The following is a 144179-nucleotide window of genomic DNA, read 5'->3' on the forward strand; positions in this document are numbered from 1 at the left end:
CCGAGTACATTAACCAGTGTTGCTCGTACGCCTCCCCATTTACAGCCTTTCGCACGAAAAGATGAGGTGACATATAGCGTTTCTGAGCTTTGTATTCCCTTTCGGAAGACGGAAAATTTTCTGCCCGATTTTAAAAATACAATGGCTCTTTCTCAAGGCATACACTCCGAAAGCTGTCGGTAATAACGTCCGGCCACTTAGCAGGGTCACTTCGGAGAATCTCGCAACGTACCTATTGCTGCGGGGGTGGCTGTACTTCTCTGTTGCCGCAACGAGTAGCCGTCTCATTCGTCCTCTGGAGGCGCACTTTGTGGGTAGGAACATGATTATTTGAAGCCAAAGTAACAGGAAATAAGTGAGTTGGTTCTTGGAGTGTTGTTTCCTGGCGTTCGTCAGTAGAATGAGGCTCATCGGGGAGGCTTGGCACCTGTTGATCAGCAGTAGTAGAAATCGGGCGTGACGGACCGGACACCTGGAGCTCTGTGGCAGGGGCCCGGCCGAGTAGCATGGACGTTGCTAAGTCGGGAACAGGACAGGGCTCGGTTAGCGTCGGTTGCTCAGAAATATGGACGTCCGAGTTTGGCACCGTTTTCACGGGATCTAGACAACCAAGATGAGTCAAACCTTGCTTCTTGCCAGGAAACCGTGGTGATGGAGTTGGCAAGTCCTCCACAGAAGCACAGTCGGTACGATTGGGAGTTTGACACGGACTCTGGGTAGAGCGATCCTACTGCTCCGCGGAAGCTGCATTCAGTAGGTACTTTGTCATCTTTGGTAGCTTCTTTTCATGCTCTTCTCTTTCTAACTTCGCCTTTCGTTTAGACGCACCACTTTGATGCTTCCGACCGAGCATTTTCACATGAATGGAAGCTAATGTTCACCAGGCACTTCGTCAGGCCGACGCGACCGCAGGTGTCCAACGGTGGCCATCCCGATGACTGGCGCACGCTGCCTGGATGGTCCGTGGCTGGCCGAGAGTGGTGCGTCCCCCGGGAGCTCCTCAGCGGGCGGGCTTATGCAAGCTTAACGAACCGCTCGGGGCTGAACCGCAGCACGCGATCAACTTCCTTTTATAGACGCGCGCCACGTCTCTCTGTTACTAGCGCCAAAGCAGGCGTTCATAAACGCGTAGAGTTCCTACTACAAATTCCCTCCTTCTCCGTACAAACTCACTCCTTCTCCCTTTCCGGTCTCGTCTCCCTATTGGCTAGGAGCAATCGTCTGTTCTGGGAGGTTCTCGAGTTTTCTTTCACCCCGTCGACGCCGAGCGCAAGAACGAAGGGGAGAGGGCGACTCCTAGCACTGGCGAATTTACGCGCCCTCCGTCGCCTCTGAGTCATCTTTTTCTACTTCTTTCTGGAAAGTTCGGCGGCCAGTCTGACCTAATTTTTGCGGGGAGCACGCACGAGGGTGCACAGCCACTAGGCAGGAATGGGCCCTGGAGACAGGCCTTTGTGTCCAGCTCTCCAACTTCCCCCTTCCCTCTTCCGCAACCCTAGCCTGAACAGTGAACATTCCATGCCCCATGGCACGCGGACAAAAGCACGTGTCACGTCTTCTTTCCTTCCCTGCCAAGACTCTGCCATTAGACTCATCATAATCTGCTAGCGGACTCATCCTCCCCCGCCCAAATTACCATCACGGTAAAGAAAAGTCGAATGGGAGGCACTGTTGGGTACTGCAGCGCATCCCTTCTATGAGAAGGACTGCGGCGGAACTATTTGAGAGGTGGAGGGTGGCGTGGTGGTGACGAGGGGCAAGGGAGATTTAGGCCCTCATCCCACATTACATGTTTTAGGTGTTTCCCCCTTGCCCCTCCTCTCCAGACAGCACTGGACACACGGACTTGCAGGAAACCACGAAAACTCTTCCAAGAAAACGCACCTCGCTTCGTAAGAAAGAAGGCCCCGCCGGGGTGGCGGGGGATTCCTATTTTTGCAGCTCGACAAGCTTTCCCCAAATGATCAGGCTAAACGCATGCTGTTACATTAGTCGGGGGGCCCCGCCTGCTCGTTCTGGTATTCTCGCTTCATACATGTCGCTCGAAGTTCCGCTGCCCATGGTTCCATATACTAAGCAAGTTTGAATAAATGTGCCTCCTTCTCCTGCTGTCCGAGGTGAGGCCCTGGGCTACAGCCCCTTTAGCCCTCCCCCCCCCCCCCCCCCCATAATCCAGCGCTGAATGCGGCTCGTTATCAGTGCAGCATTCAGTTTAAGCATAGACATAGGATTGTTCTCCCACGTACACCTGCCATTCGACGAAGTGCATTGACTCTTTGCACCGATGCAGCCACAACACTTTCAACTGCGCTTCGCCAGAGTAGCTTGCTGTCGATGGTGATACCCAGGAATCGAGCACTAGTTGCACAACGAATTGGATGGCCTCTAATACTCAGCGACAGTCTCACTCACAAGAAAAGCACGAAGGCAGATTTTTCCACTGATAAAAATAGGCCAAGCGCTGATAAGTGACAATCGATGACGGAGATTGCACCCTGGGCTATCCGGACCAAACGTTTGTGCTGCTACACTGAGATTTAAATGCAGATGTCATCTGCCTAGATGGACATTTTAACAACCATCCAGCCTACTTCAGTGCGTCTGTAAGGGTGGCCATGGCAACGTTAAAAAGGAAGGGAGATAGGACACTTACTTGTGGGATGCCGAGGGAAATGCGTCGCTTTTCGCTCATTATATTTCCGAGCTTAACCTGACCATGTCGCTCTCTAAGAAATTTATGGACAAAGCGAAGAGTATTTTCAGAGACACCCAGGGCTTGGAGTTCGTTGATGATGCCAGTATGAAGCACACAGTCGTACGCTTCGTCAACGTCCATAAAGATGGCGAGTGTCGAAAGGCCGTCGACGTGATGGTGCTCGATGTGGCTTAGTAAGTCTAAGACACTGTACTGGGAACTCAACCGTGGGCGAAAGCCAGTCATACACGATGGCAACCTATTTCCTTGCTCAAGTTACCAAGTTAGCCTCGTACATATTAGTCGTTCCATCAACTTTGATACGCATGTTGTTAGCGATACTGGCTGATATGAGGCAAGGTTCTCGGGATTCTTTCCAGACTTGAGCACATGCACCACCCATGTAACCAGCCACAGATCGGCTCCGTGATTGCTAACCAATTACGCAGTGCTAATTACCTCGAACCAAAGCTTTCCTTGCACCAATGTGTCCGTGAAGGCGGGCGGTATCGACCGATACGAGCTGACCCCAGAGGTGCGTTTTTCTTTGCCAAATTTCGTGACTACTTCTACTGCCGCCGTGCGAAGGATTCCTAGTCCTAGGCGTGTTCCGCGAACGCTAGGCCCAACACCGTCGCACCGACAGCCGCCTTTCATACTCCTCGGCGGCGGCCGCTCTTCAGCTCCGAAATAGAGGCACCCGCTCAGACAACAATGATCGTGGACAATCACATGTGCGTTCAAGTTCAAGGAAAACAGATATCACCCGAGGAATATCACAACGACTCCGGATGGACACTCGCTGGGGAACGCATGTCGAGGCTGCGCCAGCGGACACCCGCCAGCGGCAAGCCCGACGGACCCGGCGGGAGTCAAACAAGCACGAAGTCGAAATTCAACAAGAGCGTCAGAGCCTCGGTCATCAAGGCAGCACGCACGCCACTGGAAGAAAGCAAGGTAGTCGTCAGACCCAGAGGGGGACTGGACATCGTCAAGACCGGAATCACCACCGTCACTGCGGCCATACTCGCCGTGGCCAAGATCACGAGCGAGGAAAGCGCCGCGGACACCATCTGCCCAAAGACGCAACAGAACATCATGGTCGTCAGTACACTGAACGAAGACAACGCGGCTAGGTACGCTAAAATCCAGGAAATCTCTATTCGAGGCGAACCCTACGAGGTCAGTGCATATGGCACGGCACCTCACGACACCATAAAAGGTGTCGTCAGAGGCATCCCCATCGACGCGAGCGCCGACGAGCTAGGTAGGAACATCGTCAACGAGAGGAACCCGCTAGCAGTGGGCGTAAAGAGGATTGGCAGCACGACCGCTGCGATCGTGGTGTTCCAGGGACCCAAGGTACCGAACTTCGTCCGATACGCAGTTACCCTGATACCGTGCCGCTTCTACAGGAAACAGATCGACGTTTGCCAGCAGTGCGGCCGAGTGGGACACCGCAAGGACGTGTGCCCGACCCCCATAATCAAGACGTGCCTAGCCTACGGACTTGCGAACCCTACAGAAGACCATCGCTGTACCCCAAAATGTAAGTTGTGCGGGGACGAACACCCGACCGGAAACCGAATGTGCAAATCGAAATACAATATCCCCTACGTAGTGTGCAAGCGACAATGGGAGCGCAGGCAGGCCGAACGCCAGTTGCTGTTGGAGAGCGATTTCCCGCCACTCGACGAGCCGCCAGCTGCGCGAAAGTCAATGAGCCCATTGGAGAACCGCGCGCCTAAATCCAGAGACAGCAGCTGCTGCAAGAGAAACCTCAGCAGGAAAAGGTCACCATCACGGGAGCGAGTGAGCTGGGTCGACGTAGCGAAAGGGAGCAATATAAGGAACGCGCAGAAAATTACCGAAGCCACGAAGAAAGAAGATCTGAGCAAGGTGCGAGAAGCAAATGAGACCCAAAGACAAGAAAACGCGGCGTTCCGAACGACCATCGACAACCTCACGAGAAAGATCGCCGAGATCCGTCAGTTGCTGCTATGCAACAGCGAGCCTCTACAGAGACCCACGCCAAGCACAAGCAAGACCGAGGAAACAACCACGAATACCCAGTAGACTGCCGCAGAGGAACCTGCACCGAAGAAGCGAGCCGTCGAGGCCACGCGCAAGTAAACAGAAAATGATCGCATTGGCGACCTCGAAGCGAAATTCGAAGCGACCTTCACCAAACCCGAACAGCTAATCACGGCGAACATCGCAGCACTGACAGCAATAAAACAAACAATGGAGACCTACCAAGCCGAGAACACGAACAGATTCGCCTACATCGAAAGGACCCTACAGCCGATGGTAAACCACCCGACGTTTGCGCCCCTCTTCGCGCAACATGCACCCAATTAGGGAGCCCCGTACACGCCAACGCAATCATCGCGACCAACGCAACACCAGCAGCAGCAGGTGTAACAGCGTGGCAGTGGAACTGTCGCGGCCTCGGAAGGAAGAAGGCAGTCTTCCAACAGCATATCGCACATGCCGCGCGCAAGCCGCACGTTTATTACAAGAAACACTAACCGACGCACCGTCGCTCCCCGGCTGCAGAGTGCACAAGAGAGCGCCCGACGGGAGCCTGTGCTCTCTGGTCAGGAAAGGACTCACGTTGGTCGAACACGAACTGCAAAGCAATGTCAAGATCGAGCACACAGTCACCGAAATCATCCGGGGCAAGAGGAGAAAAGGAAGCATATTTCTGCTCAACGTCTACAGCAACCCATCGCAGAGAAAACAGAGATTCAAGACATTACTGCATAGAGCCAGCACCGCAGTGAGCCGCAACACGCTGATCGCGTGCGGCGACTTCAACGCGATGAACCCTGCCTGGGGCTACAACAAGTACACAGCAAAGGGCCGCGACATGTACCAAGACGCCACGGAACTCGACTCCACCCTCATCAGGGACCCGACGCATCCGACGAGAATCGGTAACTCCGTGTCCCGGGACACTACTCTGGACCTCACGTTCGTCAAGAACGACATCCGGAGCGCGATCACCTGAAGAAACACGGGGACCGACCTCGTCAGCGACCACACCATCGTGGAAATCGGCATACAAGAACACAATGACACCAGCATCAAAACACAGATGGATAGACTGGGATGCCTTCCGAGACGCTAGAAGCCAGAAGAGAGACGGTGACGACGAGATCGAAGACATCAACTCGTGGACGGCCGAAATCACCAAGAGAGTACGCGACGCGACCAAAGAAATCGAAACAGGCGCGGAGATCGACAAAGTAGACAGCCGGCTTGCGCATCTCATCGAAGCCAAACAGTCGATACTCAATCGCTGGAAGAAACAACGGCTTAACCGCAGACTCTGAAAGAAGGGGGTGGAGCTCAACCGAGCGGTCGAGGAGCATTGCCGCGCGCTCCTCGACTCCTCGACTCCTCGAAGCGAGATCTGCAAAGCGGCAGACGGGCAGATGCACAGCGGGAAGACGTGGAACCTGCTGCGGCACCTGCTCGACGAAACCAAGGCCAAGTCGCACCAAAGGGACAGATTCGCCAGGCTCATACGTGGGGCTGCTTTGGCAGCACATCTCGATCCCGAAATTAACGCTCTATGCACTAATAGGCCAGATAGATGTTTCACGCTTGACCCATTGTTCTGTCCGAGTCTGTGCGCCTATCCGCACAGCGCGCGTAGTGCGGATACTTCGTATTCATGGCTCGTTGTTCACAGGAACACGTTGTGTGGCACGTAACTTGTGCCAAAATTTAAATATATGCGTGTGCCAGGTAGCTGCAGAGAACCACGGTAGTGTATGCCGTCGCTTGGGGCAAGTCAGGCTATATTTTTTACCTTGCCTAGTTACACAATTACATAATTAGTTTTTACTTAATTAACTCGTCATATATTATAATCGTGGCGACACTGTCCGCCAGAAAATTGTATGCTACCATGAAGAATTCCTTATCCACCTTTCTGTTGCCCTTTATGTGCTACAGAAGAGCTCTTTCCCGGCCTGAAAGAAGCCCGCAAGAGCAGGCAGAAAGTACCGCGCGACTAGTCGCGTGGCACGATTTCATGATTATATACTTGAAAATGTAATTAAGTAATAATACCTAATTATGTAATAATGCGAAAGAGAAAAAATAATCCGGCTTCGAAGGTAAACAACAATATCCTGGTTGCGTCCGGCTACGTGGCACTCGCATATTTAAAAATTTTGGCACAAGTTACGTAGCAGAGCCTTCATAACTTTAATAACGCGCTATTCTTCACACTACAAGAGCTGTACTGCATTTCATTTGATAGCGGAGTGAACGCCCCTTTTCTTACAGGCCACTGTAAAAGTCTATTTAGTGTTAATGATAAAATGATATAGAGTTGAATTTTTTCCTCACGACATGTATACAATTTTGATTAGGAAATTTATTTTTGTTGAGTGAAATCACGTTGTGTCTTGTTTTTAATGAAAACGTTTTTTCTTGAAGAGTGTTTATTCCCTCCTCACCTAGTCGCGCTTCAATCGCTGCTCCCATAACCGCCCTTGCTGATGTCAGTGGCAATTGGTTCCCAACCGCATTTCGCCCGAAGCTTCGCAACCCATTTGAATCGACCTTGCAAGTTACATGGGCTGACATCCTGTATATACTGCATCGCCACCTGCACCTTCCTATGCCTTTTTTCCCTTTGCCCTAGCCAAGCGGAGCTCACTAGAGGACGCTCTCCCGGTCAACGTCTTCCTATCCCTTACTCCCTCTCATTCTTCACGCGAGAATATGTATTCAGGATTGACTGTACCTTCCCTACCAGTTGTTCCAAATCGCACCGACCAAATCAACACCACTTCTGAAAGGTCTCGTCAGCGGTACGCGAAGTCGCACAAAAATCGGAGGACGCTTAAGCTTCGCCTTTAAGAGTGGAACGCTATAGCATTCAAAGATCCCTGACTATTTCGCACGCTTGCCGGCAACTGCAGCTTATGTAACAGTAATGTTTATCTGGAAACGCTGGCGGCGAACGCTATGCACGAAGGCGAGCTTTCTGGTAGAAACGCGGCTTCTCGCGTGGGCCGATCCTCGAGGTAGTGCACAGACGCGCCAAAAAGTATTACATAATTTTCAGGCTTTTGTTATCGTTTAGCACATTTATTATTTCAGTCCGAAAAGATTTAACTTTAAAGTAGGCTGTCATTTTCAAAATTCCGAGGAATAACTTTGTAAAGAATGTAAGACAAGGTATGGGCAACTTTGGTGACAGAATGGTGAGGCAATATAGCCCACATATATAGCGTGTCATATAACAAGGCGCGGCATATACATATACCTAAACATATGTACGAAAATTCTCGCTCACGGGGACGCAGGCGCCGGACGCCAACACCTGGTTTTCTGCGATACGGGGCCCTTAACGCAGTCGCGTTAGAAACTGCCGAGTTGACTACAAGCAAGACTCCATGCAACTTGCCTCTCCTTCCTTTTCTCCCTAGATCACGGGACTCATGAAAAGGTCGCTCAACTGAGAAGCAGCGGACATGTTTACACCAACGCGACCTAGCCCACATGCGCCAATGGCTAATAACCTCAATTGTGTGTCAGATACGTTATCTACGCGTCGCTATCGTGGGAGTCAGTGTCTCCTTTTTCTTCACATGAGTTCCTCTCGGCGCCGCGGGCATTCCTGTCGTTGCTGTTCTCGAGGTGCGCAGGCAGAAGCGGAGCTGCTTCCCACTCTATGCTGGAAGTGCGCGGCCCTGCGTGTGAAATCGTGACGTTTGCGGTGAGCAGAACTAACACCAGGACAATTCGGGACGTTCACGCGCACTTTTCGGCTTGTATCACCCTAGCATTTGCGGAAGTTATTTTAACGACATCCGCGTTACGCGAAAGAGGCGCGCACGATTCTATTATCGCGGATGTGGTTGTTTGGGCGTGTTGGACTAAACGCTGTAAGCGCACAACCAGGCGAGGACGGTGATACAAGCCGGGGGACACACGAGCGCGCGTGCGTCTCCCGTCTTCTTTAGCCGTCTGGTTGCGCGCTTCAAAGCCTGTTATCGCGGCTTGCACGGAATTCGACGCCGCGTGAGGCAGCGCAGTTACCCCGCGGAAAACACCGCAAACCCTTTGTTGTCGTAACGTCTTTCCTTTGTGGCATCAAAAGCGCAAAAATATCCAGCAATAGCAAATATCTTGCAAAACCCATCCCACGATGAATGTTGACGTTAATGCGATGAGCACTGAAGCAATGTATCGACACAACGTATCGCAACCTCCAAAAAACGCGCCACGTATGTCGTGTATGCGGCCGGGTTGCTCTCTCGCGTTGTGCGCTGAACAGGCTGCGCCATCCGAATTTTTACGACGGCTGTTATAGGCCCACCACCTGAGAAATTTATATGATTTTTTTTTTCGTTGAAGAACGGCGCATACACAGTTGCACATACCCATTGAGACAAATTGACATTATAAAGGTTCATTGAAGTGCGGTGCGTAAACAGTAGCACATACCCAGTAACACAAGTTAGCATGAAGCGGATTAAATGATGAGCGGTGCATACGCCGTGTCACACAGCCGTGACCCACGTTGGCCCGGCGACTGCCTGCGAACCCGATTCCCTCATTACGTAACCACTGGGCCATCGACTATCCAGTGAGCCAAGTTGCCGGAAAAATGGTTAGAGAGATAGGCAGATAGACAGGCCTAGAAAAATGCGTGAAGTGTCGCATTAAAACCGAGCTGTAACTTTTTTTTTTTTTTACGTGAAAAGCCTTTCAGTTCGTTGAGCACGTTTCTTGCTAAGACTGCATCTACTGGAAACATGTTATAATATTATAGCTGATATATTCGCTGTACTGTATTACCCACACGCCTCGCTTTAGTATATTTGTTGGAGAAAAGAAGCCATTATTCGATAATGCGTGGGTCGCACACAGATGGTGTCGTTGTCGCCCCACAAATGGCGCAAATCGGAACTAATTACTCACTTGGCATTCAGGTAGGCATAGCAAGGTCGATCCAAACAGGCCGCGAAGCTTCGGGCGAAAAGCGGTTCAACATCAGCAAGAGTGGTTATTGGAGTAGCGATTACAGCTCGACTATGTGTGGAGGGAACGAGCACTGAGAAAGAAAAAAAAAAGCGTTTTTTAATTAAAACGAGACACAGTTCGATTCATTCATAGAAAATAAAATTTATAATCAATTTTATATACGTAAGAAAACTCCATTTTACTTTATCGTTATCAATGAATACCTCTTTTTCAGCGCTCACTATTGAAGCTGACGCCGCTATCAGTTTCACTGCAATGCAGCTCTGGAAATGCGCGTTAAGGCGCGCTCCTATACATAAAGTTCACCTTTTTCAGTACCTCACCCGGTGCGTTGTTTTGCTTGTCAACGTTTGAGTAAATTATATAGCACGCACAATTTCATCTTCTATAGCCTGTTCGGTCAACATTAGTCAGCCACCAGATTAGCTGCACTCGGGCGGCTACGCTGCCCCGCGGCGTCGTAGGATGGGGCCAGCACTCATCACCCAAAGATTTCGTCGTCGGCCTCCGGAGAAAGTATGTTTGGTGCAGGGGTCCAGTTTCGATACCCATACGGCTGACCTTTTGCTGCATCGCCTTCCGCGTTGAAAGATCGAAACGTCCATCGAGTCGAATTGCGGGACAGTTGAATATAGTTTTAATGACAGGCCAGCAAAACAAGTTTCGTGCCCTTGAGAGCAATATGGCTCCACTTGTGTTATTAACGGATATGGCGTCACATTGTTTTTTACCGACCGGGAGTATCCACTCGTCACACAGATGGCACAGATGACACAGATGGCAAGAAGCACCCAGCAACCACCATGTTTCAACCGTATGGTCTTCTATAGAAGCTTCACTACCAGGTATACTTACCTCACGCATAGCTCGGCACTACGTTTGTCGATTCGATCGGGAGTAATCACGTTTGAGGTCGCTTACTCTTTCATAATAGGTATAATCCATCAAATTCAAACTGGCGATCACAGGAGTTATGAGGCATACAAGTGTACAATTTGTTGCACAAGTTAGACGATTGCTCGGCTATTGCGCATTCGAGTTCGACACGTACAGACCCGGGCAGCAAGACAGAGGGATGCCAATTCGTGCCCACCACCTCTGACCACGGCCGGCACCCTACTAATAGGAAGCGAGCACGAATGCAATATTAGAGCGTAGTACACCCTATAGCTGTATCATAAGTTAAGCATGTAACCTTTGTAATGCGTGAATAAATGTAACTTACGTATTTTATTATGTCGTTTGTCTCCTAGTGCCTGTACACCCTCAGAAGCACGCGCGAGACATTTTCTTACCTCACTTCGGCTGCGTCCCCGATACTGCCTGCGTAATATTTTTTCTGATGTTAATGTCCTGTGGGGCTGCGCCTCTGCCGGTCCCCCTTTCACTCAAGAGGAAATGATGAAGCTAATTAAGGCCCAGGATCAGACCTCTCAAATCCTGGCAGTCCAGAGGGCTCGCGAGAGGGCCCTCAGGTTTCACCTGATGGTCCCCGAGTGGGCCTAGCCAGGTGACGTGGAGCTTGCTTACGTCTATAGTGGACCGAATAAAGTTGTTTCTCTCTCTCTCTCTCTCTCTCTCTCTCTCTGATGTTATTGTACGGATTCAAGTTTCGGTGGCGCATCTCTCGGAAACAGCAGGCATTATTGAACGGATTCATATCAGCATAATCTAATAAATCACTTCGCTGGCGCCTTCGGAGGGACACCACAGCGAAAAAATACGTACATGCTGAGAAATTAACCTGGTTTAGTGATTATAATAACAAGTGCGGCGTGAAAAGGTTTCATTTTCATCTGACGAAGGCGTACTGCCTAGGTCACCACGTAATACTTAACGGCTCCAATTTGTTACAGCCTGCACGGCTTATACTAACGCTCACCATGCACAGATAACTTATAGGGAGTACCTTTTCCTGGAACCGACTATATTTAGCAGTATGTGCGAGTCGCCTCTCCAGAGGTAATAGGTCTTTTACTAAGCACTCAAACTCACATACTAAATAATCTCTGTTATGTTAAAAATTGAATCAAATCGAATTCTGGGTTCTTACGTGGCAGAATCACTATCTAATTGCGAGGCACGCCGTAGCCGGTGTATCCGGATTAATTATGACTACACGGGATTCTTTCACGTGCATTTAGGTTAAGCACACGAGCGTTCTTGTATTCAGACCCATGGAAACGCGACCGCCGCGGCCAGGATTGAACGCGTGACCTCGAGCCCAGCACAGAAACAGCATAGCCGCTAAGCTATCGCGGCGGGTCCTCCGTTATCGTTATTTTCGTTGCTACTTTTGTTCTCTACGCAACAACCTTGTGGTAACAAAACCCCGCAACTGCATTGTGCCTACGACGCCATACTATTGCATTACTATTTTGCTCTCAGGAAACCACATCACTTGACCTGAAACAATATAAGTACTTCGCTAGAATAGCAGCTTGGGCTTGTTGGCTTTCCATCCTGGTGTTAACAGTGCAAAACGTAGACGACACAAGAGACGAGAAGACGACACCACAAGCGCTTGTGGTGTCGTCTTCTCGTCTCGTGTGTCGTCTACGTTTTGCGCTGTTAACACCAGAATATAAGTACTGCTGCCTGCGCACAGTACCTATCATAAGTGTTCAGTGACCGTTGACACGTTGCCACAATAGGCGAGTTTAAAGAATGCGTTCTTCCGCTGCTACCCAGCAAAGCGGCTGTGAGAGGAGAGGGCTCGCAAGGAAAGGAACAAAATTGAACTCACATTGACCTTTTTCGCGGCTTACACAAACGTGTAGGCAGTTTGTGAACCGCACAAGAGTGCAGCCATCTTTATTTTCTTTTGGGCTTTTTGTACACAAAGCTTCTATTTAAACCATTTCTTTATCTCTCTTCCCGGAGAAGGTACGCCGTAAGGCACAAAGTTGTCAGTTACCTTGACTCACATGAGTGCATTTCCAACTCCCCTGAACTAGTTGACACTCAAAAATGTCGTAAGCCCTCATAACAAATTCGCCACCATGCTCCGAAACCACTCCTTTTTAGTTCCCTCACCTTGCACGACGTTCAGTCGAAGCACCACAGAGCGCAGAGGGTTGACGCACCGCTGCAGTTACGACGCGTAGCTGTTCGTTCATGGCCCGCATTTTCGTGTGAACGCGACATTGACGTGCCGCGTTTCGGACCACGCTGCTGTCGCGAGCTCTCGAGCGCGGGGCTGCAGAGCAAATGAAGAGTAATGACGCAGCAGCTTGTAGGTTCAACGTAACAGGGCTTAATACTGAGTTGCCCTGGCGTCCTTCTGGATTCCGCTGGCCGCAAGCACTGTTGTCTCTCAAACCAACCAACAACGCACAGATAGCGACTTCCTTGCATCGCAGCGCGCCGATTCAACCGCATGGACAGAAATGTGGAGAACTGTACCAACTTACATTACCAGTTTATACCTGGCATCGGCTTATCTTGTCTGCTTACATTTGGCGCGCGTCTCGCAAGGCAGTAGCGGCGCCCCATGTCTTGTATCCGAAACGAAAGTTTTAGTTGTCACTGACACCTGCATCGTTGGCGGCTGGATCAGCGCCAATTTCTGAAAAGCAAATGCCCACTGTTTCGATTCGCCCCTCTCCCGTGACTCAAAGCGCCAGTCACGTATGTGTACGCCTTGAATCCATCTTATTCTTCCCGCAACAAACCATTTAGTATATTAGTGTGATGCGCATGTCTAGCGCATAATCCTTGGTAACGTCCCTGGAATTTTTTTTTTTTTCAATTCTGGATTTTTACGAGACAGAACCCCCATCTGATTATGAGACGTGCAGTAGTGAAACACTCCGGTTAAATTTCGACCACCTGAGGTAATCTGACGAGCGCACACGACACCAGTACTCCAACCTTGTTGCCCTCATTATAATGCTGCTGTCGCAGCCGGTAATGTAAAGTGGGATCGTGTGCTCAGCAGCAGCAGAAGGTCACAGCCACTGAGCGATCATCACGGTGGGCGCCAAGTACGTGGAGGGAGAAGAGAGATGAGAATGTACTGAGGAAACGTAGAGGGGAGGTTGGCCTGAGGTCGAGCCTGCTACTCTGCTAAGAGGGGAGGGGAAGAGGAGAGGGGTATGAGGAGTGGTGATGAGGATAGACAGCAAGGTGCGATTATACGAGTATACACATTCAAAGTGCAGCACTGTCCAGTGCCAAGTGGTTTCGAAACAGTTACAATCCATTCCCCCACCCTACGTCCGCCTTCGCAATAAAGGAATGCAAATATTGAATCGTCTGAGTGAGTGAGTGAGTGAGTGAGTGAGTGAGTGAGTGAGTGAGTGAGTGAGTGAGTGAGTGAGTGAGTGAGTGAGTGAGTGAGTGAGTGAGTGAGTGAGTGAGTGAGTGAGTGAGTGAGTGAGTGAGTGAGTGAGTGAGTGAGTGAGTGAGTGAGTGAGTGAGTGAGTGAGTGAGTGAGTGAGTGAGTGAGTGAGTGAGTGAGTGAGTGAGTGAGTGAGTGACAGACGGACGGACGGACGGACAGACGGACGGACAGACAGACAGACAGACAGACAGACAGACAGACAGACAGACAGACAGACAGACAGACAGACAGACAGACAGACGGACGGACGGACGGACGGACGGACGGACGGACGGACGGACGGACAGACAGACAGACAGACGGACGGACGGACGGACGGACGGACGGACGGACGGACAGACAGACAGACAGACAGACAGACAGACAGTCAGACAGACAGACAGACAGATAGATAGATAGATAGATAGATAGATAGATAGATAGATAGATAGATAGATAGATAGATAGATAGATAGATAGATAGATAGATAGATAGATAGATAGATAGATAGATAGATAGATAGATAGATAGATAGATAGATAGATAGATAGATAGCGGTCAAGTCTTGCTTATAGTTTTTTTTATAAGGTCACTTAAACTAAACAAAGTGAATCAGTTATCACCTAGAAGAAAAGCAAATATATGATGTAGTGTGAGCTTCGGCGTAAAAGCTAGCTCGCGCCTTGAGCCGTAAAGATACAAAATAAAGCAATCTTGCCTAATCGGTTCCTAAAAAAAGGCCTTATTAGTGTTTTTTGGTCGAACAAAGAGAGCCATATCTGAGCTGGCACACTGCGCGCTCATATATCACTGTAGCAGTCCTACTTGACCTGCCAAATTGTGCCGCACGCTCGTATTTTCTCGTCTGCTTGTTCTTTTGAACTTAAGTTTTGTTACAGCTTTAGAGCAACTTCTAAATTAATAGTTCGACTTCTTCTGGAGCTGATTCATAGACGTGAATTTTCTGAGGTACACCCGCTTAGTGAACCGATTCAATTGCCAAGCACTGGTTCTCAATGTGCTATTTACCCAACCAGATGTGCACCGCACTGCTAGTGGTCACTTGAGTGTGCAAGATAATGAACCGTCAAATAAGAGATATAGAGGCGTTGCAACGGCGTAAATCTCCTTTAAGCGCCAATATTGCAATATTCTAGGCATTACGTCGTAACCCTAAATACTAATAATTGGGTTTACGATATCGTATTTCTAGCTATCCTCCTCCATGCTTGACCACTCTAGTTACGGCACGGTGCATTGAATGTGTTGACGTGGAGTGTCCTCCATATGCCAAACAGACAAGATCGGGAACACTGCAAAGTTGCACGTAGCATCCTTAAATAATTTTTATTTTGCTCGGACATTCGATCCGACGTTCTCACACGCTCAATCATCCCTTTGCGGTATAATGTTTGCTTAATTCGTCTATAGCGCAATCAGGATGGCCTTGCAAGGGGCGTTGATCACTATGGTTGTGGGTGCAGCACAATCCATGGGTTATACTTCGGCGCAAACCTACAGCAAACGCCAAATCTGGTGACAAGTGCTCAATCTGTTTATTGGAATCGGAACCTGTCTTCTCCTCATGACCCGCAGCCGCGACTCAATGGATAAGGCTGCTCAGCGCGAGGTCACGAGTTCGATTCCTGCACAGGGCGGCCGCTTTGCACACGGCGGGGCGGAATGCAACAAACGTCCATGCACCGCAGGCATCACCTACAGCGCCTCCCACAGCTCAAGCGTCGCCTTGGATTGTCAAACCTCATCATTCAATCACTTTGGTGTCGAGAAAGTGTAATGTCTGCTTTATTGTCCATAGTGTTATTCATTTTGCTGCTGCGATTATTTCGTCCTCATCTTATGTAGTATCGGTGCACTTGATCGCAACAATGTCATGGTCAAAATTTTTTTCTATAAAATATTCTTATTCGCGGCCGATATCCTTAGATCCTTACAGCGGCACGCCTTATGAGTGACGGGCGCTTGTTGCATCAAACAGGCTGCATTTTCTGTTACCTTTCCGTCGTTAGCCGTTAGGTGCGCGGGAAAAGGGAGATCAATGACACCGGTTACATGTTAGAATGTTTATTAGCGTTAATCCTGTGATAAATGAAACAGTCCTTTTGTTTTGCGCCACATGCGTTGGGCCTTTCATGTAAGTGAGTATTTTAGTGATGTATGGTGCCGTTTAGAAAACTAATTGGCAACCTTAACACATTAGCGCAGAGTTGTAACTAGGGGTCGGGTGAGGGATATAACAATAGTTGGATTTTATTGCACGTTGCTGCGAGTTATGCTGGGCCGCACCCGAGCCAACGAGAACGACTTACACGTAAGCATTGATCATCAGATTCGCCGCAGATACATTCAGAGTAGACAGAAAGCGGAATGCTTCACTGCCTTCAATTTTGTGTTACACTGATCGTGTGCGAATGACATATAGAAGACCATGATGGCAGCCCTACTAAATGACGAAACGCCTGCTAACACTTCTAACTCTCCGAAGTTATCACGTCAAGTGAGCTCTTTCTCCTGTTATCTTCCTTCTTCGCAATCAAAGTACTTGGTATATTTCTTGCTACACTAAGCCGCGCAGTCGCTGATCAACGCTGAATAGTGCACACATGAAAAAGGTACCTAAATACGCCTCCTTGACTCAAAGCGCACATGAACTACAGGAGATGTCCTGATGGCACATTCTTTCTTTTCAGCGTCGACTACTGTGGCTGAGTCCACATACACGACATTCAGCTATCACAGCGCCTATAGGACACAGCCATGCAGGGAGTCCTCTGGAAGTGTCTCACCACAGGCTTGGTGGCTTGTCTCGGCGCACTTCTTCTGCAGCACCTGTGGGTCGTGATCAAGAGGTGCCTGCGGAAAGACCTGCCGCCGGGGCCGTACGGTTTGCCACTGCTCGGTTACCTGCCCTTCATGCCCAAGGACCACCACGGCGTAGAGGTTTTCAAGAAGAAATACGGCAACGTATTCGGGTGGGTATCGCGCTCATCGCTTAAGGGACTCTAGGCGGTGTTTAGAGGTGGGCTCACAACGAAAGCATAAATCAAACGCTCGCTATGCAAGCCATTCATTCAGCGTGCGCGTTTTTTTTTCGTTTTTTTACTGTGGTAACACCTATGAGCTACGATCTGCGCCCCCCCCCCCCCCCCTCTGTTTTGTGGTTTCGTAGGTCTCACAGGTGGTGCTACCACTCTAAAGCCACGCGATTACAGAGGTGCGCCTATTAAACCTTTTAGTTTTTTAAAGTGCAAGTACAAGTCAAACGGAATTTCCAGGACGCGCTTCGCTTGTAGTCATTCTTAAGTTATGTGTGATTGTCACAAAATTTTCAGGAACGAATAAGCAAAAGGCCGACATATATGTCAATCTGAGATGTTCTTCTAATATAACAAGCAAACTGGTGTAAAGAAGGTATGCATAAGCAAGATCATCTAAATATTGAAGAAAACTGTAAAATGTTTAGGCGCGGTTTAACAGGATTTACACAATCTCGATAGCATTGGGGTGACTTTATCTGCTGCTGCTCTAAGTCAGTAGCAATGCTGACCACGAAGTCGCCAGCAGACTGCCGCGGCAGCCGCATTCCAATGGCGACAGAATGTGATGACGCTTGTGCACACATATTTTGCTGCACGTGAGGTAGAAAGCCACATCACAGAAAAATAACTTGGACCTTTCAGATACGGCTCCTCTCATAGCCCACGGGTTTCTTTAGGACGTTAAACCTATTCAATTAATCAATCAATCAATCAATCAATCAATCAATCAATCAATCAATCAATCAATCGCAGACTTTCTTTGCCTTCGCCCAACTTTTGCCACCTGACATCGCTAACGTTGTTGATCTGTCGTTACTGGCTTCCTCTTACTTCTTTAAAATATTCCTGGAACACAAACTAATAGCACTGCTAGCGATGGAGAAAATCGATTCGTGAACGCGGAGCAAAGTTTACTTACAACTGCACGCTGAAACGAGTAATTTTCTGTCTTTTTTTCCCCCGTCCACTGTCGCATGCGTGTCCACGCCTGCGTCGTCGCAAATGACGACTTCTGTGTGCAGGCTACACTTGGGCAGCCGATACGTGGTTTTTCTGTGCGACTTCGGATCCGTGAAAGAAGCATTTTCGCAGGACGCTCTTCTCAACAGACCAGAAGAACTTCCCTTTAAGATCCACGAGCAGTCACAAGGTACGCTTAGGCGCATCGCACATGGCAAACAGACGCTTCAAGACCATACATTTTTTTTCCCAAAAGTGACAATTTTGCCACGGGTAGAAATTTTGAACTCGCCACTCATAGAAATTTAGTAACACTGTAGTGGACGACTAGAACGGTAGTTATTGAGTATATGGCTTCACACACTCACAAGAGCCTCTCTGATGTTACTGTAGTCAGTGCCACGTGATTGGAGAGCGCCTGTTCGCTCTTTCTGTCTCTCTGCACAGGCCTTCTTTTAATCAATGGGCCACTGTGGAAATTGCAGCGTCGATTTTCGCTGAAGGTCTTCAAAAATCTGGGCGTCGCCACCCCCGCCATGGAGAGACACATACGCGTGAGTCCTCGTGGTTCGTCACATCAGTTATGTCGTTCTGCTTCTAATCAATTGATAGTTCACGTGTTCGACTTCCAGCCACAGCTGCAGCATTTTGATGCAGGGAGATCGCAAAAACTCGCTCGTTTACTTATATTTAGGCCCAAGCTAAAGGGCACCAGGAGGTCAAAATTAATCTGGAATTCCTCATTGTGGCATCTATCAGAGTCTGCGTTTTCCTTTGGGACATTAAACCCCCATATTGATGATTTTAGCGGTGCCCATATTGACCCCACAGTATGTGAAACTTATACCAAGCCACGAATTTGTTACGGCGGGCAGCGCTGTCCGCACGTGCGAATAGCGCACATGACATGCTGAACCTTGTGAGCATGCGCTGCGGCACTCGCCACTATACCCAGCACCGCGCCGGGACCGAACCCTAGTGTCCCAAATGCAGTCGAGATACCACCGCCCCAGCACAATATGGCCGGTTCGGGAGCCGCAGAGGTACGGCCTACGAACGTTCAGAGGCGTTTACGATTTTAGAGCCACGCGAGAATACAACACTGAACAATTTACTGCAATTTCAGAAGGAGCTGTCGTACTTAATCCGCGAGCTGGAATCCCTCAAGTGTAAGCCCGTGGTTCCCACGTCCCTGTTGACGCCCAGCACGTCCAACATCATCTCGGCGCTGGTGTTCGGCCGGCGGTTCGAATACGACGACCCCGAGCGCATTTACCTGGACGAACTGATCGAAGTCATCCCAGCACTGGCTTCACAGGCGGCGGCCATCAACTTCTTTCCCTGGCTTCGTAAGCTGCTTGTCTTCTTCCGTGTGGGCACATGCAAGCGGCTAAGGGACGCCCTGGCCCGCAGAGAAGAATTTGCCGAGTGAGTGGCACACCATAAGATACAGATCACACGCCTTCAGCAGTGAATTCTGCGTTGCTCAAGGACGCATAAGCGGTTCTTCGCTTAAACTACTAGATTAGTTAATTTCGAAGGTTAGCTCTTCATCATGAAACGAGCGAAGCACATTATATGTACATGTACAGTTTGTTATGTTCAATGAAGCACAACAACCATTTAGTTCAAAAGTACGTTCAATACTCACAAGAACCAGATTTTGCGGCGTGATCTGTTAAATACCATTTCTTGCCTGTTTCGTTGAGGATGAAACCTGCATACGCTGTGTGCACAATTGTGCCCACCAAGATAGTGCATCAAAAGCAAAAGCACTGACGAAAATAATCCCATTTAAAATATGCATGTTGCAAATACCGTCATACACTTTTAGTTGGACCTGTGCTGCAATTTTGAATGTGTGTAAGGTGTTTTAGTAAAACGAATTGGCAGGATAGGCATCTGGCTATTTGCTCTCGGTATCAGAATGCCATTAAGCAGAGGGCTGACTTCTTTCATTGTTTCTGACAATGTTTTACATCGTAATATATTTAAAGTGACTGAATGGGTGATTCCCGAGTATGGTGGACATTAAATAGTTGAGATGTTATTGTAGCTGGCGTGCCTGCAGGGAGTTATCGCATGGATGGAGTCCATATCCTGTAAACTTGACAAAACTCATTGAAGAATTGAACTTTCTTAATTCATTCACCAGCAGTGCGGTTCTCATTTTCTGAGCATGCGAAAGTGTGGTGAAACTACATTTTCAATGGCAATAATTAATTGGTGTGTGAAGTGGATAAATTAGTAAAGTGGAGTACAGCATTCAACAACGTCAGTCCAAAAAGTGGATTTTCTCAATAAAACGAAAGGTGAAACCGTCTGCTGGAAAGAGTAACTCTCGCAAATACTCCACACTTCTATTATTATTTATTACTTATTATTTTATTACTTCCTCGGTCGCAGCGTGTTCCTGTCGAAGAAAGATGGCACCATCTTTCTTTCTAGTTGGGAAATCCACACTTCCTGTCTGGAACTACCTCATATATTACGTTCTTTCGATTCACACAAGACGAAATGAACCATACAAGCAGGGTGTTAAAAAGCTACCAGGCGCTGCATGCGAAATGTGAGCGCGAACTAGCTAGTGTTTTAGCCAACAGAATCTTTTATGCCTGTCATCCTGTCCTGCCATAAGAAGCAATATAGTGCAAGCGCATAGGCTTACACTATCGCACCACTGAGTGCGTATCACACTAAATACATTGTGTAGCTTCACTGCAGCTAGACAATATGGAATATTTACAGTAATATTATATACAACGTTAAGCAACAGTGACAAAAGCAGCGAAATGATGTCTGAACTGCGACATTGATATTGTGACACCATCAACCACAGCTAGCGACCTCTCGTGCGCAACAGCAACACCACTACTTGCATGGCACGCCCCTAAAACACTTCAAATTGTTCGTTAAAGTCGCCTCATGGGTATACACACTGAAAACACCCGCTACCATTTCTGCTTGTTTCTCGGCGACTAATAGTGGCAGATGTAAATAACAGTATTTGTAATCCAAGACAAGGAAATACAGAACCAAGCTTCAGCCATTCTTCATTTTTGCGCCGTCAAACTCAAAATCGGAATGATGTCGTTGCCAGCACTGTTCAAAACGTGCAGATCAAAACGCAACGCTAGCGCCTCGCAGAGCTCGCTCCAGGCGTTGGATGCGCAATTCAAGATATATGCACACGTCAAGGACTCGCATGCTCCCGTGGGGTGTGTCAGATCGTTTATCGCTGCATGCAAAATTTTCGCCCGCATGAGGCTCACGCGCATAGAGCTCTTGTCACATTGAATTAACACTGTGTATAAGGATCATGCAATAGTCGGTGAATGAATAAATTCAAGAAGTTGGTGGTCAGTGGTGGAGCGCAAATCATGCTTATGAAATTAAACACTCAGTGGGTGGGGAGTATAGGACAGTAAAACAAAATTACGGCAGAACTCATCTCGTGATGACTGTTGGCGGTAATGCGATTAGCATTCGAGCAATGTAGCGACACACTGTATTTCTGGAGTCACGTCTATTTAACATCTGTAGCGATCATTCTGAGACTTTCGCTGCATCGGCTACATCCGACGTGCTTCGGCATCGTCCCCCTTTGTTATGGCACACTTGCCAAGGTGGCCCAAGCGCATGGCTGGAATGACGACGAGTGCACGATGTCGATGCAGCGACGGCTATGGAATGACGAAGAGGAAATGACGAGACACGACAAAGGTAGTATGACGACGGCGGCATGACAACATCAGGAAGACGACGACGAGTATATGACGACCACGGTATGACACCGAATTCATGACAGCGATTGTCTGACGAGGATGCAATGAGAATAATGGCATGACAACGGCGTATAATCACCATTGTATGACGACAGCATGATTACGATAGAATGGCGAAGAAGGAAACTGAAACCCTCATGCATGCCTTTCAAGCGGCGAATTCTGTCACCTTATTGCAGGACGGTGCATACAGTGAATGCGCGCCGTTGTCCATGAGTCAGAAAACTCAGTGCCCAATTATTTTAAAACTTATTCCATTTTCTTTTGCGCCTCTCTGCTTTTGTCTTTCTCTCCCCAATTCCCTTCCCCACGCAGAGTACCATGTCAGCAATCTCTATACGCCGGCTAAAATCTCTTCCTTTCATTAAAGGGTTTTCTCTCTCAAAGAAGGAATGTAGTCGATGGATCAACAAAGGCGGTATGACGTTATTGAAGCGATTAATATAATAAAGCACAACGTGACGACGACGGCTGTCGACGACGGCATGTCGAGATTCGGATGACTCTCGTTAGAATGCCGATAATGGAACGACCGCGACGCCATTACGGCGACCTTATGACAACCAACGCATGGCGACGAAGAAATGGCAACTGTGTAAGGATAACGAGATGATGACTGCGATGGCTTGACGACGACTGTATCACGAAGCTTGTACTATATGACGATGGCGTGACGATGATGGCGTATACATATGCGAGTATATGTATAATGACCAAGTCATGGCCCGATGGTTACGGTAGAATGACGAAGAATTGACTTAGATAAAACGCGAAGGTCGTATGACGTCGACGGCATGACAATGGGATGACGTTACTGAAATGATGACAACAGAATGACAGCGGACGACCACAGCATGACGGCAATGGCATGTCAACAACTGTGTGACGAATATATCGTGACGACGACTTGACGAAAGTCGAATGATGAAGTTAGAATGGCAACGATGGAGCAACCTCAATGGCATCAAGACATTGCTATGAAAACGAAAGCATGACGACCACTGTATAACGACGACGCAACGATGATGATGGCATGAAAAGGGTGTGTACGAGGACAACGAGAGGACGACGAGTGTATGTCGACAATGGCGTGACGCCGAATCTATTACGAAGCCTGCATGACGATGCGCGTGATGACGATGGCAGGACGAGAGTCGAATGGCGAAGCTGGAGTGACGACGACAGAACAACCACAAACACATCACGACGGCGATGTGATGTCGTATGCTTGACGCTGTATGACGACGATGACGTGAGGACGGCGGCATGGCAATACTCAGATGACAAGGCTGGAAGGACTACGATGGAACGACCACAACGGCGTCACGACCACGAGCACACACCTATGCTGGCCAAAGCTACCAAACAACTTGGGCCACTAGGTCGGAGCAGAAGTCACGACAACGAAGGCATTATACGAGAGCCAGATTACGAAATGCATAAGAGATCGACATTGCGCTATTTGGTGCTCCATTTGGAAACAGCGCGTAAGACGAGGACTTAGAATACATGCGCCGACTAACAACGTTGTCTTTATTACAACAGGGCAATATACAGAACTTGCACAACCTCCCGCATGCGTCGAGCATATCGTCAAAGATATAAAATTACAGGTAAAAGGTTCTTGTGTATAAGAACGGCGAATCATCGATTTTAAAGATATGGTTTTTCCTCGGGAATGGTCTAAGGTGAACTTTCTAAGAATGAGATTTCTTTTTTGCTTAGAGTTATCGAAGCCATGATAACACATGCCGACCGGATGGTGCCTCAATGTTCGCCTCAGAGGACACGAAAACAACCTTAGCCATAAGCAAGGGAGCAAGTAACTTGGCGCTACATTGTGGCAATTGTGGATACACACCAGACTTTCGCACATGCAGGGTTATTGGCAGATACCGTCAAATTTGCGCGCCTTTGATAGCTGAAGCGCAAAGGAGGCAATGCGCGTGTAAAAAAAAAATTCGTAATAACGAATTGGTAAAAAATATTCGTGAAAACGAATTTAGCAATAATGATGAACGCTTACATTGACCGTTCGGAATTAGTCTATGCCCCTGGCTGTTAGGAACACCATTACAATAGACTCCAAACAAATGCACGCCCTCTGAGCTTTCACTGTTTTCTTCTATTTCCCACCATGATATCAGTTTAAATAGGCGCTTTTTGCGGTGCTTTCATCGAAATGGTGGGCCAGTTGAATTTCACGAAACAAAACTCAAATAAAGAGCACGAACTTTAAGTGTTTTCCCATTTCTACTGCGGAATTTTCAAACGTTACTCTTATTTCGTCGGCATGGTTGTGAACATGTAGGCGTGCTGCAGTGATAATGCGAAATGGTTAGGCTTTCTCATGTGTTGGTATCTTATTAAACCAATAAGATGAAAATGACTAAATGTATGATATTAATTGTCTCGTCCTCCTTTCAACGTACTGACATGAAAACTGTTTTACTCCAGTTCCAAGATCAACGAGCATCTGGACACGTACAAGGATGGCTTGGTCCGAGACTACATCGACGGCTTTCTCAGCGAGATGAAGCAGCAGCGAAACGGAGGTTTCACTCGTGAGTGCGCGTACGCTTTTGACGACGGTGAAATAAGCGGTGTATCTGTCGTCCACAGTTTCTTTTGTCTTATTTATTTATTTGTTTGTTTGTCGCAAATCCTAATACAAATTATCGCAAGCGAAATGTTCACTCTGCTGAACAGAGTACCGAAAACGCTCTGGTATGCTAAAAACATCAGGCATTACTCTAAATAAAGTTAAATTCCGGGCTTTACGTGCCAAAACAACGATCTCGTCTTGAGGCAGGCCGTGGTGGGGGACTCCGTATTAATTTTAACCACATGGGGTTCTCTAACGTGCACCGAAATCTAAGTACAAGAGCGTTGTTGCATCTCGCCCCATGCATCTAAATGCGGCAGCAGCGGCCGCAATCCAACCAGTAACCTCGAGCTCAGCAGCGCAACGCCATATATCCGCCGAGCTACAAGCGGCAGGTTCAAACAGGACTCTGAAGCTATAGCGCCGAGACGCTGCAGCGTGAACAATCATCCGTACGACTGTAGCACGAAGCTGCAGAGAAAGCCTATACGAGTTGCTCAGAAAGAACATTCCCAATTGAAGAATTTCTTTTGGTCCGGGGATAGAACCCGGGAACGACGCTTTTCCAGGGCGGTCGCTCTATCATTGAAGCAGTGGGCGTCCTTAATTAACAGTGTACGTTCTCTTCTCTTAATTATTTCATTTTTGCACACAATGCTGCTGTGTCATGTACCAGCATCTGGCTCTTTTTTTTATTAACATTCGTGTTGATATTTGCTGGTGTGTCATTCTTTGTGAATTCTCGATTACACCCACCCCTGCTATAGCCCTTGTAAGACTACAGTATCTAAAATAACTAACTATAGTCGTATACAACTCAAGTCTGCAGTGAAGCTCCGCGCACGCCCTCATAACCGCCAGCCACTGATCCTCCGCGAAGTTGCAAATGCTTCGTACTTCAAACTTTCCCTGTTACCTAAATAAGGCGGTAACGACAAAAATAATATTATAAGCGCGTAATTTTGTACTTTTTAACTCGTCTATTATAGCGAAACGGTGAAAGCCTAATTCTTTATTGATCTGAAATAAAACGCTTGTTTCGCTGCAACTATTTATCGCCAAGTTTCACTTCAGTTGGCTTTGAGTTTCATGAGTCAGCACGGGGTCAGCGGTGAAATGAACTGTACCGGGGACTTTTGAAGAGTGAAATGCTCACACTCGATACACTTTGTCCATGTCTGTTGCACACCTTATCGCTTCCGCCAGTGAAAAGACTCTTCAATAACAGCAGACGCTCCGGAGGTATCAAGTACGACGCCATTTTGAAAAGGTCGCATGATGACGATGTTGTTTGGTTCTGTGATTGGCAGGCGGAGTAGCACAACCACGCGCGGTCCGTGTGCCTTGGTTGCCAACTGCTGTATTTTTTTTTAAGTTTTATCCTGCTATAAATGAACAAATTAACAAAAAAAGTAGCGTCACGTGGCGTGCACAACGCGTCCTACGCATGCAGGCAACCTTCTCAAGGGCAACGTAGCGACCTTCTTCGGTGCCGGCAGCGAGACGGTTCGCTCCGCCATCGAGTGGTTGCTGCTCACGTGTGCCGCCAAGCCGGAGCTGCAACGCCGCATCCACGCAGAGATCGATGCCGTGCTTGAAGGTGACCAGAGCTCGAACGTCTCGTGGAGTGACCGCAGCCGGATGCCATACACGCAAGCGTTCATATGGGAGACGATGCGCTACAAGCCGGTCGTCCCGCTTAACTTAATGCGATAGTAAGTTCAACAAGACGTGTTTTTGGCCGATCTGGTTCACTATACTGAATAAAATTTAAGGTGCGCAAGGTAGACTGGGAAGGAAATAGCGCAAGCGCTCCAGCAGAGCAGAGTGAAGCAGAGCCAAATGTTCTCTTCGTGTCTTCCTTTCGTTCAATTTATCGCGCAATAGTAGGTGCCTCACGACCCGTTAACATCCGTTTTTCTTGTAAATGAACGTCAAGCGAAAGCTAATAATTGATTCACTTGCATTGTGTTGCAGGTGAACCTGTGCGATAACCTTTGTGTGATCTTTTGCTCCGTGCACGCAGCACACGGTGGGTGGTCGTGCGTACACACCTGCTGTGCATAGCAGCGTTGTCGCGAACGTGCAGTGTAATTTCTGCTCATTTCTTTGCCCTTGTGCATAGTAGCAAGGCGGACGTTCAGCTGGCAGCTGATAACGTCCCCAATTTTATGTACTTTTCACTCCCTCATAGTGAAAGAACCATCTTTCTTCCTGCTTCCCTTGCTACAATATTACAGAAAAAGTAGCCTACATCAACCATATCTCTCTGTCACTTCTAAAATAAACTTCCACGAATCTTGACACGTAAAAACACGCATTTCCCGTGCGCTTTCCCCTACTAGCGTGCATGCATCAAACCAGATGCGTTGTTTCTTGAAACCTGTACTTACTGCATTCAATGCACCCGAAGTTCTAAAGCCTGCCGCTGACACTCCCTGCCACGCACATCTTTCTCTTCTTGATAAATCTGTTATCTAATCCACAACAAAGAACGGTGGGAAGGAACAACGCATAAGTGACATAGGTTGAGGCCTAAGTGTCCACAGAGCTGTTATTGAAAATATTCGCGAAACATTTACGCCGAAGTCGATAAGAGAACCGGGCGTGCTTTTCTCCCTCTCTTAAAGGCGCCCAACACCTGTCCTATCCTACAGTACAGGCCACGTCCTATCCTACAGGCCACGTCATCAGCAAGTCTGGAGTTCGCCCCGACCCGCAGAAGACAGCTGCCATCGCAAAGTTCCCGCAACCCATCGACAAGAAGGCAGTGCGTAGATTTCTTGGCATGTGTGCCTACTACAGGCGATTTGTCAAAGACTTTTCACGTATTGCTGAGCCGCTGACACAGCTAACAAAATGTGACGTCGAGTTCAAGTGGGAAACGCCGCAGGCCGACGCATTTCAAGAACTCAAACGACGCATGCAGTCGCCGCCCGTACTTGCGCACTTCGACGAGCACGCCGATACCGAAATCCACACTGACGCCAGTAGCCTAGGCCTCGGTGCCGTGCTAGTCCAGAGAAAAGATGGTCATGAACACGTGATAGCTTACGCTAGCCGGCCGTTGTCAAAAGCGGAAGGCAATTATTCTACAACCGAAAAGGAATGCCTCGCCATCGTTTGGGCTACAGCGAAATTTCGCCCGTACCTATATGGCAGGCCACTCAAAGTCGTCAGCGACCATCATGATTTGTGTTGGCTAGCGAATTTAAAGGATCCTTCAGGACGGCTGGCGCGGTGGAGCCTAAGACTGCAAGAATATGATATCACTGTAACCTATAAGTCCGGACGAAAACACTGATGCCGATTGCCTATCACGCGCCCCCATTGACTCGCCGCCGCAAGATGACGAAGATGACGACGCCTTCCTTGGCATTTTAAGCGCAGAAGACTTCGCTGAACAGCAGCGAGCAGACCCGGAGTTGAAAAACCTCAGCAAGTATTTGGAAGGGCACACCGACGTTGTCCCTAGGGCATTTAAGCGAGGATTATCTTCGTTCTCGCTTCACAACAACCTACTCGTAAAGAAAAACTTCTCACCAGTGCGCGCCAACTACCTTCTTGTTGTCCCGTCAGGACTGCGTCCAGAAGTATTGCACGCCCTACATGACGATCCGACCGCTGGACACCTCGGATTTTCCCGGACACTATCGAGGATACAGGAAAGGTATTATTGGCCGCGCCTGACCGCCGACGTCGCCCGTTATGTCAGAACATGCCGAGACTGTCAGCGACGCAAGACACCACCGACAAGACCAGCCGGATTACTACAGCCAATCGAGCCTCCTTGCCGACCATTCCAGCAGATCGGGATGGACTTGTTGGGACCCTTTCCGACGTCAACAACCGGAAATAAGCGGATCGTCGTGGCGACGGACTACCTCACCCGCTTCGCTGAAACTAAAGCACTGCCGAAAGGTAGCGCCGCCGAAGTGGCAAAATTCTTTCTCGAAAACATCCTGCTGCGACATGGCGCCCCAGAAGTCCTCATCACCGACAGAGGAACGGCCTTTACAGCGGAGCTCACCCAGGCCATTCTGCAATACAGTCAGACAAGGCACAGGAGGACAACTGCCTACCACCCACAGACGAATGGTCTTACGGAGCGGCTGAATAAGACCCTCGCCGACATGTTAGCAATGTACGTCGACGTCGAACACAAGACCTGGGATGCCGTCCTGCCGTACTTAACATTCGCTTACAACACGGCGGTGCAAGAAACAACACAGATCACGCCGTTCAAGTTGGTTTACGGCAGGAACCCGACGACGACGTTCGACGCCATGCTGCCGCACGTAACTGACGAAGAGAATCTTGACGTCGCTACCTATCTCCAGCGCGCCGAAGAAGCCCGACAGCTCGCCCGCCTACGGATCAAAAACCAGCAGCGTACCGACAGCCGACATTACAACCTCCGACGACGCTTCGTCGAGTACCAGCCCGGCGACCGTGTTTGGGTATGGACCCCGATACGCCGACGAGGACTGAATAAGAAACTATTGCGACGCTATTTCGGACCCTACAAGGTCATCCGACGTATTGGCGCACTGGACTACGAGGTCGTGCCAGACGGCATTTCGCATTCACAGCGGCGTCGCGCACGACCTGAAGTGGTCCACGTGGTGCGTCTTAAACCGTTTTACGGACGCTAACGAACTTTCCTTATTTTGTGTTTTTCTTTACTACGAGTGCTTATTTTTTACTTTCGTTTGTTTGCAGCATCGGGTCGATGCTATTTAAGAGGGGGGTATTGACACGTGTACTTGTCTTTATCGGGCGACACGTTTTGCCGCCTAACAAATGTTATCACACAGCGCGGGACGCGCCTGCGTGTATCCGAAGTTTCTGGAACGTTATCGATGCTTTTATCCGCTGTCTGTTGTCGCCGAACCTTGTGTTATCTGATTTCATCGCTTGACACGAATGGTGTAGAACTTTGTAGAAGGCATGCGGGTCCCAACGATTAGTCTGGAACATTCGATGACTGCTGTATAAAAGCCGACGCGCTTGACCCGCTGATGATATTTTCGACGATCGCCGACTGTGTTCGCCGCTGTTGCCGTTCTTTCAGTGTAGCCTGTTTTTGAGGGCACAAGTTCGCCCAATAAAAGCTAGTTTTGTGTTTCACAGTATTGCTACTGTGTTCTTTAACGTCAGTACCACGTGACAGTATGTTCGTTGCATCGCATTTCAAAAATAAGAAGACAAAACGTTCCACACCAGTCGTGCATGTGCAAAAAATAATACGCGTGCGAACTCGACAGCACCATTACAGAAGCAATTTACAGTCCACCAAGCTGTCCTGGGACAAGCCTAATGTGTGCTACAATTATTTGTTAATAGGAATAACGGGAAATAATCGGGCAGTTAAACACGCGAATAAATGGTTGTGGTCAAGTTTTGAGCATCACAAGCTATATCAAAACCACAATCCGAGCACAGCAAAATGAGGTGTTGACATGCCATCGCGGGTCGCATTTTCTCCAGCCTACTGATTCAAGAGAGCTGCACATGGCGGCCGAGTTCAGACTTCGACGGCGTGCTGGTGCTGCAATCAGCGCATGGCCGCACGAGGAGGAAAAACAACATTCCTGCCCCCGCAACGATTGTTCTAATTTTCCATTCTTTTCGCCCTTCATCTTCGCACGAAGCCGTGGCCTCGTTATCGCCGAGACCGGCCACTCAGCAGGACGGAGAAGCAATTATAGGAATTGGACGAAAAGAATTCTTACACAATGTATAGTTCCTCCATGATTGCTAAACACGATGAAGAGACGCCAAAAACTTTATCCGAGACAATCAGAATGAATACGACGATAAGAATGCTTTTATTCGTGGTTGGCTCGAGGGTATATTATGTGTATTAGCACGGGGCGGTAGTGGGAGAGCAGAGTGTATTCACAGCCGTCCTAGGAGTGGCATGTCCTTGGCGAAAGCCAAGAGCGAGTCTAGAATGTCCCTGTCGGAATCCTTCGATCCGGTCATCGGCCTAATTCCTTCCGCTTAGGACGACACTTGTACCACTCTCAGGTGACAAGCTTAATAAAACGAGAAAACATCTGGGAGTTCTTTGGGAGCATATCGGGTAAGAGCGTACAACCAGGGAACGTAATTTTCAAGCTACCGACTCTATAGGTCAGATCAACTCTATAGGTGATCAGATTTTCGACGATCGCCGAGCGTGTTCGCCGCTATCGTTGTGCTATAAGTGTAGCCTGTTTTGTGGGCACAGGTTCGCCCAATAAAAGTTAGTTTTGTCGTTCACAGTATTGCTACTGTGTTATTCAACGTCACCACCACGTGACAATATCTAGCATCCGACTGAGCAATCCTACAGTACACCAACGCTTAGCAGTTAATTATCTCGAAAAGCTTTTCGCACCCTCTTCACCAGAACCAATGCAGCCACAAATTTTTTCTATACTCTTTGACCGCTGATACAAGAAAAAATTACCCTTAAATTTCACTTTTCTGCGCAAAATCTTAAGCGTATTTGTTAACACCTTGCGCTTCGCTCACTCTTTCATGACGCAGTGCTGACGCAGACGTCAAGGCGGGAGGCTACGTTATCCCCCGCGGCAGCATTGTGATCGCCTCCATATGGTCCATCTTCCACGACAAGTCCTTCTGGGGAGATCCGGAAGACTTCCGGCCGGAGCGCTTCCTTGTCGACGGGGAGACGCGACCGCTGAAACCAGAGCAATTGATCCCTTTCTCTTACGGTGATAAATATTTGATATTCCTTTACGGTAACAGATATTTACCTAATGGCGACGAATAGCTCAAGAAGCTGCGTCTAAGTGAGTGCAGTACACACGGAACCATGTGCTCTCAACGCACACATTAATAGCTTCAATGAGGAAAAAAAAATCACACAAAATATTTTGACGTGGGGACTCATTTTTACTGCACGAGAACAGATAAAGCAGATTTTATGTTGGAAAACGACGTACTTCAAGTTTCGAAAAGTAACAGCGCTACACAGACAAAGAAGAACACGACACGACACAGCGCCAGTGTCGTGTTCTTTGCCTGTGTCCTTGTTTGTGCAGCGCTGTTACTTCTCGAAACATGAATTACCACCAACTCGCCAAAGTTTCCCTTCTACGACGTACTTCAAGTCTACGGCTAGCTCATTTCGCAATAACGACAAAATGCGTTGAAAAAGCGCTAAATAGGGTCATATACAAAAATAGGTACCAGGCGACAACCACTCCGCCAGTGCATAAAATGCGCTTTAAGAGAATGCGCGGCCTTCAGCACATTTTATTATGCTTTGATGCTTTATGCTACGATGATGATTCCGTAGTAAGTAGTTCTGTCGTTCGGAGAATGGTCAAAACACGCGAGTAGCAAACATGCCCGCATTACGCAAGTTACCCCGGAGAATGAAGAGTAGCATATCGTCTTGCAGGAAAAATTGTGTATAAAACGTGACGTTGAAGCTTTTCATAGATTATACTGAACACCACAATTTCTCCATCTTTCACTGCTTCGCTTCAAGCGTGGATTTTTCACTGCTCGTAGGCAAGCGCTCGTGCACCGGTGAGGTGATCGCCAACATGGAAGAGTTCATCTACTTCACCACCATCCTGCAGCACTTCACGGTCGAGGCGCCACCTGGCGGCCCGAGTCTCGTCTTCGACGAAATCACTGGCCTCTCCAACCGACCCAAGCCGCAAGCACTCGCTTTCCGGCCGCGACGGGTACGCGGTTGAGCACACCACAAGTTGAACCTTTGAACCTGCTGCTCGACAGAGTGTCGGAGCTAAGGTATAAAGCGGCATACTCGTGATGCTGGTGATGGTGTAAGCACTCGTTACATGACCAAATCTGCGATGCAACCAAAGTCGTTTTATTGTTAATATAATTTTTGCCGTTAGCTTTTGACGAGTATATATGTACACGGATATCAATTTTCTTTTACGAGTGCCGCTTCGTGATTTTTTCCCCCGACATTTCCTTGATAGCTAGGGATTACGTAACAGTAATTATATGTAATAGATACAACCGCTGTACAGTAAACCCTTGACTCACGGTGCACACATATGGGCACGCGACTTGTTTGTATCAGTTCTGTCCAGTGATGGTAACAAAAAGTAAGGCACCACAATGTTTGACGGTATGTTCGACGCGCCGCGTTCCATTGGCGAAAGTAGCTTTAATGCGACATTTTTAGGATATTTCACGCACTTCCCGTTATCTATCTATCTATCTATCTATCTATCTATCTATCTATCTATCTATCTATCTATCTATCTATCTATCTATCTATCTATCTATCTATCTATCTATCTAGCTAGCTAGCTAGCTAGCTAGCTAGCTAGCTATCTATGTTACTAGCTAGCTACAGGTGTCCCCGTTTTCTTTTCCCGGCGTGTTAAAGGAGCGCGGCTGCAGTAAGTCTCTTACATGACGGGTTTCGCCAGTGGCTATGCAGTGTCGATACATTGCTTCAATGCCAATCACATTGATATCGACAGTCATTCTGGGATGCTCTTGTTGTTTTTTTTTTTTGCTGGAATTTTCTACCTTTCTCGTTATACCTGCAATTAATAACTTGTGCATACGCTTTGGCCCGGAGATCAGACCTTTAAAAATTTGAGCGCGACTGTATGCGTGTTTTCATTTCGCGATATATTGAGGCATCACACAGATCACCACCTTAACCAACCAACCTTATTATATAACCAACCTTTAATATAGCTTTCATTGATTACGAGAAAGCGTTTGATTCAGTCGAAACCTCAGCAGTCATGGAGGCATTGCGGAATCAGGGTGTAGACGAGCCGTATGTAAAAATACTGAAAGATATCTATAGCGGCTCCACAGCCACCGTAGTCCTCCATAAAGAAAGCAACAAAATCCCTATAAAGAAAGGCGTCAGGCAGGGAGATACGATCTCTCCAATGCTATTCACAGCGTGTTTACAGGAGGTATTCAGAGACCTGGATTGGGATGAATGGGGGATAAGAGTTAATGGAGAATACCTTAGTAACTTGCGATTCGCTGATGATATTGCCTTGCTTAGTAACTCAGGGGACCAACTGCAATACATGCTCACTGACCTGGAGAGGCAAAGCCGAAGGGTGGGTCTAAAAATTAATCTGCAGAAAACTAAAGTAATGTTTAACAGTCTCGGAAGGGAACAGCAGTTTACAATAGGTAGTGAGGCACTGGAAGTGGTAAGGGAATAAATCTACTTAGGACAGGTAGTGACTGCGGATCCGGATCATGAGACTGAAATAATCAGAACAATAAGAATGGGCTGGGGTGCGTTTGGCAGGCATTCTCAGATCATGAACAGCAGGTTGCCATTATCCCTCAAGAGAAAAGTTTATAACAGCTGTGTCTTACCAGTACTCACGTACGGGGCAGAAACCTGAAGGCTTACGAAAAGGGTTCTACATAAATTGAGGACGACGCAACGAGCTATGGAAAGAAGAATGATAGGTGTAACGTTAAGGGATAAGAAAAGAGCAGATTGGGTGAGGAAACAAACGCGTGTTAATGATATCTTAGTTGAAATCAAGAAAAAGAAATGGGCATGGGCAGGACACGTAATGAGGAGGGAAGATAACCGATGGTCATTAAGAGTTACGGAATGGATTCCAAGGGAAGGAAAGCGTAGCAGAGGGCGGCAGAAAGTTAGGTGGGCGGATGAGATTAAGAAGTTTGCAGGGACAACATGGCCACAATTAGTACATGACCGGGGTAGTTTGAGAAGTGTGGGAGAGGCCTTTGCCCTGCAGTGGGCATAACCAGGCTGATGATGATTATGATGATGATGATGATGACAGATCACCACACCGACTGGCAGAGCCACGGTCGACGCGCGGAACGGCCGCACAGTTGCCGCTTTCGCGCAACAGCAGCTTATGCAACCGAATCTTTACCAGGAAACGCTTGCGGCCGACTCTGTGCACCAAGGCGAGCTTCCTGGTTTTTTTTTTTTTACTCTTTCGCCTGCACGGCCCGTGCCGCGACTGCAGCGGATGCATAATTTCCTCGATGCACAGACGTGAGTGCTAACTGGTGGCGCTTCAAAGTGGCTTCCTCTAAAGCACCTTCATAATTTGAAAGTAGCGACACTCTCCTCCCCGTGGCGCCTTCCTCCTCAATTCTCCTCGCGCGCCAGCGGGGCGCGCTGCGCACGGCATGCTTTTTCTCCTTAGCTCCCGCGGACGGGCTGCAGTGTTCGATGGAGGCGCATGATTTTGGACCAGTTGCGCGCCCCAGTGATGCTGAAATTTTTGAAAAATAGTGATAACAGCATCGAGAATGCTGAAGGTAACGTTTATGAGGAGGTTGGTTTCTTCTTAAAGCTGTATGAATGGGGCATACTGATGTAAAAGAAGCTTTAAGGCGAGTGCTATACTCCAAACATTTGTTACTGCCACATGATAACAACATGCTTTACTTTCTGCATCTGATCTAGTATTGCTTGTAGCACATCCCTCTGTGTGTGAGTTTAGTTTTTCTTGTCTGTGCGCGCATGCGCACCGCAGGTATTATATTCAGCGTGCTTTGTTCTATTAAATTAGTCGCGAGTGCATCGTCCGTCTCTGTGTTTGTTTTATCAATGTGAAAGTAGCTTTGTGAAGGAGCTATATAGCTCAATGTGAGACTGAATATGACGGTTTTGCAATTTCAGTGCGAGCGAGAGTGCGCGATCATGCGAGCACCCGCTGCACATTGCCTGTATCCGTGAGAAAACGAAATAATAATCGTCCCCCACTTATGCATTCGTAGCTGCCAATTTCAAAGCAAATTCTAGACCTGAAAAATAATGCAGAAACTCCACTGGAGTTGTCTAGGTATGCCTAAGCATACCCCCAAATTTCAGTTGGCCCATCCCCAAATTTCAAGTTGTCCTACACCCAAATTTAATTTGGACCACATCCAAATTTCAAGTTGGGCCATCCCCAGATTTCAACTTCGCCGACCCCCAAATTTAAGTTGGCCCAGGTTTCAACTTGGCTTATCCCCAAGTTCAAGCTGGCCCACCCCCAAATTTCACATGGCCGACCTCCAAATTTCAGGTTGACTGAACCCCAAAGTTCCAGTTCGCCCAACCTTTTCTTATTTATTTTTTGAGGGTTAAAATTGTTCCTTACAGCTTATGAAGCTACGAATCATATACATTTACACTATTGTAATGATTATGCCTAAAGTTTGCAAATTATGCATTTTTGTGCAGATACAAGGCATTACACTTTTCGCGTGATGAGGCTGGAATAGTCGCCAAGGAATGCTTACGCATTAAAAATGCAATTAATTATTAAATTATGGGTTTTCACGTGCCAAAACCACTATCTGATTATGAGGCACGCCATAGTGGGGGCATCAGGAAATCTTAACCATCTCGGGGTTCATTAAGGTGCACCTAAATGTAAGTACAAGGGTGTTCTTGCATTTCGCCTCCATCGAAATGCGGCCGCCGTGGCCGTGATTCGATCCCGCGACTTCGTGCTTTGCAGTTCAACAACATAGCCACTAAACAACCACGGCGGTTTAAAAACGCAATGTAGACGAGCTGGCGCTCATCACCCGCAGTGCCACAGGTATACTTGTCATTAATTTTTTCAGGACCTGCCTTCATTGTATCTAAGTGACTGACGCACGCGTCGAAGTAAGCTTGAAAGAAAGCTCCTCTAGAAGCTGCGATTTCGATTTTCAGTAAAGCAGCCAACGGATCTTAACAATCACGAAAAGTGCAATCGAGAGGCTGTATCTTCGCACATAATTGTTCACAGCGGGAAGCAGAACCTATAGTGTTGCATCTACGAGTTAATAACAGTTGATGACGTGCTAGACGATGAGTCCCAGCAAAATATTCAGTTTACTGAGGACACCCCCGCTTTTATGCAATGTACAAATTGCCGCAGCAAAAACGCTAATGAGCAGGCCGGATGAACTAAAGAAAAATGAAGCATTAGTATGATAGCATTATTATGATAGCCTTAGCATGAAGCATGAAGCATGATACAAGCAATAAGAAAGGCGCCTTGCGTCGCAAACAATGTTCTTTGTCGGAACAAAGTTCTTTCGGCTAATGTTGTGTAGCCACTGCTCCTTGTGCAAACCGTCACGCTTTCGTTGTGGTATCATAAAAATTGCATAACCATATTCAACGGCTTCTTGCTGCAGTTATATGCGCTACAGCACGGCATAGTGCTAGCACAACACCGCAGGAAACACAGTGGGCAACGCTCGCTGCGCCGAGCTAGCCGCGAACTAAGGAGAAAAATGGCGCCAACAAAAAAGAAAAACACAATCAAAACACAAGATCCGCGCGTTTCCAAGGGCAACGGCAAGGAGACCAATCGCCATGCAGAAAAACGGGAGCAAAACTGGTTCCCGGGGGGGGGGACGCGCAAGGGGGGAGGCGAGGAGCAGGCGTGGCGGCCACACAATTCAAAGAGTGACGGTACTTTCAAATTATCAAGGGATTTTAGCTTCCTCCTTTTTCCTCCTTATGCTCCCGCTGCACCCCCTCCTCCGCTTTCCCCTCACCCTCTATTCGCTCCCGTAGTATCCTATCCACCACTGCGCTGCGCGTTCGCTCTTTCTTCTTTCGCTGTGCTCGTTCACTTGGTTACGCCGCCGTGGCACGCCGGCATTCAACACAGGAACGGAAGAGCTCCGCTCTAAAGAGGCCTTGCCCGAAAGGCGAAGCATCGATTGAGATAGGAAATTAGTAGACAGCTATACCAAGTAAGGATAGTAGTTTAATCTGCCGTACAAACTTGTAAACATATTCGCTTACCAATTAAATTAACAAGCTTGGTATCACGCGCCTCCAAGCGAACATGAACACCTCTCACTCGATGACCGCGGAAACTCGCTGTCAAAATGCTGGAGTGAGGAAGCGCGGTAGCAGCAGTGAGCGAATTGACCTTCATGCTGCCTCTCGCTTCAACGTAAACTAGGCGGCGAGAGAGAGAGAATAAACATTTTTTATTGGGTGAATGCAGCTTTGGAGAGGCGTCCTCATTCCAGAATGCCTTGAGCTCGGGCCGCGTCCTGGGCCCTCGCAATCAGCCGTTGCTGATCCTCGAGGTCGGAGCTGGCCAAGGATCTCTCCCAAAGCTCGTTAGTGGAATAAGGGTTCGGAGGATTTAATGGTGCCGCTCTGCAACCCCCTATTATGTGTCTGAGGGACCCGGGCTCTGCGCAGAAGCGGCATTGCGAAAACGGCGAAAACACAGCGCACACGTAGCTATCAGCACTCGGTGCACTCTGTCCACATCGCAGATCGCTTTGAAGATAGGGCCCGTGCGGCCACACCATACGCAGCTGCCGTCAGAGTAAAACGCCCCCTCCCCCCCCCCCCCCGCTGCCTTACGCGCGACGGAAAACGGCGCGCTTCCTCCCCGCTTTCCTCCCTGCGTGTGCGAGACTGAGCCGCGATCGTCGACTAACGCAAGCTTTCATTAGTGCATACGGAATACGGCGCGCAGCGACGATGTTACCGTCCTTGGAACGTCGCGGCGATGGCGACGGCAGAAATGCGCCTGGAGCACGGAGTAAGACATATAGGAGGTGAAACTCCCGTCAGCGCGAGCGGGCGCGGGCGATCAGATAAAGTCACAATTGTTGCATGCGCCGACGCTACCGTATACAGTGGCGGCACCATGCGGCGCGTCGTAGAAGCCGCAGCGGAAAAAAAAAAAAAAGCAGCGCCCGGCAGGCGGCTCGGCGGCTCCGGCAGCTCCGGCCACTCCGTGGTAGAAGTCAGGCGCGCGCGGCCGAACGGGAGCAACACGCTCAACCGGTTGCCCTGGCAACCGAAACGGCGGTAATTTCTTCCCATGCCGCCAGGTGCCGCCAGCATGAAAACATATCCGCGGGCTTGTGACCTTTACTGGTCGCCGCAAACAGCGGAGTTTCCACTCCTAAATATTTCTTGCTCCGTGGCCTGGAGTGTCTATATAGTTGAATAAAAAAAACTAAACCTATCTTACTGTACAATATACAAATATTTAGTAATTCTGTAATTATCATAACTTTAAAATGTATAAATCATCCTGCCCCCTTAACTTCTGCAGCGCATTGGAATAAAGTTATCCTTAACACATTTTCGATAGTCCATCTTAATCCATGACAAGTGGATAACACGGTTAATTCAGGAGTACTGGTGCAGAAATCATGGAATGTTATTGTCAACGTAAGCGAATAGATTCTGCGACCATGAAAATCAAATAAGCAAAATAATTAAATGTCGGATTTTACGTGCCGAAACCACGATGACAGTTAGTTTAGTGTGTTCAGCGTCGTAGCGGCTTTGGCGGAATAGCGAGAATCAAATGCGGGTGCTCAGAAAGCTACCAGGGCGTTTAGCGTACGCACGCTATTTCTCAGATTTAATGTTACCCTCCTTGTGTGGTTTACATAGATCACGTAATACATAGCGGCGGTCCCGGCCGCCCACATTCGAACTGAATAATATCAGCAACTTGATAAAGGAAAAAATCGAGCGGCAGGCATAGACAACGCGACAGGAATGTGGTATTCCCTTAGTATGGAAAGTACAACGTGCTCCCACCTTCCACTGCGCTGCCTCTCGCACTTTCCGGACACACACACAAAGCTTGGCGAATAGACAGAATCATAGCGCGAAGCCGGAACTGGATGTACATCAGTCAAGTACTACCGATGTTCATACGGAACAAACGACGAAATTTTGATAAGTGCGAGGACTTACGGAGTCGCCATCTGTTGAAAGCGCCTCCCTTGCGTAGTACGAGGGATAACTCGGCGTGCTCCTCATAGGTTTCGCTTACGGCTCTCAATAAGTAATTAATAAAAACGCCACGCGGCAGCCCTCCTGGAAATTTCTGTAAGTACTCTCAAAACGAGGGAAGTTTTTTTACTGTCGAAATAATAATCTTGGGCAAACTGTAAGCGCTGAATCGTTTACAGACGCTATCTCTTTACCGAATATGTACAGTGAACGCCACTGCGCGCGGTCGCAGCTATGGAGTCTCCCGAACCGGCTTCTTGCGTAAAAGGGAGGCAAACATTGAGAGCAAACTATGTGAAATATGTGAAATATGTTCTTATAGTGGGCTGTCTGCATAACCGAATGGAGCATAACAGAATGAAGCCTCAAATCAGTGATCGCACGGGTTCGCAGCGACCGACTGTGCGTCTGCATGCATGCATGTCCGCGCACAATGTTTTCCTTCCGCTGGGAGCGCGTTTTCGCACCGTGCCGAGAGCTTTAGGGCGCAGAATATGAACACTGGACAATACACAAGCAACCATTGTTGCGTGGACGCTATCAGAACTGTTCAAAAATAATTTCGTTATAATACCTTCGACGCCTACGGCGACTGTGATGTGCCGTCGCCACAATTGAATCTTTTTTTTTTTTCTAAATTCTTGGACATTTCAGTATTATTTCTCAAGTTGCGTCGTATTGTATGTTTATCGGTCTTCTCAGCGTGCGATTTCCCGCTGCTTCTTTTTCGCAATCCAGTACATTAATTCATAACACAAACATGACCATGTGACGTGCCTTTAATGTGGTTCTTAACGCTCCCTTCCCATTCCAGGGAACTTGCCAGAATCTAGCATCAACAAGTTCATAGACCAAATAAAGCGTCATGACATTAGCCGGGCAGAGGACGCGGGCGAGCGTCTCACTGCGCGTTTTCTGCTACTCGCCGAACATCGTAGTCCCGACGCCGTAGCAGAAATCTTCCTCGCGTCTGTGCTTTCTGCATACCCGAGTTGTAGCCGATGGCTGTTTGCCGGTTCTAAGTTTCGCGAGCCAAGCTTCACGCAGCTTCTTGTCCTGCGGCTATAAGACTGCCGCCAGGCTCCGTTGCGTACGCCCGGCACTGCGGCACCGAGCCTACCGTGGTGCACGCCTCCAAAAGCAGCCACTACCTATTAAAGTGCTTTCAAAGGCTGTCACGCAGATACCCAAGGCGGGAAAACCTCGCCACTTAATCAGAACCGCAGCGCAAGTGGGACTTTAAACTCGTTTTCAGTTCGCTTCGGCGCTTCCGAAGCAGCCGACGCGGCCGCTGTGTCCACGTGATCCCTCCTGCCACGTCCCGCCGACGGTGGCGCCAGCTTTTCCAGTGGTGGCGCTCGCCCCCAATACTACAAGACTTGCAGAACTTTTTATGCTGCTCTTTACAGTAAAACACATCAACTTAAATTAATAAAACATGCGTCACACCAGTTTCGGTGCGCATTTGCTACCTTCATACTGGCAACACCGGGAAGACGTTGCTTGTCGCAGTCGCGTGCGAGATCGCTTGCATGGGGTTTATATATTATTAACTCCCATCTTACAGCTGGCATGCATGGTGTAGTATGCTAATACTGATCCACTAGTATCACAAAACAATGGTCCTTTTCGACCCTGAAAATGAACTATGGTGCTCGAACGTTGAGAATAGCTGAACAAACTGAGTGAACTGCAATGCATTATGTGCACTCAGTGTATGCTTAGGCTGAACTGCTAAGCTTGTTTAAGCTGCACCTTAAATTCTGAAAAATATAGGGGCATAATCTAAAGTGTCTTGTTCTGCTGCACATGCGTAGTGGCAGGTGTCGTACTTTGTATGAAAACCTCCAATAATCTTTCATTGCCAGCTTTCGTAGACATTAAAGTTGTTTTGCTGACACCATTTGAACACTAGAAATGCATATACTTGTCCAAGCTTAGGCGAAAGCCGTTGTCTTGCAATTTACGTGGAACAGTTTACAAGGAGTGGGAGCACAATACATAGCACAAATACATTTCTTTGTGAACGTTGGGATAGTTCAGTATTGGTGCTATGTATTGACAAAAAGTATTCTGTTGCACTGTATTTATTACGTCTTTAAATGAATTTGATATTTCCGGACAGGCCGCCATTGGAACCTGAACCTGGCAACGTCTAACGCTAGAACATAATCTAGTGAAGCGAGTCTAGCAGTGCTATTGGAGGAATTAGAAGGCAGTAAATGGGATATAATAGGGCTCAGTGAAGTTAGGAGGACTAATGAAACATATACAGTGCTAAAAAGCAGGCACGTCCTGTGCTACAGGGGCTTAGCGGAGAGACCAGCACTAGGAGTCGGATTTTTTATTAATAAGGATATAGCTGGTAACATACAGGAATTCTATAGCATTAACGAGAGGGTGGCATGTCTTGTCGTGAAACTTAATAAGAGGTACAAAATGAAGGTTGTACAGGCCTACGCCCCTACATCCAGTCATGATGAGCAGGAAGTCGAAAGCTTCTATGAAGACGTGGAATCGGCGATGGGTAGAGTGAAAACAAAATACACTATACTGATGGGCGACTTCAATGCCAAGGTAGGCAAGAAGCAGGCTGGAGACAAATCAGTGGGGGAATACAACATAGGTACTAGAAATAACAGGGGAGAATTATTAGTAGACTTTGCGGAACAGAATAATATGCGGATAATGAATACGTTCTTCCGCAAGCGGGATAGCCGAAAGTAGACGTGGAGGAGGCCGAATGACGAGACAAGAAATGAAATAGACTTTATACTCTATGCTAACCCTGGCATCATGCAAGATGTGGACGTGCCGGCAAGGTGCGCTGCAGTGACCATAGGATGGTAAGAACTCGAATTAGCCTAGACTTGAGGAAGGAACAGAAGAAACTGGTACATAAGAAGCCGATCAATGAGTTAGCGGTAAGAGGGAAAATAGAGGAATTCCGGATCAAGCTACAGAACAGGTATTCGGCTTTAACTCAGGAAGAGGACCTTAGCGTTGAAACAATGAACGACAATCTTATGGGCATCATTAAAAAGTGTGCAATAGAAGTCGGGGGTAACTCCGGTAGACAGGATACCAGTTAGCTATCGCAGGAAACGAAAAATCTGATCAAGAAACGCCAATGTATGAAAGCCTCTAACCCTACAGCTAGAATAGAACTGGCAGAACTTTCGAAGTTAATCAACAAGCGTATATATAAGACAGCTGACATAAGGAAGTATATGGATAGAATTGAACATGCTCTCAGGAACGGAGGAAGACTAAAAGCAGTGAAGAAACTAGGAATTGGCAAGAATCAGATGCATACGTTAAGATACAAAGCCGGCAATATCATTACTAATATTGACGCGTGTACTTATATTTATCGGGCGACCACGTTTCGCCGCCTAACAAATCTTATCGCACAGCGCGGAACGCGCCTGCATGTATCCGAAGTTTCTGGAAAGTTATCGATGCTTCTATCCGCTGTATGTTGTCGCCGAACCTTGTGTTATCTGATTTCATCGCTTAACGCGAATGGTGTAGAACTTTGTGGAAGGCACGCCGGTCCCAACGATTAGTCTGGAACATTCGATGACTGCTGTATAAAAGCTGACGCGCTGGACCCGCTGATCAGATTTTCGACGATCGCCGACTGTGTTCGCCGCTCTCGTTGTGCTTTAAGTGTAGCCTGTTTTGTGGGCACAGGTTCGCCCAATAAAAGCTAGTTTTGCCTTTCACAGTATTGCTACTGTGTTCTTTGCCGTCACGACCACGTGACAATATGGATGAGATAGTTCAAGTGGCTGAGGAGTTCTATAGAGATTTATACAGTACAGCTGGCACCCACGACGATAATGGAAGAGGGAATAGTCTAGAGGAACTTGAAATCGTACAAGTAACGCCGGAAGAAATAAAGAAAGCCTTGAGAGCTATGTAAAGGGGGAAGGCAGCTGGGGAGGATCAGGTAACAGCAGATTTGTTGAAGGATGGTGGGCAGATTGTTCTAGAAAAACTGGCCACCCTCTATGCGCAATGCCTCATGACCTCGCACTTACCGGAATCTTGGAAGAAGGCTAACATAATCATAATCCATAATAAAGGGGACGCCAAAGACTTGAAAAATTATAGACCTATCAGCTTACTGTCCGTTGACTACAAGGTATTCACTAAGGTAATCGCAAATAGAATCAGGAACACCTTAGACTTTTGTCAACCAAAGGACCAGGCAGGATTCCGTAAAGGCTACTCAACAATAGACCATATTCACACTATCAATCAGGTGATAGAGAAATGTGCGGAATATAACTAACCCTTATATATAGCTTTCATTGATTACGAGAAAGCGTTTGATTCAGTCGAAACCACAGCAGTCATGGAGGCATTACGGAATCAGGGTGTAGACGAGCCGTATGTAAAAATACTGAAATATATCTATAGCGGCTCCACAGCCACCGTAGTCCTCTATAAAGAAAGCAACAAAATTCCAACAAAGAAAGGTGTCAGGCAGGGAGATACGATCTCTCCAATGCTATTCACCGCGTATTTACAGGAGGTATTCAGAGACCTGGATTGGGAAGAATTGGGGATACGAGTTAATGGAGAATACCTTAGTAACTTGCGATTCGCTGATGATATTGCCTTGCTTAGTAACTCAGGGGACCAATTGCAATGCATGCTCACTGACCTGGAGAGGCAAAGCAGAAGGGTGGGTCTAAAAATTTATCTGCAGAAAACTAAAGTAATCTTTAACAGTCTCGGAAGAGAACAGCAGTTTACGATAGGTAGCAAGGCACTGGAAGTGGTAAGGGAATACATCTACTTAGGACAGGTAGTGACCGCGGATCCGGATCATGAGACTGAAATAATCAGAATAAGGGTGCGTTTGGCAGGCATTCTCAGATCATGAACAGCAGGTTGCCATTATCCCTCAAGAGAAACGTGTATTGCAGCTGTGTCTTACCAGTACTCACGTACGGAGTAGAAACCTGGAGGCTTACGAAAAGGGTTCTACTTAAATTGAGGACGACGCAGCGAGCTATGGAAAGAAGAATGATGGGTGTAACGTAAAGGGATAAGAAAAGAGCACATTGGGTGAGGGAACAAACGCAAGTTAATGACATATTTGTTGAAATCAAGAAAAAGAAATGGGCATGGGCAGGACATGTAATGAGGAGGGAAGATAACCGATGGTCATTAAGGGTTACGGACTGGATTCCAAGGGAAGGAAAGCGTAACAGGGGGCGGCAGAAAGTTAGGTGGGCGGATGAGATTAAGAAGTTTGCAGGGACGACATGGCCACAATTAGTACATGACCGGGGTAGTTGGAGAAGTATGGGAGAGGCCTTTGCCCTGCAGTGGGCGTAACCAGGCTAATGATGAATTTTAATATTTGTCGCATGAAATTAACGGCTTCACAACAACTCATCTGGTTGGGAATTAACTTGGCACAAGACAGTGACCACAGTCGAAGTGAAAATTTTGATGTGGTTGTTGCCCTTCTTGCCCTTTTTTAGTGAGATGTAAAATAAAAATTTAACCTTCCAGGATTGTAAGCCTGGTAAGCAGAGCTAACTATATAGCACCTGCAAAACTATAACACTGAACTTTGAATGTCTACACCGTAGCTAAAGCAGTGCTTCCCAAGGTGGCTACTAGCCGCAAGTGGAGAGAGCATTAGCTGAGCTACCAGCCGGCTTGTAGAGGTCTAGGTCTAGAGCACAGCTTAAAGAAGACGACTACTAGCTGCGGCGTTAGCTAGATCAAGCTGAAATGTAGACGTCTACTAGCTAGCTGCGTGTTTCCTGGGACATAATGAACGTCACGTTGCTGTCACTGCGTGCTCCGGAGTGCACCAATATATTGTGCTGGGCTAAGGCCTTTGTTTATAAGTGCACATGCAGTAACACATAGCCAAATTAACCACAATCGATGACATCGCAATATTTTAGTCTCGATACGTCAAGTCAACGTGACTGTAGGACGCATAACTAAAACAGCATGGACTAGCAAAAAAAAATCCTGTTCCCACCACTCTGCACACCTTTAAAGTGAAGCTTTTTTTGCCTGCCCTCACGAATATGGCGTGGCTGCTGGCTGGGTCACTCAGTATCTTGGCGGATATATTTGTGGGTATACAGCAAAACCTCACTATAACAAAGTTTAGGGGGAGCTAGAACTATTTCGTTATATTTATTACTTCGTTATATGAACTATTGCATGTACTGCAACATGAACCTCTAAAGGAGAGTTTCACTTACTTTGTTACATCCATTACTTATGGGCGTCTTGCGCTGGAGTTTGAGGTATAGTAGCGGCGCCTGGTGGCGGCGCGCGAAACGTTATCTGGGTAGTACCGGCTTGGGTAGTATTCAGCCCTGGCTGTGGCAAAGCACGTTTCTAGCCTGAGTTTTGCGTCGATTCGCACTTTTTTCTGCCCTTTTGCGAGTGTAAAAAGGCTCGTCACTTCTCACAGACCACGCCGACCACGCTGCGAGCTAGCCGCAGCCTATAGTTTAACGAAAACGGACTCTCCGTGAGACGTAATGCTGGAAGGAGAAGGAATCGGCGACGCCGATCCGGAGAGACCTAGCTCAGCCGCGAAAAAGCGTCACCGTCGTTACTTCTGCGTCGTGGGCTGCCATGAACAAGAAGGCCTGAATCCCAACATCCCATTTTCCATACCATTTTCCTTAAAGGCCTCACGAAGCGGAGCGTCGGGCGCGCTGGATAGCTACAGTTCGTCGCGCTGGGTAAGCAAAACTTCGCGCCATGCTGACTGCTTCGCCTGTCTTGAAGCTTGCTTGATTATCTGCGTTCTAAAATTCGGTCTTTCGGACTACCCCACTACGAGCAGCACAGGTTAGAGAGTTAAATGTGATCATCCTTGACCTCAAGCCAGCACGGTGAGGCAGCGCAGCAAGGTAGTATTGATTGCAGCACATCGATGTTCGAGCGCTGTCATTAAGAGCTACATCAAGCGAGCAGCGCACAAACTCGCGCTGCAGCGCGATTCGCACGTACGTTACTGCGAGCTCATATGCATTGCATCAGTTATTTATCAGTTGCTAAAGGGACAGATGGCCGCTACTACATTGCAGGAGGCCCGCCGTTTCGCAGCATGCTGAAAGACCGCTGCCGTCGCGGCGCGTACCGTCGTGCGCTCGAGCAGTTCCGTACACATGATGTTTGCTTATCGCTGCTGTGAATTCATTTATAGCAAGCATTTCCTCCTGTTTGTGCGCCTGAATCTAGCAGCGTGCAAACCTTACTTGAAGTTCAACTTCGGACGCGACTCGCTTCACTTGCGATTCACACCGCGCTAAAACTTCGCCGCTTATTTATTCAACGGCGTACACGTATTCGGCGTTGCATAATTTATTGCCTCTACGCAGCGTGCCACCCCCGAAAAAATCTTCGGCGCATGATATTCGCTGCACACCGTGGTAAAACTAAACCGAAAGTGGCGGGTCTATGAAACGGCGGCACTCGCCCCTGACCTGCGTGTCGGGGGGTGGGTAGATCACCTTATCCGTTGGACAATAAAGTTTATTCTATCTATCTATATTGTAAACGTGCTTTCCGAAGCAGACGACCGAGCTTGGTACTACCTAAATCAGGACAGAGGGCGCTTTTTAACTCCATTTTCTAGAACGCGGAGCTATAAAAAGAAATTTAACGAAGAAGAAGACACATGTACTGTGTGTGGTAAATATGTAGAAACAATGGAACACCTCATACTAAAATGTGATGGTATCAAGCCCGATGTCGATGCGGCCACAGTCACCCTTCCTGAGGCCCTAGGGTTCAGAGATAATAATAGTCATGTAAATAAATATGCGGTGGAAATCAGCAAAAGGCGATTGGAGGATTGGTAGCTCAAAAGCTCAAAAGCAGAGACATAAGGTTAAAAGGGTAGGAAGACATATTTAAGGAAAATCGTGATATTCAATAACACACAACACAGATAAAAATAAAAATAAAAGGCAAAATAAAAATGGTGGCAACTGCCATCGCCCCGTTTCAAAGGGGACGCTCCTACCTTCCATCCATCCATCCATTCGCAGCATCCCCTGGGCAATGCAAGAGCCCCATATCCCATTTCGTTATAACGAGGTTTGACTTTTGTTATGACTGCAGTAGACAACATGCTGTTTGTAACGTGCTAGAATGCGAGAGCCATGCTGGGAAGAGGACAGTCCCTACGCGATGCTGGGCGCAGCTAATTTTCCCATAACGAGCTCCCCTCGTCAGAGAAGAAGCACCACAAAGGGAAGAAAGAGTTGCCACCCCCGGGGAGGCCGAGACGACGCCAAGGGCTTATGGACGTTCCCCGGAAGAAAGCCGCCCCGAACTGATATACTGAGAAGCAGCGGAGACCAGTTGAGAGTAACAAATCTCCTCTCCCACTCCCACGGCCAGACCCTCTCTCGGCCTTTGCGCCCGCTGGAACTTGGTGGGTCTCCGGTCTGAATGCGGTCTGATATTCCGTCTGCAACAGTGTTGTTTGTGCTTCCTCATTGGCTGTCATCCTAGTGGGTTGTGACGTGTGTGATGGGCTAGTGCCAGGAGGGAGGGTTGAAACAGAGCTAGGCGTTACAATGATGATGCAGAGAGAAAACAAGCGGCTATGGGCCATGGAAATGGGGCTCATCCAGACGCTCGTTGTTAAACTTTTGACCTCATTTTTTTTTCTGTTTTGCCTATTGAACGGTGTAAATAAGTTTTGTTCAAGTGCCAGTAAACCTGTTGGTTTTCGATTTCCCAACTTCCGAGCTTAATTTATTCAACTCGAAGCCTCTGCCACGCTACCATATGAAGAGCGAGAGGTAGAGAGAAAACTTTATTTGCCACTGCAGGGTAGGAAGTTAGGGCAGGTAGACCTAGTGTTGACATTACCAACTTCTACAAGGAGACGAGACGCGTGTACCCGCCTACCCACCCCAACCTCGACCGAGCGCAAGCCACCGTGCTTCGCAGACTGCAGACCGATTGCATTCTCAGTCATTCTAGGCTTTATTTAATCACTGGCGGGGATTACGACCCCGTCTGTACTAAGTGCGACCATGGAGTGTTCGTACTGTTCGCCACTCGGGCACACATTCTCTGGGGATGCGAGGGTAACCCTCCCCCACAATCATTACTGCCAGCTCCCTCCGAGGAGAGTTGGAACCAGCTATTCTATGACCAGCTGCTGACAAGAGCAGACAAGAAAACGGAACTCGCACTCGTCTCATGGGCCGAAGACGTCGCCCCCACCTGGGAACCATATGAAGCCAGGTTCAAGACATAACCTAGCGCCGCAACACTGTGTATATGAAGGTTATATGCCCACCGATTTAAAGTATCAGCAAACAGGCTTACATAAAGTGCAAGTACGCACAGCTCCTGTTTCACATACCAAAAAAAAAATCCTACATAAAAACTCAGCATATGATGTCGGCTAACAGGTATCTCTCAAGCACACCGACCTGTTAATAGAATGGTGAATTATATTGTCATGGTGCACTGAAAACGGGACAGGAGGGCACGTAGTACAAAGAACAGCCTCTTAGTTTTCATATCTTTCACCACGTTGAATTCCGCTCGGGGCGCACTGATGTTTCGTGTGCACAGCACGCTTCACGGGATCATCCTATGAGAAGCCTCAGTGGGGCATCAGGATGGAAAAACAGGATCGTTCAAATATGCCGTTTGTGTGACTGTACATGTTACCGATAAGGCGGTGTCCGGCATGGAGTGAATATATTCGCTCGATATCCTGTTGTGGTGAGTCGAAATTTTTCGATTTGTCAACGCGCACTGGCACATTCCATTTGTAAAAATTTGTGTGGCTATATTGGTGTATAGAAGGCCCAATAAATGCCCTTTTGAATGTTTGCACTACTGTGTTGTTGTTCCTTTGTGCCAAAAGCACATTTGAGACCCAATGAACTCCCATTGTTGTCTTTGTCATTACATAGAGCAGATGGGCAATCTTTAGTCAATTCCTAGATTTGCTTGATTTTATTCGATTTAGCCGTTTAGTTTGTGCCACTGGGGGTATGCCACTGGGTATGCCTGGGAGTATGTGACACAAGAGGTACAGAAGCCTTAAATGTTGCTTGATAAGTGTCATACTTTTTGTGAATACACTTGTCATCTCCATTTTCCCCTTAAGAAGCATTCTACACTGCCTTCGTTCTTGTGACATCACTACGCAGTTTCACACTGTGTCACTGCCTGATATGGACTTTGCATTCCAGCACAGCTTGTGATCAACTTAGTGAATAAATATAAAAATTAGATGAAAATAAAGTTGCGACCTTTGTGATGAATAAACAAACATTGCATGACATTACACATTGCATAGTACGAAAGTAAACAAAATTGTATGCATCGTCATTACTTGTGAAGCATTTTAATTAATAACTTTGTTAAAGCTCTGTTCCACACAGATTCCAACATGTGCATTGGATCTGTATATTTTTACTTGATTCATTTCATTAAATACCCCTATCCTAGTTAAACGAGAAGAAAGGGAGTTAACCGAGGGGCCTTATTTTTATTAATCATATCATAAGAAGCCAACAAACACTGACACCAAGGACAACGTAGGGGAAATTACTTGTACTTAATAAAATAAAGAAATGATAGATTAGTGGAAATGAAGGTGGACAAAAAAACAACTTGCCGCAGGTGGGGAATGATCCCACGTCTTTGCATTACGCGTGCGATGCTCTACCAATTGAGCTACTGCGGCGCCGTCTCCCCATCCGTTGTGGATCCACATGTCCTTCGTGTCAGTGTTTGTTGGCTCCTTATGATGTTAACCCTATCCTAGTTGTATTTTTCAGCTGCCTTAAAAATTCATCTGTTTTGATACAAATTAACGATTGATTTTGCAGTTCTTCAATTCTGCAGTTCTACGTGCTAAAACCAAGACCAGATTATGAAACATGCTGTAGCAGGTGACTGCGGACTAATTTTGACCAACTGTGGTTCCTTAATGCGCACCGAATGCATGGTACACAGGCGTTGTTGCATTTAACTTCCATCAAAATGCAGCTGCTGCGGCTGGGATTCAATCCCGTGACCTCATGCTTAGCAACTCAGCACCATAGCCGCTAAGCCCCCACGAAGGGTGTGTCTTAGCTTATGCTTCAGAATAAAGGCATGCCACCCGAGCCTTTCTAGAGCTTGTTTTAGGACATTTAAGTGAACGGTGCATGCTCATGTCCACTATGAGTTTGTTTCTTCTTGTTATGGTGTGTTAAGACATGAAAAAAAGTGAAACCAGTCAAACACAGGAAAAAAGCATCACTTGTTTTACAACTTTTCTTTTCGCATGTAACACCACTTTAATAATAGTCTCGGACGACTTTCTGTAGAAATAAACAGAGAGCTACGGGGTCTGCGCTTCTGCTGATGTGTAACCATGCCAAGTAGTGCTGCAGCATGAGGCAGTGCTTCTGGGTGTTCAGAAAAGACACTGAATAGACACAGGTTCTACATGCGACAGTTTTGTGTTTGCCCAGAAGTGGAAAGTGAAAGCCATAATATAAGTCAACCTGAGCACTCAGTTGCGTGTTTTGTCTTATTTAGCTGTTGTAAATAAGGTGTTTATGTTTCCCCTTCTCCAGGTTAAACTAAAGCAGAGAAAAATGTGAGACTTCTTTCAGAAGTGCTTTTGCTTGTGCACAATTTGCCTCGATAGCATTCCTTTCATTGTCACAGAAAGTTGTCTACGAGTACAGACGAGCAGCAAATGATAGCCCGTCTTTTTCTGTTGAGACCTTATTCCTGTAAAGCAATACAAACACGTACAGTTAACCACACCTGCCAACCTGTGAACATTAAAATTTGTAAAAAATCCCATGGGCACTCCGTGAATGAGCGGTGTTAGTGCTAATAGCAGGTTCTTTCTTTTTTTTCGCCCACAGGACACACTTCATGTAGGATGCATACACATTTAATTAGTCAATATTTACCTTTAGACACAGCACACAAGCAGCACCAAACTTGCAACAGCAGATACTAAACCCTCACAAAACATTGTTTTTAGATCACAGTGACATTGCTGTTACCGATCGCCCCTGCTAGATGAACTTGTCTGAATAAACTTGCTCGAAGAAAGTACACCTCAAGCATGTGGTACAGGCACCACTACAATTTCTATTTCGTGAACATCTTTTGCAATATTGCGCAGCCCTATTTTTCAACGCTATAAACTTTTTTGTGAACAGTTCACAGAACTTGGTGCTGCATTCATAGAACCGTAGGATTCCAAATATATAAACTTTATGAAAAAGTAGTGAGCTGGCAGGCATGGTTAACTGTGTGTGCACCTAAAATGCCCAGTTTCCTGAACTGACCTGTTCATGACGGTACGGAAGGTTAACAGCTGGGCCGACATGTCACCTCCGTAATAGCAATCATCAAAGAACAACGATAAGCACTGTTCATGAACAAACATTTTCAGGAAAGACCAAAAGGCATCCCGTTTATCTGGTCTTCCTCGAAGTGTCATTAACCACCAACAAGCCCAACTTTCCACCTTATTTGGATTTAGTATAGCAGCTAATGTCAAAGAAAATTCTAGTCTTGCAAATGTGTGTGAAAGAATGAGCAAAATTCCATGTAACTAGGTCAAGTGCCAAAGGCTTTTTGCAACATCAGAAGCATAGATGGAGCAAATGCATTCTTCCACTCTGATTAGCTTAACCCCTTCACCGTTTTTTTATATCAACGAATTTCTCCACAAAACTGCTTATTTTTTTTATTCCTGATTTCGATTATTATTGCAATAAAAAGCATGTATTCGATCTTAAAAAAATATTTAAAGCAAACACGAAGTCAAAGTAGCATATTCAAGTTTATTGTTTCTCAGAAAAAAGAAAAGGAACTTTCTGCTGGTAATGAACAATAAAAATTAAAGAATGACCACAGCCACCGATTTCTGAACTCTTTCACTGAGTTGTGGTGACAAAAAGTTGATTGCTTCACCGAGGAAGCATTGGGACGGTGTGGTAAATCTCAAAACAAGGGATCACGCATAGCGGTTTGTTGCAGCTCTTGCACCAAAATCGTGTTTCCTTCCTAATTTTCCGGCCTTTGTCTCCTTGCTTGTTCCTGGACCAATACCAATCCTGTCGTGGCTTCTGCACAATTCCTTGCAACAGCAAGAGACCAAGAAACACCCACATCTCCTCCTCAGTCACCGGCACCCATTTTTTGACGCGGCTATGCTCACACGGACCGCAGCCCTTCACCTTCTCAGCAGCATTGCGGTTAGTTTCTTCGACCACCATTGAAATGAGTTCATCATCGAGGAAACGCTGAATATATTCAAGCAAGTCACCAGGCGAGCTTATAGTGAACGTCTTACCGGGAACTGCCAGAAAAGGAAACCGAGGAGGTCGTGTAGGAATGTTCGTGACGTCGATCTTCATCCACTGACGCGCGCTCGCATAGTTCGCTTCCGAGCAATCATCTTCTTCATCAGAAGAGCTGCTGAGTACAACATCATCACTGTCATCCTCGCTCCCTGAAACAATGTACACATCAGTGTCTGAATCACCATCGTCTGACGAAGATGACGACGAAGAAAAGCGCCGTTTCCGAGAAGACGGGCCAGCAATACACGTGTCGCCTCCACTGGATGCCATTTTAAACCAAGGTTGCCCTACGAAAAAAAAAGTTTACGCGGTTGAAGAAAAAGAAATTAAGCGGTCAGTGCTGCCATCTGTCGAGTAAAAATGCAAGCTACGCCACAAACGTGCGCCGCTCGTCCGAAACGCTGGAGGGAAGAACGTATTCAGCGCGGACGAGCTACACTCGTCCAAAACGGTTTGGGGACGGCCTGGCAAGGACGAGCACAGCTCGTCCAAAACGGTTAAGGGGTTAAATGTTCGAAATGAATACATCCTGGGACGCCATTCACATTCACAATCATTTTTTTGTAAATATATTTTTGACCATGAAAAAGGAACTAAAAAATGGCCCTCAACTTGGTTATGTTGCACCAGCGCATGGTAACAGCCAGAAATTTGGCACATCTCGAGCTCGGTCATGTTGCTGTCTTAGAAAAGGAGGTTGGCTCTGACAAATCTGTCAAATTCTGCTTTCTACTGGTGGTCATCACAGGTGTATATGTCAAACTGGTCATACGAGAAGAAGGCGGGAAGAAATTGTAGAAGAGCTGTTTGGCTTGCTCGTAGGCACCAAGGAAGATGAAGCCCCCCACTGAAAGGGAGACTACTCTGGGAGTGACACCGCTAAAAAGCCTGGAAAGGAAAAATAAAAAAAGGTTGTGTCTTGATCTGGTGCAAAAGGGCTATCCACATAATACGAAAACATTGTTCAAATCATTGAGAACGAGTGCTAAGATGGAGTACACAAAAAAATGCGATCCAGATTACGACAGGTGCCAGATTATGTGAAAATATTATGAGCAGCGTGTCCATGAGATATTTGAAGCGTTTCTGATACACAAAAAAAAGAGAAGTGTTCATCAGCACCATGTCACTTCTTCTGTGCAAAAAGGAAATGTATCTTTCATTATAGATCTGATCTATTCTCCCAACCCCTTCTTTTCCTTTTTTTGTTGCTTTTTCCAAGTGTGTAAAGTTCAAAGCAAGAAGCAATAAACTCACACGGTTGATAGTCCATACAATGTGTGCGTCGCTCCTTTCTATGTACATTGTCTGACTGCTGGTCCTCAAGAATTTGAACTATGCTACACCAAAGCCCAAGTTTATACCCTACTAGACTGAAAACAATTAATATCGACACGTGTACTTATTTATCTTTCATGGGGTGACCGCGTTTCAGCATCTAACAGATGTTATCACTCAGTGCAGGATGCGCCTGCATGTATCGGAAGTTTCTCGAATGTTATCGATGGTTTTGTCCATCATCTGTTGTCACTGAATCTTGTGTAATCTGATTTGTGGGGCAAGTGTGTCGGCTTTTATACTACATGAGTCATCGAAGGTTTGAGAATAATCGCTGATGCCAGCGTGTCTTCCAGAAAGTACTACACTATTTGCGTTGTAAATACTACCAGATTACACAAGATTCAGTGATAACAGACAATGGACAACTACTTTTCGATATCAATGAGGATTCAACAAACAACAGTTACAAAGCATCGCATAATAACCAAAGAGTGCGCTCAACCACCTCACCAGAACCCTTACCAAGTTTTGACAACAGAATGTAAGGGTATAAGGCAACAGGTCGACGAAATGCTGCACGACATCACCCAGCCGTCGAAAAGCCTGTGGGCATCTCCTGTAGTCTTGGCAAAGAAAAAAGTCAGAACCCTACGTTTCTGCGTCAATTATCGTCGACTGAACAAGATCGCGAAGTAGAATGTAACCCCCTCCCACGGATAGACAATGCACTGTATCAGCTCTGCAACGATAAATACTTCTCGTCAATGGATCTTACGACTGGCTACCGGCAAATAGAAGTCAACGAGAGGGATCGTGAAAAGACTTCCTACATAACGCCAGACGGCCTCTTGAGTTCAAGGTCACGCCATTCGGACTGTTCTCGGCACTTGCAATGTTCCAGCGCGTGATGGACATAGTGTTAACAGGATTGAAGTGGCAGACGTTCTTGTTTACTCGGAAGACGTCGTCATCTTCGCCACAAATTTTGACAACCATTTTAGGCGGCTTGCGACAGTACTAAATGCCATCAAGTCATCATGGCTCACTCAAAAGCCGGTAAAGCGCTGCTTCACTTACGACTGCTTTGCTTACGACGAGCTTGTGTTCCTGGGCTACATCATCAGCAAATCTGGAGTCTGCCTCAACACGCAGAAGACAGCTGCCATCGCAAAATTCCAGCAGCCCATCGACAAGAAGGCACTGCATCGATTCCTTTGTACGTGTGCCTACTACAGCCGCTTTGTCAAAAACATTTCACGCATCATTGAGCCACTGACACATCTAACTAAATCTGATGTCGAGTTCAAGTGGGAAATGCCGCATGCCAACCCATTTCAAGAACTCAAACGACGCATGCAGTCACCACCGGTACTTGTGCACGTCGACAAAAACGCCGATACAGAAATCCACACTGATGCCAGTAGCCAAGGCCTCGGTGCCGTCCCATTCCAGAGGAAAGACTGATGGGTTATAGCTTATGCTAGCTGGTTGCTGTCAAAAGCGGAAGGCAATTAATCTATGACAGAAAAGGAATGCCTCGCCATCCTAAAACGTGTACAGCGCAATGTAGAAAGGAAGAAACAAGCCGAGCTGACCAGATGAAAGAACAGAGCGCTCTGTTCTTTCATGTGACCGGCTCTGCTTGTTTTTCCTTTCTATGAACAGAGTGCTCTGTTCTTTCATCTGGCCGGCTCGGCTTGCTTCTTCCTTTCTATGTTGTGCTGTACCAGTTTTAGGATGCAATACCAACTTGCCCAATCCTCAGCCCTAATGAGCCTCGCTATCATTTCAGCTACAGCTAAATTCTGCCCTTACCTATATGGCAGGCCATTCAAAGCTGTCAGCGACCATACCATCACGCATTGTGTTGGCTAGCGAATTTAAAGGACCCTTCAGGATGCCTGGTACGGTGGGGCCTCAGACTGCAAGAATATGACATCACTGTAATCTACAAGTCCGGATGAAAACACTCTGATGCTGACTGACTGTCTTGCGCTCCCATGGACCCGCCGTCCCAAGATGACCAAGATGAGGATGCCTTTTTAGGTAAACTAAGTGTAAACGGCCTTGTCAAGCAGTAGTGAGCAGACCCGGAACTCAGAAGCCTTGCGGAGTACTTGCAAGGCAAGACCGACTTTGTCCCAAGTGTATTTAGGCACGGATTGTCTTTCATTTTTCTTACAAAACGACGTCCTGGTGAAGAACTTTCCCCAGCCCGCGCAAACTACCTTCTCGTTGTGCCTGCAGCACTCCGGTCAGAAGTCCTGCACATCATGCACAATGATAAGACAGCCAGGCACCTCAGGTTTTCCCGTACTCTTGCAAGAATACAAGAAAAGTACTATTGGCCATGCCTGACCGCCGATGTCGCCCATTACGTCAAGACATTTCGAGACTGCCAGCGATGCAGGACACTGCCAACAAGGCCAGCGGGATTACTACAGCCAACCGTGCCTTTTTGCCTCCATTTCAGCATATCGGGATGAATTTGCTGGGACTCTTTCCGACGTCGACATCTGGAAACCAGTGGATCGTCGTGGCTACCAACTACCTTACCCACTATGCCAAAACGAAAGCCCTGTCCAAAGTAGTGCAGCAGAAGTAGCCAAATTTTTAGTCGAGAACATCCTGCTACGACGTGGTGTGTCAGAAGTTCTCATTAATGACAGAGGCACGGCTTTTAGAGCTGAGCTTACTCAAGCCATCCTGCAGTATAGTCAGACAAGCCACCGGAGGACCACTGCCTACCACCCATAGACAAATGGCCTAACGGAACGACTTAATTAACAAGACGCTTTCTACCCGATATATACGAGAGCGACATGTGCAAGCTATGCAAGTCTGTCTATGCAAGTCTGTTAGAGCCACCCGTCAACACATGTTGTGGGGATGTGAAATACACCAAGATAAAATGGCAGTCTCCCCAGAAAATCTACGGGCATGGTGGTCGGCCGTGCTGCTCAGCTCAGAACTCTAAGACCAACTTTGGGCCGTCCATCGAGCCAAGGAAGCCGCACGGGAGCAGCAGTTCCCAGTGGCCATCTAGGCGGCCCCAGGCCTGGGCCTCCCAATCGCCAGATTCCAAATAAAGTTATCACATCACATCGCCGACGTGTTAGTGATACACGTCAATGTCGAACACAAGACATGGGATGTCGTGCTTTCGTTTGTCACATCTGCTTACAACACGGCAGTGCAAGAAAGTACACAAATCCCACCGTTCAAGCTGGTTTACGAAAGGAATCCAACAACAACTCTCGCCGCCATGCTGCCACAGGTCACCGACGAAGGAAAGGTCGACTCAACGCCTATCTCCAGCGCGCCGAAGATGCCTGACAGCTCACCCACATGCACATCTAGAACCAGCAGAGGACCGACTGCTGGCACTACAATCTTCGACGACGCTACATGGAATACCAGCACGGTGACTGTGTTTGAATCTGTGCTCCGATATGCTGACGAGGATTCAGCGAGAAACTATTGCGATGCTATTTCAGACCCTACAAGATCATCTGACGTATTGGCACGCTGGACTATGTGGTCATGCCAGACAGTATTTCGCAATCACAGCGGCGCTGCACACAATCTAAAGTAGTTCACATGGTGCATCTTAAGCCCTTTTATGCCTGCTGACGAACTTTGTTATTTTGTTGCATCTTTACTACGGGTGTTTTTATTGTTTGCTTTGTTGTGTGCAGCATTGGGATGATGCTATCCAAGCAGGGGGTATTGACACATGTACTGTTCATCTTTCATCGGGTGACCGCATTTTACCGTCTAACAGATGTTATCGCTCAGTACAGGATGCACCTGCATGTATCACAAGTTTCTTGAATGTTATTGATGGTTCTATCTGTTGTCTGTTGTCAGCAAATCTTGTGTTATCTGATTGCATGTGTGACACAAATTGTGTAGTAGTTTCTGGAAGACCCGCAGGCACCAGCAATTATTCTGGAACTTTTGATGACTCATGTATAAAAGCTGACGCTGCAAGAAAAAAAAAGCAAAAGAAAGAAAGAAGGTGAAGTTGAAGTTGGCACAGCTATAAATGAATATATTGCTCTGGAATCTTCTGGCTTTTTTCTCTGGTTGCCTTATGCAGCCCATGGCTTTTGCAGCAGTGCACAAAGTTGGTGAGTGGAACACGGAGAAGTACAAAAAGGAGAGCGACCGTGTGAAGTGTAGCGAAGGCAAGGAGAGAACCCACTGCAGCTGCATAGTTATACATCATACACTTGCAACTTTGCTATATTGTGGCATCATTTAAAAAAACTCTGGCGACTGCATGTTCATTGTAGACCGGTACACAGCTGCCACTATACAGGACGTTTCACTTAACTTTAACCAAACTTTATTAATGATGAAGTGGTACCCCTCATATGAATGAGACCAATGATTTATTCTTCAAAGTCGTCATAAGACTATCTTTTAAGTGTGAGTAGTTAGCTAATTGGTTAAGTTTAATTACTCAAAGTATTAAATACCCATTATAGGGCTTACAGCATATTCAAAAACTTCTGAAGTGTGCTCCGAAACACTGAATAAAGTTACTTCCAAGACAGTCTTTACATGGTTATCTTTTACGGAGTATAAAGAAAGCCTGCCAAGAATGAAGTGATGTAGTTGCACTATTGCGCATCTGGATGACAGTGCTCTCAATTGTGTTTTCATAAGAACAAAAGCTACATGCACATCTTAAAAATGAAGCCAACGAGTGTTTGAATCCACGTTCAGTGCGTGCTTATCTCTTGTCCTTTAGGACCACAGTGGATAACAATCTTTGCAATAAATGTTCTCATATACGCTGGACAACATGGCCAATACCGTCTTTCATTTACAACGTGCATGCACGTTTAATTCTGTTAAAACATGATTGAGAGCACTGCTATCCAGACACACAAGAGCACAGTTACACCATTTTTTTATAATACTTGATGGGCATTCCTCAGAGCCCAGAAAAAAGAACCACATCAAAGCTAACATGGCGGAAACAACTTCCGTGAGTGCCTCTGAATCCACTCGACAACTTTTAAAGATGCGGCTTATGCCCCAAAAAAAATATTTGTTATTTTTGCATAATTATACATAGCTAATTAGCTAACTACTATTTCTAAATGTAGTTCGAGTAACTCAGGTGCACCAGCTTATTTTTGAAGTATGGTTCAAATTACATGAAACTCATGTTATAAAAAAACTTCGACCTCAGAGTGGCTTAGGGGCCCTTTAAGGTAGGCTCTTTGCACCAACAATGCAAAATCAATTCTATCAAAAATAAGAAATTATTCATGAGACAAGTATCAGCAGGCAATGTTAGTTACCCTGGTAACCCTTTCTCATGCCATACAGTCTTCAGTGCAGCATACATGCTCCCATCGGCTAGGTGGCTCGTTCGCTGCAGAGAGTTTATGGGGTATGAGCAATGACAAAAATTTATGAAATAGAAGCTGTTTTGATAATGCCGTAAACATGGCTAGCACATGCACCAGCAGCAAAGTTTACATGAAAAACTAGATGAAGACTCGTTTAAACAAAACGTGGCCTGTTCATGTTCAACACTGGCAACATAGATTTGCCTATTGTCAGTTTCTACATACCACTTCTCACAAAGAAAAATCTCGAGGTTTTTCTCAACAAGCTAACCTACTTTAATCCACAGTGAACATTGATTAATAGAGCTTTATCGGCATTTTCACTGCAACATTCATTTGAAACTTGGTCTCAACTATTATAAATCATGTGCTAATCTAAGTTCATTACATAATTCCCTAAAGTTATGTTTGCTAAAGTTTGTTTTTAAGCTACACACATTATGCCTTACGTTATACTATGCCTTTTCTTCCATTTGAATACCTTGATACTATTTTGTGGCCTTGGCGATGTGCTTGAAGTCTACAGCCTCTGTTAAGTATTGACTTTGTATCTTCCAAGTCTTCTATTTTTTGCTACATACAATCTTGTACACTTGTTTTAGAGGAGGTACCCCCCTTAGCAGTTTTACTTTGCAACTTCCATTCACAACTTTTTCAAGCAGCTTTTCGTTACATAAAATAGATCAATAAACTTGAAACTGAACTTGCACTACATTGACATGAAGCGAAAAAATCTTGCTGACCGAAATCCTACTCAAGTGCCCTTTCATAAGTGATTGTGGCCTAAAGTGGTAAGCTTTACGAGTTTTAAACATTACTTTAGGAAAAGAGCAAAAATGTAATAGTGCTGCAACCAGCTAAGCAGCACCTGTATTTCAACTTCCTACGAGGCTACTTCTGAAGTTATCCTTGATATGTTGTCTAGCTGCCCCATGCTTGAGCAAAAAATCATAGGGACTAGCAACAATTAAAGATATATGCACAGTTAGTGACTAGTAAGCTTTGTCTACCAGGCTCACTTAGGAAACAAATATCATTGCCGAGACCAGTACCTCACTAATGTTACAAACACCTTAACTGTAGAGAGAGAGAGAAAAGAAACCTTTATTAAAATAAAGAGGAACCGCAGGGTCCTTTGACAGGCCCTGGGCATGGGTAGAGTCCTCAGTCCAGGACCCCATGAGCCCCAGCTGCCCAGCACGCTCTTACTACTAGATCGAGCTGGTCCCAGGAGCTGACACTAAACAACGAGGCTTCCCACTGCCGTGTGGATGGGTGCAGGATTATAGGGTTGGCGCTCATGAACTGGCACGCCTGAGTGGCATGGTGGAGCGTGGCCGAGCCATTGCAATCCGGGCATTGTGCAGGTATAGCGCGAGGTACATGGCGTGATATAGTGTGTGGTGCGGAAAGGTGTTTGTATGTAGCTGCCTCCACAAAACTGCTTCAGCGTGCAAGGGAGCCGTACAGTGGGGGTACTTCCTGCACTGTAGTCTGTAGTGTTGAAGTATGGCATGAAATTGTTTTGCAAACTGGTTCTGAATTCTCCTTGTCCCGATTGTCACACTGTGATGCTCGGTGAGTGTGTGCTTGAGCCGAGGCGTAGGCCCTCGAATTCCCGGCGAGAGAATCGTGTCCGGGTGTCCATACTGTTGTGGCCATTTCAGGGAGGGTAGATGTCCTTAAGATGGAGATTGCCGTTCGGGGAAATCCTACCAGCTGCATAGTTATGACATGCTTCATGTGAGTCCATGATTATTGTGATGTGTGTTTTTTGAGGGTCCGTGGCATGGCATGGTCCGTGGCATTTGAGGGTCCGTGGCAGAGCTGGAGAGACAGCTCTGGCTGCCTCTCCAGCTGCTGTGGTGTTGATGTGCTGTATCGTTGCCGCAGCAATCTCACAGAGGGCGCAGTCCATGACAGCTGACGGCGTGGGCATCTCAGTCCTTATACCTGGCCATGTGTGTGTACCGCACATCATGAGAATTGGCGTACTTCTTTTCTAATGCTCCAGCGAGAGTGCATCAACTGTTGCATTCAGGATGCATATTCCTGGGTACCGATGCAATGTAGACACACTCACAAATGTTCAAGGGTATGCATTGTAGATATAAGCACTTCAAAAGTTGAAAAGTGTGCTTCAATTGACAGCACTAGTAGTGTATAAACTATTCGATGATGCTAAAATTTTCTAGCTTTTTCTACCAGCCACAATATCGCAAAGTAGTATCTGATAATCAAAGCAGATAACAGCACTCCATGGAGGCCTGGAGGAAAATCAATCTGGTAGTGTTTCTATCAATGTTCCAAGAAAGTAATAGCGTGAGTACTTTCATGTTACAATGCAGTAGAAGGAAAGTTTAACCAAGCTGATTAAATTGCAATTGACGGGGTTCAACATTGCTTCAAGGCAACACGGGAGATAGGAGACATGCTCTGTTGGAGAACCCCATAATATCTTGACCACCAGCTGTTCTTAACTTTGAACCCAAGGCACAGCACTTGGACATTTCTGTTCTTCACCTCCATTGCTATTTAGACGTCATACACTCTTAAACAAAATTACACCCTCTGGGTCATATCTTGCCACACAACAACAATTGTCATCCGTCTTGGCCGCATTTCTTTCCTTTAACGCTGCGAGCCCGGTACTTCCAAGTCACGAACCGCACGCGTGTTATCAGCATGACAGAGGGTTCTCGGCAGGAAAGTAGCGAGCATGCCGTTTTCAAGGAAATGCAAGCAAGGCAGATGATGATTATTGTTGTGTGGCAAATATACACCCCAAAGGGTGTACATTTGTCTGGTGTACATTTGTCTAAGAGTTTAGTTGGAAATTGAGCCTGAGTTAGTGCTCAGCTACTGAACCACCATGTCAGCCAGTCGAGGCAAGCTAATACAAGAAAATTCAGTCGTGCCTGTGCAAAAGAAGCTCAAGCTTACATGACAGGCCAGCAAAGGGTCTCCTGTTGATTACGATGGCCTGTCAGCAGCTTGCAGCGCTAATACATAGCATGTGGACAATGCTAAATTACAAACACATTGTGCACCATCACTAATATCCAACCATGCCATACGATCAGTATAATGATATGAGATTACACGCATTCGCTTGCCCGCTGTGGGACAGCCAAGACATGTCACTGGCCAAACATGTATGCACATCCAGACTGTCTTTTTAAGTATGTAGTTCTTGCAAAGCGTTTGACATTTTTGCTACCGAAATATTTTGAGCTACCGAGAAAACAAAATTAACTTCACTGTCTTGGATAACATCTCAGATATTGCATTTTAAGTTTTATTACATAGTAATTGACTGTTCATGAAAATAAAGGATGGAGAACCCCATTTCAGATTTACTTAGTTCTTTCTGATAATTGCATCCATGTTTGTCATGTCAGACAAGAACTGCACTCATTGTTATTCTGAAATTCCTCTGAAGGTAATAACCTAATAGACCCTCCAGGCCATTTATCTACAACTGTACAATCCCAAGCAAAAACTTTGCAGAACAAAGGTGTAACAAGAAAAGCTTTACCACGTTATTTATATGCATAGTCCCTCAAAATCAGTGGTGCAATGCGCTTGTGAGTGTTTGGGCAATGTGGTGCATGTTTCAATTCAATGTTGCACAGCCATGCACAAGCAAAATTAAAATTTTTTGCTCTCCTACTGTAGTCTCAAAATTTTTTCTTGGACTAGTAATGCCAAAATAATGTCTCACATCAACAGGCACTAACAAGAACTATGTTAGAGGTACATTGCATACAGATTATCACTACACTGTTTAATTAGACTTTTGCTGCAAAACTGTTTTATGCACAGAATAGGGAGCATTAGAAATATTGCATTTAAGCCTTTTTGTGTATCCTCTTCCATTTTTTTGTAAGTCAAGCAGTTTGCATTCCCTAAATTTGGGTCCCCCATTTCTGAAGCTAACCTAATTTTTGTCAGAAAAATGTGCCAGTCTATGGACATCTGGATGGCTGCTGGTAATGGCAATATGTTGCATAATGTAAGTTCTCATGTGTTGCTGTTTATTAGAATAATGAGTTCTATGACACAAAATTCTGAAACTGCTGTGTGTTTTCCAAGTATACTGCATACAAGAAAGAAAGAAAAGACTTTATTCCAGGCCAGACTAAGACCTGTGGATATTCCTCCACTAGGAGGACCATGGCCAGCTGGTTGGTGAAGGCCGCCGACGCCAAGCACACCCACCAGTGGGGAGGTGGGGGTTAGGGTAGGGAGGGGGTTGTAGGGCTGTGGGGCAAGAGAGAAGGATGTGTTCTACGTTTGCATAGGTAGAGGGGCAGTTGGGACACGAAGGGTGGGAGCAGTAACAATAAAGGTATAGGTGTGCTGGCATGATCAAAGTGTTGAGTTGGATGGCCCTGAGGGTGTGTATTTCGGCAGTGGAGAGGAAAGGGTGTGGTTGGCGGAAGAGTCTGTAATGAATGGCAGAGGTGTTTGTAGTGCTGCTTTAGAGTTTTTGTATAAAAGTGTGCCTCATCCGCTATGGGCAGGCAAGGCCAGGTGATCAAAATTATTTTGCTCATCTACAACTGAATATTCTTTTAGAGTTCACACATGAATTTCATATCTGTTGATGAAATAAAACTACCTTGTAAAATTTACATAATTGTTTTAGGACATAGTTGGATTGCAAAACTTGTAGAGCATGCTGAGAAACACCTAATGAAGTTGTGTATCTGATGAATTTTTTAAGTGGTTCTTCTTGTGCGCTCAAGAAAGCTTAATAAAGAGTAATAGCGTGTGTGCGCATTTGGTTTGTCATGCCCTTAAAGAGACTGAAGGCTGCATGTCCACTGCAAATAGACGCATTTGGCCACAACTATTGAAGGCAGCACATCAACACATTCATTGTGAAAATGAAAATGTGCCATGGTCCAAAATGATAAGCAATAGGCCAGGGCTAAAAGCAGATTGAAATGCACTTATTGGCTTCTTTAACAATAGGCATGTAGGCTTCATTCTTTAAAGGGATACTAAAGGCAAATATTAAGTCAAGCTAAAGTGATAGATTAATGCTCGAGAATCTCTAAGGCGTCAACATAATCGGAAACAGTGCCTTAACAATCAAGAAATTGAGGTAAATGCAGGATATGGTTAGAGACTCCCCCTGGACATTCAAGCACTTGCCCAATTATGAAAGCACTCCTCAATTAAATTCTGTCTCTAGTACTCAGCCAGCCATTCATTGCAAAAAACATCTTTGTATTGTATTATAAGACAAAATAATATGCTACTTGTCCAGTTCTATTTCATTTTATGGAAAAAGATACTCATTGAAATTACCATTGACAACAATGCGGGCGGTCGAAAGGTTTCATTTTCGCTTGGCTCCGCGTCGCCGCCCCTTTCGAGTTTCACTATTTTCATTATCACATAGTGCTGCGCTGGTTTTGTTGGCTCAAGAAACGCATAAACTGCAAGTAGCAGAGAATTCAACTTCCATGTGATGCTACAGAATGCCCAAACGGTATACAGCACTTGACCAAAAAGCAGCTGCAGCGGCGAATCGACCACTCTGTCTTGGCTCGGTAGCACCGTCTGTCAGACAGGGTTTTACCCACCGGCGGCAGCAAAGGAAGGTGATAGCATGTGAAATGTCACCACTCCCCCGGTTGGGTAGCGGGAGATGTGAATTTTGAGAAAGGCATTCGACCCTTCAGATGCAATTTTCTCGTAAACTAAGTCTTTCCTTGGCTCGAAACAAATGTTGCGAGGTTTCTGGAATGGTATTCAAACAGTCCAGGTTGACACAGTATTTGCCTTTAGTGTCCTTTTAAAAGCACAGTTGAGCCCACTGCAAGCCACACATGCAAGCTTACATGAAGTCTTCTTTTTTTGTCATTTTCATGTTATTACCTTAAAGACCCCTTGCGGGGTATTACATAAGGGGTGGGTGGTGCAAAATACAGGAGGTTGCCCACTATGTTATTTTACAGAGGGAACACTTGTTACTTCTTACATGAAGGCAGATGAGATGGCGATGGCAGCGAGCTTTCTCAAAAGCTCAGAGAATTGAACCACGTAAAAAGTAACATCTTGGAAACAGCTTTATAGTGCGTTTCTGAGCGCACTCTACAACCTTTCTGGTCAAACTTATGCCCTAAATATTCAAAATGCTGCCAAATGAAGTTTAAATAGCTCAATATTCACACTTTGAAAAATTGTTTGTGTAACACAAGAAAACCACAAACAATATACTGTTATTTTCAATTGCTTTAAGGCATACCATTTTTTAAACCTTGCCTCAAGTTTCGTAATCACCCAGTACATCTATTAATGCCACAGATGGAATAAATGCATTAAAATAAATTTTCAACAGAGACAACTGACTGTTGCCTGAACGAGATATTTCCAGGTATACTTCAATATGCACTAGTCAGCGAGGAAGAATTGTACTTGAGTGAGTGACCGTGAGGAGGAGATAGATGGCGATTGCATGTGACTGCTTCTTGCACACTATGGTTCAGCATGTCAGGAAAGCACAGTGGGGCAAGTCTAACAGAATATACACAAGCTTCAGGGACTGAGAAAAGGTCTCACTGAAATAAAAGGTAGCCACATTAAGAGACAATACTCTACAAAAAAAGGCAGCAAAAGTGATGTGATAATAAATACAGATGACCTACCTCAGCCAATATGATTCTTGTCTTAGCAACATCAAGAGGAGTGGTCAGTCCTCCTGCAATACCACCTGTAATAGTGATAAGTTTTCCTATACTACCTGACAATGATGTTGCCTCCTGTCATAAAAGTTTTCGAATGATGAGGTTTGATGTCTCAAGGAAACACATGAGGCTATGAAAGGCATTGTAACGAATGTTCCCAGATTAATTTTTACCCTCTAGGGTTCTTTATTCTTCCTGCAAAGCTCAGTGCAGCAGATAATTTGCCTTTTCGATTAATTCGATCCTGACCGAAGGTACTGGGTGGCACCCATGCATTTTTGTGGGCCCAAACTTTCGTTATTTCAATCCTAAAATTGGCCTTCGCTGGATATATTGAACTTGACTACCCATTTTACTAGCTGCATCTGTCTTGGAAGCGCTTAGGGGGCAGTGAATGCATTGAAAACGTCACTGACCATAGAAAATGCCTTTTTCTATAGTGAATGACGTTTTCAATGCATTCACTGTCCCCTCAGTATTTTCTGCCTGTCCTAGCAAGATTTTCAAGTAATAGTGGTAGCTGTAACTCGCACTTGTCTTTCTTTTTTCCCAAGCAAACTGAAAAAAAAAAAAAAAAAAACGCGCTCGCGGCGCTTGTATGCCTTGCCGCACAACACGACTGTATTGCGGCGAAGCTGACTATAGAAAACCGACCACAACTGTGCAATACGTACTAAACCGTTGCACAATTCTTTTTGCTAAAAAATCAGGCGCGCCTTAGATGTTTACTTTGTCTAGGAGCTTTAATGCTATCTATACATTATTTTTCCACTTTGGATACAAAGAAAGTGGGTGCGCCTTTGATTTGGGAGCATGCTAGTATCGAGCAAAAACTGCCTTGTGAATGAGCAGTGTGTGTGTGTGTTTTCTGCATCTTGATTCATTCGACCCGCAAGGTAATTCAATTGACTTATTCGATCCCGCCAGTGTCGAATTAATGGAAGTCGACTGTATAATAGTGTTTTTGCATTCCACCACCACTGGAATGCAGCAGATGTGGCTGGGAATTGAACCCTGGCCCTCATGCTCAGCAAGAGAGTGCCACAGCCACTGTGGCATGTAACAAGTGGTGAAATTAGTTCACTTCTCTTGAACACCTGGCTTTTCAAGCACATGATGGCAAATTTCATTTCAAAGCAAACAGCTTTCTTTGGCTACTGTGAATGCTGGGTGCTGGCTGGGTATTTGCCCCAGTGAAAAGGCAGCAGACGAGTTATCCGAGTCACGAACCACGTTCGGTGCCTAAGGCAAACTAGCTCCTTCAGACAGACATGCTGTTGCTTGAAACCTTTGTGGCATTTGAATGTTTAGGTGCTATGCTCGGTAGTGGTGCTCTGTCGCGTCTCTTCACTGCATGGGCTCGTGACTGCGGGGCGCATTCACCGCCATACATTGCTGTGCATCTCTTGTCGAGATCCAGCATCTAGGTTTCATCTTATCATCATCATAGTTTCACTAAGACTGACTGACACTATGCACAATTTTAAAGTGAATGGTCAGAAACGTGCCCAAATTTTGTGTAGTAAACCAGAGAAGAGGGGCAGCCACTGTCATGCCATCATCGTCACACTGTCACAATTATATTGTTCCGAGGCCAGTCATCACATGGTCAAGATTTTGTTGTCATACTGCCTTCGTCGTCATGCCTAAACCATTTTCATCGTATTTACACTGTCATGCCATCTACTAAAAGATGTTAATGATAATTTGTGCCATTATAATCAAACACCATTATTGATGTCAGCAGCGTACTCGGGAAGTACTGCTAACATTTCCACTTCATTTCTGTGGTCTGCATAAGGCATTTGCTTGCTTTGACAATTATGTTCAATGGTTTCTGCATAATTTCTTACAGATCAATCAAGAAAGTGTTAAGCCCAAACATTATCTTATGATGCAGACTAAAAACACTATCATAATGTGAAATAAAAGTATGAAAGCTGCAGAACGTCCAAACTAAATTTCCAGCAGAATGTCCAAACTTTCCATGTTTACTTTTTCAAGGTGGGTCAGTGAAATTCAGGAAGTCAGTATAGTTTCACAGAAACTGACATAACACACCTGATATAGCCCCACAAACAGCAGCCTGCCAGGTCACTGAGGAATCCGGGTTTGCGAACATGTTCTAAAAAAAGAAAAAAGAAGGCGCGAGTCCCAGAACACCTGTGAAAAGATGAGCTAACACAATGCAACAAAGTAGGGGCACTTACTGAAAAGTGAAATCACGCACAAGTGCACACTGGCCAACAGATATACAAGCTATTAAGCAAATCTCATTCAATGACACCCAACATCTTTGTTATTATATGGCAGGGTCATTCCATCTCAAGTGCACTAGGTGCTTTTCTGACCATCTCCGATTCTGCTGAAAAAATCATACCATTTTACCTCAGTGTGGGAAGTAATTCCAGCAATTTCTTTCTGAAAAAATTCACCGATGATTACGATACTGCCTAATGCAAAATTTGAGCGAAGCTCTACACGTGCTTTCAGTTTACAATATATTGGCTGGCAAAGACAATCTGTCTCGTGCGGCTTGTTGCAAACAGAGCAAACTGTGGCACGAATGCCTCGCTAATCTGGAGATCGCAAGAGCCAGAGCATGGGTGACGCATGGGTGCGTTTCACACTAGCCGCTGCCATCTCATAGCCATCATCGCTACACCTCGCTTTTCTTCTCACCCCTTTGCCATACCCTCCTCCTACACTTTCCGCCTCAAGAGTTCCACTGCACTTCCCCCTCATGTCTTTCATTCCCTGCTGCGCTGCACATTCACTTTTTCATCTTCCGCTGCGTTCGTTCGCTCGGTTACGCTGCCAACACTCGCCGCTGAGATGGCTGCCTAAGAGCTGTGCTCTAAAAAGTTTTCTAATGCCATGAGGGTGCTTTAAAGGTTGCACAGACAAGGGAAACCATATCGGCCAGAAAGATTTCTACAAGATTACTGGTTTGACCTATTACCGAGATTTTTTTTATATATTTGGCAGCGGCACTTTTTCACGACTATTGTACTTCATTGCTTTTTGTTTTAATTTACATTATCTTCTGTCAAGAGAAAAAGTTGACAACTTCCACATTTTTAAATATCTTTTAGAGAAAGAACTATTTGTTCAATGAGGAATATATTCACAATATGAGCTTGGTATGTGTGTATACAAGATCACAAACATACTACAGATGAGATGAGAAGAGTGCCTTAAATATCAAAAGCTTTTGAGGAATTGGCAATACACGCTGACATTTTCTGAGTACACCCAAGACCTTGCAAAAGTTTGTTTTGTAAAAATTCCTTATGATGATCCCATTTCATATATTCATAAAAAATAACACCTAAAGATTTGGCTTAGAAGGAAATTCAATTTTATTATTTAACATGAGGTTATAAGAATGGGTGCGCTCATAAAGCAGGGATGTAGAGAGAAAAAGCTTTAGTTTTGGAACAGTTAATTTGTAAAGAATTTCTAAGTGTCCAGATGCATATTTTTTCTAATGCTATGCTATCTAAACTCATGACGTGATGTATATTTGTTCCGGAAAAGAAAAGACTTGTATCACCAGCATAGATTATGTATTGGGCTGAAGGGTCACCATTTACAATGTCATTAATAAATATAGTAAACAAAACCGGTCCCAATATGCTGCCTTGGGGAACTCTGAATTTATCAGGTTGTATAGAACATAGAGCTCCACTTATCGATACACATTGACATCTGTTTGCCAAGTAGTTTTGAAAGAGATTGAGGGCAACACCACAAACTCCATGACACTGCAGCTTTCCGATTAGTGTTTCATGGATAATCTTATCAAAGGCATTGGACATATGATATCTAAAAATATGCTCAGTGTGAATTTTTTTGCTTTGATATTTTTAAGGATCAATTCTTTTTGAAACAGTAGAGCACTTTCTTTTGAAAAACCTGATCTAAATCTATATTGCAATTATCTTATGACAGAATGTCAAAAAATTCTGGCAGTACAAAATGAATAATTTTTTCAAGTCCTTTGGAAAATAGGGGAACGATTGAAATGGACCAATAATTAGAGAGAATATTTTTATCACCGCTTTTGTATATTATTGTCACCTTAGCATTCTTCATATAATGTTGGAAAGTGCCAGTTTTTAAGGCAAAGATTGTAAACATGTGTCACACAGGGGCTAAGAAGATAGATAAAATATTTAATTGGCTCCATTTTTAGGCCATTTATATCCTTGCTCTTACTCATCTTAAAGCTTTTAAATCCTCTTAATACTTCATTTTCATCAGTTGTGCAAATAAATATTGATTCCTTGAGTGGCACGGGTAAGTAATCAAAGGTGCTATCTTGATGTGAGCTCTCAGTTACAGATGTAAAGTATTCATTGAATTGTCAACAAGTTCTTCTAAGCTATTTATTACTCTACCTGGAGATATGATGAGTGTAACTTATCCCATATTTGTTTGATATCTGTGACCCCCTTGAACATGGTATAACAGAGTGGGCAATGCGGACCATCAACAAGCATGTGGATTTATAAGCCATTCTTCTGCTTCATGCAGGTGTACAATATTGATCTGGCCGCATCAATTCTGCAACTACACACAGCCAGCGCGGGACTGCACAAGCTGTAGCTGTCAGGTGTGCCCCTGGATCACAACTGCTTCACCGGTGCCCCTGGTGCTGCATTACAGCCTTCGTGACGCCACCCCTTCTCTGTCTCAAGATACTCTATCAGAAGAGCCACCTGGTCGTCACGTGACGTCAGCTCAGTGCCTTAAAAAGCATCGACCCCAGCTGCGCAATTTCAGTGAGCACGGCAAACCATCAACAAGCATGTGGATTCATAAGCCATTCTTCTGCTTCATGCAGGTTAGTGATTACTATAGCACAATTAAAAGCGATTATCGTGGTCTTGTGGTCTTGCCGTGTCCCCAACAGTGCATCTCTATTGGCAAAAATGTGTGTTGTGTGTGCTTGCTCATACTGTGAGGAGATATTGATTTAAATCTCTGCCCCTCTGGCAACAGTAACTCTTCCATTGAATCCAATCTCAAGGAACTATTGGCAGGTCAAAATGAACTGGTAACAGATGTAACAGCACTTAGGAAACAACAGACTAGCATGGAAAAACTCGTGGCTGATCTTGGAACCAGGTTTGCCGAGTTGGAAAAAGAAAGCTTTGCGTGTCGACGACCTTGAACGTACAGCAACATCTTTGGAAGCAAAATTAACTGACCTAGAAGATAGGAGTAGACGCTCAAACATGGCGGTCTTCGGTATTCCTGAAGGTCTGGATGAGACAGAATCAGCCCTAAAAAATAAAGTTCTCGACGAAATTTTTGCTGCAAAGCTTGACATTCAATGTAAATCCGTTGGTAGAATTCATCGCCTTGGAAGGCCGGGCAAACAAAGACTGGTCATAATTAATTTCCAGGATTTTAATGAAAAACAGCTTGTGTTGAAAAACGTTTACAATTAAAAGGCACCAGAATATTGGTCCAGAATGACTATTCACAAAGTACTCTGAGTAAGCGAAGACTTTTATGGAAGAGTGCAAAAGCCGAGAAGGAGCAGGGAAAGAAAGTCAGCTTAATTAATGACAGACTGCAAGTGGATAATAAGTTCGTTTGGGATGAACAAAAAAACTCGAGAACGCAAATTCGTGGTATCAAGGTACTCCAAAGAATGACTGACGCACTACGGTTGCAGTCAAAGAATTACGGCTTCTAAACATTAATGCTCGCAGCATTGTTAACAAAACTGAGAAACTTGAATCGGTTATCTTGAGTTACAATCCCCATGTAGTTGTGTTAACCGAAACGTGCCTGCATGACGCTATTGATGACACAGTTCTTTTTCCTCTGTCTGCTCAGGCCTATCATCGCGATAGGTCATCGAGGGGCGGTGGAGTAGCAATTTTGGTAAAGAAAAATATAACTGCTGTTCTTTTACGTAAAACCAGTAACCTGGAAGCTGTTACATTAAAACTTTCTTGCTGGGGTAAAATATTTTTATAGTTTGCCATTTATTGAGCCTCTGACTCTCCTGCACAATTTCTTGTTGATGTTTGTAAACATATTGCATCGTTTACAAGTGATAATGTGCTGCTTATAGGCGATTTTATTCTCCCACACATTGATTTGGAGAATGTACCTTCCTTCACCAAGTCTAACTTGCACGTGAACTACCTACGCAATATTATGCTTTGTCATAACTTGCAACAGGTTGTCAAACATCCGACACGCGTTCATGGCACGTCGGCACTGGTCCTTGATCTTGTTTTTGTAAGTCGATCTATTAAAAATTTTTCTGTCTCCGTTGAACCTGGCATTCCTGACCATGAACTCGTGTATTTCACATGCTCGTTGAACTGGTGTCAAGTCAGTAAAAACAAGACAATTACTATTAAAGACTTCTCTCGAGCCAATTGATGATAGGGTTCTAGATTACCTTGAAATATGCCTTGACAATTTCCGAGGACATGATATTACTGTACTTTGGGACACATTTAAAAAAAATTTTTAATCACTGCCTCTACAATTTTATTCCGAGCAGAACTAAACTAACATCTAAAGTTACTCCCTGGATAACAAGAGAAATCTTACACCTTAAAAGAAGAGTTAAGTGCTTAAGACGGCAATGTGGTTCACACGACGCCAATCCAAGAAATCACAATAACTTAAACCAAAAGTTGGGGCATGCTAAGCGTCAGTACTTCTAGCATACACTGCCAAATTTTATTCGCATTGCACTGAAAAAATTTTGAGCCTTTATAAGAAAATAGAACAAGGCATGAGGGGATTATCATAAGTTAAAGCACAATATTGTGCAATATTGCACAATATTTTAATCAATACTTCCACAGTGTTTTTTCCAACTCATACTACTACACTTCATAACTGTACGCCATGCAACTCTGCGCCTGATACTGTGTCATTACCAGGTGTCGTTTCAATGCTACTCAACCTTAAAACTAAATCCTCCCCAGGTGCAGATGACATACCCAATGTTTTTTTGAGGAGGTATGCCGAAGCATTAGCACCTTATATAGCTAATATATTTCAAGCGTCCTTGTCTTCAGCTACCCTGCCTAGAGATTGGCTCTTGGCACGTGTTCGACCTGTACTGAAAAAAGGTGACGCCACACTAGTGACAAGTTATCGTCCTATATCACTAACTTCATCGTGTTGCAAACTACTTGAACATCTCATAGCTAAGGAAATTAATAAGTTTGTAGGGGATAACAACATACTTTCTTCTTGCCAACACGGTTTTCGCAAGGGTTTTTCTACTGTAACACAATTAACAACAGTCATCCACAATGTTGCTAGTGTTCTTGATAGGATCGGTCAAATTGATGTAATATTTTTAGATTTTAGAAAGGCATTCAATCTCAAACTTATTTATAAACTAGAATCAATTAACCTTCCAACCTACTTAGTGAATTGGGTGGCTGCTTATCTGACTAACCGCATGCAGTTCTCATCCAACGAACTTCCAGTATAATCTGGAGTGCTCCAGGGCAGCATACTGGACCCTTTACTATTCTTGATATACATTAATGACATTACAAATGAAATTAAATCCCCAATTCAAATTAGATTATTTGCGGACGATTGTGTACTGTATAATGAAAGTAACTGCCGTGAAGATCAGTTAGTACTAAATTCTAATCTCCAAAGCATTCTTTCGTGGTGTCATCAATGGAGCATGAAATTAAATACCAGTAAAACAGTGTACATGTCAATAACCAAAAAGAAAATTAATAAACTTTTGTTTGTCTACAAACTAGGTTCTGAACTGCTTGTGGAAATCAGCAAGTACAAGTACTTAGGAATCACAATAGCCAACAACTTCAGCTGGAGTACTCACATCTCTAACATATGTACCTAACTCTTTGTTCAGGAAACTTTGCTTTCTCAGACATAAGCTAAAACATACACCTCCTAGAACTAGCTTAACGGCGTATACATATCTAATTCGACCTAAACTCGGATACGGCAGCATTGTCTGGAATCCCTATACAAAAACTAATGTTGATGCTCTTGAATTGATACAGCGTAAAGCTGTCAGGTTCATTTATTCTAAATATCGTACAAGTGACTCTCCCTCTAGTCTAATGACGCAGCATAACATTCAGACTCTACAATTACGAAGAAAAATACAAAGACTAAAATTTCTGTTTTCACTAAAGAATAACCTCTTGTCTATAAACCCAGATCCTTACTTAGAACCACTAACAGCCCGTCGAACATGGCATCATCATGCTGACTTTTTAACGCCTTATAACAACCGAACTAACCTTTTCAAATATTCTTTCTTTCTACGCACCATAACAGATTGGAACAACCTACCTTTTTCACAGTTATCTAATGCTGATCTTTTAGAACATATAGGTCTTCAATTTCACTGGCATTAATGTACTGCGAATTTACACCTACACTTATCTCTTTTCTTGTGTTTGGTTATCCTGTGTCTCGTTGGCTGCAGTAACGGCCTCGTAAATTGTTGGGTTTTCTTTTTCTTTTTTTTTTGGTCTGTGTATCTGTGTGTGTGACATGCTTTTGACAATTTGGTTGTGTTTCAAGTGCGTAAACAACTTTATATATCATTGAGTTGCTACGCTTCATTGCCCTGCACTTGATGTTGCTATTTGCTAATATTTATACGGTTTGTGCCTCTTTCTTTTCATTTTTCTGCTTTTACTATTATTACTCCTCTTTGTTGCTAGGTATATGATCTTGTTATATGCTAATATTTGTATGCATTGCTTGGATATATTTTTATGTAGTTTTGCCCCTCCTGCTTGGGCCCTCTTTTGGGCTTGCAGTATTCTGTAAATAAAAATAAATAAAAATAAATAAAAAAATGATTTTGTTCTGCTTGCCGTTGTAACTTAATGACCAAATTTCTACATTTTTTAAACATCCTCAAGGCATCTGGATTTCGGTTAACTAGGAATGCATGAAATAGCCTATCCTTTTCCTTCAGCATCTCTAGGATTTCTGTAGTCATCCAAGGTATGAGGCACATTTTGGTTTTTTAAAAACTTGAAGTGGGAAATGTTTATTATAAACTGAACTAATTGTTTGGATAAAATAGTCATTAGCTAAATCAATACAGGAGAAAGAAAATAAGTCATCCAACTGCGTTTGCTCAATTTCATCATGAAAGTGCAAAAGAGTTTGAATTTACAACTCAATAATATATACCAGAAGCAGCCTGCCTAGGTGTGTAGTGGGATTGGAGTACAATAAAATATATAGGTAGGTGATGACTGATAGTGGTACAAACAGTGCTCGAAAGTGAAATTGTGAAACTGTGAAATTAATCCTCATGGAACAATTAGTTCTCTCTGTATAATATATAAAATATCCGGCAATTGTTGACTTTTTCTCATGACTAAAGATAATGTAAATTAGAACATAATGTAATAAACTGCAATAGTCATGAAAGAGTGCCATCTGTACAATATAGAAAAGAAAATTTTGCAGTAATAGGTCAAAGGAAAAATTTTGTAGAAGTCTTTCTGCCCAACATAGTTTTCCTTCTGTGTGTAACTAGCAAAGTGCCCACACGGCATCAGCAATTTTATTTTCAGTAGGAAATAACTTCAATAGTATGATTCAAAATAGGATGATTTTTTTCAGTAGAATCGGAGATGGCCAAAAAAACACCTAGTGCACTTGAAATGGAATGACCCAGTAGTTAGTTCACAAGGTCGAGACAAGAGGAACCAATGTCCCATTTTATAAATTAAAATATCTTAGTACCTTAATTTGCATTATAATCTTACATTCCTTTAGAGAACAAAGATTTTGTCCAGTGGCCTTTCCAAGATATAATAAGCTTTTCAGATGCCCCACAGCTATACTAGGAGCACCATGAACACCATTAGACACAACAGCTTGCACAATATTATGTGCAGCAAGTATCTTGCACTGTTTCCTGTGGTATCAGTTAAAGCAAACTTTTCTAGATGCATACGTGCAATCGCCTTTCAAAAAGAAGAAAACTTTAGTCAGTGATGACTCTAGTCCAAGTCATCTTTGTTTCTGTGGGTGGCACCAACCCAGTGGTGGAAAAGCAGAGACATGACTCTTTCTTCAAGTAGTGCTCTTAAACGAGCTAGTTGGTTGCAAGATTCTTGATTCTTTTTACTTATGTGAAAGAAACAGGGCACAAAGAGGGGACGCAAATACCACAGACGCTGAGCTACAACTCAAACTTACCTTCACAAAAGGATACTCAAGCAAGAACCATAAAACATGCGCCAATTTCACCGTGCATGCATGCTACTCATCCTCTACTATATTAAATTTTCTTCCGTGTGATACCAACAGGCGATACAAATGCAGCTATCGCCCTTTTTTCCAATGCACAATGCCTCAAACACCAGTCTACAGGGCTCCCAACTTCAAGTTTCATGAAAGACGACAGTGCGACTCCTTCCCATGGCGGAGAGCAGTGTCACCATGTATTAGGTTGACAGTACTGCAAGCCACTCGTAATGCCCGTGAGCTATCAAAATTGCTCTTCGCATCGTCGTTGTTTCATGATGGTTTGGCGGTCGAGTATCCAAGGTGCCCGATACTGTTGCATGGTGAAATGCCACAACAATGACAAAAACACTCTGATCTTGCAGCCGCCTGTCAAATTCTACAATGTCCCAGGTAAATGGTATGAAAAGGAATGCAGTCAGACATGAATAACCACTGTCCACAGAATAAAGTAAGTCAGAATGGGAAAGCTTGCCATTTTACTTAAAGGGGCCCTGAACCAGCCCTTGGGCTTGGTGAAATAACATAGTCCATAGGTAGCATACGCTGCTGTGAACATGTCAGCCAAGTTTTGCTGTTGTACACAGTGCGTGGAGCTCACAAGCAGATCGCAAAGTAACCTTCCTCTCAAATGATCTCTTTCCAAAAGAAGGCCTTGTCCTCAATCTCTTCTGGATGCTTTATTTCATCATTCCCTCAGATGGCTGCTATTGGCCGATAGCTGACATCAAGCTGCGGTTGGCTACATGGCATAGATACCACGGCCACTGTGAGCTGCTGCCACGAGTCCATTGGCTAAGCGCACTGCGGGTTGCTCAGGACAACTGTGTTTGACTTATGTTTAGCACGTCGTAGGGACCAAAGGCGGAAGTCGTGGCGTCTACATTAACATCCAAAATGAAATTTGAGCTGCACACCATGGTGACGTTTAGAAGGCAGAGCATTATGGGCACACCCCACTATGCTGTAGCCTTCGCAGTGTAAGGCATTGAAGAAGGAAGAGGAGCAGAGCACGGTGGAGGCCATGTTTGATTGCCAATAACTCCGCTTCTGCTGAATGCACTGAAGTACTTCTTACGTCAAAGTATTTCTGAAATAGCCTGTTTTCACTTCAAACACCTCTCTCCACTTTGATAAAAAGTGGTTTAAGGCCCCTTTAATGTTTGCTATTATTTTGTGCAGTGTTGCTGCTTCGCCTTGCAGCTCAGTCATGGCAGTTAGCTCGTGACAATGACAATATTACTGAAGCGCTACTTTGACGTGCTACGAGTGATGGATTGAGCACCAGTTAATTTGCATATGCAATGCACAGTGTGCTTTCTCATGTTTGATTAAAAGACACGCTTGATCAGTAATATTTCTGTGGTAGCAAGTTGCAAGCAGTTGAGTGCTTCAGCACAGACGTATGATTAGGCAGCCCATTTCTAAAACGAATGCGGACTGTACTGTGTGGCATCTTGACTCTGTAAGTTGTGTTGCGAGAGGAGGGAAGCGTTGGTTTGAATTGCGTTTGCTCTCAGTAATTCTTTAATGCCGGTGCCACAATTGCGATCAAGCTTGGTACAGATCAAAGTTCTCAGTAGTGATCAAAAATTGTAGCTGCTGCATGGTCCAACAGGCTGGATCGTGTAGGTTGATCTCACTCAGCATTATGGTGTAAATAACAGCCTACGATCTTGATCTACTGGATTCGGTCATGCAAAATTGTGGTCAAAAGTGCCAGTGTAGAAGTACTCAATCCAGATTTAACTCAACATTGCTCTTAAGTGCCAGAGTGACAGGGATATAAATTCATCATGGGTTTAGACATCTTGGGGATGTCACAGACTTGTCGCGCCACAGGATGATAAAATCGTCTCTCCTGCTACTTGTGAGGCGGCTTTCCATGTGAGTTTCTTTGCACTTTTTTTTCAGTCTTTGACAAATCCTTTGCCTCTTTCTGTATCGAACATGCAGTGATATCACATCACATCACGCCCCTCAATACAGCTGCACGAAGCTGCCACTCCTGCAGATGTACTATCCTTACTTTGTATGGCTGTCTGCTAATTTTCTATCACAATTGATGCTTCGTCTTTCGGGTGCAACTGTGTCTTTTTTGATAGCACACGTGTCTTGCATAGGTTTAAATCAGAATCTAGCCGACTTCCCAAACTGTGCTGCACGGTGCTACAGATGCTGCTGAGCAGCGCCGCTCATGGAAGCAAATGAAAACGCCACCAGGCAGTGCATTTGTGTAGGCATGGCACCTAGCGAAGGCTATGAGCTCCAGTGTCCCCTTTAATAATGGACCCCAGTTGCATGCAAGAGCCCTCTCGACTGACTGCGCAACACTGATAAAGATTTCACATGCGAAAACGTTAAATAAGCTGGCATGCAAAGGCGAACAAGTGCTAGTTATGACACTGCCAACAGCAGTGGTGCACGCTTGTTTCCTTTCTTTTTTGCGCTAGCTGCCCAGAAATATGTAGAGGTTCATGGGCAGGTGTCGGCCCTCTGCGTTTTTTGAGGCTGTTGTGGCACTGATTGGCAGGCTTGTGTGGACAAATGTATGGGAGACACAATTGTGCAGCCCGTACTCCCGTATGCAGCATGCCTATGCAAATGCACTGCCTGGTGGCGTTTTCATTTGCTTCCACGAGCGGCGCTGCTCAGCAGCGTCTGTAGCACCGTGCAGCACAGTTTGGGAAGTCGGTTAGATTCTGATTTAAACCTATGCAAGACACGTGTGCTATCAAAAAAGACACAGTTGCACCCGAAAGACGAAGCATCAATTGTGATAGAAAATTAGCAGACAGCCATGCAAAGTAAGGATAGTACTTTTATCGGCCGTATGAACTTGTAAACATTCGCTCACTAACTAAATTATTCAGCGTGGTGCCAGCATGCACAGCAAACATGAACACATTACACTCTATGACTGCGGACACTCACTGTCAAAATGCTGGCATGAGGAAATGCAGCAGCAGCAGCGAGCCAAGTGACATTCGTGCTGTCTATCACTTCAATGCAAAGCAAGTGCCGAGGACACATAGCACGCACAAAGCTATGAGCTGCCGACGTACCTGGACTCTGCCCCTAATGCAAATCACTCTCAAGATAAGGCCTCGCGACCGCGCGCAGCCGCCACATGCGCAGTTGCAGCAGGAGAGAACACCGCACACCTCCCTTCCCCTCCCACCGGCGTGCCTTGCAATGTTGGGTGCCTTGCGCACGACAGAATACAATGCGCTTCCTCTTCGCATTCATCCCTTTCGCACGGGCAAGACTGAGTCACGACCGTCGGCTCTCCTCACACACTTTCACTCATAAATACAACGTAGGGCGTGCGGCAACGGTGTTATTGCCCCTAGACTTTATACGGAACCTCATGGCGATGCCGATGGCGGAAATGCACTTGGAGTGTCCATATAATTGCTATTGCAATAAAGGTCCAGGACATCTTGCGGATTACTGTCAAAGCTGTCAGTGTAGCCGACTTTTTGGTATAGTATGCGTCTTACGAAGGTTTAAATCAGTATCTAATAGATTGGTATTTAAGACTTTTGCATCAGAAAACAAGGTGATAAGTGCATTAGCACCACTTCTGTTGGTATCACACACGCAAAAAAATTGAATATCTTAAGAGGATGAATGGCACGCAAGCATGTTAGAAATGCTGTACATTTTACCGTTCTTGCTCAGGCAACCTTTCGTGAAGTAAATTTTAGTTCTAGTCCAGCTATTCAAAAGGCGCAGTGCGACTGAGATGGACACAAAGAGACACAAAACCACATTACAAGCACTGACTAAAAACTGGTTTTACTTGCACTGAAACCGGCCTATTTATGTGCAAAGGCCTGCCACATGACACCACAGTTACCAACTCAGAAATGGTCACATATGATCAAACATAATGAGACTCTGCAAACGAATAAGAACATATTGTGCTAAATCCACAGCAACAGAAACAATAAACATGTGTTTATTAAACTATGATTTACTATCACCACGAGTCTCAAAGCTTAAGGCTAAGTCACTATGCAGAAAAATATATAAATAATGAAAACAGGGAACATGTGCACCGAACATAGGAACCCACACGCTTAGCTTGAGCAGGTGTCTGTGATGGAAATGCAAAACTATAGAAGGGTTAAAACATTTATGACCTAAACAAAACCTTCAAGAAACTTGTTCTCAGCGTCATTCAATAAAATGGATGGCTTACTCATTCAGTTGTCCACCGATCTTATAATAAAGGAAGCTTCTACAATTTTTCGCTCAGTCCTATCTCTTGCTTTCTTCATGAACTTAGTAGCATGAAATCTTGGCTTGCAGCCGCACAGTTTGCAATGTTCACCTAGAAAGACACCAGTCTTACTGCATACGTTACGATTATGCTCCCTGGCCCATTCGTTGAAACATCTCCCCGTCCTACCTATATACCGGTGACCGCAACCCAAAGGAATTTCATAGACAACATTTGTCCCACATTCGGTGAAATTTGTCTTACTGCTTCTTAGTCCAGCATTTGTGGTGGCTGCATCTCCTCTTTGTGTCCCATTTCTTTTGTGCTGTTAAAATTAATCAAGAATTACTTTCTTCCCTCCTTTTTTCTATCCTGCCTTTTACTTCTAGCCCCTGGCTTCATTTATATCCTTCCAGCTCAGCAATGGTTTATGAATAAGTTGCAGAGCAGCATTAGTCAATTATTTAAAAAGCACACAAGAGGCCAGGAACAGTATGCTGCAGCACTGGCAGAGCGACTGAGAGGCAGAATCTTCAACTCAGAATATATGGGCCCGGAATTTGAATCCTCACGGGACAGTGCCTATTTTTCAAAATGAAGCTATGTCTTTTATTAACGTTAGTTTGCCCTTCAACATCAAAATTTTAATGCGTTAGCATTCTTAGAGTACTTCATGCACTTTCTGGCAGCTATGTATCTAGTCTCTATCTATGCTTGTTTGTATCTAACCGTTTTCCTAAGTGGGTCAGTGGGTAGACAGTGGTTGAATGGGTAGCGCATCTGGCCGCTGTGCTGAGGTAACAGGGTTTGAAATCAACTATCAGTCCAACTTGGGTCACCGAGTATGTGACAATGAGTACGTTACATGCTGCTCTTCAACGAACCTCTTCCAAGCCGACATGGGTCACAGTAGATGTAGGACTGGGTGGGTACCATTGTAGGTACTTACCCTTTGACGCCCACTGGAGCACTGGGTATGTGTCAAACGGTCTGTGCTAGTCTTCAATAAAGCTATTTGATGCCAACTTGGGCCCCCAGGTATGTGCCAGTAGGTGCCTACTGCCCTTCAATAAACATCTTTGACGCCAACTTGTGTAACCAGGTATGTGCCACTGGGAATGTGCCAATTTACAATGACGAAAAAGATCCTTGTATTTCTCCGATGCAGAACGCAATCGAACCTATGTCAGAAGGGTTTTTCAAGGACAGCAACCTAATGCATTAGCAGGCTGAGCCACAAATGCACCGGCTAAGTGCTACTTTCAATGAATGCCATTCACTGGAATGCCATCCCAACGCTTCAGCGAGCTGCACCCTGAATGCTTTGGGTATGTGCCACTCTTCAATACCTCTCGCCAACTTGGGTCACCAAGTATGTGCTACTGATTGTGTGGCAAGTGAGGGAACAATTCTCAGTGTTCGCAGGCACCTGTGCACCATGCCCGCCCGCACACTTCTCAACAGCGACTTTGCACAGCTAGTCCAGAAAGAGGTGCGAGAGAGGAGGTCAGTTACCACATGAGGTGTTTTTCGGCGTTCGCATGCACCGGTGCACCATGCATTTCAGAGGCTATGTGCAGGCTGGTGGCGGCGCCACTAAATGGTGCCAAATGTTCTTGGGAAGGTGCAAAAGATAATTTCCGCTTCAGTGCACACCTCATACATAATTAATTTTGATGGTGGCAATATTTGTGTCACGATATTGATTAAATGCTAAATGTGTTACCATTGGCACTCATCATGAGATGGGTTCTGCCTCAAATTTTTTTTTTAAACACATAATTGCGAAGCCTTCTGCCCCACATGATTTTTTTTTTGGGAGAGGAAATGTGGTCCATGGGTCCAGTTGAACAAGCCTGTCGACCTGTTTGGATGAAGACCCACACAGCACCAGTGATGCCAATGGTTGGTTTACAACTATGGCCTGCCGAAAGAAAGTGGTGCACCAGCCACACTGGTTCGAGGTAGAATGGGCAGCTTGTAGAGGCATCAGTATGCCCTCCCTCCCATGTGCGGTTGGATGATGCAACAGTTCCATTTGAACTCTTCAGCGCAATACCTCCTCTTATTACAGCTAGAAGCGCTGAATATGTTATGTGCATGTTTTCCTGGCATCCTGATATAATTAGACAATTCACCAAGTTTACATTTAGAGGAAATTGAGGTTTGGTTTTGGGTGGCGTGCAGGCAAATTTTGAAGTGTGAGGGTTATACCAAAGTCAGATGAGCAAATTTAGTTATATTCTGAGCCTCGCTGAGTGGACCTTCGGTGGCATGGTGCTAGACGGCAAAACGAAGTGTCATTTGGTATTGATGACAATGACGATCTACAAAGCCATAGGGGTTGATTTATTTTCAGCATTTTGAGTTTTAGAAATGGTTACCGTATTATTACGAAAAAATACTTATGTACAAGAAATATTGTAATCCCATTAACATGTGTATTTGTTCTGAGTTAATACAAGCAAGGAACATATCCAAAATCCACAGGGCTAAATGGTGGAATCTGCCGAGCTCTTTTTGGCTTCACTGATCTCACAATGATGCTCATAACATTTGAAATAACGAAAAAGTGGTCTCCGAATTAGTGCCGACTTTGCTGTGGGCATTTAGTTATTTATTCTTGAAGCATTGCTATCTACACATATCAATGCAGTGAAGCGAGTTCCTTGAACACACTCACTGACAAGTGCACTCCATAGCAAGTGTCACTAAACATTTCCATCCGACAGCCACACTACGGTGAAATTCACTCGCACAGTGTTTCACTAAATTTTCCCATCTGACTGGAGTATTAGTATTACGGTAGAAGCTTGGGCAAGTTACTTGTAGGTCATACTAGTGGCACTTGTAGCGCGCAAATGTAGGAAAAGGGACAGAGAAGAGTAAAGAGCACTTTTTAGTCTTCTCTGTCCTTTTTCCTAGATTCGCATGCTATGCAACACCACTGTTATGGAGTATTAGCTAGGGCTAAATGACATTGACAATAAATGACAAATGACAATAGCTGAACCTTCGTTTTCTGCCTGTTAAGAGGCATTACAGATGAAATGCTTACAAAGTTTCCCACTGCCCTCGGAGAAAAAAAATAAGCAGCCATTTTATAATTGGTGGGCATATTATGGTTGATTAAAAAAAAACTTCTGGGGCTTCTTAGCCAAAATGACGATCTCATTATTCGCTCGCCATAGCGAAGGACTCCGAGTTAATTTTGACTACCTGGGGTTCATTAGCATGCATCCAATGCACACGTGTTTTTGCATTCCGACCACATCAACATACAGTCACTGTAGTCGGGATCAAACCTGCAACCTCAAGCTCAGCAGTGCAACACCATAGGCACGGGCTACTGTGGCAGATGCATGGTATGTGTGACGTGGGTAAATAGTTCGAAGTGTGCAGGTTAAGTGTCTTACATTTTAGCGTAGAAGCTTGGACTTCTTGGTGATTCATTGGAAAGAAGGACAAAGCACAAAAATGACAGGGAAGCATGAGAGCGACATGCAAACTGTTGCAAGTCAGCACTGTGTGCACGTCGCTCTCTCGTGTCCCTGTATTTTTGCACTGCGTCTCTTTTTTTTCCTTTGCCTTATGTTAATTAGTGAATACGCGTTATTCCAATATTTGTATGCATAATAAAAGGTTTGTAGGAGGTTAAGCTGGTGTCCTCAGTGAACTAAACAAGGCACCTTGTTATATTCAGTAAAAATAGGGGTCAGATTATGGGTGATAGTACGGCCTTTACATTAAATAACATTTGCAAGCACTTCAAGGTGTTATATGTGTGCTTCACAAATGGCACAGAATTCAGCCCTCTATCCTGGGAGAACTACAATGGCTACAGAGATCATTTTGGTGAAAATGAGGGGAACATTATGGCTTATGCGCATGGAAAGTTAAATGTGTGTGGGTGAATTTCAGCCTTTTAAAAAAATTGCATAATTGCTAAAAAGCATTACATGTGGTTAACATTCCAAATGGGCAAGTCATATATGGGCAACATTTTAAAATTTGTGGTTTAATTATAGGCAATTGGTATTCTCAGTGCAACTGCTCAAAAGAGATAGCTTCACTTGAAATTCGGCTGTGATTCTGTGAGGTTGCATAAGTCTACTGCCTTTATTTCTTTATGAAATTCTGGCAAAGCACTCTGATTCCTGCAACAAATATCAAAGCCACTAGGGAAGTGAGCCCAACACAGCTATCACTGTAGAAAAAAAGAATGAAATGTGTGCTTGTGCTTCATTACAATGCAGAATGGCTTTGCCCAATGGTACGTACGCCATGAAGATTGACGACATTTCATAAGTTAAAAAGTATTTCCGCAATAAATTTTAGTTTTTACGGAGCTTTGTGTTGACGAAACCTACCAAATTTTTGTATTATAATCAATTCATGTTTTTTTAACCGAAGCATATTCGGTCTGGGCAAAGTTTTGGAAAGTTTTCTGTTTGAAGAAATATCTTGTATAACTAATTACTAATCGGGACAGCGCATTGAAATTTACATAACACAAAAGCATTATTATTAAGCTTCATTTCTTGTATGGCATCATATTTGAGCCTTAACTCTTGTTCCAGAAAAAAAAAGAAAATTTAAGCAAGAACCACATAAGAAAGGCTTATTCCACGGTCAGGAAAAGTTAACATGTGCCCAAAGCTGGCTTACAAGTTTACATCCATCCTACCCCCACAGGAATGCACCAGAGGTGGCTAGAAATAATACACGACCTTGTGGTGACAGACAGAACGCCACAGCCAATGAGCCACCACGACAGGTGTCAAAGTGACACGAGGAGAAAAAAAGACAATGCGACAAGTGCTGCTGTGCAGTTCTACTCCTTCAATATAATTGTTGTAGGACGCTGAAGACATTTAGATGGCATTCAAAGTAGTACATACCTTGAGAAACTCCCAGAGCGGGAACTGTATAAACGAAAAGGGAATCTCCCTTGCTACTGTCGTAAAGTAGCCACGGTAGAAACCACGAACACCCTGCAACAGATGTTCAATAGTTCAGCCATGACAATTCTTTTGTTCTCAATTCACTCAATTAACGAAAGTATCTTACTTAAACTATGGAGGAAGAAAATTTACACTATCTTTGGTGGTCCACATGCCAATGCCACAAATTCTAGAAATAGAAGGGGAAATATTATCCACCCGAGTGGGCCGAAGTTACAAACGAAACCTTTATGACTTCATCATGTTTGTGAGAAAATAGAGCCTGAAATAGAACCCAAGAAACCCATACTAATTTTGCATGGTACACATATGCTCAGGTGGATGACAATATCTCCCTTTAAAGGGACTGACAACTCACCAGAATATGTTGCGAGAAGTTGATGGAAATGAAATGACAGTGATTTCTAGTGACAGAACCGAGCACGCTTTTCGTGAGTTAAGTAGGAATATACATTTCGATTGGGAAAGAAAGTCTCAAAACCTAGTAAGTGGCATGAACTGGCAGTGAAGCCTTGGTACTTTGAATACAGTACAGTCAACGTCCGATTTTTCGGACTCCCTAGCGGCCGCGAAAACGGCCGAATAATCGAGCAGTCCGAAAAAATTAATGTGTGCCCTTTACTGCTTTCAATAGATTAAGCGCCAAAAGTGACGGCACACAAGAAGAAATACAGACAGGACAAAGCGCTTCCTGTCTGTATTTCTTCTTGTGTGCCGTCACTTTTGGCGCTTAATCTATTGAAAACTATGCACCAACTAGCCCCACAACGTGTTTTACTGCAGTACCCTTTACTGCCCCCAAAGGCTCAAATCACCACAGGCACGTCCGAGATAGCTCTGAAGGCCTGCCAGTACACTTATTAGGCGTATCGGTACTCACATCGCGACAGGAGGATGCGGGTGGTCGCCTGCATAAATAAATAATATCTACATTGCCCCGTGACAGGGGCTCCTTTCTATTCTTGATTATCTTTACCGCAACACATTTTGTATGCTTCACCGCGTAACGTCGCTGTGTGGCGGCGAAGCCGACTTCTGAAAACCAGGGTTATGCAACTTTTGGTCTTTGCCGTTTTCTCCTGCTCTTCAAAGCAATCCGCGCGGATGACAAAGCGGAGTCGGCGTTATTGCTAACCAATGAAAAGCACGGCATCGAACAGCAGGAAGCTTGGTAGCGAACGTCTCAGCAGCTAGGTCTACGTTCAAGAATGCTGGGTCGACGCTGCGAAATAATCAAAATGGCGGCGGTAGTAGCTTAAGTAATACCGTTTCGAACGTGCATTCACGGCCAAAAGTCGGGAAAGTCGGACGACGCAGTATTTCAGCGTCCAAAATATCAGACATTCTTATGGACTATCTCTATGGAGTTTGTGGCGGTGCCGCAAAGGCGTCCGAATCATCAGACATGCCCTAAATATCAGTCGTTGACTGTATGACATAACAGTCCGTAAGTCGGCTGTAAGTACTGCATGCTCACTGCTTAAAATTGCAGTTCGTATATTATTAGGCTTTTGCGCTTTATTCTATGCGTATTACAAGAGAGATACATTTATTTACAGAAAAGTTTAAAAAAGAGTTCACGCTAACGAGCGGCGCTTGCGTTCCTCAATGCATGGCGGCACACACTGGGTCCCTATAACGTAAAACTATTCCAATATATTTTTATTCCAATCTCCTGACGTCAAATTTCCGTAACAACCGACGCAAGCATGGGGCGGTCACCCGCAGGGTTGTCTGAACAGGCCAATCAAACGCTCTCCTCGTTCATAGGAGGTCACTTTTGTTTGCTTGAAAAACGAATAACATTGCTTACATTGAGCGGTTTGTCTTATCTTATTGGCTGACAAGAGGCGAGGAGCACGCTGAAGTGGAGAGGCATTCGATGGGGCCAAGCCAGTGCACTGAAAATCGATAAGCGGATGAAGAGGGCGGTGCCAGCGTCTACGATTGGTCCGCTTTCCCTTACTTAGCTTGCGGTGGCTGGTCGAAAATCGCGGCGGCATGCAACGGAAGCTTTAGAATGACGCTAAAACGAATCCTCAGCAAAAGAGTCGGCAGAACGAGGTCGTAAACGTGCTGAAAGTGCTTGAAAACGTTACACTGCCATGCAAAAAAAAAAAAAAAATTAATGCTCTCCGGCTGGTGCGAGTGGCCAGTGCCCGAGTGATCAGCGGCAGCCATCTTTTATTCCTTTCGGAACGGGGCAGCGTGCGGCTATATTCAGAAGAATATTAAGTTTTGTTCGGCATATTAATGCATCTTTAACGCGTAGACATCACCTAGACGCCGTGACTTTTCGCGGTTTTGCGACGTCGCGTGACATGAAGGTGAAGTGCGTGCAGCCCGAAAACTTTTGACCAATAGCCGAGCGTTAATGGCGAAAAGGCATCGAATCAGAAATAAAAATTTTTCTGTTCGATCAAATTATGCATGAACACTGTGTACACGTCATATCAGATGGGGAGCTATCGCGGTTTTCGCGACGTCGCGTGAATGACAGGCGAAGTGGGGGTGGCCCAAAAACGTTTTTGACCAATTGCTTAGGGCTGATTGCAAAATTGGAATAGCTCCTGTTGTACGGTGGCTAGAAGGGGGAGGTGGGAGCAACGCGCGCGCGGTCGGGGAGCGCGGCGCATGTTGCAGTGATCATGATGCCGAGTGGTGGCGCGCGCGTCGATGCTAAGATGCCCCCGCTGTACATTGGCTACTACCAGAGCTAGCGAGTGCGCTCGGCTTGCATAGTTCTGTTCGGTTATTTTTGCTCCACGCTCGTTTCTGTTCACATTCACGTTGTGCAGTTGTGCCTCCTTGTGGTGACAATATCTTTACACGTTTCTATGTCGTAAGAAGCAATGGCAAGTCGCATGAAACGACAGACGCACTGTTTTGCGCCGGGCTGCACAACAGGCTATGTTTCTGCTAGAAAAGCAGAAAAAAAACCATCCCTTTTCTCGGTGCCTGACGATGATGAGGCACTTAAAGCGTGGCAGCGGGCCGTGCCCCGTGCAGACAAGGCCTTAGACAGGACTTCGAAGATCTGCGAGCTTCACTTCGCACCCCAGTTTGTAATCCGTACCTACAGCCACGTGGTGAATGAAGAGCTTGTGGAGATACTTCGCGGCCGTCCTTGCCTGGCTAAAGGCGCGGTACCGACAATTTTTCCAAACACGCCAGCCTACCTCTCAAAGAAATTGCCTGCGAAGTGAAGATCAAGGACATCAAATGGAGACGTGCTTGGGAAAAGAAGAAAAGACAGCGACAACTCTTCGCTCGAGGCCTCTTCATGGATAAGCATCACCGACGGCGACATTGGTGTGAACAGCCCATCAGGTGCTCACACGTGTAGTGTGGAAGAACTGGACTTTCTCAATGGTGAGAAGTTGCCATCCGTGTTTTGGTCACGTTGCCTTGTCGCGGAAGCGCCCGAAACAATAGCATTTCATGCACTTGCCAGAGATGGGAACAGTGTGTCTTTAAGAAAATTAGTTTTGTGTTCTGCGGAAGTTTCTTGCTACCATTGCTCCGTGTTCGTGCAAAGAGTGTGCATAAAAAAAACTGAAGTGCATGATGTTAAAGATATCGAGAGTATGCTCCACGAGGCAAACGAAATAAGCGCATGTTCAGGCTTCGAAAAATGCTTTCTTTCTTCGACCTCCGGGAGAACAAAATGGCGTGAGTACGGCAACAAGTTGCACAGCATAAAATGCTTCGGCATATCACAATATGACAAACAGTGTGTGCAATGCAAGTATCTGCGCAAGCTGTTGTTAAATCAAGCCTCCTATCGAAGAAGAAAAAAAGTTACAAGGCCAAATGCCAGTGCTGCTAGAAAACTTGTGAAGCGCAATATATAGCTACACCGAGAGAAGACCAAAGTAAATAGTTTGAGTACTGAGCTCGAGAGGATGAAGGAAATCAACGCTTCGATATCAGCTTCAAGCCTGGAGATTAAGCTCTCCAGTCTCCCCGAAAAGCAACGGCAACAAGTGAGAGTGTGCTTTGAACTGTCGAAAAGAAAAGGCGCTCAAGGCATGAAATATAGTCCTGAGTGGCTATTGGAATGCATCGTAATGAAAATGAAGGGCCCAAAATTGTACGACCATATTCGGAAACATAACATCATGGCTCTTCCCAGCAAAAGCTGCTTGCATAAATACCTAAAAGCTTATAAGAGTACCTTCGGGTTTAATGAGCATGTAGTCGCCGCAATCAAAGAGAAGGCAGGCGGCATGGATGAATTTAAAAGGCATGGAGGGATCCTCATAGATGAAATTAAACTCTCCGAAAGTCTAAACGTTACCAGCAATGGCCAAATCGAGGGGTTTGTCGACCTCGGAAAATACACATCTCCAGACCAACAGGGACAAATCTGTGACCACGGCTTAGTTGTGATGTTTCATCCATACTGTGGCTAATTTCAGCAAATACTTGCGGTCTTTGGTTCTCACAGCAATGTCAAAGCGGATGTCTTATCAAATACTGTTGTAGACGCTACCATAGCTGCCGAGAACACAGGTCTCTTTGTTGATTTCATAACAACAGATGCGGCGACCTGGAACAGAAGCATGTGGAGAGAATTTGGCATAAAAGGAACAGTTAAGAAAACAGTGTGCAAAGTGCAGCACCCTGTTGACACAACCAGAAGTTTGCATTTTCTATCCGACTTCCCTCATTTAGTGAAATGTGTACGCAATGCCCTCGTGTCAGCTGTCTTTGAGACACCGGAAGGTAGAGTCCGAAACGACATCGTAAAAGAGGCCTGGAAATGTGATAACAGAGACACAGTGCGTCTAAAGGCGATGCCTCATGTCACAAGAGCTGTTGTAGAGCCAAATGCTTTCGAACGAATGAAAGTGAACCTGGCTTTCACCTACTTCAGCGACTATGTTCTTAGAGGACTTTATTTATACAAGAACGACGTAGAAAAGAATTGTGGTGCCAACTCCACAGAGGCAACTGAGGCATTCATTCGGAGAATGCATAAGCTAATTGAGGTCATGACGTCGAGGTGCGTTCGCAACACAATGCACCCAAATTCTTTCCAAGTGAAAGAAATCGAGGAATTTCTTTCGTATATGGATACCTGGGAAGAAAAAGTTGGAAAGCTGGGCTTTCTTAGCCAGCCAACAGCTGAAGGCCTTCGTGTAAGCCTCAGAAGCGTAACTTCAATTCTTGCGTACCCCCCCCCCCCCCCCCCCCCCCCCCCATGACAGGAACACTTGGCTACAAATACTTAATGACTTCTAACTTGAGTCAGGACCCACTCGAGAATGTTTTTAGTATCCTCAGGCAAATGTCGGGATCAAATGATCATCCCACTCCCACGCAGTTCTTGCTTTCTGCGAACTGTCTTGCATTCTGTAGTCTCGCCAAGGCACCCGCGAATGGAAACGTTTCGCCGGCAGTGATCAAGACTTTGATTAACTTGACCAAGTGTGAGCCGAAAGAAGTATACAGGAAGCTAGACGATTTACTGAATGTTGGTTGTTTGAATGAAGTGAACGAAGTACTTTCATCTTGCAATTTGCTGCCGGACCACAGCTCTACAGTATCAATCAGAAGCGATTCGCGCATCATTTATTATGTGACTGGCTATGTTGCCCGTAAGATGCTGAAAAAGAGCAAGTGCGAAGAGTGTGTGAAAGATTTGCTATGAGACACCAGCGAAGAACTTCCTGAGGAGGCATGCCTGACAAAGCATGTTAACAGGGGCGGCCTGCTCTACCCATCTCGCGGGCTTGTGCAATTAATCAGCAAAATGGAAGACTCGTTTACGCATTGCTTCAGCTTTAATAAGCTAAAAGCAGACAGCATCGTTGACTTGACGTCCTCTTTGGCAGGGAACAAGTTAAACTTGGTCGGCTGCTGCGAACACAGCGAGGTAGTCACCAATAATGTGATAAAGTTTTTCATGCTAACACGATTGCATTTTCTTGTCCAAGCGGAGAACAAGGCAAGACAAGGAAAGAGAGAGAAAATGCGATATCTGAAACTGCGGCGTGTAACCTAAATTTTGGCTCCGATGAAGGCCGTGCCCATGGCAGAAATGTCAAATAAAGACACTCCTTTTTACTTGGGTGTCAACACCACGCTTCCATATATATATATATATATATATACGAGAAGAAAGGGGGTTAGCAGAGAGGCCCAATTTTTATTAGTCATAACATAAGAAGCCAACAAACACTGACACCAAGGACAACATAAGGGGAATTACTTGTGCTTAATAAATTAAATAAAGAAACAATAAATTAATGAAAATTAAAGTGGATGAAAAAACAACTTGCCGCAGGTCGGAACTGAACCCTCAATTGGCAGAGCATCGCACGTGAAATGCGAAGGTTGTGGGTTCGGTTCCCACCTGCGGCAAGTTGTTTTTTCATCCACTTTAATTTCCATTAATTTATCGTTTCTTTATTTCACTTATTAAGCACAAGTAATTTCCCCTATGTTGTCCTTGGTGTCAGTGTTTGTTGGCTTCTTATGATATGACTATATATAAATATACATACAAATATATATATATGTGTGTGTGTGTCTGTGTGTGTGTGTGAGTGTACCACCATTCTTGTTCATCACATTGGCGACTAAAATAAGTTTGTTTAGTTAACTCCTATGTGGAATGATTTCTAAAGTATCATATATTGATATTAACCAATTTGACGAACTGGGTGCAGTGCGTCGCAGTAGTATATGACCTAAGGAACCCTTCTCTGCGAGCCTAGAAATCGGTGCAGCTTTCTTCGCCCACACCACTAGCATAATATTCTTCGCATTAGATGAAATCCTTTTTTTTTCATTCCCGGCGATTCAAGAAGGCACGTAGAACGCGTGCGACCAAGACCAGCAAAAAATCTGTGTGCCGGCCGTGACGTGCCCAAAAGCGAATACATCTTTAACACTTGACCACTCATCAGAGGATAGCTGCTAGTCATTTACTGTCTCCTCTACTAACAAGGTACGATATGCATTAGCCTAACGCTAGTTATGTCAAATATTCGACTGCTAATTGCGAGCAAGAACGCCCGCTTCAAAACCTGTGGCACCAACCGCCGTGCCACCGCGCCTGGAGAGCGATCTTGCTGGCGACTGCAGCGGCGCCGCTGCTGTCATGATTGCTTGCAACACTCTGCCGCCACCGTTGCTCTCACCTCCCCCTTCTAGCCACCGTACCAGTTCTATGCGTGCGACATTCTGGGCACGCATGCGAGCTAAAATTCTTTGTTCCAGCTCGCTCAGACCTTCAAGAGACGACAGGCTTCGGAAATCAAAAGCGTCCGCGCGGCTCCGGCAACACACTTAACTGCGTCGCTCCACTTTGTAGAACTTGGCTTAGCTTAAAAAAAAACAAAAAAAAGCACCCTTGACTTGTTAGTTGAGAGATTTAGGTTAGGGAATGCCAGCGGCTTGCAAACGCTAACTAGGGGTGACGGTGCATATGCAAGCCGCTTCCGTCCCCTAATCTAAATCTCTCTAATAATTAGAGTACGGTGCTTAGAAGTTGTTAGGTGATGCCAACGGGAGGCGAGCGCCGCTATTCGTCTTGCGTAGGTGGCGCTGCCCTCCATAGCATGATGTGCCGAGCGCCCACAGCACTGGGCCGGGCTGGCCGCGGGCAGCGTTTATGGGCTCGCCGCGCGCGATAGAAGCTGCATTTACTTGAGTTCACGGCACGTATTTCCGCGCCGAGAAGTTAAAAGTGCAAGTGAGGACTTAAAGACCTACAGTGAATAAAGTTCTACATGCAGTTTCAGCTCTTGAGAGTGATTGATTATCGCACCGCACTCGATAGGGAGGAAGTTCATGATCCTCATACGATGTCCACGCTCACGACGGCCAGCTCCAACTAATGAAGGAGCACAACAGAAACAGCCACGAACCTCGGCAACCAAATCTAGGTTGCCAAAACATTTGTTGCACATTGTATTCAGGAAATAGGACTTCTTTTCAACACATATCACAGAGAAATTGCCCGTAACTGAAACTAAAAGTCACTGATAAAAAAAAAAAGTTTGTAACAAGGTTCTCAAGGCACAATTCAGAGCACTCAATGCAGTTTTAGCTCCATTTAGTTTCATTCACTCCCGCGTTTCGTCCCGTTTCGCGTTTCGAGACTTGAAGTAGAAATGAGGCTTTGTCAGCAGATAGAACTTTATGATTCTATTCGTAAGTGCTGTTTTGTGTTCAGGGCAGCCAACAAGGTTCAGCTTGGTAAGATGGAGAAAAAATACCAGATCCATAAAGCGGTCGCTTCTTACTTGCATCACACTGAAGCAGTGGGTGAAAGTTTTCCAGCGATGTCACCAGTTCATTCAGCTAATCTGACGGATATAAAAGACCTCCCCTGTCAAAAGCGGTGGTGAGGGCTGCTTTTTTGGAGAGGCACGATGGAGCATTTGGGTAAATTGTCGGCACTGCGTCGCTTGTAAGCACGGGTCGATCACGGGGAATCTTGACTGTTTTGCCGCTGACCACGTGCGTGAAGTGCCGCACATTGTATTGTTCGTGGAAGTCAAGCTCACGGAGGGCTGATTTCTCGTCGAGAAATTCGTCAGCCCCGATGACAGCCTGCCACCACATTTCAAGATGTTCGGGGTCCTTTGGCACAGAACACAAGGTGACACGCTTTCTGTCTTCCTTGACGACACGTAACCAGGCTTGCAGCGAAGCGCAAAGCAGTGCATTTGCTTCGCTTTCTTTATGCGAGGACCCATTTGACCGGAACAGGGCATGAAACTCAAGCCTACATGGTAACGAGCAATCTTTCGCCACAAATAAAACATCACAAAAATCACATGCGTGCAACGTCGAACCGAGAACACAACAATCACATGTGCTCATGCACAGATAGTGGGAGAAAGAGGCGGAAGGGCTAGGCGGCTAGGGGAGACATTGCAATGCTGACCGCAGTGCCACCACGGCCACTGAGGTGGCGGCATAAATCAACGGATTGTGCTTTTGCTGCAAACATACAGGCATTGGCGCCACCTCTAATTCTAGCCACCATAACTAGAGTGTACTAGAATGGGGGAGTGGAACCAGCGAACGCTTTGGCAAGCGCCACTTGCGGTGATGCAAAAAATGCTGAAATTACGACGGCGCTGCCATCGCCTTATCCTGAAGCTCCGGCTGTTTTGGCAGCGCTCATTGGCTGAGGCGAACACGCGAACTGAGTAGCTGTCATCTGCTCGGTGCACCATTGTTGTTGCATCATTTGCATCATTTCCGTTGCTCTTTCTTCATTTTATTTACAACAGGTCGGTGAGGAATAAAATCACTGTTTTCACCACCGAGTATCAAAACTAGATTTTTATTTATTTGTTTTCATCAGTAACACAAAAAGAAAAAACAGGTGAAGTAGAACTGCACAGTCGGAGGTCCCAAAGTAAATACTGTCGGGGGGACCTCCTAAACAGGAAACAAATGGGGGTTAGTGCAATTGTGGCAACAGTAGCAGGCTACATCATGCAAAGGTTGTGTTTGTCAGCAGCATTTAATACAGTGTTTTAATACGAAACTAGGTGGTGGTAGCGTGGGGAACAAGCAATGCTGTAATGTATTCACAGGGACAGAAAAAACATCGAAGAAATATAGAATGAAAATTAGGAACAGTACAATACAAATATATTTATTAATGTTTACATTGCACAATAAAAATACTAGGAGTTCGCTAATGAGTTAATATAATGCGCCATAGCTTTGCGCTTGAAGGCTTCAAAAGCACATGATTTGATATCGGACGGAATTGAATTCCACAATGATACCCCTGAAAACATGACAGTAAATTTCTCATAGTTAGTTCGAATTTTAGGAGAGTGAAATGCCTGTCAAAGCTCCATGCAGCTGTGCTCAGGTTTTCGATGCAACAAACGTCCAGTCCGTGCGTGGGGCCACTCATTCAGGTGAAGGCAATGGTGACACCAACTTTTCAATTAAAGAAGCCTCGAGGGGTAGCCTGCACTGGACCCACTCCCCTATCTAGTACCCTCTATTAATGACCAATTCTGTTGGGACAGGTAACAAAAGCACGTAGCCATTATTTTAGAAATAATAATTTGACTTCAGAAAACATGAACTGCAGGAACATTGCTTTGATAAACAAAATAATACTTTCTCACAGCCATGACCACGCTTGTCTTCTGCCTGCCACTAGAGTTTCTAACTATATTACCTAGAGGAAAATCTGGTGCTGCTGCGCTGTGGTATGCATGCAATGCCAATATATTGCGACTTTTGATTGACATCGTTCTTGGAGAGCCAAGACGGCTTGAAGATGTACCTGGCTAGCACCATTTCGTCTGTCGAAATGATTTATTTCCTACTGAAACAGCATGTAAAAAGCTGTTTTAGCTTTATTATTGCACAAAAGCATGTTCTGTTTAATATGAGGACTTGTTATGGATGTACGATTATATGAAACACAAAAAGTAACAGCGGGCCGCTAAAGTTGGAGGACAGACGACAAGATTCGTGCTTGCTTTGGAACAGTTTTTTGTCTGCTTGTGCTTTTATTTGCTTGATTCTGCATTGTAAGTAAGCAAACTTCATTGAAAGATGTAATATGGGTGAATGGAAACCTTTTATATGTATTTTATATTAAGAACATTATTTGTGTACCCATATCCACGTTTTAAACGATGCCTCGTACAGCACCAGCCAACACAAGCCTTGCTCACCCATTTACCAAATTCCCTTGAGGGCACAGTGCTCTTTAGAAAACTCCCATAGACAGTGGCACCAGATTTCCCTCTAGGTAATATAGTGAGAAACTCTGTGGCCTGCCACCAATGCCAGCACATAATCACAACCGCGTTCACCTATTACTGTTTCCAGCATGCTTTCAGTGAACAACTACATCCTCACTGTAGATCGAAACATTTTAATAAAAAATGTTCCACGGCGTTTTCAGCATTACCACTGCATGATTTGGCACTCTAACCAGTAAGCTTTCAATTGCATTAAAATAATTGGTTCCATAAAAACTGGTTGGCAGTTCCTTTAACGAAACTTTCTCCACCATGCTCATTTGCACAGGACTGATTCGCCAAACTAAAGAGAATGAACATGCAGAATTTTGTGCATGAATATGTGTAATATGAATGTCCTGCGAGTGTGTTGCAAGATGTGTATGATATTGTTTAGAAATGATATGCACAACTATTATGCATTTTGTGTGGACAATGGTTAGTAATATGGAAGGTAGCAGAACCATGCTGCGTACTTACATCTGGGCCTTTTTAATGTCTACATGTTTATAGATGTGTTAAAAATTTAGATTAAAAATTGAATGGTACCTGTAAAATCAGTTAATCACACATGCCACACCGTAAGAATTATTAACCTTACCACACCGTAAGCATTATTAACCATTCATGAAGAGAAAAACATGTATGTGTATCTTCATCTTGATATTTAGCCCACTGAGTAGCCAACTTTTTTCTGCGTGATGATCACTAAATTTTGTACACATATTAAAATAAGACTGTGGGATCTTGTGTTAGTTACAGCAACAAATTTATCACTAATCACACAATTTAATATTACACTTCAGCAAATTTAGTGATAACTGCACCTTTAAAAACGTGCATAGCATTATCAAAAGGGTGGACTTAAACAAGTAACTGTGTTTTCATGTTGGAGTGCTTAAAAAATGGCCCACATGGCTAAGAACTACATACCTCAATGTGCAACACACTTTTAAATGTCCTCCAACTACTCATATCATGGTTTGCTTGAGTACGTTGTTTCACAACTTCCACAGGAACTCTTAAAGTGCAGGCTGCCTGTAAATAGAGCAAGTCACCTGTAAATAAAAGTTCACTCTCGAAAGTAATAGATTAAGTGAACATGATGCTACAACCAAGGTAAAGAATCAGATAGGTGTGCAAATTAGTACTGAGTTAAACGTCTTTTGATACAAGAAAGAAGACTTGCTAGCAGTGCCCATTCAAAGCAGCACACGCATCAAACTTCCAATCAGGTCTGGCAGTGCATTTCTGATTTAAAACAACTTTATGAAGACGACAAACAATGGCCAAACATCATAACCAGTGCTAGGACAGAGACTGATGCTCGGGCCCAGACATGGTTCGCTGTTCTTGACCACTGCATCTTTTTGACACCAAAGAGCTGGCGACAAAACCAGCATCATGTCAAGACAATTGACAAGCTATTACGTATCTGTTTAACGACCCGGAGCTGATGAATGAGTCAAGTTCTGGGACCCCAAACTGTAAAGGTGTCATCGGCCATGTGCAACCTACTAAGTGCTGCAAGGAGCCCACGCTGATGACGTTGTGGGAAAAGCGTCCACCCCAGCTTCACATCAGATCACATCTTCACTGCATCGGGGGTAGGTCAAAGGTTGCACACCAGAGTAGGAGTCTGGTGGGGTGGTGCGATGCCATAGGTTGGCATTTAATGATTTTGTAGACTGTGGGACAGTTCCAACTGGCCGAGAAGAAGGACATTGAATTCCCTCGTTGAGCAAAAGAGGGAAATCAACTATTTACCGTATTTACTCGCATAATGGATGCACTCGCATAATGAACGCAGAAAAAGTGCATGTTTTCTTGTTCTCGCATAATGATCGTGCCCTGAACTTGCTGCCGTGAAGTAGAAGACACACGGTACAATTTGGCATCTGGTATGGCGTCCAGCAGGTGCGAATGTTTCCAACGCCGCGTTGAACGCCAAATCATACCGTGTCTCCTACTTTTGTCGCGGAAAATCTGTGGATCTATGTGTCGCAGAAAATCCTGCGTTGGCGTCCAACGTCGGACGACGCTTCAGCAAAAAGAATTCCGAAGCAAATTTCGAACCACGCATACCCAACCACTTTTCTACCACCAAAGTTGCTCATCCTTGTCTTTCATTATTTACAAAGTTATTCCTCGAAATTTTGAGAACAGTAGCTCACAAACAAATGTAATGAAAAAAAAGCAATACACTGACAGCTCATATCTTTTACATTAGCTCTTCTCAGACTAAAATGTTAAAAGTGCGAAACAATAACAGGAGATCAACCCATGCAAGAGGCCGCGTTTCTACCAGAAAGCTTGGCTGCGTGCGTAGCGTTCGCCACCAGCGTTTCCCAGTAAACATTACGTTTATATAAGCTGCAGTTGCCGGGAAGCATGAAAAGCAGTCAGGGGTCTTTGACTGCTATCGTGATCCACTCTTAAAGGCGAAGCTTCAGTGTCCTCCAAATTTTTGCGATAGCAATTATATGGACGCTTCAGGTGCATTTTTGGCATCGCCATCGCAGCGCGCTGCATGGTGTACGTGTGAGTGAAAGTGCGCAAAGGAAGCCGATGATCGCGGCTTTTATCACGGAGCAATCTTGCGCGCTGTCTTTCGTCGCGCAAAAGGCTCCGAGCGGCGGCGGTGTTGTACTCTGGCAGGAACTGCGTATTGCATAACCGCGCCCGAGGCAGGGTGTACGACAAGGTTCTGACTGGTGTTGTATAAGTCGCGGGTCACTTTTTTCATTGCGACGATAGATTAGATTTTTTACAGGTAGTGCTTAGGAGAGCACATGTAACCAGCAAACGGAGGCCTCAGGAAAGCACCCGAGATTATAATAAAGGAGGCGGCGCAGGATCTCCAGGGCACCCAAGGGGTAGCGGGGGAATCGAAATAATGACACGTTGTTACAACTAGTAAAAACACAATTGAATAAATATAATTACGTCCAGCCGCCAACTTGTGACGCTAAGCTCAGCACTACCGCGTCCTGGGGCATCTGCAACACCAGTCAGAACTTTGCCCAGTGTACTACCCGAAGGGCACCGATGATCGCAGCTCCATCTTCCGCGTACAATGGAGGAAAGCAGGAAGGAAACACGCCGTCTTCCGTAGCGCGCATGGCACCAGGCGTGGGGGAGTTATTTCAGCAGCAACTGCGCATTGCAAAGCCCTGGTGTGCATTATCTTCAGAGCGATCTGTGTCGGGGGCTGAGTGGATGGCGGCTCATACCTTTGTGCGTGCTGTGTTCTCGCCGCTTAGTTTACGTTGAAGCGGATGTTGACAAGTTTATACGGCTGATAAAGCTACTATCCTTACTTCATGTAGCTGACTACACATTTGCTACCCCCATCAATGGTTCGCATTTCGGGAAAAACTTACTTTCTTTAGAGGTGGCCACAGGAAAAGAAAATGGATCATAATTTTATCCCGCATAATGAATGCACCCCGAACTTTGCACATAACTTTAGGGAAATAAAAGTGCCTTCATTATGCGAGTAAGTACAGTAAATAGGGGAGCTGGAGTGTTTTGAGGGGCGCTCGGAGATGTAAAGACTTGACATGTAGTAAGCTCTGAGACTCATGGAGCCGTTCTTGTAAACAGTCATCAAGTAAATTTGTACATGAAAATTTGATTTTCACATCTGTCGGACATCATTCTGGATCTCTCTTTCGCCTGGCACATAGCACACCACCAGCCATGGTACCTTCGTGGCTGCTCGGACCTCCAACTTCACAACAATGGCATATGGAATCGGCTGGTGTTGGCTACATCGGAGTGGTGAGTGCTACATGTTTGCTTCTCTTTTTGCCAAACTCATTAACGCAGGCAGTCAGTAGTGGTGTTCCTGACTTTGTCTCGAAGGCCAAGCATTGAGTGTCTCGTGGGTTGAATTACTAATAGGGAAGAAATACAGGTTGCACTGTATGTAAGGATCGATAAGTTTAAAATCCAAGCACTTCTTGAAAGTTGTGAGAAGATGGGCATTTCAGTTGGCCCTGCGAAAGGTAACAGAGCTTTTACAGAATGAGGAGTTGAGTTATAAGGAGCCCAGTGAGGCCAGAAAATTCATTTCCCAAGGAAAGAGCACGAAGAGCGAGAAATTCTGCCATCTCATAATGGTAGCGATAACGACAGGCTGGGTAGTGCCCGACTCTTCATGTCGCCAGAACTCTCTAGTACAAGAAGGCAGACTCTGGGAGAGTAGTTTTGTGTCCTGTGGCGGTCCCTGTTTTGGAAACTTCTTTAAATAGCGAATTTTAGTTTTAAGGCAGGCTGAATTTTGAAGGAAAATGAGATCGCTATGAAGAAATTCAAAGTGCAGGACCTCCTTTTAACTTGCGAGGAGTTAGGCATTTCCACCGGCTCCGCAAAAATAAAGTAAGCAGTCCTCGACGTCATGCAGGCAGATGTGATGGTCAATGAAGCTGACGAGGCTTGGGAAATGATTGTTGAAAGGAAACAAGACAAGAGGAGCAGGCAAGTGGCAGCGCATCAGCACGCTCTTAGGATGAAATAGCTTGAGTGCAAAGATAAAATGTGGTCATGTTCTGTTTCACGGATGCACTGTGAAACCCGGCACCATAGACGTGCTGCCAAGGCACCATAAGTAAATGCCCAGAGGTCAGGATCCAGCCACAGAGCACGAAAAAGTGAAGGAGCATAAATCCAAAGCTTAGCTGTTTGCCGAGGTAAGGGATCGGCGTGACGCACATTGCGAAAAGCAAAATTTCATGAAGATGCAGGCGTGATAACTGCCGCCTGACTGCATTGCATACAGTGCATTGTAAGCAGAGGGACATAGTGAAGCATCTGGTAGGCTGCTGCACTTGCTGATCACTCACTTGGGAGAGAGAAAAGAGACTGCCTAGCGAATAATGGGACAATGGACTCGAGGCCCTGGGAGTGCACCACTCTTCTAATAATTGCAGGCTGCATGTCGAAAGCCGCAGCAACAAGGTGCTTCATGCACATTGGTGGTTTTTGCCTTTTTCGTGACCGCACCTTGCAGAAACTCCGGAATGCGCAACCCCCTCGAGCTCATCTGAAAGGGTTCGTTTGGGGTCTAAGAACAAAGCACTCGGAAAGACCTGTTGCAGGATTTTGTTCTTTTGCATTCACTTTGTAAGAGCTTAGTTGCAGATTTAACGCTTGAAAAGCTAAATACCGCACATTTCTGTTAAGTTATTAGCCTTTTTGGTTCAGGTTAGATCCACAATTTCAAGTGGAATGTTTACGTGACGACAGGTGTAGACTTGGAATGCAAGCAGTGTCAGTGTTGCATGCAGTAGAAAGGTTGCGTGAGTTGATAAGCTGCACTTTTGCACGAGTTCATGATGAGTCATGGTTTGTTTGACAGGAGTGCTTTTTTTTAGAGGCACGTTTTGTAGGTTATGTTCCTGAACATTCATTTCTCTGTGGACATTTCTTTTTTAATGACTGACCTTTACAAACATTTTGTTAGGCAGAGGGTATTGTTAGTCTCTTCTGCTCGTGATGGAGGCACATTCTGAGTTAATTAAATGTTTACCTTCATGGAAATGTTACAGCTCAATGCTCCAGAAGGGAAAGTGCCAGTGTTTTCATTCTTTTTGTTATTTTTCATGGAGATGTAGGCAGAAGATAAAGAGCCTCACAGTATGATTACTCTGCAGTCTAGATCAGCTGATTTTGAAAAGTGGCGGATAGTTATTGCTGCACACATGTAAAGAAGAGCGCACCTTAGAAAATGGTTTTGTGGATCACTTTTAGCAATGGCATAACCTGCAGATTTCTTTACTCTTCGATGTATTGTGTCAGGGTATGTCACATAAATGGTCAGATGGAGCACATCATTAAAGCAGCACAATTTAGTAGTGTGCCAAAGGAGAGGCAGAATAAGTCAGACCTTCTGAGCCAATTTAGGCACGCGATAAGGGTGGTAGATGGTTTTACTATTTTGTTTATGTTGCATTTACGACATTATGTAATAATTATGTAGCTCTCTTGTGTTAAGTGTTATGGAGTGTGAATTAATGAAGGCCAGTTCTCCCTTCGCTTTCCTGATCTGTGGAAAGCTCGACTTCATAATTACTTAGCTTCATCACATAAACCCTGTTTGCGTCTATTTGCGAAGATACATCATAGGACATTTCTTAGTACTTGTTTGGATCAACCTGCAACTTGCATTTCAAGGTTTTATTTTAGATAGTGGGTGATCAGATTATTTTAATGTGTACAATCTGGCGATAAGAGTGGCTTGCATGTGGCGCTTGTGTCATTGTGTGGACCTGACAAAAGTCACTCCTTGGAGCTTATTATCTTGCATTTCTGCAGTCCAGTCAGAGCCCACCTCTCAAGAGGCCTTTGGCCAGAAGATCCTCCTTCTTGGAAGCTGTGGACCCATTACTTAGAGCAACTCAGGCACCACGCCAGCCGAGCTGCGTTGAACAAGTTGACGCCCCACTGCACCATCAGGTGGCGGGTGCTGTTATGCCTAGAGTCCTTCTGGACAAAGGATGCACAGTGGCAAGCATGTAGCTATAGAATGCCATTCATGCTTCATCTTTTTGACATCAAAGAGCTGGTGACAAAACAAGCGTCACATCAAGATATTTGACATGCGTTTATGTGTCTGTTCAATGACACCAAGCTGACGAATGAGACGAGTTCTGGGACCCCAAACTTAAAAGGGTCATTGGCCATGTGCAACCTACTAATTGCTGCAAAGAGCCCACACTTATGACTTTGTGGCAACAGTGTCGATCCCAGGTTTCACATGAAATTGCATCTTCATTGCATTGAGGGCAGGTCGAGGATTGGACACCAGAAGTGGGGCGGTGAGACACCATGGGGGTGATTTTGCAGGTTGTGCTACAGTTCCAACTGGCTGAGAAGGACAGTGAATTCCCTCGTCGAGCAAAAAAGGGAGATCAACTCCTTAAATAGGGGAGCTGGAGTGTTATGAGGGGTGCTAAAACATGTGACAACGGCATGACAAGAGTTGGATGATGAAGTTATAATAATGATGGAACAACTGCGATGGCATGACGACAACGGTATGACAAAGAATGCATGACGACAGCTGTATGACAATGATGGTATGACAATGGTATGGGGACACTGAGCTTACGAGTGTATGAGGACGATGGCGAGAAAGATTGTATCACAGAGCCCCTATGACAATGACGACATGACGAGAGTGAGATGATGAAGTTGGAATGATGACAATGGAATGACCACATTGGCATCATGACCACAAGCACAGACCTAGTGGCCCAAGCTGGTAAGCAACTTGGGGCAATGGGTCGGCATAAGGGGCTAGACAGACAGATAGATAGGCTGAACACGGCTAAAGTAGGCAAAGAATGCTAATCACATTAAAAGTCGCCATTTGAGTCAAGTGGATAGGATAGTTATACATTCAAAGATAAATTTAAAGGTTGGCGCAAAAACTTAAAGCTGGCGTCGCCACTCATCTTTTGTTTATGTGTCTTTTCTAAGGCTATTAAGTCACCACTCTCATGGTAAGAATGGCTTTTATGGTATTCCAGAAAGGTAAATTACAAATACAGTATAATTTTTCTTTTTTTGATTTAGTGCCCCTTTAAGGCAACCTTGTCATCCTTAGCATTAGCTTAACATTGCATAGAAATGTCACATGGTACTGCAAACACCAGAAGAATAGAAAACTCAGTTCCAATGTTATACCTCCACTGCAAAACATATGCGTACCACTTCACCACATGCAGCTGCAATACTGTGCACCAAAGGAGTCATCAAGCTTGGCATGACTGGACCAACAAATTGCTTCACTCCTTCATAGGTGCAGAAAAATAGTGCAGCTGTAAAGAAAGAAAGAAAACTAATAAAACAATTTGCTTCTTAATGCAAAAGAGTTCAGCAAACTATACACAATCATGTAATTTTTGTAATCACGAACACTGTCGAAATTCAGTGAGCGCTTAGCACTAACTGGAAACAATTTCGCCACAGACAAAGGTTCTTGTCAAGTGCACATTACATAAAAAAAAAATGAAGCTCCAGTACTAATAACATCTATCATATTATGAATGATTACTCTTTAGTGTGGAATAGAAGCTTGCCGAAAACAGCCACAGATTAGTCGTTTGCCGAGACCACTGCCAGCAGCTACAATTTTTGTCAAAGTACAAAAACATGTTACAATATTGTCCTGTCACTCCTGTTGGTGATAGCCCTGGCATGCCCTGTGGCTTTGCCAACGGCCTCCCACGTGCTTCGCTTCTGGCTGATGTCATCGTCGCTCTACCAACCACCGCTAAGCTGCGGTCAGCGACGTCTACACCGGATGATATAAAGGTCTTCGCAACGGCACCTTCCTTCAGTGGGTAGAACAGCAGAGATGCCGGAATGTTGCTAAAACGCTGCCCGTTTTTCATGCAGGTATGTTATATTCAAGGTGCCTATAGCTACCGTTCTGATGACCACTTTTTGCTGCTGCTGTTCTGCCCGAACAGCGTTGTTACTTGCTGCTTTCGCATTTTGCACTGTTACGATAGTACATCAAAGTCAAGCGAGGCTAATAACACTACTACAAGTAGCAGTCAGTGCTCCACCAGTTCCCCTCCAGAGACGGCTAATCTTCCCGCGCAATTGTTGGCTGGTCAGAAACAAATTGCACGCGACATTACCGATATCAAAGGATCTTTTAATTCCCGCTTCGAAGCCCTTGAAACATGTGTATCTTGGCTCGAATCTTCTACAGCAGCTGTTGACAGTAGTGCAACGTATGACAAGCTTAACTCCGAAATTGTCTCACTTAGGGAATCTATCACTAAACTCACTTCAAAATCGGATGAGTTAGAAAACCGTTCACGCCGGAACAATATTCTTTTGCATGGTTTACTGGAAACACATGATGAAAATACTACTTCTTTACTGCAAGCTGTAGCACAGGTGCTAACAAAACAACTTCAGATAAAATGTCCAGATATTGAGCGCTGCCACCATGTGGGCAGATCAAAAGAAGGGCGATTACGCCCTATCATAATGAAGATTTTTTACTTTAGGGAAAAAATTCAAGTTATGAAAAATGTTACGAAACTGAAACAGTCTGGTTTGTACATCACTGAAGACTTATCACCGAATGTGCAAGCCTTACGAAGGAAAGTGTGGGACGCAACTGCAAGTTTTCGTGATAATGGATCCAGAGTGAAACTACACTACGATCATGCTTACATTGACGACACGCGCTACATATGGGACACTGGTACAGACAGTTTAAAGCGCAATTCTGGTCATGCTCCTAACACACGTATTGTTTCTAAAGCCGGAGCAACTTCTCATTGACTTCCGTCAACTACTGGTAAGCTAAGTATTCTGTATTTCAATGCTAGAAGTATCGTTAACAAGTTTGTGCCTTTATTGACTCTTGTTACGTCATATTCTCCCCACATAGTGGCCATAACAGAGACCTGGCTGCATGATGGCGTGTTTGAATGAATTTTGCCCACCCGGCTATGTAGCAATACGGAATGACCGATTAAGTGGTAAAGGTGGTGGTATTGCGCTGCTCATTCGCTCAGACCTAAAATTTTCTGTGCTCCCTAACACACCTGAGGTTGAAGTTGCTTGGTGTAAGCTATATTTAAACAAACTTTCCATAATTCTTGGTGTATGCTATCGCGCTCCAGGTTCCTCATTAGAAGATTTATGGAGGCTTAGCATATTCATGCACAAACACGACTTCGGCACCTCGAACCTAATGTTCATGGGAGATTTTAATGTACCGGGCATTGACTGGTGAACCCTGAATTGCACAGGTCGTGACCTTTCGATTTCTAAGGAACTTCTTTCTCTTTCATTATCCCTTGGTCTTACTCAAATCGTACAAGCTCCAACCCGCCATAATTCTCTCTTGGACTTAGTTTTTCTCAGTTCTCAGCTCGTTCAAACTGGTTTTCAGTGCGATGTGATCAGTGGCATTTCTGACCACAAAGCCGTCCATGTGTGCCTTCCCTATTCATTTATTAAGCTTCAGTCTAATATTACACAGTTTTTCGACTTCACTCATGCTGATGATACATCAATAACAGACACACAGACACAAGCTTCTAACTTTGATTCCTTCCAAGCACTTGGTCTACGTGATAACGTCCACACATTAGTTGATGCATTTGAGCGTATCGTGAAACTGTGCATTGACAATTTTGTTCCCCTCAAGACTAAAAAGAGAAATCCTAAAATTCCATGGATGAATCGCAGCATACTGCATATATCACGCCGTGTTCGTCATCTGCACAGACTGAAAAAGGCATGTAATCCTGACAGTATAATTCGCTTTAACGCCGCTAAGGAAGAGCTACGTATCAAAATGAAAACAGCTAAAAACTTTTATTTTCAAGTTGAACTACCAGGATTATTACACTCTAACCCACGCAAATTCTGGACTTCCATCACACCAACTAAAACTGCTGCAGTTTCCTTTATATTAGAAGGCACGGCTATCTCAGAACCCTCCGACATAGCTAATGCTTTTAATGTCTATTTTCAATCAGTGTTCATGCATGACAACTCTCTACCACCGTTCACAAATACTAATCCTGAGCTTTCTATCGGTGATGTGGTAATCAGTGAGAACAGCATCCTAAACTTGATTCTCAATTTAGACACAAAGAAGTGCACTGGTCCTGATAACATTCCAAACAGCTTTCTAGTAAGATACTCTCTCTGGTGTTCCCGTTATTTGGCGGTTATCTTTCACAAATCCTTGAATTCAGGCATCGTCCCCCATTCTTGGAAGCTAGCCAAGGTCCTGCCTCTGCATAAATCTGGTGAAAAGCAATTTTTTTCTAACTATAGACCTATATCGCTTACCTCCAATTCCGGAAAGCTACTAGAACATATCATACACAAGCATATAACAATACCTTGAATCGAATAAAATTCTCTCTAACATACAACATGGATTTCATCGTGGTTTCAGCACAACAACACAACTAGTGGAATTTTCACATGACATTACTAGAAATCTTGATATTGGCAATCAAATTGATGCGTTATTTGTAGACTTTTCCAAAGCTTTTGACACGGTTATACACAACAAGCTACTAAGTAAACTAAACCTAATTTTAAATAATCTTCGACTGATCGACTGGATAGCTAGCTTTCTTAACTCTCGCTCTCAATTCGTTTCATTTAATTCCACTTCGTCCTCCACTGTAAATGTAACATCAGGTGTTCCACAAGGCTCTGTTCTGGGACCTTTGTTATTTTTAATCTTTATAAATGACCTTCCGAACAATATTAAGTCAAAAATCCGTCTTTATGCCGACGACTGTGTCCTATACCAAGTAATTTCTTCTCCGAGTGATCTCGCCTTACTTCAAGATTCCTTCAACAGATTTTGCACCTGGTGTATGGACTGGCAGATGCGCATCAACTTTCAAAAAACCGTAGTAGTGTCATTCACAAACAGCCTTTTTCCATCACAGCATGTGTATGCTTTCAATAACAGAATAGTTCCATGGGCATGGGTGTACAAATACCTTGGAGTTATTTTCACGCACAACATGCAGTGGTGCCAGCATATTGATCACATCACATCTACAGCACTAAGAAAATTAGGTTACTTGAGATGAACATTATCTAAATCGCCAAAAGACACCAAATTACTAATGTATAAAACGCTCATTCGTTCCGCATTAGAGCACGCTTCATGCGTTTGGAACCCGTATAAAGTGTGCGACATCAACAAAGTCGAATCGGTACAAAGGAAGGCTGTTCGCTTCATTTGTCGTCGCTATGATCGTAATTTTTCACCCTCATCTGCAATGAATTCCTTGAATTTATCTCTTCTATGCACAAGGCAACATATAGATTCCATGAAGCTGTTACATTCGATTATTCACTCATGCTGTCAACTATCTGCTGATGATTACATCAGATATGCCAGTGCTCTTCCAACCAGACGTTGCCACTCCCTCAACCTAGAGCCTTTCTTTGCACGTACTAACATGTTCCAACACAGTTATTTCCCGACAGTTGTCGAGTGCTGGAATGAATTACCCGGTTCCGTTCGTGAATTGACACTACGTGATTTTGTAGAAGCACTAGTGCGATAAAATTGCTTCCCCTTGTTGTTTTTTTCTATTATCTATTATGTTCAACTGCCTTTGTTTCTGTTTCTTATGTTTACTGTACTCCACTCCTGCAATAGCCCTGAATAGGGCTGCAGTATTTGAAAATAAATAAATTAATTAAACAATTTCGTTCCGGTCACCTTGAACAGAATTACTTGCAGAAAAACTACTTGCTTTCCTCCAACGGCAGAGTGTACCCTCAAAGCATCTAAGCAAGTTTATTTTTAGGAACGAACGAAGGAAAAGTTTCCACAAGGAAATTTTCCTTGCCGATGATCCGTGGTCACCGGTTGGCCATTAGCTCCGCGAATTCATGCATGTAAATTTTTTCCTGCACTTAACGATGTAAAGGTTGTCTGTCTGGTATGAAAAAAAACGTAGACAAAAGAGGCTTATAAGTGCCCTTAAATGAGCTCCATCGATGAGTAATGACTGCAATGCAGATCGTGTAGTACTCGCATAGCGATCGCCTAGCGCGACTACGACCGTTGAGCAGACACTACTCTTCCCTTCTACAGCGTGGAAAATGCATTGTTACATAGTGATGTCTTACCTTATACTTCCCATTATTGAACTTACATGTTGGTGCAGAGCCAAGCGCCGCAGATGCGACACCGGAGTAGATCTTCTTGAAGCCCCCAGCTTTCAGAAACCCCTGCTGGCTTTGCAAACGTGTTTTAAGCGTGTCGAGTGGGAAAAGAACGACGTCCACAGTAGTGCCAGCAATTGCGCCAGCCTAAAAACGAGAGAGGGGTAAAGAGAAGCGATGTCCTGAACTCGGTTGTCACACTGTAGCAGCACTAAACTTGTCATGTTCACCAAATTACACGAAACACATACCACTAGCGAGGCAAAAAAGGACGGACTGTCAACACTTTCCATTGTGCTCGGTAAAGTTCTGCTCCAGTTGACTCCTGAATAACTTTTTCAACATTTGACATCAGTAATTCTACCTCCACAGGGCGACCGGGAACCGCACAACTGGCTTGGCATCCTACTGTAGTCGCTGTAGTTGTAGTTGTAACTGGCGGCGCACAAGGCGAATACGCGCATGCCGCACACGGCACGGACAGCTGTATGGACGTCAGACGTACTGTGGTCAGACTGAAGTTTTGCAAGACGCGTAGCGCCACCTGCCGTTGCGAAGAGGCAGTAATTGCGAAGAGGCGAAACCCGACTCCCTTGCTAAGTTGCCTATGCAGTTAGCGACTGCGAAACAACGATTTAACTAAATTTTGGTCCATATTGCGAGTGTTTTGCGCATTTAACACCCAGACAGTGAGCTATGAATTTCTACGCTAGTCGGACGCGCCGCCGAACTGCCATAAAGTGCTTGCTGGTCACTCTTCAGACTGATGGCGGAAGCGACGGCAACCGCGATAGCTCCGCGCGCTACGAAGAAACGTCGCAATCGACGCTACTGTTGTGTTGTAAATTGGCATAAACGTGAAGGACAGAATAACAACGTTCAGTTTTACCGATTACCATCGGGATCGTATGAAAGGGAAAGGCGAGAGCGCTGGATACGGGCCGTTCAACGTATTGGGTAATCGTATTACTTGCATTCCCCACAACACAGCGGCTCGCATGAGAAAGTGCGACAATTTTGTTCTTCTGTAATTGTGTTGCGTAGCCCTGACGGAGGACCGTGGTAATCAAGCGAGAACTCAAGAATCTGCAGCCGCCACTTCGTTGGTAACAGAAAAAACAACGTTGCGAACCATCCTGTGTATCTGCGATTGATATTTCCACCTGTTAACAGACGTCCGCCTCCGCTTGACTCAACAAGTGGAACGGAGAGATTTGGCAGGTCAGCTTAAGCAAACATTTTGGTTCGTTTATGAATTCAAAATTCTGTTCTAGAGCATCGTTGTATCGCGAGCTCATTTCTACTTTGGGTATTTTGTATGTCCTGCGCCGATACAACAAGCACTCTTCGCAATGTGCTGAGCCTGCTCGACTGCGTTTTTCAAATGAGAGCAAAAAGTTGCTATAGGAGCACTGGATGAGTAATTGCGAAGTAACGCGCGTGTGTAAAGAAAAACATGTCGCGTTTATTTACATTTATTTGTGCGCGCTTCTTGCTCGAAGTGCGAAAAGATCAAATTAAGGAACTGAGCGATGCTGTAGAAAGATGCAGCGCGTAGGCACTGTACGAATCTTACTTTCGTTATGATCGCAGGCTGTTTGCCACCTTGGAAAGCGTTTTCTGTTTGCTGCCCTGGAAAAGGCTATGAAAGAATTTATACTCTCCGTAAATAATTGCGAGACTAAACATTACGATAAAATACATAAAAATATAGGAGATACTTTAGTCTTGTGTTCAGGACATATTCAATATGAACCAATTTGAAATGCTTAGATTTTTATGCTGAAATGCCTATAGACAAACCTGATGCTCTCTGTACTTGCGAGTTGCAGCACGCCGAAATAACACTTGAGACTTTATTTTATATTGTACACGTACTTCGCCCTGCATGCTAAGCTTCCTTTCCGAAGCGTGGATGGGCGGAACAAGCTTTCCAGGTCCTTGATTTTTAGGAAACCGTGCCTCAACACAAACGAAAGAGAAGGGTCCATTGTGGCCTATGCACCTTCGCTTGCGGACAGCTCTCCTTGCACTACTCAGTTCGCGCCAAGGCTGAGATGGGGGCGCTGGTGACGGGTTTTTCCGCAGCGCCGCCTGGGCAGAGTCTGAGGGCTATGAGAGAAGGGGCATAAAAAGGAAGGAAGCGGATTGGTGTTTCAAAAGTTCCGACCGGTTCCAGAATTACCATCGGCTAAAGTCTAGATTTTCTGCTAAAATATATAGGGACTTCAGTTCAAGCTGTTCCGATGGTTCCGGCCATGATTTCGGTCTGTGGTTCCAGCGCATATTCTTGATAACCTTCTTGATTGTTCTTGATATCCTCCCAAGGTCGATTGAGCCTTCCGTGATGTTACCCAAGGACAGCAATTCTCACTAACGAAAGCGTATTAAAACTATTTAATCTAGCTAAAACTGATATATTGCGAACAGGAACGCGTTGAAAAGAAACTGAAATGAAGAAGGCCGCCGTTCCTGCGACCCGGTCGACGGAGTGGAAAGGGGGGGTAAGCGTTATAGTGCCCTGGTCGTTCGAACGCTTAGGGCCCAAAAGCGTTAGGTTCACCCAAATAGACGCTAAATAATGGTTTGGCTTGGCTCCGTATATTATTTTTAAATAGGTGGCGCTAAAGCGATGAACGCGACGAGAGCCTTGAATCGGTGCTTCCGTTCTGCCCGTGCGGTATGGTGCGGTCTTCGCCTGTGTCCGTGGCTGTAGGGAAGTGATTGTAGCTGTTTGATGTCGTTAAATGTGAGAGCTTGTGGCGAAGTGATTGAGTATGGCCGTAGTGGTTCTGCCCATGTAGTGTTTTGCGGACTTCACCTGTGCCTGTGACTGATCGTGTTGCCCAATAGCTTTGTGGAAAGCGACGTGGCTTGTGTGGATGTCATCGCAGCTTTTGCCAGCTCCTGGGTGGCCCCTGTGCCAGTTATTGATGGCGTTGCCCAGTAGCTTTGTGGAAGTTGATGTACCTTGTGTGGATTTCGTTGCCGCTTATGACTGCCTTAATTATAGGTGGTCACGCTGCCTTTTGAAGCGCGTCCGAGCGCGAGAAACTTCACCGATTTTTTTGTAAACAACGTGGACGTCTCGAAATGTTAGCTAGAAATCAACTAGCAGCAAGCCAAGTCTGTATTTTGTGGTTTTTCGAGCTTATGCTCATGCGAGCAACAGAAGAACAAAAGGTCCGTTACATAATGTCAGTTCCATAAAATCAGCTTTGCCGCAATACAGTCATGATATGCGGTGAAGCATACGTAATGTATTGCGGTAAAGTATATAAGAAGGTAGTCAGGGACCACTGCGTTACTGGGGCGATTTTCTTGTATTATGGTCATGGCCGTGCACGAACAAGGAAAAATCACGGTCGATGCGCATGGCACAAACCTTGCCAAAGCTTCAATTGAAAAAAAAAAAAAGAAAACGAATTGGAGTGGGTGATGCCAAAAACAAAGCCTTGACTTTTGTATTATCAAAGCAGTTCCGAGAATAGTCAATCATATTCCAAGCTCCTGCATTATTTGATTGCTTAAAGTATATGCATATATTGTGCACCAGCCTTAGCACCAATTCTAATGTACTTTAATGATGTAAGTTTAATAACACGTGGCAAATATATAATTTGTGCTGTATGGTGTTGTGCTGTTTATAAGCTGCTGCTTTCATGTGGTAATGTGTACATTGGCTGGAAGAGTTGATGCATCCTCCTTATAGAACTCAGTGAAAGGTGAACCACCTGTCAAGCCATCATTGTTCTTGCGGTTGTACACCAGATTTCACAAACATGGGGATAGTTGTGATATAGAAAGAGTAGCTGAGGTTTAACATATCCACATGCATGCACAGGAGTGCGGGAGTCGACCATCTATCTCTCTAACTCAGGTTGAATGTGCATACTTTAGTAACGTGCAACGCTTGTTTGGTGTCAGGTTTCTTTTATTGTTAGCCTAGTTTGTGTGTTTCTCCCATTTGTAGGTTTTAGTGTGTGTTGCTGTGTATGTATATAATTGCTTCCAGAGTGGCTTTCTTGTTGCTAATAAATTTAGAGAAGGCAGCGTTCTTCATTTTGTGCATCCGACAGCAAGTGAGCATGTTTCAAAGGATGTTGGGTTTTGTTGCCATAAGCAGCAAAAAGGCATAAGCATATAGACTGCTTGCTGGAGGTACTCTTTATAGCATTAAGGATATTATCATGCTGATAACTCTGTGCACAATAATTAGAAAGATCACATCATGTCTGATATGTCTTCTTGCCACCATGAAATCTTGTCAGATGCATAACACGGGACATACACCACAGATCTTGGCCAACCATTCTCATTTGTGGTCTCGAGCTCCTACCATTGAGCAGACTGGTCCAAGAGACAAAACGTGCAACTTTTATCTGATTAAATGTAGTGCATGTTGCACAAAATTAGATGTCAGGTGTTATTGTTGACACAGATACATATCTGTGAGCCTCATAAACTAATGTCAAAAGAAAGAGAGTAATACCCATGAAATGCACTCTTGGTAGGATGGCAGGACCATTCTCTTGCAGAGCTAAATAACAACCATGCAGCAGTATCATGATATCAAGCTGAACAATAATTCACTCCAAGAATAGGTTTCTTCATGCAACATTGAACTGATAGTCTTGAAATACAATACCCATTGCTAACAGAAGGCCTTCCAAATTATGCATGACAGGAGGGCATAATTTAGGAAGCAAGAATGAAAACGGAGCCGGTTAACTATGAAAGTTGTGAATGCAACTCTGGAGAAGTTAGAAAAATGAACCAAATGGAATAGTTTAAAAGTAAGTGGTTTAGAGACAAAAGGCCGTTTTATTCCATGCCAGAAAAGCAAGCAGAGGTTGATATGCTTTCCACATACATACCTTCAAGGTGCATGTACAGGGTCTGTCCTGAGAGTAATGTCAGTAAGGCAATTAAAAATCATTTATTGAATTTGTTGTTACAAAAAGTTTAAAAATCTTCAAATACTCTCCTTTTGCGTCAATACATCGGCTCCAGTGAGACTTCCAGCTCTCAAATGCGTTGTGGTAGTACTCCTCCAGAATGGCCTTTAATGCTGTGGTGCTAGCTCCTTTGATCATGTCCACTGTCCCAAAATGATTGCCTTTCAGGGGTGTTTTGAGTCATGGAAACATAAATAAGTCGGGGGGGGGGGGGGGGGAGCCAAGCCTGGGCTGTACGGGGGCTGGGGGATCGTTGGCACCCCTGCTTTAACCAGGTGGTCAGTGACGATGAAGGCGCTGTGGGCCAGCACATTATCGTGGTGCAACTTCCAGTTGTGTGAAATGTCCAGCCGGATATGTTGAACCCTGCGTTTCAGTCTTTCGAGGACATCCACATAAAATTTGGAGTTCACAGTGGTTCCAGGTTCTTCAAACTCATGATGAACCAGTCCGTGGATGTAAAAAAAAAAAAAAAAGCGATGAGCATGATCTCGATCTTTGATTTGCTCATCCTGGCTTTCTTCTGGGGAGGGGACGAGTGTGTGTGCCACTCAGATGATTGCCTTTTGGTCTCCAGGTCATATTCAAATACCCAAGTCTCGTCTTCTGTAATGACGTTGTCCAAAAATTTTCGCTCACGTTTGCACATGTTGAGATTTACTTGGCACGTTTCCACGCGGCGTGAGTTTTCGTTGTCAGTGAGCACTTTTGGAACCATTTTTGTGCATGCCTTCCGCATGCCGATATCGTTTGTAACAATTTCATGAACTTGAGTTTTCAGAACGTTTAACATGTCGGCCAGTAAACGAACACTTAATCATTGGTCTGAGTTCAACAGTTCCCTCGCTCGTGTCACATTGTCAGTCGTAGCGGTCGTGGATGGCCATCCAGCGCAGTCCTTCTCGTCGCCCTCTTCCCGGCCTTCCAAAAGGCCTTGTGCCACCGAAACACTTGCCAATCTGACATGGCATGTTCTTTATAAGCAATCTTGAGCATAGTAACAGTTTCCGCAGCGGTATTGCCAAGTTTCACACAAAACTTGATCGCAAATCTTTGTTCCAATGAGCGCTGCATTTTTACTTGCACAAGAATAAAAAACAGCTCTCACGGACAGGCCCGTCCAACACTCTCCAATGTTCGGAGCACACTGAGTGACGAACTGCTGCTTAGCTGGATTCCGTCACTACTAGTTTCAACCAGTTAGACCGCTCTGACATACAGTCACATCACAATAAATTTATTGACATTACTTTCAGGACAGACCCTTTTTAGATATAAATGTTGGGAACCTGGATGGAGGTGAGGGACATGTACAGTAAAAACAAGATGTATAAGGTAAAAAATTACTTCTTTTAGTCAGAAATTGGTCAGTGGTGTCTGGCTTCTCTTGATCCCTGGCCCTGGATGGTGAATACAAAGTATATATATATATATATATATATATATATATATATATATATATATATATATATATATATATATATATATATATAATTGTGTACAATCAAGCATAGAATCATTGCCTTCTACCTGTGCTAACGTATGGGGCAGAAACTTGGAGGTTTCTTGGAGACAAGAAAGGACATTGTGTTGTCATGTTGGAAAGCACTTTTCCGGAGGAGGGTGTGTCAGCCACTGACATAAATTTTAATGAAATTTATACCAATATAGCTGACATAAAATGTTGAGCTGTCACGAAGTTGAATCAGTTTGGTTTGACAACAGTCTCAAATGATGTTAAGGTGGAAAAAGGTCTTCTTTTATGCGCCTTCTTCAGTGCAAAACACACAAGCTTAGGGAATCCATTTCAGAACCATTGTGTCGGAATATAAATCATGGCTTCATGTTTCAGAATTTCTGCAGACACACCTTGACAGGCTGGGAATCAACGACCAATTCCTTGCTGCCAGCTCTCAGACTGTTGTACACTTCCTGCAGGAGCATAATCTGGGAAAATGGGCAGGCTTTAGTATAGATGCAGAAGTTCTATACAATTCCTTGCCGCAGGTGCGTCTCTTGTAGTTTGTTAAGGACTGCATACACAATCAAACAGGTTTGCTGGAATTTGCTGAAAGGTGTAAAATTCTTGTTGCAAACTTTCTGGAGCTTCTTGATTTCTATTTAAGGTCAATTTTGGTCTAGTGGGAAGGTAAAATATGTGTCCAGAATGCTGGCATCTGCATAGGTTCTGGTGTTGCACCAGTGCTCAGTAATATTTTAAGTTATGTTGACCAGAAAATAATCAAAACCTGAGTGGGCTTGCTCTTAAAATTTTCAGATACGTGGATGATTATTTGTTTTTCATGAGCAAATGATAACTTTCGCAGAGCTGTCATCGAAGTACTGAAGCTATTTAGAGAACAATAGCAAGGTTTCAACTTCACTTTAGAAGTTCCAGAAAAAATATGTGCTGCAACTTCTTATGTCAGGCTTACTTTTATGTGGGATCACGTATGCTGGGGATATCAGTCGAGAACTTCTAAGCCCCTTCTTGATTATAGGTCTAGCCATTCAAAACTTATTAAGTACAGTATTGCCACTCACACAATTAGAGATGCCCCAACCAAGAGCTATCCTCACCTTATCCTTGAAAGTGTAAGGAATCTGGTGACAAGGCTTAATGAGGCAGGTTATTCAGTTTCAGTGGCTTTTTTATATTGAAACACGTTAATTAAGGAACTTAAGGTGCAACCAGGGTGGAAGAAGCTTAAGGAGCAAGAGCGGAACAAAGTTGCCATTATCCCCTCTATTAATTGTCGCACAGGTGGCTTCTAAGTTCCAGGAGAGGATTGGGTTTTCATTTAAATATAAGCTGAAGGGAATATGTGAAGCAATAAACAAGCACATTCTTCACAACAGGTGTCTGAGCAGGGAGGACTGCAAAGTGAAATATAGCATATAATTTGTCTCTTGCACACAAAATGTTGTTTATTTGATTCCTTTTTCTTGAAGCCTACAAAATATATATCAGTCAGACTGGAAGGTGCTTAAACATTCGACTAAGGAAGTACCATAGTTTCTTTAAGGGTTTTTGCGCATCCACACCTTTCTGTGCATTGTTGCAGCATTGGGCGTCATCCAGTTTTTGAAAGTACTATTCTGCTGTTCACACACGTGTGAAAAGCTCTCACATGAATTAATGGAGGCTTATCACATTAGAAAGAAAAGCTCACTAAGTGTTAGCCAGCCATCCATCTCGCTGCAAGATAGCGAGGTTGCCGTGTTAGATCCTAAGTAAAGCCACTGAGTTGCATTGTGCCTTAGTAATTGTTTTTTTACATTGATTAATCAGCCGTGACATGTGTGTTGCCGTCAAAACATGTGCATTCGGTGATGTGAAGGTTGTTTTGGTATGTATCTGCATATGCTAGGGGGCCGGGTGTTGGTCACGTGATGTGTGTTATATATTGGTTGTTTTCTTTCAATAAACTTCATTTGATAGTGCTGTATCCTGTCCCGTTCTATTACTTTTGTCGGCATCTGTCATGCAGTAGCTGCCATGAAGCTTCAACAACTTGCACAATTTTCTATCGTATTTTCTATCGTATGGAGCATTAGAGTTACGGAATGGGTGCCATGGTATATATGTGTGTGTGTGTGTGTGTGTGTGCGTACGTGTGTGTGTGTGTAAAGGTAGAAGGTGGTAAGGTGGGGTGGTAAAAGTAAAATGAAGAGATTTTCACATCATGACTAGTCTTTTTAACACATTTACCTACAAAATTAAACACTCTGTTCTTATTAAGCACCGTGTACTTAGGTATTCATATTACTAATAATCTTCCAATGCAAATGCATATCAACTTTTTGAGTAATGCTAATAACTGAACACATGGCTTCTTGTGCTGCAAGTTTTCTTGGACTCCTGCTTCCCTTAAACTTATACTGTATAATATGCTTGTAAGATCAAAACTGGAGTATGCTTCATCAATCCGGGATATACCTACAAAAAACACAACTCTCATATTTAGTTGAAGCCATGCAAAACCAACCTGTACATTTTATTGTAGCTGCTTATTCCCATACCGCAAGCATATCAACAATTAAAGGTTGCCTTGATTGGCTAGGCAACAAGAAAACTTACCTGTTTATTTCACAAATTCTCAATTGAAACATGCTTTTATTACCTCCTTGTAGCTCATTGATATATATGTGTGTGCATGTGTGTGCGTGTGTGTGTTCTGAGGCTGCCTTTTACAGGAATAGTAAAGATTGGTTTGGCAAGTTGGCACTTGTACCTTGAGGTTGTAGTTCATTCTCAATGAGATACAAGGAGGTAATAACATATGTTTCAATTGAGAATTTGTGAAATAAATGGGTAAGTTTTTTTGTTGACAAGCCTGGCCAATCAAGGCAAGCTTTAATTGTTGATAAGCTTACGGTATGGGAATAAGCAGCTGCAATAAAATTTACAGGTTGGTTTTGTATGGCTTCAACTAAATATGAGAGTTGTGTTTTTTGTAGGTATATCCCGGATTGATGAAGCATACTCCAGTTTTTTGATCTTGCAAGCATATTATACAGTATAAGTTTAAGGGAAGCAGGAGTCCAAGAAAAATTGCAGCACAAAAAGCCATGTGTTCAGTTATTAGCATTAGTCAAAAAGTTGATATGCATTTACACTGAAAGATCACTAGAAAAAAAATCTGATAGGGCAATCTAATAAAAATTATATCAGTTTTTTTCTATTGCATTATGAAACAATACAACTGATACACTGATAAAATTACTTTTAGTTCTATTCTGGACGTATCTGTGCTATTCTGCTTGTACAAGTCTACTAGTGTATTCTTTTTATTAGTGTAATAGTGTATTCATATTAGTTTGCCAGATCTATAGTCTATCAGTATCTATGTGTGTTGTATAGGTGTAATGTGCTTCAAGGAGAAGCAAGCTTCCTCATTTGCCCAAAAAATTAGTCAGAAATAATGCATTTATATTATCACAAAAGACAATACATATAAATCAACTATTAAGCCCAGGATTCAGAAAGGAAAGATTGTTGGAACAAATAAACACCATACAACAGCTTAAGAAGAATAAAAATGTGATCATGTTTAAAAGAGAAAAGATGTTTCAATTGGTTCACAACAAAGTTTAGCCTCTTTAAACAGGAGGTTATTGGCAATCAAGCCACCGAATTGGTTCACACGTACACCACGAAGATTATCAGACTTCACAATCTGGAAAGCTAGTGAATGGAAATGGTGGGTTCTTCATTATTCATTACCATGCCTTCATAGCTTTTTGCCGGATAAGTATGTCAGACATTCCAGTTTGCTTGTGGAGGGTGTCTATATACTTCTACTAGACACCGTCACTTCAGATGACCATAATGAGATCATCTGATCTTCTCTCGGAGTTTGTTGTGAGAGCACAGTCTTTGTATGGATTGGGTGCAATGGCATAGAATGTACACGAAATCCTGCATGTTCCTAAAAGTGCGGCTAAACTAGGACCTCATTGGTCGCATTGTTCATTTGTATTTGAAGGCGGAAATGAACTTCTTGTGAAATTGGTCAGTGGAGCTAATGATGTTCCTTTACAAATATTGGAATGTTATGTACTTGCTTGTAAGTTACAGGCAGCTAAAGCTAGTTTAAATCTTTCACCAGAAGCAGTGAGTTTTTTTGGTGCGCAGGAGAGGGGAGCTGATCAGCAGACAGTTTTGTTAGGCACTGGAAAGCTGTGCCTGAACTTGGATGAAAGTGAAAAACAGGCTGTAGTCCACAACCGTGGCTGTGACTCAACAAGTGTCACTGAATATTACCGAATGGTCGTCAACCAACAAACATTCCACTCTCTCCAGTACACTTGAACTATAAAGACTAAAAACAGTGCATTTGTCAGCTTCTCAGGTGCATTTTCTCTCATTTGTAGAATTCTTACTGGAGCGAATTCTTGTATAATTCTGAAATGCAAGAAACTATTTCCTGTTGAAATTCTCCATGCAAAGCACCTTTCAGTCTGCGTCAGGAGAGAGGAGCCACTAGTTTACGTAACACCCAGCGAAGTTATGCGCCTTTATGTGTTTATAGAAATAGACAACAATATTTTTGAATGGACAATACGAAACCTTTAAGAAAGAGACTAATTCCCGTGCTCAAGACATGGCAACGATGAACAGTATGTCTTTAGCCATGGTACATGAATGTCTGGTTATAACAGGTTATAGCTTTAAAAAACAACAGTTGGTAACAGTGCACCATGCTTTATGGCGTTCTGTAATAATCAGCTTTTTGATGTTTGAATATATTAAACAAGCCAGAGCCATCAAAATTCTAGAGTGTTTATTTTTTCTTGCGATAGCTTCTTGTTTTCCTAATGAACCAGCTAGCCCAATTTGCCACTCTTCATTATTGTACGCTTGTTAATTAAGTGCTTGGGGAATTGCATGGTCTGCATGTTGGCAGTAGTGACGCAGCTGCTGATGAACAGTTGCAGTAGCCAAAACATGACAATATTTTACAGGACTTATGCACAGTTTCAGGTCGGTGTCCTTACATGTAGCGAAGGGCCCTACTTAACCACGTGACTGCCTTGAGTGGGTGATCACAGTGAACAAACAGTGCTTCACTAGCAGATGGTGAAGAGGTAAAGCTTCTCAGTCTGTATGCAGAGGCATGGAAAGCAGCTGAATGTTAAGTGAGCAGTTATGCTACTTGATACAACAGCATCATTTTCACACCATGCATCTGTCTTCCTCACTTTATTTTCTCCTTTGACTCAATGTAGCTGGTGCAAGTTTATCCGTTAACTGTGGCGGCATGACTAAGACGCTATCTTTTTTCTGAATGAAACAAGCAAACTGTGAAATTTTATTTTAACAGTGTATTACGGTTTTAATCAAAGACTGCAAACACTATACATGAAGCCTGTTCTGATAGTCTTCTTTGCTGTCACGTGCTGAAGGCTACACAGGTTAAACCACTTTTACACATTTCGACGTGCGGTGGTTGAACTAGCACCCAGTGAAGAATTGTGTCTTCTGATTTTGCAATATGTTCACTGATGTTTAGGTGTTTTTGTTCATGAATGTGTGGTTTTAAAAATGGTAAATCCATGCTCTTACTTGAATAAGTTCTCAGATCTGTACTCACTTTTGCTTAAATAATATTGCTGTATTGTCATGTTCTGATATATTGCTGTAGATCTTGTACCAATAGCGATGCTTGTCCTGTTTTCTTGCTTCTTGTCAGTGTGCCATGCCAGTTTGTTCTTTTTGCTCAAGCTCACTTGTGTTCTGTCACATATCACAACACTTTTGGGATGAATGCAAAAGTGCATAGTCTAGAGAAAATAGCTTCATATGAAGTTTTAATATTATAAAAGCATGTGCCAATTAGACCTGGTGTTCTATACAGCATCTGTGAGCACAAATGGGCATGGTGAAGTTGGTACTTCAGTCTGTGTTGTTCCTCTTATGTGTTTGTTTAAATGTGGCTCAAGTTGCTTGCTTATTCTTTAGATAATGGAGTGTAAAATAAACCCTAGTCATGTTTGTAGTCATGTTGCTTGTGTCTTGTAAGTAAAACTCTTGCTTGGGCTAGTTGGTTCATGCTTGAAGTAGGTAAAGGCAAGGCGCAGAAGACCAGGACTTAGGAAGGAGAACACAAACGACAAGACGGGCGCCTTGTTCCTTTGTGGATGGATGCATTAGCGTTGTCATAATTTTCAAATCAAGTATGCACCAACTAGCCCAGAAAGTAGCTTTAATGAAATCATGTTGCTAGTGTCTAATTTATGGCATTCACAAACTCAGCCTGACATGTTAGAGCTACAGTTAGTATCCACAGTCTTGAAAGTGCTTTGTTTTGCTTTTGTAAATAAACTTTATTACAACAGTAGGAAGATACCTATGAAGAAAGGAGCCAGACAAGTAGACACAATCTCTGCAATGCTATTCACTGCGTGCTTGGAAGAAGTATTCAAGCTATTAAACTGGGAAGGTTTAGGAGTAGGGATCGACGGCGAACACCTCAGCAACATTCGGTTTGCCGATGACATTATTCTATTCAGCAACACTGCGGACGAGTTACAACAAATGATTGAGGACCTTAACAGGGAGAGTGTAAGAGTGGGGCTGAAGATTAATATGCAGAAGACAAAGATAATGATAAATAACCGGGCAAAGGAACAAGAATTCCAGATCGCTAGTCAGCCTCTAGAGTCTGTGAAGGTGTACGTCTACCCAGGTCAACTAATCACAGGAAACCCTGACCATGAGAAGGAAATTCACAGAAGAATAAAAATGGACTAGATCGCATACGGCAGACATTGTGAGCTCCTGACTGGGAGCTTACCATTATCATTGAAAAGGAAAGTATACAATCAGTGCATTTTACAGGTGCTGACATATGGCGCAGAGATTTGGAGACTGACAAAGAAGCTTGAGAACAAGTTAAGGACCGTGCAAAGAGTGATGGAACGAAGAATGCTAAGTATAACTTTAAGAGACAGAAAGAGAGCAGTTTGGACAAGAGAGCAAACGGGTATAGATGATATTCTAATAGACATTAAGAGAAAAAAATTGCACTGGGCAGGTCATGTAATGCGCAGATTAGATAACAGTTGGACCATTAGGGTGACAGAATGGGTACCAAGAGAAGGGAAGTGCAGTAGAGGATGGCAGAAGTCTAGGTGGTGCACCAAAATTAGGAAATTTGCGGGTGCTAGTTGGAATCGGTTGGCGCAGGACAGAGGTAATTAGAGATCGAAGGGAAAGGCTTTCGTCCTGCAGTGGACATAAATATGATGATGATGATGATGATGATGACAGTAATTCTGTTTTGAATATGCATTAAATGTTGCACATCTGTCTCGCAAAATTTGTAAATGTAATTTTGTATTAAAAGAACTGGAGCACGCCTGCTACAAAGATGGACTGATACTTTTCTCATGCAACTTCCCCAATGTAGTTTCACAGGCTAAGTAACGCTGCTGTGCTTTGAAAACGTGTGCTTTAATTTATGTTGAAACATGTTTAGGATAATATATCTGCATACAAGCTGTAAAAAGTTTTGATAATTGCACAGTTTACACATTTCATTTTTATTTGATACTCTAATATCCCAACTGTGTTTGTTAATCTGTTCACATGGCAGGCAATGCATTCAGGGTTGTATATTCAGTTCATTTTAAAAACGTCTCTTCAGGCGTGTGGGCACCGGCTTGTGTGCTATTTCTAACATGCTTTATCAGTGCCTCAATCAGATTCCTGTATGTCATATGATGATCTCTACCTGGGTTTAAAAGACTGATACATCATGCTATTTGGTCTTGTAGGCAGCACAGTGAGATCTAGCTGCTGCCTGCAAGTCTGGTAAAGAGTTCTATGGGTCAGGTAGGAATATATATCACCCTTAGAAGGACCCATACAACCTATACATATTCCTAAGAGACTTGTAGAAATTTCTATCAGTTTTTTTTGCTAGGGTACTGATATTAGGCTTTAAACTAGTGATGGCACTCCGAAGAGACATTAGTGGAGACATTGCCCCACTGGGCACGTGCAGCAGCTAAGCAAGTGGGGGGGGGGGGGAGATATGGACTGGGCACCGGCTTGCGAGAGCAAGGATGACGTGGCATTGCGGCGGCACCCTCTCCCCTCACGCAACACCTGGCGCACTAGAGTGATGGCAGACGTACCCTTTCACCCGCTCTGCTCCCTAGAGGCACGCTCGCAATGTGGTCACAACCAATGGGATTTGAGGTTCCATTTCGCTGAGACGACAGACGCTGGCTTTTTTACTCAGTGGGCCATTTGTTTAGTCTGTTTGAACAGAAACGGACCTGCCAGAGTTTGGTTGTTTCACGACAAAACACACAGTCATCAACAAAAAGTTTAGTTTTCTACGTTAAGTTCTTTGCGAGATCTAAAATGAGAAAAATCAAGGGCCTAAACACTCAGCATTGTGGCATGCCAGAAGTGACAAAAGACAGATTTGTGAATTGGAGTTGTTAACATACAAATTGTGTTTAGTCATGAAGAAAGCATTCAGTGAATTTTAGTAATTGCATGTGGATCAATATTAAGTTAGCTTATTCAGGAGAAGGAGGCAGTGGCACAAAGTAGCAGAATTTAAAACGCTAGAAGCATCCATTCAACGCAAGAACTAAGTTCAATGGAGGAGATCAAGTTAGTGAACATGACAATATAGTTATGTTTTTCATGAGAGACAAGGTCTTATGGCAACCATGTTGACATTTGTTGTAGAAGTTTTGTGACACAATTTAGGATTATTATGGAGATTGAAATAAATGATGTTAGGGAGGCTTGGCGATTGAGGCCAGCAATTGTTCCGCCCAAGTGTCTCTCATAATATTACTGCGGCAGATCACCACGTGCATTCTGTCCTAGAAGCTGAAAAGGTAATGCTAATCTGTGTAATGCATCTGTCGAATGCCGACAACAGTATGATGCTGATGGTGACAACGATGGCATGATCGACGATGGGTCAATTCTAGAGTCATCACGATTGAGGCATAACGACTTTGGAATGATGAGTGCATGCATGGCAATGACTGCGTATCTACTACACAGCGTGAAGGCGGCAGCATCCAACGGCGTGATATTACAACTAATTTGAAATGACAATGCAATGATGACGACAGATTGAAGACTGTGAATGGTGAACAATGATGCGTCCACTTGGCAACTAAAGAAAAACATATGAGGACAGCTAAGCATGTCTTATCTGAGTTGTGATTGCGAAAGCATTAATGCCCAATGGAACGCCACTGAGCAGTCCTTCGAGTTTTACGCTGCAAGTGATGAACCCTAGAGCTACATTGGGCCCGAGATAGCAAGCAGCAGCAGCCTGCAGTGCCAACACCGCATGCCACCGACGTGCTGCACGACCAGAGACCAGGAAACAGCAGTGGCCACCAAGGCCGGCAGGCACGCGCAGCAGCTAAGCCAGTGGAGGGGGGAGATACGGACCGGGCGGCGGCTTGCGAGAGCAAGGATGATGGGCATCGCGACGATGCCCTCTCCCCTCATGCAACACCTGGTGCACTATAGCGACAGCAGGTGTACCCTTTCACCTGCTCTGTTTCGTCGAGGCGCGCTCGTGACGTGGTCGCAGCCAATGGGATTTGAGGCGCTGTTTCGCTGAGACGACAGACGCCGGCTTTTTTGCTCAATGGGCCATTTGACGCTTTCGCATAAATAATCGCTACAGAATAATGACGACGTGGTTATGTTGAGCTCGCGTTCACGCTTCATCTGCACGGACCGCCCTACCTGTGTACTTTTGGTACTGGGGCCAATTCTGTACCATGCAATACACTCAGCCATGGAGCACCCGCAACGATCACACGATAGGCAAAAAACGCTGTGCTTTAAACATGCACCCATAGAGTGCCCCAATATTGCAACAAGCCGATCCGCGCATAGTGAAGCGTCCGCATGGCCGCGTTTGCCACGTGGCCGTGCTATGCGAGTGTGTGGCTGATATATTAATTGAGTAATCGAAAGACTGGTTCCGAATGCATTTACTAACCAATTTGAGTCCACAGCACTTTTATGTGCTGCTTTGAATAACTGTGTGTGGCACCGCGGTTCCCACAGTTGCCCAATGCATGTGGCGCATACTTTAGCAGCAGTGCTCAGCGTGTTTCGACTAAAGCATTTTCATTTCAATTCTGCTCGCCACTCATGGCGGCTGTAGCTGCTTATAGTTATACAGTACTTTGGTTATAAAGTACAGTAAGTCTAGTTAATAAATTTTATTGGGATGTGAGGTTTTATTTTGTTAAATCGAGAACTTCGTCAAATTGAAACCACTTGATTAGATCACGCAACATGCCATAAAATTGATGTAAGGGCCAAAAATGTCGTTTTTGCCTACGTTCCCACTTATTGTAGCAGTTGAGCATGTACTCTGCCTTAACAGAAGAAACGATTAAAATCCCCAGAACTCAATTAGACCTACTATACACACATTTTTCTTTTTAATTATGGCAAATCAGGCAAGATATTAGTTGATTCTAGGTTTTCAGTGCTCATGAATGTCACAGTGCAAGTATTGAATGTCATGTAGTGTAATGCAACGAAAACAAGGACACAGGAAAAAGGAAAACACAGACATAATTAGGCGCTTGTGTCTGTGTTTCATTTCTTCTTGTGTTCTTGTTTTTGCTGCGCTACACTACATGCCGTTCCATGATGATCAACGAACAAGCCCACATTGCCACCCCCGTGTAGAGAACAGGCAATTTCTTTATACACTTAAACCTTGATCAGTGGCATAGCAACAGGGGGGGCCGGGGGGCCGCGGGCCCCGGGTGCAAGGTGCCAGAGGGGGGGTGTCATATACGTCTGAAGACACCAGGAACTTGTTGATGTCCTCGCCTTCCTCGACTACAGCCGGGGGGGGGGGGGGGGGGGGTGACAGAAGACCTATGGGCCCCGGGTGCCAGACGACCTAGCTACGCCGTTGACCTTGATATAACAAAGAAGTAAAATCGGCAATTCGCTTCGTTATATAGAAATTTCCTTGTATTGAAATTCGATCTGTTATGCAAATGAGTACAGTCGCCGATCGTTTTTGTTGCATGGAAAGGGGCCATGCAATTTTCCGAATTATTGGGCAATAAAAAAAAGCAAGTTTGAATTAGGAAACATTTTATTTTGACGAATATAGGAGTCAGCGATGAATGATACGGTTTCATATGCCACGTTGATATCTTTACATCAGCGGTACGAATTGAGTGACGCCATGCTTTCGCGTGCACTCCGCCCCCAAAGCGTCGCCCGGTCGCACTGCGACGACGCTATCATGAAAAGCGCCGGCAGCTGGGAGCGAATGCTTCGTCTGCTTCTCGTTCCAACGGATCATCAAAACTCGAGATTGCGCAACCTTCAATACTAAACGTGCGGGAAAACAGCTTACATGGTGCCACGCCTTCCTGGCATGCCCGCTCTTTCCACACGCAGCAGATTACCTCTAGAGCAGCGTGCGCGGCTGCGTATGCGCTCAGCCGCGTCTCGGCCAGTCATGGCCGAGACGCGCGCCAAATTATCCCCCCCCCCCCCCCACTCCGCCCCCTCGCGCGCGCTTGATCGCGTTATCGCGAGCTCGCTTTCCTTCCCCACTTTGCCATTGCTCGCGGGGAAGGCCGCACTTATGAAGCCACCATCTTTCTTGTCTCACCCTCGCACACTTTCACTCGCACCTAAAGCACAAGTGCGCGGGGCGCGATAGGATCTGATCGCACTTGGACTTAATTTATACGGAACATGATGCCGCTCCAAGCTATTGTTCTTGTCGCGCGCTGCACGCAGTTTGAGAGGTGCGTTTGCAAGGAGCCGCTTGTAATTCAGTCATTTGACTATCTGCGTCCACGGAAGTTACCATTGATTGTCTCAAATGGCACTCCTCTGCAGCAGAAGCGAAATTTCGTTATATTGAAATTGCACACAAACACACTTCTTTATATTGAGGCTCTATAGATGCATGGTGTTCTATGGAGAAGAGGTTATGAAAAGTTAAATTCTCCGTTATGTCGAGAATTTCGTTATACTGAGGTTTAACTGTATAGAGATTTGAATTTATATACCTTGTTGTGCAGCTCCTTGGGTCATGGTTTCTATGACTATGACTCATATGACTCTGTATCTGTTGTGTAGGAAACCTCTCTCGCCCCGTTTCCCTACGGTTCTCCTTTTGGAGGAGGCCCCCTTTTGATGCTATCCTTGTTCCACTCTTGGCCCACATCATTTCATAATCGAGGCATCTAAGGCCACAGTTCCTTATGCTATGCAGCTCTGACATCATGCGTACCATACAGAATTGTACATGAGCCTGAGCCCATGCATAACCATTCTTCTGATCAAATGTTAATTTTTAGACTGACGTCCTTTCCTCTTGCATGACAGTTATCTCTGCTGTATTGTTGCTGCTCTCTCATGTACGTATACCAATAAATTATCTTAGTCAATTTCTTCGTGAACATTGGGTCCAATCTTTGCCAACTTAAGTATTTGTTGAATGTTAATTTTTTAAGACCTGCCTTCACAATCTGCCTCCATCTCATCCATTTTAGCATCCTCAATTCAGTCACTTCTCCATCCTGAATTCTAGGTGACTTTATTAAACTTGTTTAGGTTCCATACAGTATTGCTGGTCATGTATTGTCTTATAAGTTTATTAGACAGTGAAAATCTTCAACTTGACTGGAACCTGTGTAACATAAATATCATAATGCATCTTTCCAGTTTTTCCGAACTATGTCAATTCTGCTGATTCTGTGGGCTGTCCAAATTTTCCATGTTGGTGTTTTCAGTTATCATTGAACCAAGGTGTCCGTCTTCTCTATGGTTTACCCTCAAGGCTTCCCTTTCATCTACTCTGAGAAATTGGCATGCGGCTACCAGATGTGGGCAGCTTGCCTCACAACACATGCACATGCTCAGCTACTTTCGTCAACCTTTGTGCTAGATGTCAATCAGCATGAGCGAAGCAGTCAGAATGGGGAATTATGAAATTAAGGCAGAGGTTCGAGCATTAAGGGAAGTCATGCTTATGAGGTGAGTACATGTGAAGAAAAGTATTCACAAATGTTGGGAATTTGCAGTTTCCTGTTTATTGGTCTATTAAACTCTCCCTAGCTATTTCAGTTATTTCATCATGTGTTGCAATTTTTAGTTGTAATATGTTTTTTTTAAGTGCTGCCACACTTACTACTAGAAGTTTGAGAACCTATATTTCTTATTCACTTGGTTCATTAATACCTACAAGCAGCAGTCTTTTCACTTTCCATCAGCTATTGAATGCAATGCCCAGATATGTTCTCAGTCTACTTCAGTGGGAGTCACTAACACAGTGAATGATCATGAAGCATGTGTGTTCTTAGAAAGTGCCCTCACGTGATGCAGCTGTAAGTTAAGGTAGGGGATGCTTTGGAAAGCATGTTATGTGGCTTACATGATAATTATTTTATGCCAGAAAGCACACAAATATTCGTGTTTATTTCTGGTGTTATTCTTCCTTAATTACCTTCTTGATTCAGCGCGTATATATGAAGCAAGAGATCCTGGCTTCTTCTTTCTTTACATTAGCAAATTACATTAATCATATAATAGCACACTTTACATAATTGAGCACACTAAAAGTCACTTGGCGAGCAAAACATGTACTTGTCCTTTTGAATATCCCAGCTTAATGTTTTAGTGTGTGCAGTTTGGACGTGATTCTTCAGAAGCACTACATCTGCTTCAAGTATATGAGGTATAATTACTTTTGCTTAAAGATAATCCTAATCTTCCTTGATAGCTGTCCTTTTTTTACTAGACAATATAAGCATGGTGCTTAATTCCAAGGTAAATATGCCTGCTGTAACTGTATGCATCAGTGTTTGACTATTCGTTACCTACTATTCCTATTAGAAAAATGTATTTGCCAACCTCCAATTATTTGCATTGAAGTAGTGAAGAGTTTGATGGCAGCCTGTCTGGTTTGGTCAAAAGAGGCACGCTAAGTAGTTTAAAATTAGATGCCAGCCATAAAAATGAAAAATAAGAACTGGTTCAACTGGAGCTTTGTTCACAATCTTTGTGAACAAGGCTTTCAAGTGGGAGCTGAAACATCTATCTTGTATGCCCGATCTTCATTTGCTTATTATTATTATTTGAATTCATCTAGCCCTAAAGAGGTGGCAATTCATTTCGAATACTACTCTTTGCATTTTGTTTCCATTGCTGAGTTGTTTTTTTTTTAAAGTAACTTCATGCACCACACAAGTACAACTCAAACATTTTCATTCTTTCAAGGACGTCACAACTAGTGGAAGGTATTCTGCACTAACATAATTATTTTGAGATTTCCAGTAAATATGTAGTCCTCATAAAAAGTATCTAAATAATTTTGGCCTAAGCGGTTATACATTAACCATGTAGGCTTCATCAACTTCTGATATCACTTGGTCTTGGCAAACTTGTAAGCTGACAAGTTTGAGCATGCAGTCACTTCCCTCCATATTTGTTTCGATGAAGGCTTGCCCTTTGGTGCTACTCTGGATCCACCCCCGTTTCCTGTGATTGCCACTACGGGCTTCAAGGCACACACCCTCAGGAAAACTTTTCATGCACAAACCTGGTTCTTTCACACTTTTACTAAGACAGACATTGAAGGCTGTTCTTTAACATGCTCATGAGCACTTATCATGATCAGTTCCCCATATAAGTGGTTTTGCTGAAGAGAATACAGGAATATGAGCAAAATTGACATGGAACCAACATATAGATAACGTCTGCATGACTGCCTATCAAAAGTTATATTTTCTTAGGAAAAAGAAAAACTGGAACGTGCATCGCGTAATGTAAAACTTATTGCATACACCGCCTTCATTAGGATGATACTGGAATATTCAGCCGTTGTTTGGAGTCCCCATCAAGTGACGCTTAAGAGGAAGTTGGAAAGAGTCTGGCGGCGCGTTTTATTTGTTCGACATACCGAAGGAAGGAATCAGTCACGCTTATGTTACAGCGTTGCAACTTCGATCTTCTTGAGGTATGTAGGAAAAAATATAGGCTGAAGGTGCTTTATCAAATAATGCAGGATCAACTTAACATTGATAAGCTCAAATATCTACATGCTCCAGGCAAAAGATACCCGCGAACTAACCACGACTACGTCATAAAGCCGGACCACACCAACAGTGATACATATCGATACTCATTTTTCCTGGATGCGATAGAAATGAGGAACCAATTGCCAAACGCTATTGTTAGCTTAAAAGATGTCACCGACTTTGAAAATGCTGCTGAGGCATATTTATGGGAGTTTTCGATTTAGTTTTGAAGTACCAAGTGATATGTGCGACTTGATATTCATTGTACGTATTTTGATAAATGTCAGAAGTGTGCTGAACAGCATTCAAGTGAACATCTTATTAACTGTGAATTGACAAGTGTTAAGCAACTTTACGTACATTGACATTGTCCATATTTGATTTATGTGAGCAGCGGTGGCGTAGAGGTAGAACACCCGCCTCGCGTGCAAGAGGTCCGTGGTTCGAATCCCGGTGCCGCGCAATTTTCCACCGGATTAAAAAAAAAAAAAAAAATCCGCGTATTGATAAAATTGCATAAACAGGCCTGGAGTGTGGCCTGATGCCGGTGACCAGAACCGGTAACACACTCCCTCACCAGAGCAGGATTGGCCACCCTGGTGCAGTACTTGGCCACAACCTCCTATATGAACACAACAATCAAACCCCGGCCCTCAGTCCCCAGCAGCTGCGAAGCAACTGACCACGGCGGCGGTCAGACCTGCGACGCTGCAGAGGGTGCTAAGAATCCCTGGCTCCGGACAGGCCGCCATTGGAATATGAACCTGGCAACGTTTAACGCAAGAACATTATCTAGTGAGGCGAGTCTAGCAGTGCTATTGGAAGAATTAGAGGGCAGTAAATGGGATATAATAGGGCTCAGTGAAGTTAGGAGGCCAAAAGAAGCATATACAGTGTTAAGGAGCGGGCACGTCCTGTGCTACCGGGGCTTAGCGGAGAGACGAGAACTAGGAGTCGGATTCCTGATTAATAAGAATATAGCTGGTAACATACAGGAATTCTATAGCATTAACGAGAGGGTGGCATGTCTTGTTGTGAAACTTAATAAGAGGTACAAAATGAAGGTTGTACAGGTCTACGCTCCTACATCCAGTCATGATGACCAGGAAGTCGAAAGCTTCTACGAAGACGTGGAATCGGCGATGGGTAGAGTGAAAACAAAATACACTATACTGATGGGCGATTTCAATGCCAAGGTAGGCAAGAAGCATGCTGGAGACAAGGCAGTGGGGGAATATGGCATAGGCACTAGGAATAGCAGGGGGGAGGTATTAGTAGAGTTTGCAGAACAGAATAATATGAGGATAATGAATACCTTCTTCCGCAAGCGGAATAACCGAAAGTGGACATGGAGGAGCCCGAACGGCGAGACTAGAAATGAAATAGATTTCATACTCTGCACTAACCCTGGCATCATACAAGATGTGGACGTGCTCGGTAAGGTGCGCTGCAGTGACCACAGGATGGTAAGAACTCGAATTAGCCTAGACCTGAGGAGGGAACGGAGGAAACTGGTACATAAGAAGCCGATCAATGAGTTAGCGCTAAGAGGGAAAATAGAGGAATTCCAGATCAAGCTACAGAACAGGTATTCGGCTTTAAGCCACGAAGAGGATCTTAGTGTTGAAGCAATGAACGACAATCTTGTGGGCATCATTAAGGAGTGTGCAATAGAAGTCGGTGGTAACTCCGTTAGACAGGATACGAGTAAGCTATCGCAGGAGACGAAAGATCTGATCAAGAAACGCCAATGTATGAAAGCCTCTAACCCTACAGCTAGAATAGAACTGGCAGAACTTTCGAAGTTAATCAACAAGCGTAAGACAGCTGACATAAGGAAGTATAACATGGATAGAATTGAACAAGCTCTCAGGAACGGAGGAAGCCTAAAAGCAGTGAAGAAGAAACTAGGAATTGGCAAGAATCAGATGTATGCGCTAAGAGACAAAGCCGGCAATATCATTACTAATATGGATGAGATAGTTCAAGTGGCTGAGGAGTTCTATAGAGATTTATACAGTACGAGTGGCACCCACGATGATAATGGAAGAGAGAATAATCTAGAGGAATTCGATATCCCAGTAGTAACGCCGGAAGAAGTAAAGAAAGCCTTGGGAGCTATGCAAAGGGGGAAGGCAGCTGGGGAGGATCAGGTAACAGCAGATTTGCTGAAGGATGGTGGGCAGATTGTTCTAGAAAAACTGGCCAGCCTCTATACGCAATGCCTCAAGACCTCGAGCGTACCCGAATCTTGGAAGAACGCTAACATAATCCTAATCCATAAGAAAGGCGACGCCAAAGACTTGAAAAATTATAGACCGATCAGCTTACTGTCCGTTGCCTACAAAGTATTTACTAAGGTAATTGCAAATAGAATCCGGAACACCTTAGACTTCCGTCAACCAAAGGACCAGGCAGGATTCCGTAAAGGCTACTCAACAATAGATCATATTCACACTATCAATCAGGTGATAGAGAAATGTGCGGAATATAACCAACCATTATATATAGCTTTCATTGATTACGAGAAAGCGTTTGATTCAGTCGAAACCTCAGCAGTCATGGAGGCATTGCGGAATCAGGGTGTAGACGAGCCGTATGTAAAAATACTGAAAGATATCTATAGCGGCTCCACAGCCACTGTACTCCTCCATAAAGAAAGCAACAAAATCCCAATAAAGAAAGGCGTCAGGCAGGGAGATACGATCTCTCCAATGCTATTCACAGCGTGTTTACAGGAGGTATTCAGAGACCTGGATTGGGAAGAATTGGGGATAAGAGTAAATGGAGAATACCTTAGTAACTTGCGCTTCGCTGATGATATTGCCTTGCTTAGTAACTCAGGGGACCAACTGCAATGCATGCTCACTGATCTGGAGAGGCAGAGCAGAAGGGTGGGACTAAAAATGAATCTGCAGAAAACTAAAGTAATGTTTAACAGTCTCGGAAGGGAACAGCAGTTTACGATAGGTAGCGAGGCACTGGAAGTGGTAAGAGAATACATCTACTTAGGACAGGTAGTGACTGCTGATCCAGATCATGAGAGTGAAATAATCAGAAGAATAAGAATGGGCTGGGGTGCGTTTGGCAGGCATTCGCAGATCATGAACAGCAGGTTGCCATTATCCCTCAAGAGAAAAGTGTATAACAGCTGTGTCTTACCAGTACTCACGTACGGGGCAGAAACCTGGAGGCTTACGAAAAGGGTTCTACTTAAATTGAGGACGACGCAACGAGCTATGGAAAGAAAAATGATAGGTGTAACGTTAAGGGATAAGAAAAGAGCAGATTGGGTGAGGGAACAAACGCGCGTTAATGACATCTTAGTTGAAATCAAGAAAAAGAAATGGGCATGGGCAGGACATGTAATGAGGAGGGAAGATAACCGATGGTCATTAAGGGTTACGGACTGGATTCCGAGGGAAGGGAAGCGTAGCAGGGGGCGACAGAAAGTTAGGTGGGCAGATGAGATTAGGAAGTTTGGAGGGTCAACATGGCCACAATTAGTACATGACCGGGGTAGTTGGAGAAGTATGGGAGAGGCCTTTGCCCTGCAGTGGGCGTAATCAGGCTGATGATGATGATGATGATGATTTATGTAATTGTATTGTCCTCTCTGTTATGACCCTCTATGAGGGTTGACAGTATTAATAAATAAATAAATAGACAACGAGGAATGTGGGTAAGAACACTTTATTTTCAGCACACATGTTTTTTTAATGAACTGCTGTTATACTGCTAAAATCTGCACATTTAATAAAAGTACACTGCTTTGCTTCATCACTCCATGCTAAGTGCAAGTATCCTGTACCAGGAAGTCAAACCAAGACGTGGGATGTTCAGTCTGTGAAAATAAAAACGAGTTTGAAACATTAACATGCAAAAACTAAAGCACACTCAAGAAAATAAACACAGCACAGGAACATATCCAATGAATCAGAATTACCCTTGAGAGCAAACATATAGTTTCTATGGCACAGTGAAGAAACCTTATTCCTCCAGCTTTTTTGTGCGCGCGAGAAAATATGAAAGTGCATGCGTTCTCCCCATATTGTGTATCTGTCACCTTTTCACACACAACAAAGATGATGTCTCAATGTGCCCAACTGTCTTTGCATATCCATTTCTCTGCTCTCATACCATGATACCTACAGTTAAAGGCTGTAGCAATGCTTAGCTTGAATGAACCAACACAAGCTACATGCACTGCGCTGTTGAACATGGCATTGTAAGTTAGATTCATGCACAGCACATTCATGTGCCATAAACATTTGATTGTGATTGTAGGCGAGATAAATAAAAAGAAGGTATGTAAATAAGAATATTCCCTAATAAGCTGTGCAGAAGTGCTCTCCCGTTTGGACAGAAGCCGAGCACAGCTGCAGTGAACAAGAAGCCAACTTATACAGCATTTAAAATCTAGGTTCTAAATGTGCTACAGATTTTTCTGAATTCATGGTCGAAAATCTAGGTGTTAAAGGTGACAAACATTTAAACAGGTCTCTATTCGGACTGGTAATGCTATGTGTCACCTAGTTTGATAAAATATGCCATATCACTGGTCTCCCAAGCTACGGCTGCTGTCCAGTTGCAAGTGCAAATCACTCAATTATGTCTAGGGCACGTTTGCGCAAAAGGCAGCCAAGATTACTGTGCCAATGAGATCTATTTCCTGACATCTGATTTCTTCTCAGAAAGCTACTTCTAAAAAAAAACCTTCACAACAACATAACCCAAACCTTTCTTGAGTAAAGCCATCACACTGGACCTTGAACACTAATTACACAGTGGCTCTTTGTGATGTAATGTTATGTATGTCAGCACCTAACGAAGTACAGGAAAATTTAATAATGGCAGCGTGACAGGTACACAAAAAAGTAAAGGGATAAAACATCACACAAGCTGCCAACAGTGTTCATATCTCCATTTCAATGTGGATGTTTTTAGCAGTGAATACATGTTCTCATTAAACTGAGTCATATTATTACAAAAGCGAAGGGCAAGGGTCTTTACATTCTAAACTGACAAATGTGCTTTATTGCAATTCACCGCAATACAGGAGGTGTTTTGCAGTGAACCATCACATAAGGTTTTGGCTAACTACGGCGGGCGTGTCCTACAGCGGGGCCTCTTGTGTATTGCGGTAAAGCGTATTATTGTGACAAGAGCTAACCTGGCACGTATGGCTTTAGCCAACAAAAGTTCTCAAGACATCATGCATCCTGCCACGAAAATCTGCTTTGATGAGAGTAGAACATTAGGTTCGTCGCTGACAGAAACCATACATTCCAGATTCACGTAAATCTTTCCCAATATCGGCATGCTTCACCGCAACACACAACTATGTTGCGGTGATAACGGTGGTCGAACAGGCTGGTGCAAATGTTTCGACACGGGAGCATGCCTTCATCAGGACAACTGCTTTCCTTGGCAGTTTTCATATACGTGAGTGCCCCCAACTCCCAACAGGGGAGATTTACCTGGACCTTTGCCAAGAGACGTACCGACCAGCGTTTGGTAGTGGCTGGTAGAGATGCAGGAGTCTAAAAAGCGTTGCGAAATTCGGTTCCGTAAGGTTACCTTCACCGCAATACAAATATGTTAAGCGGTTAGACATACAAAATATTTTGCGGTGAATCATAGCAAGGGTATCCGGCCTTTGATGCAAAGCAGCTTTCCAAGAGGCACGGTAATGCCGTGGTTAGTTATGCAGTTCCCCGCATGCGAGTGAGTTCCCTGCGTTCGGCGGTTTCCCAGTGACATACAAAATTACATTGATTGACTGTGTTGTAAATGGGCGACGGCACTATATGCTGATGCAAAAGCGTCGTTTCGCTTTCGAAAACTGCGCTCGGCTAAAGAGAACAACCTTGACTCGCATATGACCAAAGCAGTTGAACAGGAAACTACGAAATTACGTAGCTGTTATGGAAGAAATCAACAGCTCAGAAAAAAATGGCCGTGTAAACATTAACTGGCTTACGAGGTCGACAAACCAACGGTTCAAAGCATCACAGCCACGTCCGAAATAGCGCTGAAGGCCGGCCAGTACACTTAGGCGCCTCAACGCGCGTAATGTAACAGGAGACGACAGGTGCACGCGTACATCATTAAGGAACACATATTATTTATGTCGGTGAAAGCGGTCACTCTTCAGTTCTGACATGCTTCAGCGCGTAACACTAGTCTACTGCGGCGAAGCTGACTTCAGGACCCCGATTTCTTCAACTCATCTGGCGAGGCAGGTCCGTTTATCACGCTTGGCAACGTTTGACATTTGCTGCCTTAATTTCGTTCGTTCTTTTTTAATTTTCTTATCACAGTGACCCTGTATCACGCAGTAGCAGAGCTAGTGCCGCGTCTTAACTGCGTAAGGAAAGGCAAGCGTGTATACGCAGCAGGCACGGCGGCATTGGCTCTTGTTTGGAAACTTCAAGAGACGCTCTTCCGCGCAGCGATGTCATTTGTATTATTAAAAGAATGCAGGTGACGATTAAATGAGCCGCAGCAAAGCTGTAAAAAAGCAGTAGTAATGCTGTTCTAAGATCCTCTCGCTCGAGCGAGATGGTCTTAGAAAAAAAGCGCGATGTAACGCGATCTGACGGAACAGCTCGTCATGCCAGTGTTTTCTTACGTCCTCGTTCTTTCGCGCATCCTCCCTGAACCAGACTACTGAATGGTTCTGTGCACGCACTGACGATCCTGACGGAGGCAATACCACTCACATGAGCAGCTTTATATATGCCACGGCCCATTCCACATGCCGGCTGCAATTTGACGCGGCCAGGAGGCAAAATATGCGCACAAGGTACTTAATGGTAACGCATCAAACTGCTCACAGCCCCAATCCTTTATTACGCGCATATAGCGTGGAAAGATGAATTACTCACGCTCTAAGTGGGCACGGAATACGGACCGTTTCGCAGCGCAGCCGGCTCCGTAAGACGGCCGCCATGGAAATGAGCGGATGTGACATCATGGGTTATAGCGGACGTGACGTCATGGGTGAACGTAGACATTTCGGGCACCTTTCGTTTGCTGTGCCCCGGGCACAGCAGACACGGCCAATGAAGAAATGCATTTCGAATATCGAGCAATCAAAGGCAAGCACGAGGTGGCGACGCGGGGACACGTACCCCTCCTCCATGCGGGGACACATGCACATCGCCTGGAACACGGGCAGTTTCTTGGACTCTGTTCCGCGTTTCCCACGTTATTCCTTCAGAGAACACCCAATGGAACACCTTTCTTTGGCTAGCAAATCTGTGATGGTTGTTTGGTTCACTGTAGCAGTTATCGTTGACTGTGTAGTCTATAATTTGGTTCAAGTCTCCGTACTTGGCCGTACCGTACCAAGCCGCACTCTATCCAATCCTAGCCACTTGTAGAACCATATCCCATAGAGTTTCCTACAAAAATTACTAGAGGGAACTCTGGCGCTGCAGTCGTTGTCCTATTAGGGTGCCTCGATGCGCGCGCGCCCTCTCGAGCGCGCGCGCGCATCGAGGCACCCTATGTCCTATGTCCTTGGGTAAGAAGCGTATCCCCGCAGGCTGGCTGTACCCGGTTTGGAGGCAAACCGGATGTGACGTGTGCCAGTGGCGTACTCCCTGCCCCCAGATAGGTACTTGTACGCCTAGGGAAAGACGCTGCTAGGTGCTGCTGCTAAATCCCTGTGGTTTCTGCCAGCCACATGCGGCCATTGCCGGCTCACGTAGGTTCGTTCGCGTGGTCTTGTTACGCCTCGCTGGATCGTGTTCAGTCATGCCGTCCTTGCGCGGCGTGATTGTCGGTGAGTCAGGTTAAATTCTTAAATAGGTCGCGCCTGCGCCTAATTGAGTCTATAAAAGCCTGCACATTCAGTTTTGCTAGCTACAATGCAGTGCGGCTGGCGTGAGCTGTCTCCACGATGCGCTTCGAGCGTGTCGATTTCGCCGTTCTTTATGTTGGCGTTAACGACCTTGAAAGCAACATGGATCCACAAGAAATGTGCGACATCAAGGTAAGTCTACTGAAATCACAAAATTTGAAACAATAAGCGCTAATAGTTGTGTTTTCTTTTAAATTTTAGGCCTTGATTGTTCAACGAGACGGCCCCCGTCGTGCTGGTTTTCAAGGTGCTCCCTCGCTGCCTAGAAGATGCTGATGCGGAATAGAAAATGCAAAAACGTCGCTTGCTCAACCGCAAATTGACGGCTACGCTGAAGCGCATGCCGTGTCTGCGGAATTTGAACCCCGAGGTATGGACCCCCTTTTTCCAGCGGCATGCCGTTACATACCGTCAGGAACACGCTTGGCTTATTTCTGACTCGGTAAAAAATGTTTCACTTTTTCTCGCTTCTCGCTGCGGAAGAAATGCGGACCGTTTGTCGTAGTTGTGTCTCCATTACAGGGTGGCATTACTGCGGTGAATAAAGCAAGTGTTGCCGTACATACTGTGCGCATTTCACCCTTTGTTGGGCGGTCGGAAAATATTGGTCCCACTTTTCAGGGCTACTTCGCTATTATGTAGCGGTGAAGTGTAATTTCTACCATTGAACATTCCTGTGTAGATGTGTTTCTGAATCACGTTAAGCACGTTTTTTTCGTCCATTTCTTTGTCAAACAACGCGATAGAGCGATTGCGCAGATTGTTTACTTCCCTTTCTACAATGTTTAGTTTATTCTGTCGCCTTCCTTCAAACCACCACAGCGGCAAATGGACTTTTTTTATCGAAATTCCGCGTTTTCATAATAGCTGAATTTTGGTGCGGTTAGGTGTCTAAATTTCTCGTACCCACAGCTACCAAAACAGTTGATCAAATTATTAGCATCGCGAACAAATCGCATTCCTACATATGCGAGCTGCTACATATGAGCCCTCAAGAATTTTCAAGAAGCATCTTTTTTCTAAGAACCCTTGCGATATTGGAAAGCCCTGATCGAGGATTCTCATACAAAGCATGCTCAGTAAGTATAATGAAAACATGCACAAACAATGTATAATGTACTGGGTACTCTGGCTGCTTCTAATCACATTACAGGTGACCACGAGTAGGTAGAAACGGGCCTTGAGTCTGTATAGTGGGACGTAATATTCCCACTTTTCGCTATTACCGAATCGTAGTCAGCTTTGAGATTTTACGTTATGTAAAAAATGCTTCATAAAAAAAAGCACTTGTAATGTCTCGGACACAAAGCGGCCTGTTCTCTGCTTGCGTCTATGAAAGGGTTAAGATGCACACACTATTCAAAGGTCGCATTGAGAACCGAGTTGCAGGCGCTACTATGCTCCGCAAGCAGCAGGATACTAAAAGGAGAAATGAGCAACACCGTACTGCCTTCATTTCTTCAAACCCTTCAACAAAGCTTGAACAAGAAATGCACGCGAGGGTGTCACTACAGACAGCTGCGGCAACACTGACGCATGCGCGAGAATATAAAATGAGGTGCAGCTGTGCGGTGCACGCTGCCATGAAGTTCGAATTAGTTTCCCCCCTTGCGAAACTACCGCAAAGGACATATTGCATCCATCGGTGTTAATATATTTTCTAGCATATTTTCTTGTTTTCAGCCAACATACACATCCCCGTTAAATCAAATAGATCACTGTAGATGGCGGCCACAAGCATATTACAAGGACTGTGAATTGGAAGCTGTTAGCTACCTGTGGCACAAAGTCGTGCAAGGGTACACGTAGTCTTTGTGTGCACATTGACTTCATGTTTTACCAATTTGACTGGCTCCTATTGCACTCCGGCTGAATAGCAATAACACACAGGCCACGTTACGTTCGAGCTACTCGAAAGCTTGCATTAGTGAAAAACATCTAAACTTTTTCTGGTACAGCCGTGCGTTGTTCGAAGTGTCTCAATGCATTGCAGTGATTGAACAGGCACATATTAGCTGTACCACTTGGATTTCAGCATGCATGCGTCGGCTGGACAAAAAATTCTACCATATTTTACCTCCAAACTTTTGCTCACGATTGGAAAGCGCTGTTTCTGTTGTAAATAGATGTGGCTTGCACACAAGGTATGTGCATGCTAAGTGTCTTGGTAAAGAAAAGTAAAGGTATGCTGCATGAACAGAAGGTGCTGCAGCCACATAACCTGACCTTTGATCTTCATTATGCTCACAGATTGAAGGGATGGAACTAAGTGCGTGTCTTTTAGATGCTTGATTTCAGCCAGTTAAATTTGCCAACATGGGGATTCAAACCACTGGTGTCCATCTGCTGTTGGGCTGAACTCTCAATTTAGTGAGACTACTAACTACTGCGTTCATTGGTGCTGACAGATATCAAGTCCGTTGTAGCTCAGCATTACTGTATTCTGTCACCAAAATGCTAGAGAACCACTTGAGATCCTTCGATGTCAGCATCCTCATAATCAGTGGGCACCCCATAAGAAAAATAGGTCAACTTTGGCTGGTATCCTTGCAAGTGTGAGAAGGCTAGGCCACAGAAACTCGTCTTTCTGATTTGTGCACTATTCAGGCACGTTAAAATGTGGGGAGCCTAGACATCTAAAAGACGAGGAGCAAGCAAATTGAATGCAGCTACCAAGCAAAAAATGTGGAAGCGTAAGCTGTTGATTTTTTACTCTAAAGGCACGTTCACACCAAAGACGGAGCGGCTAAACCGGGCAAAGCTCTTGGCCAGGGGATAAAAGTAGGCGTTAAACGTGGCGGCAAGCCCGATTGCTTGCGGACCACTTTTCCCGCCCGCCAGAGCTGTCCGATTTGCCGCGGCCAATCAGAACACCAGACAACGCTGGCGTGTGCTGCGCGATAAGGATGGACGACCGGTGCCACGAGACGGCGACAAGTGCGCCACGAAAACGTTAGATGCTCCGCCTCGGCGGTGCGGGCAGCCAGGCAAGCCGTCCAGTATACAGGGTGTTTCAGCTAACTAGTGCCGAGGCACAAAGAAACAACTAGGCCTGCAGTACTCAAATACAATCAATTCAGTAGACTACCCTGTTGAGCAACTTTAATACTTACGGCTCATTGAGAAACATCTAACTGCTTCATTTTTATGAAGATAGCTGCTGTGGTTATTTTTTCAGGACGAAAGAAAGTGCACAAAATCAAAAAAAGTACCATGCAACTATGCACTTTTTAGCAGTGATGAACAAATGAACAATGCGGCATGCAGACAGGATGTAAAAAATATGCAGATCCGACACACTGTGAAAATTATGTAAGCAGCTTTCTTTGCTGCTTGTGTTCATTGATGGCATTTGGCAGTGATATGTTAAATGTTACCTCGCATGCACCACTTGTGTTCGTAGTACACAGAGCTCATAGGCAGACGTGCGCTCCGATGCTCAAGGTGGTGCTGTGCACCATCCATATCCTGTGAGAGTAGTGGCACTGTCATTCCCTCACACGGCGCATCGCATGGCGGGTGAGGTAGAGAAATCCGTTTATTGAATCCTTAGGAGAAATAGTTGCTGCCACGTCCTGTGCCCGACAGAGCAGCGCCTGCTGGCCACACAGGCTTCTGTCATGCAGCATGGCCTCCCAGTGTTGTAGTGTAGGGACATTGAAGTTTTGATGCTGGACCACCACTTGCATACTGTCCTTTTGACGCCGTGGTGCTGTATTGCAGCCTTGCATCTGCACATCCTGTCTCAATTGTTGGCATGGACACACTTGCCGTGTTTATTTTTTCAGAAATAGCATAAACATGCCATACCACACCTTGAACTATCATTATAATATTTTTAGTTTGCCACCACAACTGTCACCATGTCTAGATGTAGTATTTTTCTTTTAAAGAGACTCTATACAAAGGATGCTTTCTGATGGCATCTTTACCTTCTTGTATGATCATTCAGCGAGCACAAAGTGCTGCAGCTTCTGCAATGCTTTTGTCTATTCCTTCCAGGCACACTACTGTCAATGTATCATTAGCGCTGAAATAGAATACCGCCCGTTGCTCAAAGCAGCTTCAATATAGATTCCAATCGGAAGAATAGGCAGACTTGTGGCAGTATACAACTTTCTATAGCCATAAAAGGCAAGCTAGCATAGTGGGGCATCTCAATGCTTGTAAAAGCATTCAACTGCATTTATCTCCAAATAACTAAGCTCAAGCAGACACTGCCAAAATTCGTTCTTCTCATGGTGAGTCGGTGCGGGAACTTGAACGTGTCGCTTTTCCTTCATTTTTGTGTCTCTTATGGTTTTGCTAAGGCTCTTGCCACAGCAAAATTCCTCTTGTGGTATTTTAGAAGGGTAATTTAATAATCACCTAGGCGATGTCATTTCCTTCATTTGGTTGCACTGTGTGCATCAGTGCAATAAGTGGGTCAAACGGCTTAATACGAAATGTCGCCAGGCCATTTTGGCACGACACTTGTGGATAACATTTTGGTGTGGCTTGGGCGAGACTGAAAGAGAGAAATTGACACATACAAGCACAAAGGCCAGGCACTGTTCCCTTGTGGCCTGCACAACCACTAGAATAGCAGCTAGTCTTATCAATTCATACCGAGTATCACAAAGTGTAACATTGCAAGAACTGTAGCTTGGTTGATGAGACAAGGCACTTATAGCTGTAGCTGAAACATGTGTGATCAACATGTACAAGGTTACAATACTCTACACCCTTTTTGTATTTAAGTTTTTAACTTTGCCCACAATCTGATTACAGCTTTACAGAGTTCCTTGGAAAATCCTCCCATGCACCTGCCATGTACATTGCCCTCCTCCTCGATGTGGCGTGCAAGATGGCAGCAGCAGCTGTGGGAACAGTTGAAGAGGCGAAGAAAGGTCCACTTTATAATAGGTTGTATGTAAATAAAACTGATCGACCTCAACAGATTCGGCTTCCACTTTTGTCAAGACAATTGTCAGCAAAGCAATGGAGCAATTTCAGTAGGGCGATAGTAATTAGTGCATAGAAATTCTTGGAAGCCCCGTCAGCTGTCTTGGTGAGGTGGTTTAGGCAGGGAATGCCAATTCATGAGGGATGGTCATGGCTACCATGTTCAATGTATGTGCAGCATTAATCAGTTCTCTAGACAGAGTGCACTAATGTCACATGATACATTTTCAAACCTCGCATGCTTTCTTTGGGGCTGAGAAAATTATTGAAGCATGAAACTCAGCATGTTGCAGTTTTCAATTAACCATCACTGCATTTGTCCATTCTTGAAACAAATTTTATTGTGCCAAATGCATACAGAATGAATGTGGAATATCCAAAGTACATTTTGCTTGTGTTGGTCAAGCAGCTGGCAGAACAAAACCACAAAGTTCCAAAGCAGAAAGGTAACACTTCTTTTGAAGTACACAACTGGCGAAACAGTGTTGCTAACACACGAGTGCAAAACTTGCCGCCGATTAAAAAAAAGGGAGCTGCTACACACCACTTCGTTCCTTGACCATTTATTTTTTCTTTTGTGGCTGATTGTTAAAAATCCTTGCTATAGCAAATGCAAGGACATCAGAAAATCAACGCACAACAGATATTGGTGCAATGGTGTAAAGTAATGAAGATATAATTTTGCATGCACATTATTTAGTCTGAAATAGAGGGATACAGCACAAACGTTACTCTTCAATCCCAATAAAAAATATGGAACTCGTGGGCTACACGAGGGCTACGGATAAATCTTGAGGGCCTCGGATTCTGTAATGTGCAGCTATACTTAAGTACACAAGCATTTTTGGATTCTGCCTCTACCTGGGTGCAGCTTTGTGACCTGGAATGAAAAGCCACAGCCATCGAGCTGCTGCAGTGGCGACATCACAGTAAAAGGTAATAGCGAAAAATTAAAACAATAATATGGCCATGCAACTTGCACATCAGATAGGTCACCTGAAGCTTCTATTTCCAATTTTTCTGGTGTTGCATAGGACA

The 144179-nt window shown here is 44.7% G+C and overlaps 3 protein-coding genes, 2 long non-coding RNA genes and 1 other non-coding gene across 13 annotated transcripts in view; 2 read left to right on the top strand and 4 right to left on the bottom strand.

Annotated features, from left to right (window-relative positions):
- Window positions 1-8347: 8347 nt before the first annotated feature.
- Window positions 8348-35001, top strand: LOC140218930 (cytochrome P450 2J4-like). The gene is made up of 9 exons (XM_072288631.1): window positions 8348-8438; window positions 16746-17027; window positions 18116-18243; window positions 18501-18607; window positions 19180-19481; window positions 24296-24402; window positions 25897-26158; window positions 30981-31168; window positions 31974-35001. Exons 2-9 carry the CDS (start codon window positions 16813-16815, stop codon window positions 32162-32164), a joined length of 1500 nt encoding a protein of 499 aa, XP_072144732.1. The 5' UTR covers window positions 8348-8438; window positions 16746-16812; the 3' UTR covers window positions 32165-35001.
- A 14848-nt stretch (window positions 35002-49849) lies between these two features.
- On the bottom strand, window positions 49850-49921 carry TRNAT-CGU (transfer RNA threonine (anticodon CGU)). The gene has a single exon. It is a non-coding gene; the product is annotated as a tRNA-Thr (tRNA).
- A 3175-nt stretch (window positions 49922-53096) lies between these two features.
- LOC126521673 (mitochondrial S-adenosylmethionine carrier protein-like) lies at window positions 53097-109299 on the bottom strand. Of its 4 annotated transcripts, none has more exons than XM_050170400.2 (9): window positions 109049-109291; window positions 108788-108944; window positions 103821-103930; window positions 97038-97142; window positions 85297-85389; window positions 67969-68032; window positions 65869-65933; window positions 59156-59229; window positions 53097-53444 (listed from the first exon to the last, which is right to left on the bottom strand). In XM_050170400.2, the coding sequence occupies exons 1-9, from the start codon at window positions 109088-109090 to the stop codon at window positions 53228-53230; spliced, it is 927 nt and encodes a 308-aa protein (XP_050026357.1). In that variant the 5' UTR covers window positions 109091-109291; the 3' UTR covers window positions 53097-53227. The 4 variants fall into 4 exon arrangements, with proteins under 4 accessions (XP_050026357.1, XP_050026356.1, XP_054921790.1 ...); XM_050170399.2 differs by having other exon boundaries at window positions 103797-103930; XM_055065815.2 differs by lacking the exon at window positions 85297-85389 and having other exon boundaries at window positions 103797-103930; window positions 109049-109292.
- A 24705-nt stretch (window positions 109300-134004) lies between these two features.
- LOC140218929 (uncharacterized) lies at window positions 134005-137400 on the bottom strand. Its single transcript, XR_011895079.1, has 2 exons — window positions 137218-137400; window positions 134005-134171 (listed from the first exon to the last, which is right to left on the bottom strand). It is a non-coding gene; the product is annotated as an uncharacterized lncRNA (long non-coding RNA).
- Window positions 137401-137860: 460 nt separating this feature from the next.
- On the top strand, window positions 137861-143135 carry LOC129382229 (uncharacterized). The gene is made up of 2 exons (XR_008610325.2): window positions 137861-138567; window positions 142968-143135. It is a non-coding gene; the product is annotated as an uncharacterized lncRNA (long non-coding RNA).
- LOC126521682 (uncharacterized) overlaps window positions 141500-144179 on the bottom strand; it is a 12998-nt gene continuing 10318 nt past the window's right edge. For 3 of the 5 annotated variants that reach the window (XR_011895080.1, XR_011895082.1, XR_011895084.1), the window contains one exon: window positions 143457-144021. The gene's annotated coding sequence lies outside the window, so the exon portion shown is untranslated. Of the gene's footprint in view, window positions 142705-143456; window positions 144022-144179 lie in introns of those variants that run through there. The other 2 variants (XR_011895081.1, XR_011895083.1) reach the window with 1 other exon arrangement.

This window comes from Dermacentor andersoni, chromosome 6 (genome assembly GCF_023375885.2).
Source record: "Dermacentor andersoni chromosome 6, qqDerAnde1_hic_scaffold, whole genome shotgun sequence".
NCBI classification, from domain to species: domain Eukaryota; kingdom Metazoa; phylum Arthropoda; class Arachnida; order Ixodida; family Ixodidae; genus Dermacentor; species Dermacentor andersoni.

Excerpts from the sequence above, each read along its gene's own strand:
- LOC126521673 (XM_050170399.2), bottom strand. The coding sequence starts at position 109,090 with ATGGAAAGTGTTGACAGTCCGTCCTTTTTTGCCTCGCTAGTG. Across the intron at positions 97,143-103,796 it reads GCATATGTTTTGCAGTGGAG|GCAGCCTGCACTTTAAGAGT; the intron begins GTATAACATTGG and ends CTCTATTTACAG. Across the intron at positions 65,934-67,968 it reads TGTTTGTGGGGCTATATCAG|GTGGTATTGCAGGAGGACTG; the intron begins GTGTGTTATGTC and ends TCACTATTACAG.
- LOC140218930 (XM_072288631.1), top strand. The coding sequence starts at position 16,813 with ATGCAGGGAGTCCTCTGGAAGTGTCTCACCACAGGCTTGGTGGCTTGT. Across the intron at positions 18,244-18,500 it reads GATCCACGAGCAGTCACAAG|GCCTTCTTTTAATCAATGGG; the intron begins GTACGCTTAGGC and ends CTCTCTGCACAG. Across the intron at positions 31,169-31,973 it reads ATTGATCCCTTTCTCTTACG|GCAAGCGCTCGTGCACCGGT; the intron begins GTGATAAATATT and ends CACTGCTCGTAG.